Source organism: Sprattus sprattus (genome assembly GCF_963457725.1).
Source record: "Sprattus sprattus genome assembly, chromosome: 15".
NCBI lineage: Eukaryota > Metazoa > Chordata > Actinopteri > Clupeiformes > Clupeidae > Sprattus > Sprattus sprattus.
In genome coordinates, this window is record NC_137913.1 from 28,421,820 (window position 1) to 28,565,998 (window position 144,179).

The following is a 144,179-nucleotide window of genomic DNA, read 5'->3' on the forward strand; positions in this document are numbered from 1 at the left end:
TAGTTCCCAACCCAAGTTATATAATTCATGAGGTGTTACATTTAAACAAGTTGATATGTCACTGAAAATCTGTTTGGTGAATTTGTTGTCATCTCGCTCATTCCATCTCATGGTTAATTACTGTCCTGAAAGAATAGTTAATGTTTTTTCAGTTGTAGCCTGCTATACCTATCAGATTAATTTGAATGATGATAGAGGACACACTATTTGAAACGTCAGGATAATGAGACAATTCAGACCGCCTTGTAGGCCCAAGGACGGTGGTATGCACTCCAGTCCAATAGGTGGTAGTACGTTTCTTAAGCGTTGGCATCAGCTGTCAGAAACTACGAAAGAAGAAGTGAGAAGAACGGAAGTTTTCATGCCTAGTTATAACACGTTTCCCTTTTTTCTGTGCCTCTTTACAAGGATTTAAAACTTAAATATTTTCGACAAAATCAACAACTTACGCTATCCTATGTTCTACTGACAGAAATCTCTGGCGCGTGGCAGACTGCATAGTTGACCCGCACTAGCTGTCTTTACCTTCACTTAGCATAGCTGTGGAAGAGGGGACTCGACAAAAAAGAAAGTTGACACAGTCAGTCCATAGTCTCTCTGTGGTTCATCTCCAAATAGCGCTGGACTGCTGATGTAATGCCTTGAACAAAGGAGGATTTTTAGAGCCGCACTCTTAGTTTACTGTGGTAAGTTATCTGACTTTAGTTTTGTGGTCAACAAGCCAAAGATAAGTGTTGTGGATGTTCATAACTAAGCCTGCGTGTATGCCAACGTTAGCTAACATTGAATCTAAACAGCTGACGTTATGTTAGAGTAGCTAGCTATTTTTACCATTTAAAGGTAGATAGACACTGCCATTTGTCTGTATTAAGAGTCAACATTAGTAATAGCATGCTTAGTCGGCGTTCATCATGCTTGGCGAGAACTAACGTAAGTTAATAATGGTTTGCATTAACCAGCTGGTCATTGTGTACCTTATATTATGGAATGGACTAAAATACTTAATTACTTTTTACTAACTCGAGTAGAATCGGATACTATGAGATGACGTTAGCGGTCGCCACCAGGCGAGTTATATCGTATCCAGCTGTTTGTATCCATAAGGCAAGACAGAGCTGCTCTTGGCCATAATTTTAGATAGGACTACACTCGCCATAAGCCTACCAAAAAATGTATGATTTGGCAGTAAGATGTTGACCAACCCCAACCATTTGTTTACTGTCTGTCACTGTAGATCTGCCCTGCATTGTTTGCTACTTCAGAGAAAACCTATTGATATGCTCATGGCGTGTGCAAAAGTGCCACTGGACGAGCAGCATGTCACCGAAATCATGGGGCCAATGAGCCGAGAACAGACCATCCCGGCACTGGTAAATTCTAGATTTGCATAGCAATGTGCATTGAATGGTGATGTCGAAAATGTGTCTGAAAGTTGTCAATGTATTTTATTGTACAAATAGCACCCAGACCGCAAGGAGGAGCGTTGTTTTCTTCCATACAAACCCCCGCCTGAGGATAATTCTTCAGCACAGATTGAGGAGTACTTGGAGCAAGCGCAGTTTATATCAGAAGACTTGGATTGGTTGCTATTATTGCCTCATGATAAATTCTGGTGCCAGGTAAATAGTTGGACAAAACACAGTGAGGAAGAACATAGAAATATCTTCTCTGGTAATCTGGGTAATGTGTCTATTTCTGTTATATAAAGGCATACTATATAGGTTATTGTCTCAATGGCCCCGTTTACATTTACAGTTACATATTAATTTACTGACTATTGGGCTACATTGTTATGTTTGTTTGCTTGATTGATGGATGGATGGATGGATGGATAGGTGTCATATTAGAGACTTGCCTTACTGTGATGCTGAAAGTACCCCCCCCCCCCCCCTCCATCCCTAAAGGTAGTGTTTGATGAGTCTCTGCAGAGATGCCTGGATTCATACCTGAGGTATGCTCCTCGCGCTCTGGACACAACTCAGCCTTTCTCATCCCCTGCTGTGGCCGACATGGAGCGCTGCGTCCACAGGTCCGTCTTCATGGTCTTCCTGAGGATGGCTACTCACAAGGAGTCCAAGGTAAGGCTGGGGTTAACAACTGAAACTGAAGTAACATTTCTGGTGTAAGAGTATTTTTGATTCAGTTTTCGCAATTAGAGGGTCATGTTTGTTAGTTAATTACTGTGCTCTCATCTCTCCTCCTGTCAGGAGAACTTCATCACGCCGGAAGTGTTTGGAGAGATCATTTACAACAACTTCCTGTTTGACATTCCTAAGATGATGGACCTCTGTGTGCTCTTTGGGAAAGGCAATGCGCAGCTTCTGCACAAAATGATCGGTTGGTGACCGCAGTCTTTATCGCTGACTGATTTTCAAAAGTTGTCTTTGCACCCTTTAGTGTTATGTCATATTCTCTTTTTTTCCCTTTTTAGAGAACATTTTCACACAGCAGCCTTGTTACTATGGTGACCTAAATGAAACCGTTCCCTCGATCCTCCAGGTAAAATAGGCACAGACACTAATTGTTGATTGGTACTTTTATACTGTAAATAAATATACATGGTCACCCTTGCATTGATGTGTATACTACACAGTACCCTACAGTCCACTTGTAGTACATTCATGTAGAATGTAAGCCCTTGTAGTAAATCCAAGGGTAGATTTGTGTTATTAATTTGTGGTATTGTTGATGAGCTGGTAGATCGAAGTACTTACAACAAGGGGTCAGAATGCCACATTGGTGACCACGCAATATTATCACGATAGTTGGGGCGTAATATGATACTATCATGATTTTTGGGGGGACGAATACAATACTATTGCGGTTTTTAAAAGTAATGTATTTATTTTTTACATTTTCCGAAACAGCACGTATTGGGCATCGATTCTAGTATCGCACTATCATGCTGAAAAATCTTGAAATACAACATTGTATGTTTTTTTTTTCTTCTCCCCTCTCAACTCCCAATATTAAGGTGATGAGTTTGATCCCCAGGGAGCTCACACACTGATGAGAGTGTATACTGTGTGTGTGTCTGTACTGTAATGTGAGTCAGTCAGTTTGGATAAAAATGTCTCCTGCATTAAGGGAATGCCTGTGTGTGTGTCCAGGTTCTGGGCACAGTCCTGGAGAGATGTGGCCTTCAGTCTGAGGGAGCGTCTGCCTCAGAACCGCTAAAACTCGGCTCGCACAATCGGCCAACCTCCATGACCATGCCTCAGAAAGTGAGTGTCGTTCCAACATCACCAACAAGAACTACATTGTGTGTGTGTGTGCAGTAGACAGCCTGTGTGTGTGTGTGTGTGTGTGTGTGTGTGTGTGTGTGTGTGTGTGTGTGGGTGTGTGTGTGGGTGTGTTTATGGGTGCAAATTTGTGTGTGAAGTCAATCATAAGATTACTTCCTTTTTGTTTGTAGGACCTTGTGGACCTGATTGTGTACATGTGTGACACATGTACCACTCTTCATGCCTTCTTGGACATTTTCCCCGAAGCCTGCGAAACATTCCACTCCCACGGCGTTCTCAGCAGGTCAGAGGCCAAGAGAAGATGGGGGATCTGTTGTAATAACAGCAGCTCAGCTGTTGATAGAGCCCAATGAATGAAAGAAAATGTTAATTTGTATTATGTAGTCATTGTTGTATTTTTATAACGAGCTGAGCTGTCATGTTGAGCCGAAGTAGTGAATGAAAATTATGCTATCTGTAAAATGTAATCAGTAAAGAGCTGTTGTTTAAGCAATATCGCACGAGTGGGAGTGGGGTAGGTAAGGGATAATCCCACGGGTGGTGTTCGGCCGCAGCCACCGAGGCCGCAGGCCGAGCGGCGTAGGCAACAACACCCTTGGGATTATCCCTTACCTACCCCACTCCCACGAGTGCTATATTGCTTTTATAAAACAATTCTACCGTCAACAAATTAACATTTCAACACAAAGTTATTGATTAAAAATGGTTTATTTCGCCATTGTTTCTCCGCAACAAAAAATAGTTCCATTGTCAACGTCTTGGTTTGGAATTTTGAGAATTTTGAATTAACGGTTATCATCAACGCAAATTTTTCATCGCGGAGTGATTTATTATTAGCTGTGAAAAGTCCCGTAACTGTTGGTATGTTGACGAATAACCTATAGCATAGAACGTCTCTCATCCAATCAGAAACAGCTAAATTACGTGATAGAACCCAATTGTTTGATAAAGTCCTGTAACAGGAGTTGAGCTGTGTAGTGCATGAAAATAATGTCATCTGTATAAATTAATCAGTATAGAGCTGTTGTACTCCTGTAACAGGAGCTGAGCTGTTGTATAGGGCCTCGTGAATGAAGTAATTAATGAGTGAATGAAAACAATGTCATCTGTATAATGTTATCATTATAGAGCTCTTGTACTTTGTAAAAGGAGTTGAGCTGGGTAGTGAATGAATGAAAACAGTCCGTGTCAATGTAGAGGGCATTCAAGTCACATCAAGTTTGAGTAGGAAATGCTTATTCTGTTTTGCTGTGGTAGTTCATGTGTTACACCTAAAAGTATGAAAAGATGAAAGAAGTGTAAAGTGTAACTTGTTTGCTTTCTAGACTAACTTCATTTTATGAGATGGTAGTTCCTGATTTGGAGAAAGCACTCAGAAAAAGGAATTTTGACAAAAGGTACATCACACATTCATTCACACACACATTCACTCTCACACACGCACACTCATTCATCCACATACACAGACACAGATAACAAGTGTGATTTGATTTTTGTCTTGTTTGCCTTCTCTCAGTGTTCAGGAGGACCTGTGGAGTAGGCTTTGCCATTCGCGTAAGAGGATGGTGGAGATCACCCATCTGCTCTTACAGCACACCTGCCTGCAGCCTATTCTAGAGGGGTGAGAGTAGTCAAGCCCACACATGCACACAGCAAACACTCACAGGCCTTATTGACATGTTTTCTGACAACCCAGAACACGTAAAACAGTGTAGTGAAGGCTTAAATGTAGACAGAAGAATCTCTTTTCTCTTCTGGCTGTTTTCTGGCACTTACTCAATATTTTCCACTGACGTATTATGAGACATTACGCAGAAGGGATTAAACCATGTTGTTGTAAACAAAGCCAAGATAGGAAAGGTGTGTGTTTCCCAATCATGACCCCTTTTTGAAAGCCTGTGTTGAGTGCAAATTGGTCTGTCGTTTTAGTTGTCTGGCTGTATTTGAGTCTCTTCGGCCATGAATGTTATGGTAACGGGTTTCGCTTGTGTTTGATGTGCTGTTTGCTTTCACCTGCAGTGCTGAGAACATGCTGTCTTCCGTGGAGGATCTGCTTCAGAATTTCACCAATTTCATTCAGGAGAAAAGGTACTTTGACACTGAAGCGCAATAGTGTTCCCCAGAGATTGGGCTTCCGCCCCCTGCATGGGGTCCTTATGGCAGACTCCTCCACCTTCTTCACCACGAGATCCTGAAATGGCTCCACAACACAAATTCAACTGATTTACCTAAGCCACAGACGACTGGAATACCCGAGATGTATTTGTTTATTTAAATCTGTTGCATTTCTATCATTTTCCCCTGTGATGCCTGAAATGACAAATCTGGTTTCTAAAGACTATCTTAGGTTTGTGGTTACATTGTTCCAGTACAGTGTCATATGGTGATGGTTATTAGGTCTGTTGACCCTCGTCTCTGTGTTGCTGTCTATACTCTCAGATTCCTGGCTGACTATGACGAGCAGTTTCCTTTAGCCGATGACATCAGTCTCCTGCAGCAGGTTTCTCCTCATCTGTATCCTTTGTGCTATTTCAGCATTTCAGCAGCATCTTTAACACAGAAATATGGAAATATCTTTTTAACTTTTAAGTTGAGGCACAGTCTGCGAATCTGCTAAAAGGTTGTTGAAATCTGAGCTCAGCTGTGTATGGACACTGGAGGTTATTTCAGGGTTCCCAGGATGGACAGCAAGAGGCAGGTGCAATTGCACACTTCCCCTTCAAGACCAGATGTGTCCCAGTTTTATCTCCTGTTCCAGATTCACCAGTCTGGCCTTCCTCCTTAAACTTTCTCACAACTTGACAAAACCTCTTCTATTTTTTTTGCACTAGTACTTTGAGTTCCACTTTCACATGATGTGGGGATTTGTTTAGAATGTTTCAAATGTGCAAAACGTACTGGTATTTACACACACAATTCCACTCCAGGTTCTCCCATGGGTGATCTGATATGTGATATGTGGGTACCTCTTTGGTACATGACTAGATTCTGGGTACATTCTCTTTAACCCCACGTCCTCTAGAGATGAGACCCGGACCTCCTACCTCCTTCAGGCAGTGGAAAGCGCCTGGGACAGTGTGGGCAAGAAGAGGGGCAGACCCCAGGTGCCCTCCGTGGGGGCAGCCGCTGGTGCCTCGGCCAGAAGAAGAGCTGGTGGGGCAGGAGCTGGAGGTATCCAAGGAGCAGCAGCAGCAGCAACCGCAGGGGAGGACTTCCCTCAGAAGGGTGATAACGTGAGTCAGCCAGTCAGTTGGTCCTTCAGTGCATCAGAGGGTAAACACATTCCCTTCCAATGACGTGTTCACTCAGGAATTTCTAAAGCCAGTTGAATTACTCAACTAGTGTTCACTCTGCTTCAGGAGAGAAACAACATGACTCACTTAGGGTTGTCTTAGAAAAACCTCTCTGATACTTTGAAATGGACTCCCTTCCATAATGCTTGATTCAGGAATTTGATATGCTTCAGGAATTAAACCATTGTTCATTAAGGATGTCCTTACTGTAGTATGAGCTTCACTCAAGCTAACTGCAACTGTAAGAGTAGAGCATTTATAATAATGTGTAATTGTGTTATGCTGTTATGTTGTGCTTTGGCATTGTATATGTAAATCCACTGTTAAATTTCCCCTTCCATCCTGCAGGGGGCAGTGTGCACCATAAGTTCTGGTGAGCTGGAGTCACTATTGACCCACATCAGGGAACTGCTGCCTGACCTGGGGGAGGGCTTCATCCTGGCCTGCCTGGAAGAGTATGGCTACAGCTCTGAGATGGTCATCAACAACATCCTGGAGAACCGACTGACCCCATCCTTAGACAAGTTAGATCGTGAGATGCCCAGGTGAGAGAGGGGGAAATTGCACTTACCATCACACACAGACAAGACGGTACCTTGAACCTCTTTCACATTTTTTTTACCTGTATGATTAAGGTATGTTAAAACTGTGAGTCACTGAATACGTTTTAAAATTAATTGCTAGCTGGACCGAAGGATCACAGTAAGTTATGGTCTTCGGTCATCTATAGATGCAAGGGTGTGCAGTATTTTACCCCAAAACACATCAATACTCGGAGTGAAGTGATGTATGCTAAATTTGATCTTCTGTTTGATTGTTTATTTATTTATATCTACATCACCACAAAAAGTTTGGAACCCAGAAAATGTTTTTCACGAAAAGTCCTATTTTTATCCATCAAATAAGGTGCAAAATGAATCGCAAATATAGTCATTGAGAAAGTTAGAAATAATGATTTTGTGCTTTCATCAAAAACAAACTTTGTAGCATTACAGCTTGACTGCTTCTTCACTAAATAGTTCTTTCATAATTTGGAGCGATGCTTTGGGTCTCTGTCTTACTGTAGGCGATAGAGTTCTAGCCTTCCTTCCTAAAGATTCCATTTACTCTGTACCAATCAGATATTTTCCGAGCACTAGAGCAACCCCAGACCATCATATTTCCTCTATCTTACGTGAGAGCTGGTGTCAAGCAACCCTCCATCATCTCGTCAGTTGTGATTTTCAGTTGTCTCCCATCTAGTGTATCCTTCAGCCTATGTTTACATTTCATTAGCCGGTCTTGGATATTGCCTTCTCCTCTTTGAAACTCTGCCTAGAAGGCCAGCATTCAAGAGTGTCCTCACTGCTGTCACTGAGACTGGTCTTTTATGGGTACTGTTTGACCAAACTGCCAGCTGAGGTCTGTGAGGCATCTGTTTATCTGTTTAGAGATTTGGATGATCTTATCCACCTGCACAGCTGTGCCACAGGGCCTCCTGCCTCTCTCTGTGTCCTGGGTAGAGCCAGTGGGCACTGGTCTGTGAAGGATGTGGTGCACACCTTTGGAAGATCTCTTCAGTTTCTTGCATAGAACAGTCTTAAATTCTTACAATAATACAACAATAATAGAACGATGCGCTTCTGAAGAAAGCTTTCTTTCGCATCATTTTTGAGTGCTGCTGCTCCAGATAAGTAGGCCAGTTTTGCAGTCCTTAGCCACACAAAACCAATTTGCAAAATGGTTTTCTAATGATGGATTATCCTTTTACACATGATAATTTGGGATCAGCAGAATGTGCCATTAAAACACAGACGTAATGTTGGCAGAAAATGACCCTTTTTCTCCAACACCGCCATTCCATCCCGAATCAGCTAGAGATTTCCAACTGTAATAGACATTTGCAACACTAACCATGTTCTCAGTGTTCCCAATCATCTGAATAGTAGTGTGTGTGTGTGTGTGTGTGTGTGTGTGTGTGTGTGTGTGTGTTTTTCGTGTATATGATGTAATAATGTGTGTGTGTGTGTGTGTGTTTATTTACGTGTTTGTTGTTTGTTTTATTTTCTTCAGGCCAGTGAGAGAGGAGACCCCTGAGGTCCTGAGCACCAGGTCCAACGTGTTTGATGACGATGAGTTTGACGTGTTCCAGAGGGATCAGGTGGATATGGGCCGTGTCTGGAAAGGCAAAAAGTCAGTCCCATCTTCCTCTTGGTGAACACTTTCATTTCATCAGTTGGGATCTGTTCTGTATTCTACTCTCTTCTTCTCTATTCCATGTTTACATTTAATTATGCATTTGTAATTTGGGAATCGTGTCGCACAGGATTGTGACACTAGATAGGTTTATTGCAATACCCTGCCGTTAAAAATGGTACTATACCCCATTTTATTAGTAGCGGTACTTTATGAATGACAGTGTTTTAATAAGAGCTGTATTTCCCATGAGGTGAGCTGAATCGTGACAGCAGGGGTGCGACAGGTTAGCGAATAGATAACGTTGTTACATCATGCCAATTCCCTGAAATATAAGTAAACAAGCGTGATTTGATTTTATGACAAGTGAACTTTTTTCACCCTTGGAGTTTGACAAGGCAACAAAGGGCAGTGATAACTGTTTAGTTTGACTTTTTATCTTTTTAGATAACTTATCAATGTGACAAACATCTGTATATGCAAACGCACCATTCACACTGTAATGTTTACTTTACAATGACTTGCAAGCAGCTAAAAATCATGTGGTCAGAAGTATGCAGATCAACAACACCAGTTATAAATGATAAGTTTATGCTCAATCAGTACTGGTAGTGGTTATCATGGTACATTTTTGTCATCATTATTTGTATTACTAGAAAATGGGCTAAATAGAGTGCAGACCTAGAAAGTTAATATTAAAGAAATCCCACACTAGTATAGGGGACATCAGATTACTACATACCATTTCAATAATGTTTAATAACACAAATTATAAATGTACTAGCGATAATTCATTGTCACAAACACACCTACATATATGAAACAAACTAATAAGAAAACCCTTACAGGACATACACTACAACTCAATACAAATCCTTGGTGGAGGTCTGCTCTGCTGAGCACGTTTTCTATTAAGGCGAATAAGATTTTAACCATGATGTTGTAGGGCTTTTGCCATGGCATCTTTTCAGTATTGGTATCAAGATATTAAGGCAGTTATCGTATCGAAGTCATATTTTGGTATCACGACAACACTATAGACATTAATTCACAAGATACGACCTGAAGGGTCGGGTTTGTTAATACCCATGTGCGTGGGAAAAGCAACCCCTTTAAATTCTCCTTTGAAATCTGAGAACATGTCATTGTGTCTGTTCACTCAGGAAGGGGCAAAGCCTCCACGCCCTGCTGGATGATAAGCAGCACATAGCAGAGCAGAAGGCAAGGTACCGGGCCTACGAAACCGTGGTGGAGGAGGTACTGGTGGATCCCAATGACCCCGCCGCCACAGGCTTCCTCCTGGATGATTATGACGACGAATACGACGACACCTATGACATCAACCAGGTGGGAGCCAACGACCTGGATGACGACGATGACCTGTTGAATCGAAGGTAGGCCAGGCCCACAAGACATAAACTGGCACCGGTGTGGAGTATGAACTTTCTTTTCTTTTAAGTGTCGTTAATACAGATTAAGTAAGTAAAAAAAAAAACAATCCTTTGTACTAGTGAAAGTGTTATATTGACTCTAACCCTTGTTTACTCTAACATGTAGACCATACACAAGTACATTGTGATTATTAGTTAAGAAAATATTTAGTACAAATATAATATGGGGCTGTATCAATGTGTTATGTCATCTAATAAAGCCTTCCTTTGCTCACCATAGACCATTCACTACCCCATTGGTCCTTCAAATGCAAAAGAAGTCTCAGGGCAAAGAACAGGAGGAATACTATGAAGAGGAAGAGGAGAACAAGGTATTACTTGGCCTTTATACAAGGTGCAAAACACTACGCCTTCATAGCAGAAATAGTTTTTGAAATACATAACTTTAATATTTCTTCCATGCCAATGGATTATGGCTGGTTGAAAAACCAAAATATCCTTTTTTACCCCATTTTGGATGCCTGAATGTCTAAATATCCTTGTATACATATCCTAATGGACTTCAAATGTTTTCATTCATTAATTGAAGCAATGTTCTCCTTCAGGATGGGGGGGTGAAGAGAGACATGTTCATCCAGGACCCTGCTGTCCTCAGGCAGAGAGCCGAGGCCAGGAGGGCATCTATGCAACACAGGAGAGGAGGGTAAGACCCAGGTTCCTGTGGCTGTGCAAAGATTCTTACACTAAACTAAATGGCAACAGGGTGATGGGTGGTTAGCATTGCAAAACAAAAATATCTGTCAACTATCATCCAGTGACTATGGCATATTACATAAGACATCATACCTTTTTAAAAAAATAGCTTAAAACAAGGACTTTACTTGTGTTATCTTGACCATGTAGGTTTTGAAAATTGTCATCTTTTTAGAAATAACTGAACACGGCAAATCAGAATGGAGTATTTACTGATTGATGCTTTCTGCTGGACAGGTACAGACCCCCTCCATCCAATCACGTGGAGGGCGTTGCCAAAGGTCAGGGCCAGTCCAAGGAGACGGTGTTGGACCGGCGGAAGAAGGAGGCCAACAAGAGCCGAGGTGCCAACCACAACCGCAGAAACATGGCCGACCGCAAGCGCAACAAGGGCATGATCCCGTCCTGAGGCCAGTGAGCGTTGAAGCCAAGAGATGTCAGGTCAGTGGCAGAGGTGCCACTCAGCGAAGCTCTGCCAGACCACGCATGGAGATGATGCACATCAAAGCACAGGGGGATGTGAACTTCCAACAAAATGATTATAATTCTTTTTTTTCTTTTCTTTTCTTTTTTTTTAAGACTAACTCAAGGTTGTGCAGAAGGGTTTGTGTGAAATACTTTTAGTAAGATCAGTTCATTCTAACCTTTTTTTATTTTTTTTTAAACAGATGGCAACCATATTACACCCATCCTAAAAGTACACTAAAATCCCCCATATTCTAAGCCAAAGAGCAAACTTTTTTTTTTTTTTTTTTTTTTTCCATTTTGCCATGTAACAAGTGGATTTAATACAGAGACGAGACAAGGTAGCTCTTGCAACATTTTTAGTGATCAACAAAAGAAATCAGAGTTTACAGGTGAAGATAAGTTCAAGCAGGCTCTCCCTGACAGTTGTGTTTGAAGGTATCCTCTGCCATGCTGCGACTGTAGACATCTTAAACCGAGGTCTGAACGACGGCTGTAGAGACTAACTGATGAGCTCTCAGAGCTCTTAGGTCTTCATGGTCTGCTAGCCACTGAGGTCAGCTTTGGGGAAGATCAGAAGTGTCCGGCGAAACATAGTGAGTGCCATCATGCATAGCAATGTTCAACAACATGCTTTTTTGTAAGAGGACATTTTTATGATTGCTTTTCTTGAAGCAAGAGTAAAAGGAAAGGGAAAAAAAAAACCACAATAAATAAATTAAGCACTTTTTCCTTGTCAATTTGTCTAATGTCTGTATAATGTACACCTCATGGTGGAAAGTGACCCTTTAGGTCTGAGGTTGCTCCTTTCGGAGAGTTTATTTGCTTAAAGGTTCCTCCCTTACAGTAGTACTGAATAGTTTTGAGAGGTTGGTCCGTTGTAGATTAATTGAAATGTACCAGTTCTTTCAGTAATTAACTGACTTGAGACTGGCCTGTTGGAGTGCTATGAAATGTTAAGACTGTACAGCAGGTAAGGTCCTAGTCGTATAAACTTTGTACTTCTAATAAAGTACCAAACACTTGGGTGACCGCTCAAATAACCCAGCATATTCAGCATCTATTTTGAATACTGACCAGGTTTTTCTAGTGTTTCGTAAGTGACTAAATATAGTCCAAATCACATAGTTTCTGAGCATATTGGTGGTTCATCTATATTAAGAGGCTTGTTCCTTTTCAGTCTGAACTGAGAATTAACATCTTTTCTGGGTATAAATAGACATTTTTTTAGCCATGCTTTGGATTAAAATCATTAAATAAAAAATATTATATTGTCACACAGTAATACTGTTTAACAGTTGGCTCGAAAAATATATGTAACACTATCCATATGATGCCCAGTGTCCAGGCATACTTGCAGAGAACATTGTATCCTTAGTTAGCTTGAAATGGTGAATGTTCTCAAACAGATTGACCCAACAGAGAGATTCTGTGCCAACAAGCACTGAAAAACAAGAACTAAAAAACAGTACTAAAACTAGAGTGTAACAGATTCTATTCACTAGACTACTGTCAGAAGAACACTGTTCAAGGCCATAGATACAGTAATACTACTTTTCTAGTTCCTGTAGTTCAGGCTGTTTTCACCCCCAGAATTTCACAGTCTGTCTGGGGTGTGAGCAATGTTTGTGCAGTCAGTGGAGATCCTCTCACACCAAGGGCTCTCCTCGGTACAGTACTCAGGAAGACGTGAGGTCTGTCACAAACACATGTCAAAGATGGGGTCTTGTTCCTCCAGTCCTGATCCAGCACTTTATGCCAGCTGTTAACAAAAATGACCTGCGGGCCACAAAGATGAGCTTGACATTTCTATTGTATGTACAGTGCCCTCCGCAATTATTGGCACCCTTAGTGAATGTTACCAAAACTGGCTATGAAAAAATATTTGTTTGCTGTTTATCCTCTTGGTCTTTCACTCAAAATATTCTCAAAAATCTGACCTTTTCATTGAAATAAAATTATTGAAAGAAAACATTTTAATTTTACATTAAATAAATATTATTCTCCTAAACAGGTGTGCCACAATTATTGGCACCCCTTAATTTAATGTTTTGAGCAGTCTGCCATTGCCAAGATAAAGGCTCCAACACATGGCACGGATCTGAGACCATTCCTACATACAGTATCTCTCCAGATCCTTCAGATTCTTAGGTCAACGCTGGTACAATAGGTTTCAGCTCTTTTCACAGATTTTCTATGGGGTTTAGGTCTGGGGACTGTGATGGCCATGGTAAAGCCTTTATTCTGCTGTCGGTGAACCATTTTTGTGTTGATTTTGAGGTTTTAAGCTTCCTAGAGGGGGCTGTTAGGTTTTCATTAAATATCTGCTGGTATGTGATGGAGTCCATGATACCAGGGTACTGTTCGGCGACGGCGGCGGTTTAGCGAGCTAAATTCCAGGCTAAAAAAAGACAACACCGCTTTAGCCAGTTCGGCGTACCAACTTTTGCTCAATAACCATGGTAATGAATCGCTTAGCACTAACCTGCTCCAGGGCAGGCTAACCAAAGTTTAGCTGGCTAAACTTGCCACACCCACGCCAAAAGGAGGGATCCCATTGACAAGGAGTCATATTATAGTTTGATTAGCGTAGGAAGAGTTCTTTGCGATCGCCAAGAAGATCCATTTCTCCATCATGATGAGTTCTTGTATGAGCGCTACCGATCCACCCGACAAGGAATAATTAATTTAAAAGACCTTCTCGAGTCATTTATTGCATACAACCACCGTTGAACATTGAATGTCTTCACTTTCTTGCGAGTGCCTTCATTTTTGTAATGTCGGCGATGCGGAGAACAAAGCACTCATAATGATATGACATTGGTACAGTTGATAAACCAGAAATAACTTTCATTCGCAGCCTGAGACGTGATTTTTAGTTTGCACATGAATAGCCTAACGTTTTCTTTGATCCCAGGACATTTGATTTGAGCACATAACCCATCTCCATTACGGAGATATTGGCTAAAGTTGTTTTACCTACTTTAACTTACATCATTGCAAACGTTTAGTTTTGCAAACGTGTCTAGTTTTTGTGCAGTAGTGAATGGTGGATGGTGGAGGTGGATGGTAAGGTGGATGCATGATAAGAAGAGAGAAATAAACACAATTTATTTGCATTGCTTCAATTTATTGAATTTCTCACATTTAGTCATTTAGCAGACGGTTTTATTCAAAGCGATTTAAAACTACAATTTTTACGAAGGTGAAGGGAGTCGAACCAGAGATCTGCTGCATACAAGTCATACGCTCTACCCGCTGCACCAAAGTCACATGTTCGGTACGAGAAAATATATCACTTCTTAGACAGCTTATAGACAGTTACTTTAATGCTGTCGTAGTCGCAGCAGTGTTGAATTTTGACATGATTATGGTCTTGAATTTTCATAACGCGTTCATGGTCATATCCTGCCTTAGCGGAGAAAAAATGAGCCTTTTTCTTTGAGTTTAGACTATGGTGCCGTTATAAATATCATGGTTTTGGCGATCGACCTCTCCTGCCTTTTGAAGAGGGACGTGCACGCGCAATTTAGCTGATGATTTTAGCCTGGGATAAATTAACGAGAGGTTAAAATAAATTAGCGCCCGTCGCCAGACGGGCTTGGCCTGTTCTCAATTAGCGAGCTAGTTAATCTCCAGTTGCGAGCTAAATTAATTATCTTAGCTTCAGTTGTACGCCGAACAGGGCCCAGGTATCCTAACAAGATGTCGAGGGCCTTTGGCAGAAAAACAGCCCCCCAACATCAGAGATCCTCCACCATACTTCAAAGTGGGTATGGGGTGCTCTTCTGTATGGCTATCTTTCTGTCTACGCCAAACCCACCTTTGATGTTTGTTGCCAAGAAGCCTTATTTTGGTCTCATCTGACCATATAACTCTAATATTAAAGTCTGACTTACATTTGGCAAACTGTAGGCACTTTAGTTTGTTGTTGATTGACAGCAGAGGCTTTTTTCTGACAACCCTCAAAAACAACTTGTGGTGATGTAGGTGCAGTCTGATGGTAGTTCTGGAGACTTTCTGACCCTAGGACTTAACTAACCTCTGCAATTATCCAGCTGTGATCCTTGGAGATTCTTCTGCCAGTCGAACCATCCTCCTCACGGTGCGTGGGGTCAATTTACAGAAAGGTCCTCTTCCAGGCTGATTCCTTACATCTCCTGTCGCTTTTAACTTCTTAGCTATTGCCCTGATTGTGGAAGTGGGTATTTCCAACTGTTTAGATATTTTCTTATATCCCTAAATTCGGGTTCCAGCAGCTCAACAACTTTTTGCCGCACTTTGACACTGAGTTCTTTTGTCTTTCCCATCTTGATGAACGACTAAGGGTATATGGCCTGTGTCACCTCATATTTATACCTCTGTGAAGCAGGAAGCCATGTTTGACCACTTAAGAGTTCCTAATCAAACAGGTGAACTCAAAAATTAAAAAAATTACTGCTATTTTACTTCAATGAAAAGGTAATATTTTTGTGAATATTTTGAGGGAAAGACCAAGAAGACAAACAGCAAAGATATATTTTTTCATAGCCTCTTTTGGTCACATTCACTAAGGGTGCCAATAATTGCGGAGGGCACTGCATGTGTATGTGGATCAGTTAAACTGGCTCACCATTGAGCTTGAGTGAATGTGTTAAATGGAATTTAACAAAGTACAATGACTAACGGTATCAGCTTTGAGAGGATTTTGCATAGAATCGTGGCATGCATGTACGTGCTGTGTGCCACTATAAGCATAGCATTGAACAAAGGGCTCAGCATTTGAAGTCAGTTTAGGTTCCATATGTTCAACTTGACAACTGTTTTACTCACCAAGCACGCTACGCTTGCATAAAGGACAGGTCTGCTGAAGCACCAGCCAGGGGTCCACGCAGTCTCTGTGGAACTCGTGCAGGCAGGGCAGCACTCTCAAACACTGCAGGACAGAGAAGGCACTCATTCTCAAAAAATAATACCTCACAACAAGGGAATGGAATACTCTATAACTGGTCTTAGAGAGCTGAGACCACAAAGACCATCTATATTTCGATGTTCCCCCTAGACAATATATCTGAGGATTTAAGCTTTACCTGGTTGTTATTGAACTGTTCTAGACAGACAGCACAGTTGTCTGTTTCTGTGGGCTGTGAGTCACCCCATGTCTTTGGCTGGAAGTAAGTCCTCGTTTTCAGAGTAGACAGCCTCTTCATGATGTCCTGTTTGGGAAGTATCTAAACAGCGACAGAAAGAGGCACAGATTGCAGGACTGCAGGAATGTTGTCGTGGTAAGGTAACTGGAGCTAAGTCATTCTTTGTGCGCAACTGTTGGTACCTCCAGGTTATCGCTGAACTGGTCGTCCTGATACTGCCAGCGAGCTTGAACCAGAACACCAGTGGAAAGAATAAGCGCCACCAGGACTACCGTGTTCCACAACTGCTGCAGGTATTTCTGAAAGAAAGCCGTATTAGATTTACATTGTAATGTTTCATTTAAAACTTTTTGGGCTAAAGAAACTTGAGTTACAATGCCTGCAGATATATATTTTCATCAGCATATGCTCTCCCTGGATATCTAACCCATGAGACTGGTATTGTGGTGTTGATCCTGGTCTCTGTGAAATGATGTTGCAGTATATGTCCCTCACCTGGACCTGGGAGTTGGTCTCTCCAGTACAGATGACCCCTTGCCACTCTCCGTACAGACCACCTCTAGAGCGCCCACAGCTCGACCATAAAGTCAGAGTAGCCCCCTGTAACCACGAAGCAAGAGGGAATCAATAATTATTTGACACAACCGTATTTGATTGTTGCCATTACCAAAGTAATGTTTAAAGGGTAAATTGAATATCCCTGTATTTACGGCACAATAAATTATGCCACCACCCTGAGCTACACAGTTACATGTTAAATGTCTCACCAAGTTATCCTTTAGAAAGGTCTTGTATGTGATTTTTGCGGTTGCATGAAGGCCCCTGTACATACATAGATACAGAGTAAACATTTAGTCCATCCTCTCGGAGGTTCAGTCAGTAAGCAAAAGGGAGACATTTTTGAAGAGATTACCTTAGGAGTGCTCCAATGAGTTTTGTGACATTTTCAGATGTCTGAATGACTATGATGGGTTTTGATAGCACTTGAGAGAGATCCATCTGTCAGAGAAAGGCATGTTTACATAGTTAATGCCCGACATGACAACAACAAATAAGTACCACTCAGGCCATGACAGGTGTGCTTAGGAGCAGAGATCCGTGGTGGGCTTACCTCTCTCACGGTGTTCTGGTTGAGGGCCATGATAATGAGTGCAGATGCTCCTAAAACAAGTGCCCGTTTCATCTTAAAACACACAAATTAAAGTTTACATGGAGTGGTTCTACCAAAACACATTATGGGTTTAGAGATAGTTTCCTCCTGAGTGTCTGGCACTGTCTACTCATCATGCCTGTTGTGACATGCTGAACAGTCAATGTCAGTGACGGAAGAAACTGGCCTTCATTTGCATAGCAAGCCTGTGAAAAGGGTCTAGATTTGGGAATGATACACTAAGCTGTTCAGTTTATTTTCTGCTCCAATGAAAATAAACGTTGTAGTTCTAGTGGTATTTAAGTTATAGAAGGTATTCTCACAATGTTCATTTTGTGGGTAAACTTTTCCTTTAAGCAGCTGCTCCTTGCAGCTTTTCTGTGTTCAACCTACCTTATTGACCATGGCAGCTGCGAAGGACTCTTGACTACCACCCGGGCTTTTGACATCTTCCACTTCGACAGGAACGACACCTATCCAAGGATTCTTCCCCTTAGTGTCAATCCTGGGTTCACTTTCATCGGCATTTAGGGTTTCATCTTCATGTAGCTGTTTAAAAAAAAAAAAAAAAATGCATAACAAGGACCTAATTGCTGCCTATAATAAAGTATGTTCCGAAACAAGACGTAGCTGAATGACAAGCTTGGTGCATAGAATTAGACCGTGCTGTGTGTTACGTGATCTTTTACTGACGAAAACGGATAGGGATGTTGTGGTATTGACAGATTAGTGACCTACGCAAATGCTACGTCCCTCGACGTTACAACATGATAACATTTCAATTCAGCCTACTTACTAAACGCAGGTCTCCTTTAAGATTGTCATTTTCCTTTCTATCCGGGCTCTTGTCGCTCAAACTACCCTCGATCACTTCTCCACGTAAAGTATTACTGATGCCCTGGCGTCCCTGCAGGGAGATTTCCACCAAGGCTACCTGTTCAGCGGATGTCAGCCGCATCCAAAAGAAAGACGCGAACAGAATCAGCTGAGCAGATATTGCATTGGATCCCATGACGAACCGTAACAGGAACGACTAAGTACTGGTAAATATTAAATGTCCTGCATTATTGTTGCAGATTTAGCCACTGGAGACTGCTGTACAGAATGTAAACAAGATGACTTCCTGGTACCACAGGAAAAGGCAGTAGAGTTTATGTGCTAGAGGTCGCCATCTGTCGGAAATAAAAAAGAGTTTCAAGTATATCTGATGGTGTTGCAAAACTCTACGAAGCTGAAACATGTAAACTTATGCTTTTGCACATTCGTAATGAAAAAAGGAAACGATGATTTATTTCTGATATCGACTAGCCTACCTCTGAAGCTTTAAAAAACATAGCCTGCTAAACTATAGTAGACGACGTCACAACTCGGCAAAGCTCCCATCAGTGACACCATAATAATCTGTAGCATGCCTCATGGAATTGCAACTCACACACATCCATGAGGGGGGCGCAAGGGCAGGCAAGTCAATCCGCGCAGGATATCTGGCAGCTCAACAAGTGGCATCGATGTAGGATGGTAAAATCATTAAGGTGTGTCAAAGAACTGTAGGCCGATATTTTTCATCCACCATATAGTATTCATGCTGTTCATCATGCAGACGATTAAGACAGACGTTTTATTGTTATTAACACAATTCGCGTTGAAGACCTTGTGAGCGCCCCCAAAGGCTTTCTGCATCAAGAGCCGCTTCTCAGAAGGGAGGAACGAGAGAACATCTCCCCCGGTCTGTGTCCGGTGTAAAGCGAACTGTTGGGAAAGAATTCACCACCAGCATGAGTGGACATGTCGGCAACTTAAGCCCAAAACAGGCTGAAGCTTTGGAACAGGTAAACAATTCTGATAGTTTAATCAACTACAGGCTACGCGAAGAAAGAGAGTTACTGAGTTTGGTGGCCTATTCCTGATCACGCATAATTGCTTCCTAGTTCTAGAGTGTTAAACAAATAGGCTAATTATGATTTCATAGCTAACATATGTAAATATAAACAATGTTCTTTGCCATTATTTTACAACTGTCTGCAAGACTCTTTAGTGAATTGTTCAGCGTGTTTTGACTATTTGATATAGGAAAGCTCTTAAAGTGCCAAATATTTGTAGAATTAACCTTTTCTAAATGCGAATTTATCTGAAATGTTTTTAATTGGTTTAATAACAAGACCATTTTGTGTCTAAGTAGTCAACTGACTTTATATCAGTCTGACTTCACACCTGTTGCCCTGATTTGACACCTACAGTATATTTGGAACTCAATATATAAAATCATAATATGACATTTCCTAGTCTTAGATCCCCTGTCCCTCTCAATTTGACTAATTGATACACAGTGTATATTGTGAAACATGTTCTGAATTGTGTCCTCTTTTCTTAGTAGCTGTCTGTAAATACTTTGATAATAGTAGACAGTGTCTGTGGCAAACTTGAATGAGTCGATTGACATTTGTCCCCCTCGTCTTTCCCCGGCCCTCGAATGGCTGCTCTCTGTAATTCCCATGGCTATGTTAGCTTCAGGAGAGGGTTAAGGACATCCTTCCCGAGTGTCCGGCACAGAGCGACCACTTTCTGCTACGGTGGCTTAGAGGTAAGAGACCAAATGGTGCTTCTATCTAGTCTCCTGAGCTAGATGAACAGCAGCTGTTCAATGAGTTTCTACATGAGGTAGACTTGTGCCAGATCAGATGTGAATTTTTTTAAAGACTGTTTTCCATAATGACTTAGATCTACACTGATAATTAACTGTTACAGGCAAGGGTTCGTTCTTGATTGCGTGCTGAATTTCACACCAGCAGCCAAGTGCAGTTGCAGTGGCCCCTTTTCAGGCTGTCACATTTGTGGTGATGCTTTGTTAATGCAAGAGGCTGACCGGCTGACATGCGTAGGGTAACCTCCGTCCCCGAGCTTCATTGTGAATGAGGCTTGAGAAAGGAGGCCTTGTGCTACAATGCACAGACAAGCTGAATCAGTGCTAATCTGCAGATTAATCAGATTAGACCTACGAAACAAACGGGTGAATGTATCGGTCAAGTCAATGACAATAGTGGCCAGTGTTCGCTATACTTTACACCTCTGTGCACTTATTGTATGGCATTATTTGTTGTGCACAGCCCTGTTCTTTTCCCACCTGTTCATTTATAAGACTCAAATGAACTGTGTAAGAGCTGTACAAAGACTGATGAATCACCATGCATTCCAGTGGTCGGTTTCCGTTATGTGTGATTTAAAATTAGCTTTGTCTCAAGGCCCATAGTGCCGGAGGCCTAGAAGTTAAACACACGGGGGGGTATACGCACAGCGATGTACTGTCTGTCATTCTTTCTCAAAGATGTGGGTTTAATCCCTACAACCTGCTGGCATCGTGTCTGAGCTACACATTCACGATGCTCCCCTTAACAACCCTAATGGCTACTGTCAGCTGTTAATTAATCATATTTAGGAAGCATTATATGCTTAAAGTCCACGTAGTTGTAGGTCAGCAGCGCCATCAAGTCTAACTGTCTGTCACTTATGGTCCGTTTGCTAAGGCAGAAACATAATCCTTCGGACGTAATCTAATTCAAGTGAAGGGATACACCTTACACCTCTTACCCAGAACTGTCACACTTAATGATCCACACACTTCTGTAAGAAAGAGAAAAGCTGTGATTCACATGGATGTATTATATTATTATATAAAAGGGGCTTGTTGAAAGCCATGTTGAACCTATCTAGCTATCTACAGCACAATGTTCAATGATACTTTAAAACTAAAATATTTCTTCAAAGGAGGTCAACAAAGAATCTTTTGTACCCCACGCCTCACCAACTCAGAGCGTGCATGGCGTTTCTTCCCTCTTAAGTCATCCTATGAAGGACGAGCACAGCTCTGGCCCTCTCAATATTATGGTGCTATGAGTCTCTGAAAGAAGCCTCAGTAAGATGGATAGATACAAGGTCTTGCCGTAGAGCATCCTTCATGCTTCCCTCCACTGTGTCTAGAGCCTTAAGCCTTTTTATCTGTTTATCATTTGTTTTTATTATACTGAGTGACAATTATGACTGATTTTTCAATAAACGGAGACTCTGAATCAGCTTGCCACTACTAGACTATATGACGACTCTTTGCACTTTTTTTTTTTTTTTGCAGTAATGCACTACACTTTTGGTTTTAAATGGCCCAAACTGCAACTCAAACTGGAAAATAGAAAAAAAGTACCCCACACAGGACAATAGTTCCCTAACCTTCAACTGCCCTAATGATTGTGGATCCCTGTGGGTGATTGTCAGACCACTATGAGGGAAGTGAAATATGCTAAGTTGTGAGATAGCATGACAGGACTGAATCTCACTCATGGCCCTTTAATTCTGCATTGTACTGCAAGCTCCTGGATTTATAAATAATTCAAAGACAAACTGCAGCATGCCTGTCTTTGCCTGTTTTCTGATTTGCCGTAGGGTTCTTCAATAAGACATGTTTGTGCTGGTTATTGCATTGAGACGGTCATATTTAAGTACTTGCTGCCTGTGTATTTGTGTGCATGTCGCTAGCAGATAACACACTAAACTGGTCACTCCCATCAGTGGAAACAGGCATGTTCTTTTCTTAAATCTGTCTGACCCCTTACATTTGGATTAAACCTTGCATCAACTGTACCTTTCATTGTAAAATAGAGACCATTTGGTCATTCCGTGAACTGACCTCTTTTGCTTGTATTCCTTCTCTCTCTTTCTCTTTCTTTTTCTCCAATGCTACTATTACTGTTTCTTTTTTCCAGCTAGAAATTTCAATGTTCAGAAAGCCGAGACCATGCTGCGGAAGGTATCAGCATCTCTCTTTTCTCTCACAGCTTTGGGCTTTGCATGGCTATGTTTGGGCTACTGATTTAAATGAGCAAAAAATACAAACCCTTTGACCATTTGGAAACTACGTACATCCAAATCAACTCCCCAACTTAATCTTCAAGGCTTTGACTCAGCATACTGGACACCACAGGGGAAAAAAAGAAATCATAAAATAATCGGCCATTTCCGACCTCAGAATCTCAGCATTCTGATTGTTGTAAAGGTCTTATCATTACCTAGGACACCTTGATTTAAGTGCAACCTAACGCTACAGCTGATAATGACTAATAATACTGTCTATGATCCAGTAGCTCTGTGCCTCACTCAGAACCTTCAGAATCTATACAGAAAGCATATCGACGATACTGGCATTCGATGCCTACTTAGTGAGAGCATCTTGGCTGATGGCTTGGCTGCAATGCAAATGTTAACACTGCATCTGGCGATCAGATCATATGGGCAATGTCCGATGCCGAATCATTGTATGACAACACAACTAATTACTAAATTCTGTACTGTACATACTGTACTGTACTTTCAACATCTTATCTGGTCTGATAAGGACTGTAAATGGGTTCAGTCTTCCACTGTTTCCCAGGGGAGCCTGTCCAGGCAGAAAACACTGTGCCACTTCCTGTGCTATGGAAATAACTGCTGTTTTTTAAGCACTTCGGTTTTTGCAATTTTATTTGAGTTTGAGTATAATTGGAGCCTTTCTCTTTCACATATGCATCAACAGCATCTGGAGTTCAGGAAGCATGTGAAGGCTGATACTATTACAACAGACTGGAGGCCGCCTGAGGTAAAGCATTATGTAATACTACACATGAAAGCTACGGCTAGCGCTAGCCTATACATGTTTTTAAAGAATACTCTGGCTGGCTATCACATGCTGATAGTGATCACAAACAGATTGAAGATGCTAAATAGAGTACATGCCCTCTGGGACTCTGTTGAGCTCTCTAATGAACAACTAAAAAGGTTTTTAACTCTTTTTGACCATATTAACCAATTAAGAATATTCCAAAAACATGGGCATCCCTGCCTATCAGTTCTGATATAAGTGCACGGCACATTGAAAGCAGGGGGTGGACATTACAAGATAACATTGTCCTCAGCAGCTTTGTAAACTATTTTTCTGTTTTCAATCCAGAACTGCATCAAAACTCAAGCTGCTAGTGGCATTTAGCTACTAAAAAAATGTTTGCTCCGTAGTTAACTAAACTAAAATAGGTTTTGAACCCAGTTCTCGAAGGACTTGCCGCATTCCCTTTTCAATTTATAAACTTTGGTTACATTTGGACGTACCAATGTTATTTGAAGGTTGTAAGACGTATGGAGCAGCATGAAGCACAGGGTGTGTGGGATGTAGTGATGGGTCTATGTACTCTAGTGATGGGTTATGTTCTGTCCTAAGGTGATTGAGAACCACCTCTCTGGGGGTATGTGTGGTTACGACCGCGAGGGCAGCCCCATCTGGTACGACGTCATTGGGCCTGTAGACTCCAAGGGTCTGCTGCTGTCCGCCTCCAAGCAGGACTTCATCAAGTCCAAAGTCAGAGACTGTGAGATACTTCAGAAAGAGTGTGACCTGCAGACTGAGAAGGTGCGTCTCTCTGTGTTGTTTAGATCAGGCCAGGCATTTTGCATGCTGTCAAAGGAATTAATTTGATATTGAACCTGTTTCTTCGTAATAATTTGCCAATATTTTGGGAGTAGCAAGTAGTCATACTGTTTATGAATTTCTCTTTCATTAATGTAAGATGACCACTTTATTTGTTGGCCTTCGAACAGGACTAGATCAGGTTTATCCTCCTTACGTTTGCAGAGATATTGAGTCTCATTCTCTTATTCTTTCCTTCTCATCCTATTGCGCCCCTCTTTTTCTCCTCCTCCTCCTCCTCCTCAGCTGGGTAAAAATGTTGAGGCGATTACCATGATTTATGATCTGGAGGGTTTGGGGATGAAACATCTTTGGAAGCCAGCCATAGACACTTACACAGAGGTATGCATTCATGTGAACTTAGGGCTTCCCCTGCTGGTTTTGCAAAACTTGATTTGACTTATTTGTCATGGTTTATTGTATATGGTGTAAAAAGCTTTGGAAGTAAATATATTCATGTCACCTCTTAGACAGTTGTGTTTGAAAATGTACGATTTTTCTTCCCTTCTTCTTCTTCTTCTTTGATGCTTCAGGTCCTCACCATGTTTGAGGCCAACTATCCAGAAGGCCTCAAGAGGTTGTTTGTTATTAAAGGTTCGGTTGCTCATTCAGCAAGTTCAGGACCATCTCTATGTGTTTGTGTTTATTATATTTCTATTTTTGGAGAATTATCCACGCAATTCACATTAATGCTGCTTTTGTTCACTGCCTGTGTGGCTTTATGTTTGTGGCAAGGCAGTTCACAGAGGTCATTGCTTCCCTAATACTAATATACTGCACTTTGTGTTAACTCTGCAGCACCCAAGATATTTCCTGTGGCGTACAATCTCGTCAAGCACTTCCTCAGCGAAGACACGCAGCGCAAGATCATCGTCCTGGGGGGTGAGCTTTATCCCTTATCTCAGCTTCTCGTCTCCAGTGTTTGTTGAAAAGTCAGCCCGGTCCCAATGATCTGACATCTGGCTTGCTGTGGTGCTTTTGTCCCACAGCCAACTGGCAGGAGGTGCTGCAGCGACACATCGACCCCGAGGAGCTTCCTGCCGTGTATGGGGGCAAGCTGACCGACCCGGACGGAGACCCGCGCTGCAGGACCAGGGTGAGTGCAACGCTCATGGCTCCACAGCATAGAAACACTCACAGCTGCTGCACAGAATCTGAGTAGAGGCCGCCTGTAGTTTGTGGTAGTGCACAAAATGCTCCCGCATATGCCACACACACACTGTGCTAACCTCTTATTGGCTTTGGCGAGCGCGTGTCACAAGATGTGGCCTAACACCACACGCTGAGATGAATACAACAGTCAGTTCTGCTCCTGGGATTGCCCAAGATGCAGCCTGACACCACACTCTGAGATGAATACAACAGTCAGTTCTGCTCCTGGGATTGCCCAAGAGACCGTATCAGTGCTGGTAAACAGTGTAACTGCACTGGGACATTAGAAAATATCTAAACACACACACTCTCAACAAACACATACAGCCGCGGAAAAAATTAAGAGACCAATTTGTATCCAAAATTGTCAGTTTCTCTGGTTTTACTATTTATTGGTATGAGTTAAAGTAAAGTTAACATTTTAGTTTTATTCTATAAACTACTGACAACATTTCTACCAAATTTCAAATACAAATATTGTCATTTAGAGCATTTATTTGCAGAAAAATGACAATTGGTCAAAATAGCAAAATAAATTGAATGTTTTCAGATCTCGAATAATGCAAAGAAAACAAGTTCATATTTAAGCAATATAGCACGATTGGGAGTGGGGTAGGTAAGGGATTATCCCTTACCTACCCCACTCCCACGAGTGCTATATTGCTTTTATAAAACAATTCTACTGTCAACAAATTAACATTTCAACACAAAGTTATTGATTAAAAATGGTTTATTTCGCCATTGTTTCTCCGCAACAAAAAACAGTTCCATTGTCAACGTCTTGGTTTGGAATTTTTTTATTTTATTTTTTTCCGCGGCTGTAAGCATATAAAAACTGTGAGGCACTGATGAACTTGTGTCTCAACTGTCCTGATAGACAGTAAAACAGCACTCACTATCTTGTGATTGCTAAAGTGTGTTCCATCCATCCATCCATCCATCCATCCATCCGTCCAGCCATACATGTTTTGTGTATTGTTCTAGTGTTTGTGCTTTGTTTGGATGCGAGTAGTGCTTAGCTCCGTAGTGCTTCTCAGTACAAGGGACTGACTGGTATTGGCACAACCATGTGCTTGCTTGGCATGCCGATGCTGTGTAGCTGAGTCCAGCTTGCTTGAAATGCCATGTGGACCTTGTCCTCTGCCATAGCAGTGTCACTCATTGAGGAGTGGCACACAAGTTTCTGATTATGAAATTAGTTGGTATTTTTAGTAGGGCTTTTGCTCAGAAGCCCGTAAGTGGAAAGTTACCACACTGGATTTATACGAAGGAATTCCCCCCATTTCATAACCTTGCATAAGAACCAACCCTCAGCATGAAACACAGCATCATGTGTTCTGTTGTTGAGGAAGCCCTTGCAAACTCATGTGCAGAAATCAAGTTTTACTTCCTGATTTCACTATTGTGTTTTGTTGCGTAAACAAAATGTCTGCTGTAGTAATTCACCCTGACTGCACCCAATTCATCACTCCTTTCCTTCGCCTCTGTAGCCTGCCCAGAGGGTGGAAGGGTCAGTCACGTGGCAGTCAAAAGATACTGCCTGCAGATATAGTTAACTGGTGTGAAATTTGACAGGCTTTCTTTAAGCGGCGGAAGACACAGTATTATATCAGTCTTTCTGCCGGAGGCTCGCCTGTCTCAGTTGGCTGTAAATGAGTGATAACAATATTTTATCTATTATACAAACTAAGGGGAGTGATGGTTGTGTTTAATATCAATGTTGGATGTAGTTAATAATGGAACTGTCTTGTGTTTTGTGGAAGAATTTGCATTCTGTTGTTGGGTATAGCCTGTTCACTGCTTGGCCAGTTGTTTCCGGCTCAGGAACTTTTCTGAAGAACCAGAGATTTCAAGTACTGTACAGCACAGGAACTGCATAATCCCCTGAACCCTTTTTCTCCAACCACCCTTTCTACCCCTTAAAAAAAGTTCCTTATCGTCATGGTACTCATTCTTAAACAGAACCATGCGGGTGTCCTGGCTGAGGCTCTGTCACACACTTTTCTTTTCCACTTACTCATCAGTCAGGTGGTATGAACCATAGACATACATACTGTATATATGTCTATGGTATGAACGTCATGCTGGGCTCTGGGGACAGACCTAAGTCTGACACGGCCTTGTGAGCCCCAACCCTGACTGACCCCAGACCTGTTGTCTCTGCCCCCCGTAGATAAATAGGAAAAGGTTCAGTCAACCGTCAGGAGAAGAAGGAGCTCCCAAGAAAGGCACACAGGACCATTAAAAGGGTTCACTGACTGAGACCCTTCAGCACGTGTTCATTTCATGTTAGCTAGTTGTTTGTATTAGCTACCATTAGAATATAGTTGGATGGATGAATGATTGGAGAAAACAAAAACCTGTGTGGAAATGTGTGAACTCAATTCAACCATCGTGATTTTCTATCCATTATCATCGCTGGTCTTGTTTTATACATTTGAAATGGAGAGCATTGAAGATGACGTTTTAAAGGGAAGGTACTGCTCAAAATATGTCCACATGTTTTGTAACATCAGACACAATGTCCACAAATGAACTGACGGAGCGTGTCAGTAAACGTCTTATTATGCATACAATGTATACACTCTTATGGCAGATGGCTTTTAGGATCCCAAAGTGGAAATGCTCTTGTGTGTGTCTGGATCCAATGTCTGTTGAAGTGGTATGAACTGTGAAAAGACAGGTGACCCCCACCTCCAACCATCCCTCCCTCCCTCCCTCCCTCCCTCCCTTAATGTGCAACTAACAATGTGTCTCCCGTATTCTCCCTGTGTTCAAACAATGTTTTCCAATAAATTGTCATTTAAAACCCTCGGACAGATTCTTGTAAAACTGTACAGAAGATTGGCCTGAATATTAAGTCAGCTTACATACAAACACATTTACCAGAAGTAGAGGTCCTGAAATAAAAGCACCAAACCATTTTTAATGCACTACTACGGACATCAGTCGAGGTAGCGGGTGTGGCAGGCTGCTTACTAAGAACACATGCAAATATCCACAGGCAGTGCATTGTTCATTTGAATGCCCGGTGCAATGCAAGAACTTATTGAACACTGGCAACAACACGCCAATGCAGATGAATCAGAGACAAAAGAGACTTTGTAAACACAAAACACATTCTGAGCCTGAGCCATTTGTTATGTCATCCAACTATGGATATGATTCAAACCATATCTGCAGGGAGAGTTTTACACAGCAAGAGTAACGAGATTTGGGTTACACAGTCTCAAAGACAGAGAGAGCACTAGGTTATTAAATTAGAGACATATTATTCTATTATTAGACATTTCTTAGAAATATCATGTTTGTGTAATCATCCTCAGAAGATTTGTATAGAGCCTTTCAACCTCAAGAAGTAACCGAGGGAGAAGCACATTTGGCTATGCAGGGGGAATCTGACATTGTTAAGACAATACATCTCTTTATATTTGTTAAGTCATTACATCTGTTACTACTGGGAATGACAGTTGAGACACGTTTGTCATTGTTGGTAGAACTCGTGTACACAATTGGGGAGGATTATGCTACCACCAGCCCTGATAAATCACATCCGCAGTTCATTTTTATAATCTTTATTTAGTGTTTTGTGCTTTGGGAAGGAAGCCCCCGTAGATACATGTCCAGTACACCGAGAGCACATTAGAGTTCTGACCCCTCCTTTCAACAAGTTCTCATTATCTGCCTTTACTGCTACCATTTAAGACACTTTATGAGACCCTGAAAGATAACCAAACTGACAAACCACATATCATCACCTTATGAATATTTATCCATAAACACAGACCCTCTGTGCAGGTTTGATAACAACTGACTGCTGACAACAAACTCTAACACAACACAAGAATACATTGTTATCACATGTGTTCTTGGTTATGAAACTCAGTGAGCAAATTAGTTTATTATAATCTATTTAGACTTTTTGGTTGACTAAGTGGTTATGCACAGTGGCTTAATTGCCATGTGCACTCAGTCAAAGTGCAGTGTGGACAAGGTAAGGACTCCGTTATAATATACTAGTTATATAATACTCAATATAAATACTTACTTGGCAGTGGTACACTGTATTATCATATGAGATAGACATGGCCTTCATTACAACAAACCACAATTCGTAAAAAACTAGGAAGTAAAGCATTATGGTAAACATACTGTATATTTCTTGCAAAACACGTCCTGCTAGTGCGCCCCCTGCTGTCTTGATGAGGTACTGGAGGAAGCAAGGAAGCCAGGATTGTCCACCGTTGTCTGGCCCATTTAGCATCTATAGTGAAATAGTGAAACGACAACTCAAGTGCTGCACTGAAATAGTGATGGAATAGTGTGCTTGCTTTAAATAGCGAGACCTATCCCAGATTAAGCTGATTTTTAGGCAAAGGCAGGGCATACCAAATACTAACCAAATGCGACCAAATATGAGTAATAAAGTACTTTTTCTGAAACTTAAAAAAAATAAATCTGTCAAAAAAATGTACAATCCTCTTAAAATTGGTCAGTTCTTGAAATATAATTGTGGATTTGGGACCATATTGTGCATTGCTTGTGTAAAAAAATTGGACACTCATCCACCACTGCCAAGTGTGGTGTGTTTGTTTGTTTCACTGATGAGTTTCATGTATTACTCACAAACCACCACACTGCTCTGTGAATTTCTCAGCAGGCCAATGTGTTTGCTTTGGATACAGATCAAATATGGTGGAGAGGTGCCAAGGTCATACTACGTGCTTGAATCCATGAATGTCCAATATGAGAGCGTCATCTCCATCAGCAGAGGCTCCACCCACCACCTGGAATATGAAATTCTGATCCCGGGATCTGTACTGAGGTGAGGGGGGAACGTCGTATTTGGATAAACAGGAAATCGGCAACAGTTTATGGGCCATTCTACCGAATTCGTGTAATATGCAGTCCCTCAACAATAAAAACTATTTACAAAACAATTAGGTATTTAGGCATAAATATTTAATTAGAAAATGTTATGGTCTATATAAACCCAATGCATTTCATGAGATAGTGATAAGCTAAATATATACAAAATCATCATTTATAGGGTACTTTCTATTGAGAAGTAGCTGTCCCCAACCCTGACATCTAAATTTCAATGCCTTTTAAATAACACTTTTCAATTTTTTTAGATTTTTTTCAATGATTTAATTTCAAAGATCTTTATGATTGGGTTGAAACAGAACTTGGAATATTTAGATTTATTGTGGGTTTAATTTTTAAATCAATTTTCTATACTCAAAAAATCATGTCCCTAGTTTTCATGTCACTACCGAAACACAAGAGTTTTAGTCCATTGGCTGAGCCTGTGTTTTAGCCACGGCTCTGCATTTTTGACCATGCAGTGACACTGCATCTCTGACCCTCATGGTTGAATGGTAAGTAGCTAAATCCCATAGTTTTTATATAAATGTGTTCCAAAGTCTGAAAATCGACGTGTAACCTTAAGAATTGTCACTACCGAAACGCATGTTTTCTTCAATTAAGTAAACCTTTTGGGGTTTCATGGAAAATCTTATGTTTGTATGTGTGTTCACCTCTTCAAAGATGTGTTTGCATGCCGTGTGCTTGTTAGAATTCTTTATTTATGCTTAAAGTTAGCTAGAATTGTCACTACCGAAACAGTCACTACCGAAACATATGGTAGTGACCTGATGATTTCAGTAGTGACAAAATGAAATGGTAAGTAGTTCAATCCCATAATTTTTAAATAAATGTGTTGTGTGGACTAAAGGGCGGCCCAGAGCACCTTTTGGAAGATTTTGGGAGAGAAATGAACATCCATCCAACAGTGCAGTCACTACCGAAACACTGGATGTCACTACCGAAACAGTGCAGCACTACCGAAACACAGGATGTTTTGTAAAAAATTAAGTATATTGAGTAATCAACTAAAATGTTATGATACTGATTGGATTAATGTATGTTCAATTTCATCAATTAACAACTCTGGAATCAATATGATCAGTATTTTGCATTTTACAAAGAAATATTGCACTTAGATTTTGATGAATTGTATAAATTGAACTTGAAAATTTGATAAAAAATTCATTTTTATGGATTTCATTGTGAAAACCTTCAAGAAATATTTGTAAAAATACTCTTCAGAGAAGGGAAGGAAACACAATCTGAACAGGTCAATAATAATACTTTTTTACTATAGTAAATGTGATGTTTCGGTAGTGACAATTTTTGGAAGAGGAAAAACATTCCAACACATTCTGAAAATACAATATATAATTGACTGTTCTTTTACTAGATAAGTGTACTTTAGATATGGTACAATATACATACGGACAAAGTTTTGGGAATAAAACATAAAAAAAATCAAAATATTTCCGACCTGACTTTGCACCAATTCGGTAGAATGGCCCTTATACAAATCATTGGCCATTAACTTTAATGATAATGTGCAAGACTCAGTCAGGTAGGGAATATTTGAACCAAACACATTTGTTTTTTTACTCGACACACATTTGTTTTTTTACTTGAGTTTTTAAGTACATTTAAAAAAATGTTGACATGTTTATCGTTCCTTATCTCCCTCTGGAACGAAATACTTTTTTCTGATTGGCTAATGGGGTGTACAATAAGTTTGTATAGATGGACACCTTGGACGTAGTCACAGTAGAAAAGTTAAATCGCCGTTCCATATCAATGCTCTTGAATGGTTACCATTGACAACTAACGTAACGTTTATTTTTTATGACAGCTAGGATAATTCGAACCAAGATGGCGGCGTGTTGGGAGAAGTTAGTGGGAAATGTTTTATGTGAATTAAGCTATCTACCTTTTATCTACCTATCGACTTTTTATATGTCTAAATTGACTCGGTTAGTTGTTTATGTGCTACACGAATGTTGCAGAGTATTGTAAGTCTTAACTTAGCAGTGTCATCCAGCAAATACCTTTTGAGACTAGTGTCTGTTAGTTATGGAACTTGGAAATCTTCTAGGAAACGAGAGCATAAAGCACAGCTCAGTGCTGTATTTGTGACTGAGACTCTCTCCCTCTCCCAGGAAACTAGACCATGAAGCACAGCTCAGTGCTGTATTTGGTACTGAGACTCTCTCCCTCTTCCAGGAAACTAGACCATGAAGCACAGCTCAGTGCTGTATTTGGTACTGAGACTCTCTCCCTCTTCCAGGAAACTAGACCATGAAGCACAGCTCAGTGCTGTATTTGGTACTGAGACTCTCTTCCTCTCCCAGGAAACTCGACCATGAACAGGGGCGGACTGACCGGTAGGACGTTCTGTCAAAGTCCAGAACGGCCGTCCCTTTATGTGGCCTAGGCCGACGTGTTCATCGTAGGAAAAAAAAAATATTAGCGATATTAACGTCAAAACAAAAGAAGGCGCTATTACGATAAATGATTAGGCTACGCGGGGGAAAGGTACCAATGTTAAAACAAACAAAAAACATAAAGAAGAAGGAATGTCAGGTAGGAAGCGCAAGGAGAAAGTTGGCTGGGAAAAGTCGAAAGAAAAGAAGGCCACATTTTTGGCGGTTGGGGCATCAACATGCAAAAAGATTACAGAGTTATTTAGTAGGCCTAATGAGCCTCCGCAGGACGGCCAAGAGGAGGAGGTTGAGGCTGTGCATCCCCCGGTAGTGCAGGGACAGACCAGTGCAGAAGAGCGAGAGGTACCGGTAAGTTGCAGAAGCAGTAGCCTAATTACATAAGTAGGCTATAGGCTCACCTATTTATTTGGATTATCTTGCTATGAACGTCGAGTTTTCAGCACGATTCGGGGCAGTTCAATTTGACGTGTTTGGAATAGCGTTAATGCGTAAAATAATAACGCAATATGGGAAATGATAAAATAACACCGTCATTTCGTAGTTCGCGATTATTTCATTAATTTCCAGTGTCATTTTTGATATGTAAGAAAAGGGGAAGAAAATAGGCTAGTTTTACGTTTTGGAGAGGGAGCGTAGCCTTTTAGTAGTCTCTCTCCCTCTCTCCCTCTCACACATTCAAACACAAACACTGTTCTGTCCTCTTTTTCCAAATGGTCTAATGAGTCTAATTACAAATAGTCGGGGACGGACTGGGGCTCAAAAAAGGCCCGTGCAAATCATGCAAAGATTGCCCAGTATGTTGTTATCAGATTCTGTCAAGATACAACCTCCTAACAGATGCATACCATATCCTGGGCCTAGGTTACAAATTTCTCCTCACTCTTCCTGTGACCCAAGTAGCCTGTGAGTGAAGTTTCTCTGTCCTCAAATACATCAAGTCCAGATTAAGGAGCACTAATTCTCAGGAGCAACTTGAAGCATTTATGCTTATGGCCACTGAGAAGGACATCCTAATGTCCCTGGACAATGAGCTCATAGAGTTGGAGAGACCAGTACCCTGTTGAGGAAGCTTTTACTGCCACAGCATTAAGTACATTTTTAAGTTCAAGTTAAAATACCGGATAGGCCTACCTTCTTTGAAAGTGTTCTCAAAATACTTTTTTTTATTGTACCTTTGTTATAAATAAACACCTCAGAAATTATTATTGATTGTGAAATGTATTTATTTGTGAATATCTTCAGTTTAGAAGGCTTGTGGTATAGTATCTTGGAACGCTGACAAGTGGATATTTAAACACAAAATTGCGTATGGGCTGTGGGCCTAAATTTTGGAAAAAGTCCAGGGCCTTTTTTGAGCCCCAGTCCGTCCCTGACCATGAAGCACAGCTCAGTGCTGTATTTGGTACTGAGACTCTCTTCCTCTCTCAGGTGGCAGTTTGCCAGTGAGGGAGCAGACATTGGCTTTGGGGTGTTCATGAAGGCCAAGCTGGGAGAGTGGCAGCGGGCCAGTCAGATGAAGGAGGTGGTGCCCAACGATAGGTACAATGCCCATATGGTACCAGAGGAGGGATCCCTTACATGCAGAGACCCTGGAGTGTGTAAGTAACACTGGGTTAGACACTCACAATTTATATTCACAAAATGTTGGCCTTTATTTTATACTAACATGTTTATACTGTATATTATATTTATCATTATTTAACTGTTCGCTCACATTCTCATTTATTTACAATGTACTTTACAATAAAGCGTTGAATGAGTTACTTTGTACTTTGTAATAGCTTTTAATACCATGCAAAGCCAAAATGAAAGGTTTAGTTCAACAGCGATATCTTTAAAGTATGTGGCAGAATCTACCCTGTCGTGTTGATATGGTGAGTGTAAACAGTCGATAGTTACATGTCTTATTTCTTTTCTCTCTGTCATTTTCAGATGTTCTACGATTCGACAACACCTACAGTTTCCTCCGTTCTAAGAACATCAGCTTCACGGTGGAGATACTACTGTCTGACAGCCAATCACGCAGGTCTTCAGAAGCCTCCAGCCAATGAGAGACTGCACTGATTTAAAGTCAACTGAACAATTGAGTGCTGTAAATATACATGTATATCTACCTATCTATATGTAAAAAGATGTAGCGGTACAACCAATTCGGTACACAAGGTTACAGGAAAACCACATAAGTTGAATGGTCTTCTTAAGCTGTTCAAGCTGTTGTGTTAACTCCCCGGATTTATATATATGTATATGCATACGTTTATGCACATGTGTGTATGAGTGAGCATGTTGGGGAAAGATCATCTAGACTGGTCAAAACGTAGTACAAACAACAGTCATTCCTACACAGCGAACAGACATGAATGGTTTGGATAGTGTGCAACAACCTGTCTTACTTGAATATGGTGGTTGGTAATGTATGAGGGGAACAGTTGTTTTTATTTTTATTTAAATTAAGAGTCCTAGCCATGGGCTATCACTGCCAGTGTCTTATTTTCGAACCCCCTTCTTGTCACCATTGGCTTCTTTTGCACATGGCATGCCCCTTTCATATCAATGTCAATGACTAAAAGGAGAGCATATAGTGCTGCACTTTTATTTCCTAAAATAGGTAGGTCCAAGTGTTATCATGAATTATAGTAGGTTATTGATGCAAATTGCAAAATTTGCTAGATACTCCAGGGCATTTTGTGTTTGTTCAATTGTTTCATTTGTTATATGTTGTGAATATATGTAGGAGATGTTGTAAGTATGACAAACTCTCCCAATTATTGACAGCAACATTTACTAAACTATTTGCATAATATAGACAATACATGGATGTAGGCTGTGCATACTATAGACAATGAATCAGAGACACTTGTCTTGACTAGATTACACTCACTTTGATCATAAAAGCATCGTACATTTAAAATAAGAAATGAAAGATGAACTCTAGTGCAGCTTACCTGTTTTACAATAATTTGACCTTTGACCTTAATTTGATGTTTCTTTTTTCTTCAGCTGTTATTTACGGCAGTGATATCAACAAATAGTGATGTGTTTAGAATATCAAAATAAGTCAAAATTTCATATGAAGTTGCTGCTATCACGTCCAAGAGTAAGACCAAGGTTGAAAGAGTTTATTCTCTAATTTAATATATGCAGTCATGGTTGTCTAGCCATATGTTGCCTGTTATTTTGTAGCAGATTGTCAAATTCATGTTTATTTATAATCAAAAACTTGAAATAAATAGCCATTAACTTGCTCATGAAAAATGCAGTCCGGTAAATCAAAACTACATATGTATTCTGTATTTTACTGTATTTGAGTAATGCAGAGACTAATGTCAAGTAAACAAAGTAATGAAATGATTACAAAGAGCAAAACAAAAAGAAAAGTTTTCACAATGTTCTCTCCACTGTTTTTTTCCTGTGAGTTGAAGTACACTTCTTTTCAACTTTTTCTTATTGACTATGTATTATGTGGATAAATTCCAATTTGTCAAGAAAGCACTGTCTTACAGTAAAGAGCCATATGAGTTACCGCTGTCGCCGTCTATTTTTGATAACAGTAACAAGGCTTTTTGCATGTGTCACAATTGACCACATGAGGGAGCTATAGTAACACACCGGCTCATCAATTTGCCACAGGTTACTATCCCTTAGTTGTTTTTCATGGTGCCTCCTAGGTATAGGTCTCAGTGTAGGGCGCGAAGTCATGTAAATGTAAGTAAATATCTACATTAGCATGTATTTTAACGTGTTGTGGTGGTAAGAAAGTGCCTCGGGTCTGTTTTGGGTCGGTCTCTACTTCAGACTGCACGGAAGTTTTAAGTACGGGGGGTGGTTAGACCACATTCACGTAGCACCATTGTCTGCGCCCTCCAATGATAAGATTTTTGGAGAAAATTTGGAAAATGTGTGAGGACATATTTCTCTGAATGAAAATGATGTGATCGCAACAGAAGGAGAAATTGGTTTGACTTGGTAAAGACACAAATCATGTTTACGTTTGGTAACGTGCAGGGTCACAAGACAGCCCAGCCTATGAAATTTCAAACCGGACGATTTCTGAATGTGTTAATTACCATCATAAAGTAGCCTACCTGAAATTCATCAGTGGGCTAGTTGTGTCAGTCGTATTTGAAATAATTCGTTATAAAAGGAGTGGGTGAATTAGCGAGTATGTCAAAGACAATTAATAGTAATACCTTGATACACCAGTCCACCTTAAAATATTCTAGTCCACCTTAAAATTAACCAGCGTGGTGGGCTCGATCTATTTCTGACGTCTCGAATGCAGATAGGAGTCGCGGTGGTATTATGCTAATGACGGGCGGGCCATGTGAAATGGCTAGGTGACGTCAAGTCTCATTTCGCGGAGAGTGAAACAAACATGGCGACAGAATGGAGTGGGCAGGCGTATATTCTCACTGTATTCGTTTTCATATGGATTGGAGTTGGTGAATGTTCGGGGACAGCGGTCTCCGAGGTAAGTAACAGCCGAATCTTTGGCATGCGGTTGTTACACAGCAACAAGGAGGCGACGACCACAGAGCAGGGGTTCATCCAGATAGTCGAAGAGAGTCACATCCTTCTCAGACTCTACGGACTACAGATCAATAATAACACCTGGGCAGATATTAAGTTTACGGAACAAGGCGACGACGACAACAGCGAAGATGACAATGGCGACTTTAACAGAACTTGTGTACATTTTACCAAAGATATTGTCATTTGGACTAACATGACCGCAAATGTCAAGGGTACATCGGCGGTACTGAGCCTAAAAATTAAACCGCTTCGGAAGAACGAGCCAAAAAAGGAATATGGTTTATGTGTCAGGGAAGAACAAGATGGTAAGTGGTACCTGTTGAAAAAACCTGATGGCTGGTTACAGGTGGTTGAGGAGAAACATAGTTTACTTCCCTTGTGGCTTCAGATTATAATCATATGCTGTCTCCTGGTTCTGTCTGGCATGTTCAGTGGGCTGAATCTTGGGCTTATGGCTTTGGACCCAATGGAGCTCCGAATCGTTCAAAGTTGTGGTACTGATAAAGAGAGAAGATACGCACGTAAGATAGAGCCCATACGGAGGAAAGGAAACTACTTGTTGTGTTCTCTTCTCCTTGGAAATGTGTTAGTCAACACCACGCTTACCATCCTGCTTGACGACCTCATAGGATCAGGTTTTGGTGCTGTGATTGCCTCTACCAGCGGCATCGTCGTGTTCGGCGAAATCGTGCCTCAGGCTCTATGCTCCCGCCACGGTCTGGCTGTTGGTGCCAACACCATCACGGTCACCAAATTATTCATGTTACTCACATTCCCACTGTCGTTTCCTATAAGCAAGATACTGGACTGTGTACTTGGACAGGAGATCGGCACAGTTTACAATCGGGAGAAGCTGGTTGGGATGCTGAAAGTGACAGAGCCATACAACGACCTTGTCAAAGAGGAGCTAAACATGATTCAGGGTGCTTTGGAGCTTCGGACGAAGACAGTAGAGGACGTGATGACGCCTGTCAATGACTGCTTCATGATCAACAGTGACACCGTACTTGACTTTAACACCATGTCAGAGATTATGGAGAGTGGCTACACGCGCATCCCGGTGTTCGAGGGGGAACGTTCCAACATCGTGGACATTCTCTTCGTCAAGGACTTGGCCTTTGTGGACCCAGACGACTGCACAACCCTCAAAACCATCACCAAGTTCTACAACCACCCGGTCCACTTCGTGTTCCATGATACCAAGTTGGATTCCATGTTAGAAGAGTTCAAAAAAGGTTAGCCTCTGTTTTAGTGTCCTCTTACAAATGCTCATCAATTTGTTATATCAATGCGAATGCCTACCCTAGATACATGGAAAGTTGGAAGAGAAGGGGACTGTCTATGGTGAACAATAAGAGTAGCCGTAATTTGATGCCTAGCAGTAGTTTCCCTACTATGTAGACTAAATCACATGTAAAACAAGCCATGTTTGTACACAGTGTGAAGTGAAAGGGGGAGCACTTAGACAAAGTGATCACTGGACCAAGTTAGGCCAATGCTACAAACAGTAGGGATAGTCTCAGGTCAGGCAGTGATTTTCTTCCTTATTGCTGTTTGCTGCTACCACCTTTGCCATGAGTGTAGCGACATGCCGCTCTTCAGGTAGGGTGTGTGTGTGTGTGTGTGTGTGTGTGTGTGTGTGTGTGTGTGTGTGTGTGTGTGTGTGTGTGTGTGTGTGTGTGTGTGTGTGTGTGTGTGTGTGCATGCTTGCGTGTGTGTATGCGTATGTGTGTGTGTGTACACTTTCAGTTGGCCTATCTTATCTCAGTTCAGTCAAATCCCTTTAGTCTAAGGGGAACTGATAATGGCTGACAATTACCACCCCCACCCACAAAAGTAAACACACTTGTCTGTCATTATTCTGCCCCTTTCTGACAGTTGGCTGTGGATAAAAGATCTTTTCAGCAGGACTTAGTAATGCCATTGCTGTTTGTCCACACGCTAGGTGAAGTTGACAAACTTGAGGCGATCGTTTTGATAGCCTCATCTGGTTTACAGATTACTTTAGTGATTCAGCACTCCCCTGAGTGGATCACTGTCAGGGATTTAAAAACGGCAGTTCAGCCAACACCACACCTCTCTCCTTTTTCTCCCTCTGAAGACACTGAAATAGCCTGCACCAATCAACACCAGCTCCGCGTCAGGTGCTGCCTAGTGTGAGGCACGGCCTAGGTGTGTAGTAGGGGTGTGACATGCACTGTACACTCAAAGTTCACCTATGGAATGTGCTTAACCGGTTGGCTTGGGGCTTGGCCACTGACAGGCAGAGGATAGTTTGATATTGTACACAGTTCTAGCCTACACGCATCTGTGTCCAGTTTGGGGCAGATTCGCCTAGTGTCTCTGGCACTGTCTGGGTGCGTATGGGTGGGACATGCTCTGATACACCTGAACATTCAAAGCCTGTTTGATTACCTATGGTATAAGCTCAACGGTTGGGGTCTTGGCCGTGGACGGGCAGGAGATCTTTTGATACAGGCTACTAGTTAAAGATAGGTATATCCTACACGTATCTGCATCCGGTTTGGGGCAGATCCGTTGTAGTGTGAGCCATTAGGACAACTTGACGCTCAATGCTTCATATCCTATGATATGTGCTCAACGGCAGGGCTCTCGCCCATTAAAGGCTGAGAACCGTGTGCTACTCTATAGTGAGAGACTTTCTTGTATGTGTAGGACTGTGTGCTGTAGAGAGAGGGTAGTGGAGTCCTGTGTCTGCTGCCAGACCTCTCACAGCATGCAGTTGTTCTCCTCCTCACCTCTCCCTCAGACTTTTTCAAGGTCGCCCGCTGTTATGATCTCTCTGTCCCAGCACCCGACTACCACCCCCCCCCCCCACACACACACACACACACATACACAAACACTCACACTCACACACACAGACAGTCTCTCTCTCGTACGCACGCATGCACACACACACACACACACAAACACACACACACACACATCCACTCTTTCTCTCTCTCTCTCTCACGCACACACACATACACACACACCCACTCTCTCTCTCACACACACACACACACACACACACTTAATCACATGCTAAGTGGTGGTGGTGACACAGCAGATCAGCATGCAGACATTTCTCTCAAGCCTCATGTACACTCACTCTGAGATTGCAACAAACTCTCAAACTTAACTGACCCTAACTGGCATTGATCAGGACTGGATCCGTTCTATTTTAAACTATACTCCGTAGGTCAGTGGGACCGCATTAGGTGCTTTAAAGATGCGGTTTGCGATTCCGTAAAAGTTTGTCTCCATTTGAGCTGACCAGCCAATCAAATTACACCCCTTCCCTCTGGTGCTAATGAGGCAACGTGTTGATTGGCTGGAAATAGTTTATGGCCATTATGTTTTTTGACTGTGAGGAGGCCTTTGAGTTGGCTGTACCCTCTGCAAACAGCTGCTATAGCAATGGAGATTTCCCTAAAACACAGTGGGTGATAGGATCGAGAGTGAGTTGATTGATTGATCAATTTAATTGATTGATTTGATTGATCTCTTTTTTCCTGCCGGCCTCATTGTGTGTCACTGTGTTGTATGTTTACCCATGAGTGAATGTTTACCCATGAGTGAATGTATGTTCTTTCATTCTCTTTGGAGTAATCGCATGAGAAACCGTCACCAAGTCTAACAGTGTAATCCCCAGTCCTGCCTTGTCAGTAGACAGTGTAAACATTGGCAGATGACACGATAAATGTGTTTAGTGAAGTGCTGCCTCTTTGATTAGAGGTACGGTATGTTGTCTTGAAGATGTTAAACTCCAAAACAGGCTGAAAAAATGACTAAACCCACAGCGTTCAATGTAATCCACACCAGCAAGCTCACGCAGTAAGCTCATTTGGTTGGAGTTCATCACAGCCTCCTTCTGTTGCTCTTGACTCAATTCCTCGGAGCTCTCTCATTGTCAGACGATGTTGGTGGTCACGTCTGTCTGTTTACGAGGAACATGAATCAGCAAATAAAATACACACACACACACACACACACACACACACACTTATACACACACATAGACGTCAGAAGATATTTTTAGAGTTCTGAATAAGATTTACCCAGCACTTATTGTATTCAGTTTCTCAAAATAGATCTGGCTTTGGTATGAGACCCTTAAGTATCAGCTTAAAGAACTTCACCTCTCATCTTGTCTATTAGCTTAGGCTAGCTTATGTTAAGTGAATGGAGTTAGTGGTATGGTACATTGTAATGTGTAAATCAGAGAGAAATACCCCTGTTTGTTTTTTGTACATTTTACTTCCCTCCTCTTGAGTTTTGCAGAAGTCTTGTGTGTGTGTGTGTGTGTGTGTGTGTGTATGTGTGTGTGCGCATGTGTGTGTGCGCCTCTTCTGTCTCCACCCCCATGAAAAACGATCCTTTGTGTCATGTGTCCTCAATGAGTGCCCTTTGGCATTGTGAATGCAATCAACTGCACGCACGTACACACACACACACACACACACACACACACACACACACACACACACACACATACACACACACAAACACACACACACACACACACACACATCACACACTATCTACCTGAGGAGCGGCATGTCGCTACAGAATGCGTCCAGGCTGGGTTAGACTGCTGCCACTCCCTACTCTGTGCTCTGCCAATGACTTCCACTCCCCAGCACACAGGTTTATAACAGGGCCTGTCAAACGATTTCTCAACCAGCACACTGATAAGGCAGCCTGACGCAAGACACACTCAGGATCTCCTTGGTCTTTTCTTTTTTCTTTTCATGACTGGCAATTTGTCAGTTTTTTCTCTCTCAGCTTCCCTGTGTTTCAGTTCTGTTGTTGCTGTAAAGAGAGGACCGATGGCCTAGAGCTTGATGGAGGGCCGGTGTAGAGCAACAACAGAGCAGAGGAAGAAAAAGAAGAAGCAGCGGGCGGATTGGCCCCTGTGCTGCTGTTAAGGCCAAAGGGCCTTTAGGGCTGTTTTTATGGAGGCCCTTCAGGTGTGCTTCTCCTGCTGCTGCTGAGTCACTCGGATTCCTCGGCTCCTGGCAGCAGGCGGACTCAGCAACCACCCCTTCCCCTACACGCACACACGCACACACGCACACACGCACACACGCACACACGCACACACGCACACACACACACACACACATAGGGTCATTTGACCTCCTCTCCGACATAAAGGGAGTCTGTCATGTGACCTGGGCTTCCCATGGTTTGCATCTGTTAAGTGTGTGTGTTTGGTGAGAGGGGGGATTGAAGTGTGTGTGTGCGTGTGCACTGGAGCCATAATCTCCTGCTGGTGTGTTTTTGTTTTGCCGGTGTGCAGTGCATTTTGCTGTTATCGTAACAGCTAACCAGGTTCTACATGTTTGTGTGTGTCTCTGGGTAGGTGTGTGTGTGTGTGTGACATAAGCTTCTTTGCGGTAATAGGATCATGGGGTCTTGCTTGTGCTGTCTGAAGACTTTTCTGAAATGTCTTCTAACTCTCCTCCCTCCCTCTTGGTGTCTTGTCATCACTTTATTTCGCTGAGTTGGACGATGTGAGGGATGTCACTCAGCTATGTCTATAGCACGTGTCTTCACCACAAATCAGATAACTTGATCTCTCCCTTTCTCTTTCTCTCTCCCTCTCTCTCTCTCTCTCTCTCTCTCTCGCTCCATTCCTCCTTCTCATCCTGACCTCTTGACTTATCTGTCTTGTCCCTGTCCTCCAAGCGCCCTCACCTCTTGACCAATCACGTCAATGTCTGTCTGAAGGGTCCTGTCTGCTGTGTAGTGTCTGTGATTCAGCTCTTCCTCTTTTTTTTTTTACATCTTTTTCTTCAGTCTGTTCACCACATATATGCATCTGTGCAGTTCTTCAGTTGTGTCTTTTAGCCTGAGATTATTTTCTTTCATTCACTTCCTGTTTGTATGTTGGTCTATAGACTTTCCTTTTGTTGCTTTGGAAAGTTGTTTTTAATTAATATCCTGAATGAGATCGGCTTGTTGATAAATGGTTCTGGCTGCATGCAATTAGCAAAAACAAGCTGACAGCCTCAGAAACGACTTGTGAGAAAAGCATGAACTCAGAACAGAACAGAACATCACTTTTTTTGGCCGACTGCGTTGACATGACACAGTGTGTAGAGACACTCTGTATATTAAGTTACAGTGTTCAATATGGACTGCAGGTGTCTCTGAGAAGCTCAAGCAACCCTCAAGATAATGGCCTGCACACAATTGTGTGGGGGTGTGTGTTCCATTTGTCAGTGAATATGCTGAATGTGTGTGTTCACACTTAAAACACATCAGTTATCTGATCGCATTGCGACACACTGTTCTGTATCACTGAGATCACTGGCAGCGACACCCTGAACAGTCCGGCTGGTTGGCACAATTTCCTTCTGTTTACGTGTGTGTGTGTGTGTGTGTGTGTGTGTGTGTGTGTGTGTGTGTGTGTGACAGAGAGGGTGAGAGACAGTGAACATTTGTGTGGGGGAGTAAGTGAGTGTCTCAACATGTGTGTTTGTGTGCATATGTGTGTGTACATGTATATATATATCAGTATGTGAATAAGATCATTAATAGCCCTATGGTTATTTCCAGTAAGGTGTGCTCTCCTAAAGTTTGGTTTTCTCTTGGCTGTTGTGTAGGACAGCTTAGCGCAGGCCAGGAATGAGCTAACATGAGCGCCAATGGCCTCCTAAGCAACTGGCTAGCAGTGAGTTTAGTTACTGTGTTGGTAGGAGGTATTAGGCTACGAGTGAGTTTTAGTAACTGTGTTGGTAGGAGGTATTAGGCTATGAGTGAGTTTTAGTTGCTGTGTTCGTATTAGGCTAGGAGTGAGTTTTAGTAACTGTGTTGGTAGGAGGTATTAGGCTATGAGTGAGTTTTAGTTGCTGTGTTCGTATTAGGCTAGGAGTGAGTTTTAGTAACTGTGTTGGTAGGAGGTATTAGGCTATGAGTGAGTTTAGTTGCTGTGTTGGTATTAGGCAAGGAGTGAGTTTTAGTAACTGTGTTGGTAGGAGGTATTAGGCTATGAGTGAGTTTTAGTAACTGTGTTGGTAGGAGGTATTAGGCTATGAGTGAGTTTTAGTAACTGTGTTGGTAGGAGGTATTAGGCTATGAGTGATTTTAGTTGCTGTGTTGGTAGGAGGTATTAGGCTACGAGTGAGTTTAGTTGCTGTGTTGGTAGGAGGTATTAGGCTATGAGTGAGTTTAGTTGCTGTGTTGGTATTAGGCAAGGAGTGAGGGGATACTCTTTCTTGTTGTTATCTTGTTGTCCAATAGCACATCTCTCAACACAGGATATTTGTGCACTGCTCTTTCAATGAAGACTCATAGTGAATCCTTTAGTCTGTAAAGAGAAGCCTGCTGAGTGCATATTGATCCAACCCGAGAATTTTAACTATTAAAGGCTGTACTGTACTGTTCAACTTCTACACACTGTGTGACTAAAGTTGTGGTTAGGAATTCCCTTTTAAATCCCAGCTGTTACTTCTCCTTAGGTTCTCCCAGTTTTACTTTGAGTTGTCCTTTCCCAGTTTTCCTTTCTTATGGTTTCTCCCTGGCAATGCTGATTGGCTAAATGGATTGATTGATCTGTGTGATGATATCCCCTGCAGGTAAATCTCACCTGGCCATCGTCCAGAAGGTGAACAATGAGGGCGAGGGCGACCCCTTCTATGAGGTGGTGGGGCTCGTCACTCTGGAAGATGTCATTGAGGAGATCATCAAGTCTGAGATCCTCGACGAGTCGGACCAGTATAGTAAGTCACCAGAGGAATGGGAAAGATGGGAAAAATGGGAGTGTCTGGGATGGGATACTGTCTCACTAGCTCTCAGTGGTCATCGTGTGTGTGTGTGTGTGTGTGTGTGTCTGATTTTAGCTGACAACCGCAACCGGAAAAAGGTGGCCCCCAACTCTTGCAAGAGGGACTTCTCAGCCTTCAAGCCCGAGGGCGATTCCAAGGTGAAGATCTCCCCACAACTTCTACTGGCAGCACATCGCTTCCTGGCCACAGGTGAGTTATGGTCCACACTCACACACACACACACACACACTTAGTCTCACACACACACTTAGTCTCACACACACACACACACTTAGTCTCACACACACACACACACACACACACACTTAGTCTCACACACACACACTCACACATTCTCTCTCTCACACAGGCACACACACACTTTCTCTCTCACACACACACACATTCTCTCTCTCTCACACACACTTAGTCTCACACACACATTCTCTCTCTCACACATGCACACACGTACACACACTTAGTCTCACACACACACATTCTCTCTCACACGCGCACACAAACTTAGTCTCCCACACACACCCACACGTACACACACTGAGTCTCCCACACACACATACACACACACACACAAACTCCCCCTCTCTCTCTCACACACACACACACACACACACACACACACACACACACACACACACACACACAGTCTTAATCTCTCTCTGTCTCTCTCACACACACAACTCTTTCACTCTTACACACACTCTTACACACAACTCTTTCACTCTTACACACATGTTTTATCACGCAGGAGCACGTGTACCGGTGCATGCTGTCTCTCTGACACACACCCACCCACACACACAGTTGGATGAGCTCAAGATGTCTTAGGAAAGAAAGAACTCTTTTCATTTTCACTTCATTGCAGTTCCGATGTATTAGTTCAGCCCCCCTTAGCGACGTGCAGGGTCTCCAGGGTTACAGACACTAAAACCTGTACGGTTACCAAGAGCAAAGCTAAAACTTCAGCCTTTTAACCGGAAGGGCAGGAGCTTAGATGAAAACATGGGTATGTCATTGGAATTAGGAGGCAGAAAGACAAAGCCAAATCATGCATACCACGCAAGCACACACGCACACACGCACGCACGCACACACACACACAGCTATTGCTATTGGTCAGTGTTATATATTTTCACAAACATTGGTGAGTGTGGTAAACTACAACACAGTGAAAAAAAACAAGCTCAACTAAATGCAGTAATGCAGCCAGGTGTGTTTAATAGGCGACTTTAACTGATAAGCTGATTTTTTTTAATGAGAATTCTCATCAGTCAGGTGACTCTCTGTCTGTCTCCCTCACGCGCACACACACACACACACACACACACACACACACACACACACACACACACACACACATACAAAAACACATACACATATACACAACCCCTTCACTCTTACACAAAAGAAGTGGGAAATTCTTTCTTTTGATTGTCAGTATGTACATGTCGATGTGTATTTTAAAGGAGTGTAAAATACGATTGTGTAAGAACTAAAATTGGTAGTCCCAAGTGAGATCTAGATGACAAAAAAAAATAAAAATGACATCATCTTATTTAAGAACCCAGTTGCTTACCACCCTCTTTGCTGTTCTTGAAAACCCAGAGGTGAGCTTGTTCAGCCCGGACCAGATCTCTGAGAAGGTTCTACTGCGGATCCTCAAGCACCCAGACGTGATCCAGGAAATCAAGTTCACCGACAACGACAAGCGCTCTCCACAGCACTACGTCTACCAGAGGGGCAAGGCAGTGGACTACTTCATCCTCATCCTGCAGGTAACCCACACAGGCACCTTTCCCCTGGGACAGTTTGTACTGGGAGGTATTTAAGCTGTAAAATATAAATAAAAAAGCTAGGGTTTTGAGAGAATGGTCAATACTGTGGGCTTGACATGGTAAGTGCAGTCAGATTTCAAAGTGTAGTTGCATGCATTATAATGCAACACTTGTTTTAACGGAGAAAAAAAAAACATATCCATTTTTACTAATATCCACCAATATCCAAAGGGATTGTGACATGTTTAAGGCACATTGGGTCTGTATTGACATTCATTATGAGAACTAAACCCCTGTTGTAGAAACTGATCCAGTACAGCACACGGGAAGAACCCAGAACTCTTGACCCAAGCCTGATGGCACTGGGTGGTGATTCCCTGAACCGCGCTAGCATCTGTTTAAACAAGCTGTTCAGTTTTAATGTATGCCCCCTATCTAGTGTGCTATACAGGTTAAGGAGAGAATGTATGGCACCGTTCAGCGGCGTAATAACGACTTGACGGGCCCGAGTGCAAACCAGCCATCGGAGGCCCCCTTACCGTCTTATCGTCAGGTGAAACTAATGATTTTGCGACTTTGAGAGGCACAGGCAAATGTACTAATGATGTACAATACACATTAAGGGTCGCTACAATATGTTGTCATGAAAACACCAATGAACACAGTATTTCATCCATCAAACTGATTTTGGAGAAACAGTGTATAATGAGCAGATGGGATAACACATGGGAAAACATTAATACAACTTCTTCAGGGGGTTATCAAACATAATTGTGAATTACGAACATTTACATGGATTTATGGGAACAGCAGCTCGACAGCGCCTCGTCTGCAAAATAAACTTCCTCCAACAATATCACGTAGACCTATGCGCAAAGTAACTTATTCTTTTAACAACATTGAAGCGAAAAATTACATTTCAAGTACCATTAGGCGTATAAAAAAATGCATGACGTTTAGAATGGCATCCTACGAGCCTTGGGTTGAGCAAAATTATCAACAATTTCAGAAATGTTCAACTCCCTGGCCCGGATGCTTTCGATGGACAGGGTAGCTAATCCACTCAGTATCTACTGCCCAATACTGCTCTTAAGTAGGTCTTAATCATCTTTTGTTTAGAAAATGATCGCTATGCTGTGGCTACGGTCACAGGTACAGTAAGAAACAATAGCAGAGCCATGCACACCTGGCCACATGCTGATGTAACCGAGTGGTTATCAACAATATGAGTATTTGCTATCTGTTGCACTCATGACTGCTGAGAAATCGCTGCTTTAAAAGCAGGTTGTAAACTATAGGAGTTGCGCTGGAAACGTGGGCGCAATGTCCCTGTCATAGTGGTCAGACAAAACTTTTGCCTTTCCAAACAGCTCATCATCTCCTGCGAGTTGAAGGGTACTGGGATGTAAAGCATAGAAGACATGACCGGTTGCTCGCGTACTACTGAATCTTTGGGAAAGCTGGCTGATTATGATGTCTAGATTTAGCTATTTTCCGACTACATCCTGCAAAATATTTTACAATATCTAACCTGGCTGCTGCCTTAGCCTATAGGCCTATACAGTGGGGAAAATAAGTATTTGAACCCCTACCGATTTCGTAAGTTTGGCCACTTGTAAAGAAATGTGTGATCTAGAATTGTAATGGTAGGTGTATTTTAACAGTGAGAAACAGAATATCAACAAACTGCATTTTATAACATTTATGACTTCATTTGCATTTGATGCAAAAAATAAGTATTTGAACCCCCAAGCAAACAGCAAGAATTCTGGCTCACAATGACCAGTTATGTGCCCAAGAAGCACACAGATTAGTCCTCATTAGGTCTAACAAGGTACACCTGATCTCAACTGGTGACGTTTATAAAAGAAACCTGTCCAAAGAATCATACTTCACACCTTCAACCTCACCACCATGGGCAAGACCAAAGAGTTGTCCAAGGACGTCAGAGATAAGATTGTAGACCTGCACAAGTCTGGAATGGGCTACAAAACCATTGGCAAGCAGCTTGGTGAGAAGCAGACAACTATTGGTGCTATTATTCGTAAATGGAAGCAACACCAAACAAATGTTAATCGCTCTAGGTCTGGGGCTCCATGCAAGATATCCCCTTGTGCGGTATCAGTGATCATTCGAAAGGTGCAGAATAACCCCAGAACTACACAGGGGGAGCTTGTGAATGATCTCAAGGCAGCTGGGACCAGAGTCACCAAGAAAGCCATTGGCAACACACCACGCCGTATTTTTTTTAAGTACTGCAGCACTTGCAAGGTCCCCCTGCTCAAGGAAGCGCATGTACAGGGCCATCTGAAGTTTGCCATTGCACACTTGAATGATTCTAAGGAGGATTTGGAGACAGAATGTGGTCAGATGATACCAAAATCAAGCTCTTTGGCATCAACTCGACTTGCCGTGTTTGACAGGGGGGAATGCTGAATATGACCCCAAGAGTACATCATACCCACCATCAAGCATGGAGGTGGAAACATTATGCTTTGGGGCTGTTTCTCTGCCAAGGGCACAGGACGACTCCACCGCATCAAGGGGACTATGGATGGGGCCATGTAACGTGGAATATTGGGCTTGAACCTCATTCCCTCATTCCCTCCCATTGAAAACGCAACCTTAAAGATTTGGAGAGGATCTGCAAAGAGGAGTGGACCAAAATCCCTCCTAAGATGTGTGGAAACCTGGTGACCAACTACAAGAAACGTCTGACGTCTGTGCTTGCCAACTAGGGTTATTCCACCAAGTACTAAGTCATTTTTGTCAGTCAGTTTTGCTAGGGGTTCACTTATTTTTTACATCAAATGACAATAAAGTCATAAATGTTGTTAAATGCATTTTTACAGTGCATGAAATGCCCTGTATTGTTATTCCTAGGCATTTTCTTCTTCTTCTTCTTCTTATTCTTCTTACCTTTTTCTGCGATTAATTCAGCCCGAACCGCTTAACGTAGAAGCTTCATTCAAACTTTGTCGCGTAGGTCTTGTAAAGGACACTTATGCTATGTATTTTTCACTTTTCTAAACTTTATACTTTTTAAGATATTAAATAAAAACGAATCGAAATTTTCCCATTGACTTACATTGGGCCATTATGACATCATAATAGGGTCTTTAAACTGGCTTGCACCTGTGCTTCACTGACAGCTGCGCCAAATCAAAGGAACCTCTTCTCTGTCCCTCTCAATTTAACTGTAACTAGGAACATTAAGACACCTTCCATTCTCTCCTTTTTTTTTCTCTCCATCTCTCCATCTTTCTCTCTATCCCTCTCGGTCTACTTTCTCTCACACTCAATCTCTCTTCTTCACTCCATTTTTATCTCCTTTTTTCAATATTTTCACTCTCTTTTTCTCTTTCACTCTTCTTTCCTTCTTCCACTCTTCTTTCCTTCTTTCACTTTTCTTTCTTTTCTTCACTCTCCTTTCTTCTTTCCTTCTTTCACTCTTCTTTCCTTTTCTTCTTTCCTTCTTTAACTATTATTTCCTTCTTTCACTCTTCTTTCCTTTCTTCACTCTTCTTTCTTTTCTTCTTCCACTCTTCTTTCCTTTCTTCACTCTTCTTTCTTTTCTTCTTTCCTTCTTTCACTCTTCTTTCCTTCATCCTATCTTCTCTCCTTTCTTCACTCTTTTATCCTTTCTTCTTTCCTTCTTCCACTCTTCTTTCCTTTCTTCTTTCCTTCTTTCACTCTTCTTTCTTTTCTTCTTCCTTTCCTAACATTTCATGCACTGGTATTTCCTTCAGGAAATGCATTTTCTAGTTTTTGTTGATATTCTGTTTCTCACTGTTAATATACACCTACCATTACAATTATAGATCACACATTTCTTTGCAAGTGGCCAAACTCGCCAGGGGTTCAAATACTTATTTTCGGCACTGTACGTGTATTGTATGACGTTTTATAGCCATGTCTAAATGCATTCCATTAGGCTATACCAGACAGTAAACGTTATGTGATTAGCCTACCCTGGTGGGCCTCATTGCTGTTGGGCTGGGGGTCAGACGTAGCGTTATCCTGAACACTCCTCGCCACAAATCCAAATTAAGATAATAGTTCGCCCTCCTCTCCGGAGTGTTTCCCATCCTGTGTTGTGTTGCATTGCGTGTTGAGTAAGCGAGAAGTAGGCTACCCCATGCCCTTCAAACACAAAAGTGGCTGCAGGAAGCGGCACAAACGCAAAGCGCAGGATGAAAGGGTGGCAAAACTGCCAAAATTATCTTCATTTGGATTTGTGGTGAGGAGTGTTCAGGATAACGCTACGTCTGACCCCCAGCCCAACAGCAAGGAGGCCACAGCATAGCGATCATTTTCTAAACAAAAGATGATTAAGACCTACTTAAGAGCAGTATTGGGCAGTAGATACTGAGTGGATTAGCTACCCTGTCAATCGAAAGCCTCCGGGCCAGGGAGTTGAACATAATTAATTTTGCTCAACGCAAGGCTCGTAGGATGCCATTCTAAACTTCATGCATGTTATGTTTTTTTATACGCCTAATGGTACTTGAAATTTATTTTTTCGCTTCAATGTCGTTAAAAGAATAAGTTACTTTGCGCATAGGTCTACGTGATATTGTTGGAGGAAGTTTGTTTTGTAATTGATTGCAGCAGACGAGGCGCTGTCGAGCGGCTGTTCCCATAAATCCATGTAAATGTTCGTAATTCACAATTATGTTTGATAACCCCCTGAAGAAGTTTTATTAATGTTTTCCCATGTGTTATCCAATCTGCTCATTATACACTGTTTCTCCAAAATCAGTTTGATCTATGAAATACTGTGTTCATTGGTGTTTTCATGACAACATATTGTAGCGACCCTTAATGTGTATTGTACATCATTAGTACATTTGCCTGTGCCTCTCAAAGTCGCAAAATCATTAGTTTCACCTGATGATACGACGGTAAGGGGGCCTCCGATGGCTGGTTTGCACTTGGGCCCGTTAAGTCGTTATTACGCCGCTGAGCAGAGCCGTGCACACCTCGCTGTATGCTGAGGTAACCAAGTGGTTATCAACAATCTGAGTATTTGCTATCTGTTGCACTCATGACTGCTGAGAAATCGCTGCTTTAAAAGCAGGGCGTGAACTATAGGAGTTGTGCTGGAAACGTTGGCGCAATGTCCCTGTCATAGTGGTCATTGCCACGGACCCTAGTGCAGCTGCACACCCTGCACTCCCTATAGTTACGCCACTGGCACGGTTGCTAACCACATATCCCAGGGTTTGTGGGCAGGTGTGGCGAGGAGTCATTCAGCCTTCAGCTGTAATAATGGTTCTTACCCTCATCTATTCAGAGTCAAGGCAATGCTGGTCACAGGTTTAACCTTTAACCTTTAACTAGGGCTGGGGGTAAACGATTATTTTCTAAACGATTAATCTGGCGATTATTTTATCGATTAGTCGACTAATCTAATGACTAATTGGACGATTAGTCTAACGATTATTTTTCTGTTGCTCGATTAAAACCATAATGTATCTCAAATAAATACCAAAAAAATCTTAATAATATACTTTATTGAGCACCGTTTTGCACAGCAAAAGTCCAACAATGCATTTAATGTTTATCTAGAGGCACAGTCAAAATGTTTGGTACTCAAATGAGCCCTATCACACTTGGATGTGGTGCTCATTAATTTAAATGTTTTCAGTGCTCATAAAAACATAATGCCCATAACATCATTGAATATTAATGTCTGCCTAATATTCGTTCCAATTTTAGGCTATATATATTTTGAATAGGCCTAATCAAATTTATTATAGCCTATTAACGAAGTTTGTAGTCAAAGCTATAGTGAAAAGGCAGGCTGTAGCCTAAAACTGTGTTTGCTACAAACACTCATTAAAAACTGATGCTAATTATCTGGGGAAAATTCTCTAACTGGAGTCAAGTTGTCATTGCTTGTATCAAACCATTGTGAATTTGTTGTAACATTAAAACAGGAGACGACTTACTCCTTGTAGAAGAATGATGCTCAGAGCTCCAGTGGTTTCCTCAGGTGAACGAAACTTTCTGAACATCAGTCGCGCGCAATGCCAGGATGCTTTATTTTAATTGGTTTCTGGGTTAAGTCTTACCCAGATACAACAGATACAAAACATACGTTTTTTTCTGATTGGCTATTGTGTAGCCCAGTTCTTTTTTTGGATTGGCTGATAAGTGGCACCTGACCTCACGTCAGAACTCAAGGGGATTCGGGGAGACGTGCTTGATTCCTCCATGGTGAGGGCAGCGCGGCCAGGTCATGTTTGTGCGCAGCGGAACATTATATAGCCTAGACTCTAGGCTCAAAAAACATGGTAAAGAATGCATACACGCGCACACTCACACGCATGTACACTTCTGACAGGCAAATTGCTTTTTATGGGGGAGGTTTTCCTAAAACCTTTTAAATTTAAACCTGCAACATTTAAAAGTTTACCTTATAAAGTTATAGTATGTATCATGATTCACTACGTTTTTTTTCAGCGTGAGAAATACGATGTGTGGCGGGAGTGCGTGATTAAAGACCGAAATGAGTGACTGTCACGCTTAATGCGTGACACTTGAGAGCCCTGCATTGGCGATCTAACGTAGTGAATCATGATACATACTATAAGCTGGCCAACGTTAGTCTAATGTTATGTGTTTGACTCGCAAATGACCACAGCATGAGTTAGCTCTCTGTGCCGTTTGTTCGTGCTTGGTTGCCGTGTTCTGCAGCCGTAAGTTAGATGCTAACTAACGTTAACTAAACTGGCACAGCTGTCTAGCCTCTAGTAGCTAACGTTAACTACTAGCAACCAAGCACGAACAAACTGCACGGAGAGCTAAGAAGAAAGTTAGCTAGCAGCACAAAAGTGCGCAGAGCTCAAGCTACACAACACACTGATCAAACGTTAAATTAATGTAACCAACGTTACTTATTGTCCCCTTCACGTGAGACAATGGGGTGCCTCCGCTTCAGATGCTCCCACATCGCTGTTGTGCTGGTGTGGTATGCCAACTCCATTTGGCAAAGACTGCAAATAAACGACACCTTTACGTTTGGGACTGAATTGAAGTATTGCCATACCTTTGATGATTTAGGGCGAGGTATTTGGACTTTTTATTTTAATGGGGCTTTTTGCAGGGCTTTGATGGGCATCCTGCTGTGAGGTGGTTGGCGTTTCTATCTCCAATCTAATTGCGCAATGTTTGTTTCTGTTTGGGTCAGCCACGTGTATGAGCCGAAGCGTCGACGTAAAAAAAAGGCGTCGTCGTAATTCTGAAATCGACGCGTCGACATCATTGACACGTCGCTACAGCACTACCTTTAACCTTTAAACCTCCATCACCAGCACAGGGCTCATAGGCGGCTTGTTTGGTGGGGAATGACTTAAACCACTGGGCCAGAGTGCTTGAGGTTAACACTGTCTTCCCTAAGCCATTTTAAGCCTCCTCTGGGGTAGGTAAACTGGGGGCGATGAGCCGATCTGGCTGATCCCGGGAGGCTGCACTGGTGAGGGGTGAGGGTTTGGAAGTCTGAGGAGATAGAGGGAGTTACTCTCTTAGTGACGATGGAGTAGCGGTACACTGGACCCTCGGCGTGTGAACACTGTCTGCGCGCTGCGCGTAGGACTGTGAGGTTATGTTTACTACGGAGCGTCAAGAAGTCACTAAGCGACGCAAAGAGAGGACCGAAGAGCGCAGGGTCGTGGGTCAACTTGGGGTCGACCCCGCCACACTCTAGACACAGCTCTGTCCTAATTGATCCCATCTGCAGACACATGAAGGGGAGGGGCTCTGCTGTCAATCACCTGCATTTACCAATGCTAATTCCCCTAACCTGCAGGGGGATGATTGGGTCATAGATAACATGGGTTGATGTATGTGAACAGTAAAGCTGGAGTAGGCAATGTGGGCAGTTCATTCCAACTTCTGCCACCCTTCACCATAGAATGAATTCTGCCCCTTTTCTTTTTACGTACCACATGATCTTTTTTTCTAGAATCCAGGAGGATTCCGGAGCCTGTTTATTTCCCAGAGAGTCTCTCTTTGAGGTGTGATGCCTAACCTTTCTAAATATGAAGTCAGCTATTTAGTATTCCAAAGGAAGAATAGTTTATAGCAGCTTGCAAATTGCTTGTAATTGCCGTCATTGCTATAAGCGGTCATTGTACAGACCCCTGACTTTTTCATGCCGTCCATTTTCCCATGATGACCCTCTTCCTCTTTCTCAGTGTGGGTTTGTGTGCATAGGAAAGAGATGTATGTAGAGAGAGAGAACAAAACTGTGAAAGGTGAGGCCATACTTACCAACTTCCAGTTTCTCTGTGTAGATGACAGGAACGTTTAACGACTTTTTTACTTTTACTTTTTTTTTTTTTTTCCAAAGAGTCAGTCAGCCCATCTCCACACTCTGAACCTTGCTCCCACAGTCTCCTGAGGTCTTCCCATGGGTCTGTTGTGTCACTACTTTCCACTAAACAGTCATTAGTCTGGGACACAAATCCAGTCATCATTTAGCACAACAAACCCCCCACCCCACCCCACCCCCTTCATCATCTCAATGGTATTTGCTCAGCATGGGAAAGTGCCAAGAACAGAATGTTCCATACATAGATGGTAGAGTTAGCGGGGGGTCAAAGGAGTCTTTTGTGTTATGTACCTACAGAGGTGTTCTTACAGTGTAGGTGTTCTTATTGCTGTACTGTTGGAAGATGTAAGTGAGTGTTTAGATAATGATTAGGTGTGTGTGTGTGTGTGTGTGTGTGTGTTTGTGTGTGCATGCGCACGTGTGTGTTCTTAGCCCAAATGTAAGATGTTTCCAATTCTGTGTGGGCTAGCTTGTCAGCTTGCTTGTTCTCCAGATAACAATGCAATTTAACCGTGGAATTGAGTTTATACCTCTTGTTAATTCAGTGTCTTTCTAAACAGACTCACTGTGGGAGACATGTCGATTGGGCAGATTAGTATTTACTATCGTTGTTATAGTTACTATTCAAACTAGTTCTGCGTCATAAACACTTAGGCAAGCGCTGAATGATGACTAAGCTTCCACCACAAAAGAGGTAGCATCTCCGACGTCATTCAGCCCATTTGTAGGTGAACCCGAAGCGGTGTGGCCCTGCTCAGGAGAAAGTCCAACCTGAGCACGGCGTGGCACATTTTCACGCCATTGAACTTGCAATTGGAAAATAAAACCCATTGGGGACTTCTCCTCCACGCTCCTCAACAAGAGGTGGTGAGATCGACAAAGGAAAAAAGAGAGGGAGGGAGCTGGAAAGAGAGAATGAGGGGATGGATAGAGAGAGAGATGGAGTCAGAGCATGTTAGAGGGTAGAAGGTAAAGAGAACGAGAGGCAGTTTGAGAGCTGAGAACCGTGGAGACAGGGAAAGAGTCCTCAGGATAAAAAATGGTTTAGGAGCCAAAAGGCTGGAAGGTAATGAAAGATGGCTCTGTGTGAGGACTAGGAGCTCCCTAGTTTGCCATGGACTCTTGAACAGGCCAGGTAGAAATAACGGCCAGGTACTGACCGGGTCCCGGTCTGAATCAACAGCTTGCTGGGTCTCCAGGACAACATATGAGTGTCTTAATGAGCTCAGAGAGAACAAATTGACATCGGGACACTCAGTGAAACACTCTGCCCTCTGTGCATCCCTGGACTAACTTCATGAAAAGAGCGAAGGAATGGTAGTAAGTTGAAGGTAAAAGAGAAGGGAAAGCAGATGAAGGCAATATGTTATTGTCATTGTTTTTTAACAAACTTTATTGTGGTCATCACAGTTAGTGTTGCATTTGAAAATGACAGGCAAGTTTTAGTTTCTAATTTAGCAATTTTATTGAGTTTTGTTTGTATTGTTCATGATTTGTGTCCTTACTAGTTAGTGATACCAATGGTATACATGGTGACAGGTTTTGTGGTAAGTGGACCATGACTCCAAGTCCTGTGTCTATACCTCACATCTTTCCTTACTAACATGTTCTCACTAAACAGTATTAAATGTAAAAAGCAAACAAACAGGAACATGAAGTAGCCATTAGGTGCGTATAAGCAAGAGGACCATGGCTGAGTCCTGTGGGTGAGTCACTGCCTCATCCTCTTATGTGACTCAGAGGAAGACATTACGTACTCTTGCCACGGCATCTAAACTATGGGTCACCTCTTTTCCCAGGCCTTTTGCCTGTCAGTCATGTCAGACCCAGAAGTGATCTGCTCTTTCGTCCTTGAGATCCAGTCGCCATGGGGGAGGAGGCCAGTGGCCTATTAGAAGTAGCTCAGTATCTCCCTCCAGCAGTGATCAGATTGAGCTTTTTAATGGAGGCCACTGCAGAGATGAAGAACTGACTTTGTGATAGACTGACCAAGATTGAAGAAGAAATGAGCACTGCAGCGAATGCCAAAGTAAGGCGAAATAAGAGTTTTCTTTGTAGTTTTATATTTGTGTATTAGTTAGGATGGAAATGGTAGTTGGTTTAAATATGACTAAATAACCAACGCAAACCAACTCACCATCAAAATTGCCTCGTGCTACTTGAAATGTAAAAACATGTCTTAGCATAGATACAGTCACTACTGATTACAATAAATGGTAAAGCTGTTACCATCGAGAGCAATATGTAAGCTTTCACATTGGCTAACCCAAGTGTCTTTCCCTGAGGTATTCTTGTGTTTCTGTCTATGATTGACAGATACATTGGACCCTTGACCCTACGCCACATTATCCCAAAGACAAACACTATACAACAGTCAGGTGAAAGAGTGAATCGTTGTCATTTGACATGTTAACATTTAGCAGTGGGCAAGGCCCTTCTCTTAAAGCAACAGCGAACTTTAAAGCTAAACTCTAGCAACCCAGCTTAGGCTTGGATTGAGTTCACTGTGCGATCATTTTGTAAGACAGAATGAACCAGAGTGCTTTCAGCACATAGAGAAGTCTCTCGTGTGTCTGTCCAAACACATGGCTATAGTCACTACATGGTTATAGTCACTACATCGATGCTGCCTTCAAAACCGACCGTTACGAGGGCAGTTTGAAGGCGTCTTAGCAGACAGGTTTTCAGTTTTGAACAGTCCTTGATGACTCGCTGTCATGTCAGATGAGATGTGAGAGAGAGTTTTACCCCGATACGAACGGAGCCATAGTCACTTAGCATTTGGTCCACTAGACTTCACCATTGCAGAAAGACCACGTTACTTAATGTGTTGTACTGTGCTGTGTATATGAACAATCATCGGTCTAATAAGATGACTTCTGATTTGTGTCGAAAGTGCAGACACCAGGGGGGAGGGGGTTCCATGGACGAAGTTTAGTGACAAACCTGGCTAAGTTAAGTCAGTAATTGATAAACCTCTTCTTAGCCAGGTTTGTCACTATCCCCCAAGAAAACCTCAGTGGCTTCTGTTATTCTCAGAGCATTTACATGGCAACAGCTGCCAGATCATTTAGCTCAAGACAGTTTAGCTCAAGTCCTCCAAATAATTGTCACTTACAATATCTTCAGGTTGCATCCTTACATTATCCACAAACACCTAAGAAAAACACTCATCCCTTGCATGTTTGACAGGAGGAAAATTCTCTACATTGAGTGATACTGAGCTAGTCTAGCCACCCGCCCTTGTGAACACGGTGTATCTAACACAGCCCGATAGATCCTGAAGTGTCCAGAAAAACAGGTTGAGCTGGGATCATTTTCTGCCCCTTCCTCCCCCTCTGTAATCTCTCTTCTTTTTTTGGGGTCTTTCACTTATTATTATTTCTGCATCTTCTTTTGACTAAAAGTTGAGCCACTGTTTGCTCCCTGCGTTGGTCAGCTTGTGGGCCTCTACACATAGCACTTATGCCATATTTATGGTGTTTAGTGTAGTTAATCATACCGGCATATTCTTCCTATTCTTGCCAGGTGAACATTTAGAAAGCAGGAATGCAGGATTGATAAATGAATAAATGTTTGGTTCAGTTTGTACTACCCCTGTTCAGTATGTGTATATTGTGCTCCAATGGAATAATAAGCCCTCTTTACTTGTCAGTTTACTAGAGGAATTCCTTTGAATGTAGGTTGTAGTTGTCTTGTGATAAAGGGGGTCTTTGTAGAACTTTGTTTTGTAGTCAAACTTGTAGCATAAAAAAGGCACTGGTTAAATGACACGAAATGCAGTCACCTTTTGTAAATGATTAATTTTTTGTGTGTGCTAACAAATTGCAGGTGTGGCGGTGTCCATGTTTTGTCATCCAAGACGCTTGTTCAAACACAATAACCAGATATCCTAGCTTGGCTTACTGACCCCACCCCCCCCCCCCACCCCACTCCCTAGTAACATCAACATGTGTTATGTCCCTGCCATGGTCCCTCTGCATAGCTTTGGAGGTATTATGATAATGCAGTGTCCTTCACTGTGTAAGCAACCCCCCCACCCCCCAACCTCACACTCTGGTGCACAGGGGCTACTGGAGGGGGAAAGAGATGCAGAAGATCCGAAGGGAATGTGAGAGGAGGGGATTCATAGGTATTTGGGCTTCAGATGCCATGATGGGTACATGTTAGCACCTAGACTCGCTGATTGAAGAGGGTGAAAGTTCTTGGTTTACTAGGCGGTGATCTCTTTCTCTAAAACGTGTTTATCTCTGTGTTTCTCTCTCTGTCTGCTCCTCTTGCCTTCTCTGTGTTTCTTGATCTTTCACACATTCTCTCACTCGCCCACAAATGAAAAAGATGTCGCCTGTAGATGTTCCCTGAGGGGGATTAGCTGGGTCGAGCTGCCCCTGCCCCTCTCACATTCCTGGGCAGAGGCTCGGCCCTCTGCCCTAAGCTCTGGATCAAACCAAGCACACCATGCTCTCACATGAGTAAATACACCCTTAAACACACTCCGTGTTTGTGTGTGACCAATCTATCATTACAGTTAAAGCATTGACTTTGTGTGTGTTACGTCTGGATCAAACCAAGCACATCATGCTCTGACAAGGATAAATACGCCCTCATACACGTTCCCTGTTTGTGTGTGACAATCAAGAGGTACAGTTAAAGCATTGCCTTTGTGTGCGTTACGTCTGGATTAAACCAAACACTCACACAAGTTAAATATGCTCACTTTTTTATGTGTGATGGTCTTGAAATGTGTCGTCATGTTTGTTTGTATGTGAGTGTGTGTATTTCCATGTATGTGACCTGTGCCTGAATCCCTCTCCCTTAGGGTCGTGTCGAAGTGGAAGCAGGGAATGAGAACATGAAGTTTGAGACCGGGCCCTTCTCCTTCTATGGAGTCATGGCTTTGGGTGAGTAGGCCATCAAAAATGTTTTGTGCCTTTAGTACATCAGTTTGACAAAGTAAGGGCACACACACGTAAAGCAATTGTATGTCATTAATAGTGGGGGGTGGGGGTGGGGGTGGGGGTGGGGCTGAGCTTCACCAGAAACCGTTGTTCCAACAAAGTAACACTGTCACTGTCAACTAAATGTCACTAGCATACAGGCATGGAATTGACCCTTAAAGAACAAAATAGCTGATCAGTGGGTGACGATAAACACTTTTCAGTCGGTCATATGAAGCCATTGTGTAAAGCACAGCAGGGTCCTGTGCTTCTCTTTCATATGCCCACAGCTACAGGTATCACAGCAGGGTTAATATATTAGTTACACATCAACCCGCCCTGTTATGACTTTACTGTTTACTTACTGCAGTGGAGCGTGCCTATTTCACTACTGCCACCTAGAGGCTGATTTTAAGTATGGTTTCAAAAAATAAGTCAGACTTTTACCTATCACATTTTGTGGTCTGTTGTCCACTCCTTAAAGCCAATACAAGAAACCAAGGCATGAAAGTGAGCTATTGTAAATGTCAAATGTTACTACTGTGATTCACAACACTTTATTTATGAAACTCACATCATATGATGATATGTGATCCCAATGGTGTTGATTGCCTCAGGCATGTTGTCATATATTTTCTCTGTTTAGCCTTCAGAGGACCTATTTCTGACGAGGATTAAGTCAGGCTAAAAAAAACACTGATTAGTTATTTTCCATTCGGTGCGAAACTTAATCCAGGACTGTGGCTTGTTTTTATTAGAAGGATTCCTTTTGTGGGCCTCAGGACCTCAATGTAGGACTTCCAATCTGATTGGAGGCCTTGGGGGTTTTCTTTAAAAAAAAACATCAACAGATAACATTTGGTTACTTTTCTGTTTTGTTTTCACCTGCTCTGTCTTCATACATCAGTGATGGGTCCCCACGGCCATTAGGGGTACGCTTTGTGAATGTTTTGTCCTTGCCTCTCTGCCTCCTTTCTCTCTTTGTCTCTCTTGGTGTCTCTTCTGTTTCTCATCCTCTCAGTTCTCTCTGTCTTTCTCTGTGCTTTTTTCCCCCTCTCCCTCGCTCGCTTACTCATTCGCTCTCTCAGGTGACGAGCCACAACCCTCAGGTACATGATAAAGAATGTAGTCGGTTCTTGTTCAAACCCCCACACCCTTCTCCCTGCCCGCAACTCCTCCTCTGCAGCCTAGGCTGCTGTGTGCATCCCTCTGCACTGTTGACCTAGCCCACTAGTGGACGTTAACAGTGATTTAGTGGTTGGTTGGTATATTATAGCATGAGTGCTCACAGTCCTCCTCCCCCCCCCCCCCCCCCCCCAGATCATGAGGTACGTACAGCTGTCCTGGACTGGGCTAGACTGTATTGCACTGTAATCTACCTGATCCGTGGACACATTATAATATCGCACATACCTGACCTACCCCACCCTTCATATTTGTGACCTACTCAAAGTTTCATTCTACCCTGTGGGTTTGCTTGTGTGTCTGTCTGTCTGTCTGTCTGTCTGTCTGTCTGTCTGTCTGTCTGTCTGTCATGATTGTTGTTTCATTATAATCTTGTTTCTGTTGTCTGTCTGTCTCTATGGAAACCAGAGAGGGAGACAAAGAGTGTCCCTTATAGTTTCGCTCTCTCTCTGCCTCTTCATCAGTCTCTCTCTTGCACTCTTGTTCTCTCTCTTTTGTCTCTCTCTCTATTGCTTTTGCTCTGTCCCTCCTCATATGTCCTCTTTCACTCTCATGAATGTGCTCCCTTCTTCCCTCTCTCTCTCTCTCTCTCTCTCTCTCTCCCTCTCTCTCTCGCTCTCTCTCTTTCTGTGTGTTCCTCACTCAGTGGTTCCCCCTCGCCCTTGTTTCCTCTCTGAAGTATCTCTGTTCTCTTGGTTGCCAGGTAAACGCCGGCATGTCTGGGGATCCTAACCCACGAGTTTCACAGGGGAGGGAGAGCTGTGTAGCGTTTACAGCAGAGGCAGCCAGTTTGAAAAGCAATAGTTTCCCTTAGTCCTCGGTTTCATCCTCCACTCGGAGCCCTGATTCAGCCAGCCAATCAAAAGCAACCTCTTTGACACGTCCATTTGTGTTGTCCAATCTGTTTGGACAGTGGTGACTCTTGGTCATTTGCGGTATTGTATTTGAGTCCTTTAGTCGAGTGAATACATTGTTTTTGGAATTCCAGGTGTGGACCATACCTTTGTTTGCCTGTTCATGGTGATGTGAGAACGTTTGCAGTCAAACTGTGGTGATGTTTCCCATATTAAGAGAAGGCAATCTGTTCTCAGGAAAGAGAGTTGTGTCTTCTGACGTGGACAGTTACCATTAGTAACAGTATTTTACTGATCATACAAACTTTCATACAAACCACGACTGCATTGGGTGTAGCGACAAATTTATCTCATACGTTTTTGCATGATAGTGAATTATGCACTGGGCGTGAAGCAGCACCTGTCATTACTACCTCTATTAAGATGACTCTGGAATAGGGGTGGCCCAGGTCTGGCCCAGGTCTGGTTCTGTTCTGGCAGCAGGGATGAAGAGGAGCTGGGTCAGGCCAGGGTCAAAACTATAGTGCGTTCAAATTTGGTGAACAGAGGCAAATGCATTTTTCTTTGAGCAAAATGTTTTTGTGTAAACATTCCAAATTATTTGATTTAAACTGTAACCCTTAAGTCCAGCGCTTATGTTTGTTTGCCAACAAACCACCACCTCAGACCATTTGTGCGTGTGTGTTCTTCACCTACATTTGTAGTTGAACTCAAAGCAAACCTAAAAACTGTTTACAAACGTTTGCTATTTTAAACGCACCTCTCCTTCAGACTGATCAGCTGTTTTGTGTGGAAAAGGACAGATCTGCACGTTTGCTGCATGACTAAATATGAGGCAGAAGGGAAATGTACTGACATTTTCACTGTAAAGAAAACACGTAATCAGACAGCTCAGTAAAGACCCAACATGCTGGACGGGAGGACTGATCATAACTAACGAGATGGACCTCTGTTCACAGTGATCTGGCTGGATCAGGGCTCTTCCCTGAAGAGGAACTAACATGTACCATATCATTGTTAACAGTAGGAAGGGAATTCCTCCATTCAATTATAGATCATTATTGTTCCATCCACTAAACAGAACTGCTTATCACTCATCTTACTCTAACCCACTCACCGTTGCCTCTCACAAAGCAGTCATCGCAAAGTCGCCCGTCACCAGCGGTAGTAGCCAGCATAGCTGAGGCTTTAGGCTGGTCCAGGAAGTCACAGGAAGTCTCTGTGACCTTTAACCTTCCAAGTGGAGCCAGGTGTCACTGACATCGGGAAAATCCTCAGCCTGTGTGTCACCCACTCCATGACTTCCTCTGTGACCAGAAGAACTCCATTATAGAGTGCATCATGCAGATAGTAGGCTTGTCTAACAACTACCATCAGGTGAAGGAAATGTATCACTTGTGTTGGATACCTTCATTTTGTTGGTGATTTCTCTAATGGAGGTTTACTCACTCAGATGTAGCCTTGTATGTATGATGACCGAGGAGAGATTGTTTCATATGTGATTAAGGACATGCTTCTGGCTAGTCCCAATGGGTGCCTCTGGGAAGCAGCCCTATTCACTGACACATCTGGGATTTGTCAGTCTTACGTCTGAGCCTTGTTTATTAGTGACATTATTCTTACGGTCTGGCAGCAACTGTCAGTCACTCCATTAAGGTCATATCTACAGACCCAAATGGCATATGGTCATTTGCTCCCAATAAACATTAATGTGCGCCCTTTGACCTGCTTTTGCTTTGCTCCTGTTTTTTCATGAGTCCTGTGCTTGTGTACAGATACATACAGTCTGCCAGATGTACTGAGATCACTCCCTTGGATAGACAGACCAATAGCAGATACACTGTTAAGACAGACAAGCCAACAAGCATATGGGCACAGACATCCACAAGTTTTTTGCTATTTATATGCCATGCATTAAAAGAAACATGGGACCTAAATGTTAAGGTTGTTATGGGGTGCTAGCATGCTAATTCAATGCATAGCGATGTTCAGGTTAAAGTGAACAACAAATGCTGAAGCATGTTATCATTTGCTAGCCTTTCCAGCTGTACCGGTGCAATACTTGTACTTTTCAGCATCAAAACAACACTGCCCTTGTGTGAAGCCTCTCAATTGTGACTTTAGTGGCAGTAAGAGAAATTTTCACAGAGACCCACACATTTAATTTCATTTTCAAGACTATTGATCGGCAACTTTTTCTCAACCTGGAGCACAAAGTGTGTTCTCTACCAATCCTTTTTTCCACATCTCCCTCAGTGTTCTCATCTTGTTCTCATATTCCTGTCCCGTTTCAATGTATACATTCGTATCTGTGTGTTTGTGTGTGTGTGTGTGTGTGTGTGTGTGTGTGTGTGTGTGTGTGTCCATGTCCATGCATGTCTTAGTACATTGTTATCCTGCATTTCTATGCATCATTCACTGTGCTAGCTGTACTTCTCATCTCTGATATTTTGTTCATGTGAACTTTAACCTCAGATGTGTCTAACCATATCCCTTTCCCTTTCATCTTAAAGTGGTGCTGTGTTTGTGTCCATGTTTCCTTCACCCTTATGTCCATCAGTACATAGTCAGTACATTTTTGTATGTTCATAATAATTGTACGGTAACTAAGTGTGTGTGTGTGTGTGTGTGTGTGTGTGTGTGTGTGTGTGTGTGTGTAGACATACAGTGTCTGTACCTCTGTGTGAGCATGGCCATGACCAGATTTGTGTGTGTGTGTGTGTGTGTGTGTGTGTGTGTGTGTGTGTGTGTGAGAGTGAGCATATGTGTTCATCCGTGTATAAGTGTGCGTCCCACTCACGTGTGCTGCTTGCATTCCAGCCTTCCGCTCGCCGTCTCACACGGGTGGGCTGAACCACTCGGCCTCCATCACCCTGCCCGAGCGCTCGGACCTGCTGCCCTTCAGCGGCAGCAACACCCAGCTCAACAGCATCGCCGGCCCGCAGTACATCCCCGACTTCTGCGTCCGGGCCCTCACAGACCTGCAGTTTGTCAAGGTGAGGACTAGAGAGAGGCGGGTAGTGGTGTCCTATATGACCGTCAGCAGCAGGATGTTTAAAGGTCTGGTCTGGTGTGCTGTGGACCTGTGCTAGATCAGGGAGAGCCAGATGTGGAGTGGAAGTGGTTGCGCACGTGTCTGGGTTGCCCACACACAGCCATATACTCTCACTCACCGCAAACATACACACACACACACACACATATGCACACACACATAGAGACACAGACTCACAACACAGAGAAACAAATGCATTCACACACAGACAAACACACATAGATAATGACATTTGCACATAAATGCACACACACACAGAGACACGTATTTACAGATACCCACACACAAGCACACAGACCCACAAAGATACACACAAGCACACAAGCACACAGACCCACAAAGATACACACAAGCACACAAGCACACAAACACACAGACCCACAAAGATACACACAAGCACACAAGCACACAAACACACAAAGATACACACACACAAACAAAGATACACACACACACTGCATTTAAACTGTGTCGTATCACTGGGAGATGCCTGGAGTGGTCTGACGGCCCATGTCACTCCTCACGTGTGTATTTCTCTTGTCCTGCTCAGATCACACGCTCCCAGTACCAGAACGGACTGATGGCATCACGAATGGACAGCTCCCCCCAGTCTCCAGAGAGCACCAGGCTGGAGACAGACACCTCTCCCCAGACCGAGGCCCCGGAGGTGGGGTCCGACGAGACCACCTCCCTCCTCAACGACCAGAACCGGCTGCCCACCATCCAGACCAACCACAACACCCATACAGACAGCAGTGTGTGATACGCCCACATAACAACCCCCATCCCCCCAGTCTCAAACAGCAGTGGAGGTGATGGTCTCACACACACACACACACACACACACTCTCTTTCTCTCTCACTCAATCTGAGAGGGGTGTGTTATGGTGTGGTTCTGAGACTGAGGTAACGGGTGGGGTGTATATTAAATGTAAGAGCGGGTTTATTGAGGATTAATATCATTTGCTTTTTCCTGTGAGGACTAGATGAGCATGATCCAAAGATTGTGTGTGTGTGTATGTGTGTGTGTCTGTGTGTTTGTGTGTGCTTGTGACAAAAGCAGGCTGAGTAGAATGACAAATCAGATCAGTCATTCCCTTATCAAAAGGGTGTGGTACTTCATAGACTGTACAATCCAATGATTTTTCTACAAAATGATAGATGATAGATAGCTGTTTATTTTACTATTAACTTTTGTACCCGAACATCGATCAGAAACTCATATAGACCAACTTGTGTGTGTGTGTGTGTGTCAGTGGGTATGTGCCGCCATGTGCCACCATGTGGTCACTGCTCCCCACCCTCTTCATTGCCACCTTGAGCACAAGAACTCAGGGAGAGAACCAGTACCAATGAGCTCTTTGCCATCTAGACGTCTGTCGTAGAAGCGTTCTTCCCACACAGCACCGCCTGTGTGTGGAGCTGGGAGCAGGGGGAACCCGAGTGAAGTTGTGACTCATTGATTGATTCACATCTCTGCTTTTCTGTACAAACTGATCTGTGTTTCTGAAATCTCAAGAGGGGAACTGGATGGTTTTTGTGTTCTGTTTGTGTTGTTTATTTGTTTTGGGTTGTTTGGTTTGTTTGTTTTTTAATGCCAAAGGTTGGTAGGGAATCGACCAGGAGTAGAGATGGAAACCCATGTCACCAATTCGCCATGCCGGTGAATGACATGAACAGGGGTGGAGGGTGGCGGGGGTCAGCAGTCCTTAGAAAATCAATTCAAACGATCTGAGGAGCCTGAGGTGTTGCTTTAGGATGGATGAGTGGCTATCCAGCCAGCAGACTTGAAAAACACCAACATGAAAGACAATATATACAAGAAAATGTGTGTGTGTGTGTGTGTGTTGTATACGTATATGTATATGTATATGTATGTATGTATATATATATATATATATATATATATATATATATATATATATATATATATATATATATATATATATATATATGATGTATTTATTTTGCATAAGATTCAGGTTGTATATTTTTTAGAATCGTTGTTTGTTATGTGACTTGGTGAGTTGTTGCACATTGTATTTAATTGTTTTTGTGGTTAAATGGGTGTTTCATGGGTTAGCACAAGGTCACTGTCCTACTGAGCATTCCTACCCGGTACTGATAGATTCAGATACCCACACCATTGAAAAGGCAGTCTCGTGACCCCCATCCTCATCCACCAAGGCCAATTGGGTAGTACAGTGAAATACCCTGTCAGAATGGAGTCAATCGTTTTGACTCAACTATATCCCCTATGAGTCCTTAGCAGTTTTTTCATTGACGCAGATGTATCTAAAAACATTTTCTTGAAGGCGGAAAGCATAACGATTCGCTGTTCCTGGTCTGCTTACTTCAAACCATTCCCGTAGGATGTCGTTGTTGATGTTTGGCACTGGACACTTCAAGCGGTAGCAAATGAACTGGTTGACAGACGTCACTTGTCACCAATGAAATGCCTGTGGTTGATTCCAGGTTTATGGCACCTCACTTTCCCCCCATGCATTGCTAGCATCCTCATGGTAATTCAGTGCAATTCGTATGTTTAGCTTTAACTGACCGGCTGCAACGACGGATGTTGTGTCTGTAATACCAAACAAAGATGGCTGCTTCAGACTTTCTCGTCTGTATTGTTTCAGATAAGGCGGGTGAAGATCTGTTCTGTGGGTTGTGAGCCATATAGGCCCCAACGTGATGTTAGAGAGACTGTATTTGCACTGACTGGTTCAGGTCCCTTTGTGGTGTGGTTTACAGAGCAGGCCCATGTGAAAGCAGGAGCCCAAATGCAGACTCTTGCTTTGTTGAAGGGGAGTAACTAAGCACTTTTTTGCTGCTTACACAAAGTCTGATTTCATTTGCGCTCCTTTCAACTTTTTATTCTCTTTTTTTGTAAATAAAAGTGGTTTAGGACAATCAGGGTGGGGAGTAAATATTGAAATGCTTTACAGTTCATTGTATGAAATTCAAGACATTTTAGAAAAATGCTGTCAACCACAGCTTTGACTAAGTTTGTTGTACCAAATCTTAGACTATTTTCTTTTTGTTGCACAGCTCCATTTTGTCTGTTTCTCACTATTGTACTCTTAGATTGCCAACAATTCCGACTTCTTCAGAAAGTTGCAAAACGGAACACATCCATGCCTTTACAATACTGTAAACATATTCCATTTAAAACAGAGGCTTAAAAAAGTCATTATATATGTTGGTGAGCTTTGTTCTGCCTTAATGTTTTTGGTACTGTATTGCCATATAGCTCGGTGGCCTGTAGTTATGCACCCTTAATTGCTCATCATTTTTTATATTTTATTTTTTTTTGTTAATGGGGTCTCTTAAAGGATTCATGCAATCGCAGGGCCTGTAGTTCTGAAAGTTTTCTGTGTTTTTGTGACTGGAATGTTTTGGTTCTTTAGTTATACAACCCCATCAGCATATGTCACCTGGGGATCGACAAAGCTGGAGTCTTAGTTCAAAGAACCTTAAGTATGATGTGTGATTTTACTTTATTTAATTTTTTTCAGGGCTATCTTTTGACTGTGAGACACTACTCACTGAAACTATCTAGCAAGACAGGCGGTAAAATGTTATCACATTAGTTGCCAATATTTCTGTTGGGGGTGTGTTTCCTCTCCAATGTCTCCATCTGTTGTTTTAATCTGTGCTTTTTCAAGGAAGAAACAACATATTTTATTTTCTATTTGAGTGGAAACATTACTGCAGCTTGCTGCATTGCTTTTGTACTGACACTCCATAAAAGTATAAATCTATTAGCCCAAGAAAACAGAATGTGACTGTGTGAAAAAAGCAATGTTTTTCATTCTTTGTGCGGTGAGTTTGTGGAGTGACCTTTTTTTTAGGTGGCAAATGTACAGTCCTCCATTTTCTCTCGCAGGCTTTAATTTAAATATGTACATAATGTTTTGTAACTACTGTCTTAACCAACTTTGGACTTGAGATGTTAATAATAAACCTGAGATATATTTCTCTATTGGAAAGTTTTTTGCAGTTATTAGTTTTAAGTTCTGTCAGTAGCATACCAGGTAGATGCTGTTGTATATTGTGTGTACAGTGCATTATGGATAAGAAGGGGACAGCTCCTATATGGCCAAATCTTGGGGGAAATTATCAAGAAATTATAAAATTACTCTCAGCAGCACCTTTGCACAAATTACTGCTTTCAATTAGAGTGTACCTCATGCTTTCACATTTACAGTGTAACTTCACCCCCAACTCTGAGCCTAACTCCATCCTTGAAACATGCGTAAAAAGTGGGCAAGGGGCTGAGAGGTCCAACTCCTGTGAATGAGTCTCGATCAGCAAATGAAAATAAAGTCTCGGTGGCAGGGGCTGGGGGAGGTGGGCCGCCCATGTCATGACGTAGAGACTTTACAAACAGTCAGCATCACAACTCTACCTCAACATCGGCATATCAAGGTTCAGGATGGTTTAGATGGCATGTTGAGCCATTTTCATTTCATTTTTTGTAAAAAAAAAAAAAAAAAAAAAAAAAAACTAAAACCGTGGTCAATATTAACACCTGCACTGATGTGTTTCACTACTGCATAGCCATATTATTCAGTTTACAGCTAAAAACAAACAAACAACATTTTTGTGTGTAGCACCTCATTAATTGGAAAAAAAATTATCATTAGTTTGACCCTCGAACATAAATAAAAGGCTAGCTCCAACAAGAGCCCTTATGTTATAGACAACGTCATCTGCAACTGCATCTGCTTTCAAACAGACCGCGAGCCTCTTAAAGTAACACTATGTAACAATTCTACCTTAAACAAGGAAAGCAAATTTCAACCGGTTTCGCCGCTAGGGGAAGCTCCAAGCCAATCAATCCATAGTGCTGCCTTAATGAAGAGCCTCTGCGTCTCCACATCGAATCATGCCCATGCTGAGGACACATCAGAATGCCTTATTCGAAACAGAGTGATCTATCTGCATAATGAAAAGTAATAGTCTGATTGAAATGTCCTTGTGTGGAAGCCTGTGTATTGTCTTAACGATATTCATATATATGGTAAAGCGTTCCTGGTTCGTTGTATTGTCTATGGTTTTCACATTCTACAGGCTACGGGTGTTTTGTTTTGTTTTGTTTGTCCCATTAAACCAACACAATAGCCTACCTGTAGTAGCGTACTACTTCAAAACTGTCAAAACAGACTAAGTAGGATACAAATGCACTTCCCACTAACAAAAATATCCTACAGCTTGTGTTCGCTGTAAATCTGACTTAATCCCATGTGCCTATGTTTCTGTTCGTCAGTAAATTTCAGTATCAAACAAATATGGCATATTTTCACTAACCTTAAAATGGTTACTTTTCATGCATTTTTTTCATCCGAACAATTTTGTTATCAAATGTATCGAGACATGCCCGTTTTAGTATTGGATCACAGACTTTGTTGACACATCTAAATTGTCCAATCAAATGCGTCATTGGCGCTTTTGCTTTTTCTGAGTGGTTGTTTCAAATATTCGAATCGGCTAACACGGAAGGGGGCGTAGAACCGACCGCATCTAGCATGTTTTGATCAGCAAGAACGTTTTACTGCTGAAGATTTTTGACTTCGTTTATTAAATACATCGACTGCAAAGGAGATCGTTTTGCCTTAAAGTTTTTGCCACTATCTGGACCTTAGCTCCTCGTTTTGTTGTTTCTTGCGATAATTTCTGTTAAATACAAACATGGATGACACAGAAGTTGGATCCAAGTTGTCTGGACCAGGTAACGTTAGCTAACGATAAGCGAACTATAACATGTCAAGATAACTAATGTAGCCAGATTAATAGTTGTCTCCTTAATCACCTAGATAATGTTTGTTTGATCCTATGTGTTTCATTATTGGCAGCTAATTGTTAAATGCGTACACACAAGTTAGTGATAAAGTAACGTGACGTTTATTATGTTAGCTCATTGTGGTGGGTAGCAACCGTCAGCTGGTTAGCGAGGGTTATCTAATTAGCGATTATCGAAATTTCCTTGAGACATTATACGCTGCGATAGCCTGACGATGTCATACTCATAATTCTAGTCAGAATATGAGTCTGATACTGCTCCATTTGGTTGTGATTATGGGCCGTGTTTTAAACGAAATACCTCTTCGCTCAATTGGAGATACCTAGAACCAGTCAGAGCAACGTAGTATGACCATCGGCCATGTTTGTTGAATACGAACTCAACCAAAGCGTTGGTGACGTAGTTGATAACGTTAAGGTTGATCAACTGTCCATCATCTATAAAGCCCGCCCTGACAATTTGATTTGTCCGGCAGAATCACGCCTTCTGATAATTTGTCCCCAACGGAGCAGAGCCAGACCGAACTTCCCAACCTCACATTTTGTGGGCGGGGCAAAGTTCGGGCTGGCATCCAGGCTAACGCTGCGATCCAGATTTATTGAGACCATGCATTTATTTTGGTAGATTTGCGGAAGCAAAAACTAATGGAGTACTTGGCGTCTAAAGGCAGGCTGAAACCACTAAATCCAAAGTAAGTTTTCACTCTGTTATACTAACAATAATGGACTAAAAGCTAGCCGGTGTGTGATATTTTCAGTCATGTCAATCCTGGTATCATGCGCAGAAGTAAAACTGCAGTTTGGCATTTGACGTTTCAGGCCTTATCTCCGGGATGACTTGGCTCCCAGAAAATCATGTATCAAAACAACATATGTAAGTACACTTTGCAATAAACTTGGATGTTAAACTTTCAGTGCAAATGCATTCCAGTACCTCAAACAAAGTACACAATTTTAAAAAGGCAATGTCTACGGAACGGCAGTTACAGCAAGGGTGCTTGGGCTGAGGGCGAAAAACGGGAACGAGAACCCTAAACAACTACCGGTCAAAATAAGTATGTCAGTGCTCTTACAGCACAGTAGTCTGTAACTAACATATTTGGTGATGAGTTTATAGCCTACTTTGTATTTATAATATTTGGTTGAAAACCGAGTCCCTATACGGCCACTTTGATAAACGTTTCTGTATAGAGGCACACCTTTTAGATTATGTTAAAATAGTGCAGTTGTCTATAACATACTGTCAGTGAACATTTCATCAACAGTTTTGTTTGTGTGCGCACTACTTTTTTCCATGGTAAGGTTGACTATACCATATAAGGTTTGGATTTGCCCAATAACAAAACTGAATTTTCCCAAGATAATTACTACTATATATCTCAGGAACACAATTCATTGTTTTTCCGTGATGACATATTAAAAAGCCACGTTGTGTTCTGTCCTGTAAAGAAATGAATTGTTTGATTTTGACATACTCTGTGAGATCTTCTAGATTTGAGCATAACTATAAGTGTCTGACAACATGAGAAAGATCCCTTCAGAACAGCGGCGTAATAACGACTTGACTGGTCCGAGTGCAAACCAGCCATCGGAGGCCCCCTTACTGTCGTATCGTCAGGTGAAACTAATGATTTTGCGACATTGAAAGGCACAGGCAAATGTACAGTACAAATTAAGGGTTGCTACAATATATTGTCATGAAAAAAACACCAATGAACACAGTATTTCATCAATCAAACTGATTTTGGAGAAACAGTGTATAATGAGCAGATGAGACAACACATGGGAAAACATTAATACAACTTCTTTAGGGGCTTATCAAACATTATTGTGAATTACGAACATTAACATGGATTTATGGGAACAGCCGCTCGACAGCGCCTCGTCTGCTGCAATCAATTACAGAACAAACTTCCTCCAACAATATCACGTAGACCTATGCGCAAAGTAACTTATTCTTTTAACGACGTTGAAGCGAAAAAATATATTTCAAGTACCATTAGGCGTATAAAAAAACATAACATGCATGAAGTTTAGAATGACATCCTACAAGCCTTGCGTTGAGCAAAATTATCAACAATTTCTGAAATGTTCAACTCCCTGGCCCGGATGCTTTCGATGGACAGGGTAGCTAATCCACTCAGTATCTACAGCCCAATACTGCTCTTAAGTAGGTCTTAATCATCTTTTGTTCAGAAAATGATCGCTTTGCTGTGGCTACGGTCACAGGTCTGGTAAGAAACAATAGCAAAGCCGTGCACACCTCGCCGAATGCTGATGTAACCGAGTGGTTATCAACAATCTGAGTTTTTGCTATCTGTTGCACTCATGACTGCTGAGAAATCGCTGCTTTAAAAGCAGGGCGTGAACTATAGGAGTTGCGCTGGAAACGTGGGCGCAATGTCCCTGTCATAGTGGTCAGACAAAAGCGGGCCCCCTTTCGCCACGGGCCCTAGTGCAGCTGCACACCCTGCACTCCCTATAGTTACGCCACTGCTTCAGAGGCAGTCCTGTATCTGTTTACGTCAATAACTGTAAAAAGAAAAAACTATTGAAAATGACTGTTTGATGTACATCTCTATTCACCCTCTGTCTGAAACGCTGTCTGAAACGCCCCGTCCCACTCACCAACAAAAGATCCAATACTCTAAATGCAACAACAAAATAATGAAATTAATTACTCCAAAAGCTTTTAGAAGAATCTAATGATTAATCTCACCTAGACTTCACCTAGAGTTATTTTGCATTCCTATGTTTACATGCGTGAGATGTCAATAACTGTATTTAGTTATTCAGAGCTAATGGTGCTTGAATCCCAGAAAATGCTCACAATTTGGTTTGCTTTGTCATACAGAAAGCAGTTGTTCTGCAGTACTTTGTTTAAGCAGACACACACCTTTTGTTATCAGACACTGATAAGAATTGCTTCTGGCCCTTTGTCCTTTTTTACCAAATTGCTGACCTGGTTTTAATTCTGAGGCCTATTTCAAAACGCATTGACATCATGATTGATTTAATCACATCCTGTTTTTCTCTAATTAAACTCAAGGCACATTAATCTTAATCTGTGTGTTTGACAGGGAGATAAGGGTAAGGAGAATCAGATGCCGCATTTCTCAACACTGAAGAATGACATGCAGAAAGCACGCGCTCAGAAGCAAGCAGCCAAGAGCGTCTCCAAACCCAAACTTCCACTGCAGGGATCTGCATTTGGTTCTTTCAAAAGAGCTCCATTGGCATCCACTCAAGGTCTCGCAGCCCAAACTGGCACTCGTATTCCCTCTGGTTTGAAAGGCCCAGGGAATATGGAATCAATCGCATCACGTGTCTCTGATCCTTTCAGGGGTAGAGTGGTCAAGCATCTGCCATCGAAAGAACAGCAACGTTCATCATCTGCCCATGCTAGAGTAGTCCCTAACAGAGTGCAGTCTCGTCAAAACCTTCAAGGCTCTGCATCCCAAGCCACGGGTTGCTCTTCACAAGCTAACAAAGCTCTTCTTCGCACTAGCAAAACAAGCCTTGTCCACACACTCCACACACATGCAGCATTACAAACCTTACCTAGCAGAAGAACTGAGGCACAGAAGAAACCTCAGCAGTTCGTCAAAAATGTAAAGACTGAAAATGTTGGAGCTAACAGAGAATCCGTACCAAAAACCTGCATAACTTCCAAGCCCTACCAGGTAACTTTAAAAGTATTTAAAACACCAGGGCAGAGACTAAATTCGAATAACTCCACTAACTGTAATCCTAAATCTATTAAGCCCCAAGAGAAGGAAACACAGAGAAGGACGAGCACTGCTATCTTGTCACGCGTCCCCAGTGTTGTCGGCCAGACTCCAAAGTTGAGGCCTTTGTGTCATGGATACATTCAAGGAATGGACTCCAGAGTATCCACCTTGCCTTCAGGCGCTCCAAAGGAACACCAGAAACCCACAGCTCTGGATAGAAAACCTCCTAGTTCAGTTGTCAGCAAGTGTGCGAGCACAGCTGTCTACAGGATCCGCCAAGCTCCAGCTTCATCAAATGTACCCCGGACCACGGCCAAGGCTGCCGCACCCTCAACAGGCACCCAGAAGAGTGTTGCCATTGCCAAAGTGTCCATATTCCCTCTGCCTCTCCCCAAATCAAGGCTGAGCTGCAGGCCAGCCACTGCACCTGCAGCCATCACCAAGACAGTGTCACGTATCGTGAAGAGCACCGGCCAATTGCTAATCCCGAAGGTCCTAAAGACCCCCGTGACTCAGGGCAGGCCTCAGAAAGGCGTGCCTGTAACCGAGCTGAAGAAGCCCACGGCAGCCCAGGAGGAACGACAGTAAGTTCACCTCTTAAAATCCAAGGCTATTCTTAGCATAATTTAAATACTTTTACTTCTAAACTTTTCAATGTAACTGTTCAATATAACCATAAACCATACAGTACATGTTACATTTTTTAATTATTATTATTATAAAAAAAATTTGTATTAGTTGATTTAAATTATTAAAATGATGATTTGTATTAGTTGAATTAAACACGTTTTCCCAGCTGTGGGTTGATTAAGTGCTAATTTATGCACATGGCAGTATTATAACTAATATATTTACCTAGACCTTTTACCTATTTACCTTTAGAGTGCTATTATTTTAACAGCTGACCTTTTACAGTTGCACTCATAGATATCCTATATAAAGGCTAGATGTATTATGGCGGACTCTTGAACGACCGCACAGGAGGCCATTTTTAGACAGTATAGCTTCCGGGAGGGATCAGTGGTACGTTAGGTAACGTCAGTGATCTTCACAATCGTTTACACTCTTATCTCGCGGAAATCTTGACGGATTTGCAAATGACTTGATTTACAAACGTCATTACCTTGGTAATAATTCTGGATGCTTGAACATGTTGAAATGTGCAGCTTAATTGTGTATCACGGCTATTGTGTATCAGTCATTTTACATCAATTGGCGAGGCATAATTGTTCTTTCTTTTCAATATAACTTAAGTTGCACATAATAAAACTGAAGTTGCACATGATTTCCAATCGGGTTGGTTTGTTAAACATCTTACATTATGATTTCGACAGGAAATTGCTGACTTTATTGCCAAAGCCAATGAAGATGCCAGACTTTTGTGCAGCCTGCTCTATTGAACGTTCCCTTGAAACGTGATAATAATTATATACATTTATCTCCTGTTGCCATTCTGTATGCTGAGTTTTAGGAGCCTTGATTTTACATTAATAGCTTGTGCATGTGTACTTATTGCACCTATTCCATGTTTATAATTCTTTATAAGTATGCAGTGCCATAAGAAATATCTTAAGTTTACAACAAACCAACCCGTTTGAAAATCGGTTGAAAATTGAGCAAGTTCTGGTTATTTAACCACCAACACAATGTTAAGGGTGAGCGAGCTATACTGACGCAAAATGGCCGCCATGAGCGGACATTCGACTCCGTCGGCCAGAAACGCGGGCAAGTTATTGTTGTACTGACCAGGGTCCCAATTTTTTCAATTTTGTTTGGAGCCCCATGTTCTGCCAGTACCTACTTAAGTGCAGATGATCAACAGTGAGCTCTTGTAAATGCATCCTTAGTTATGACAAACTTTCCCTTATAAACTCCTCAAAAAAAGTTTGGAAACGTTTCTTCAGTCGATTATCCCTCCCCTTTAATAATACCAATTGACCGATCGCGAAACTCCTCCCTAGAACGGCCCTTGTCCAATTTATACCTTAGCAACCGCTACTAAGAGAAGAAGGTCCGACAACTTTGAGGTCTGAGCAGCATGGTTAAACAGTGTGCCTACGGGACTTGTAGGTATGCCATGAGGTACCCTGAGAGATTAGAGGGAAATGTCGTTTTATTTCGCTTCCCCAAAGCCCAAAACACAGGCGCAAAGGTGCCAGCTGTGGATTAAACAGTGTGGTCACTCCACACCCAACTCAATCGCAAAATACACATATGTCTGCTCCAAAGTAAATTAGCTGCTTGCTGCCAGCTAGCTATCGCTAGGTATAATGGCTAACTATCTAGTTGAGAGAAAATCCCAAAACAGTTATGGTTCAGGAATACTTGTATTATTACCACTAAAATAACATAACTAGTCTCTCCAACTAAAGAGTTCATGTTAAAAAATTTAAATGTTAATGTATGTGACCGTCTAAATGTCAATGTTACTGTCTGTATGATTGCACGCAGAGCTGTCGAAGCTATCGATAGCAAACGCCAGCATTGAACAAAACTTTTAACGAACACTTTGTAGTTTGTATTTATGCTTGATACAACATTGAACAGAACTTTTAACGAACACTTTATGTATGCTGCTGGCGTTCGCAATCGCCAGCTTTGATAGCTCAGCGTGCAAATTTATAAAAGGTTTTACTGACGGTAACATCAACATTGCAAACTAGGATAGTCCCCATCCTAGCTAGCTACATACCTCCAGAGTCTCTCGCCAGAGACGGAATAAATAACAAGAATAATCTTTGGAGGTTATAAGCTAGCTTGAAATATTATATACAGATCTTACCCAGTGGTGAAATAACATGACTAGTCTACAAGGTTGTGCTGGTTGCATTTCAATGAAGAGGTTGTAGGGTTTCTTTTTTTTTTTTTTTATTGAGACCTGTATGCCTTTGCTTTAATTATTGTAGTGTCCACTTTGTTGTTGACCTTTTATATTTTTGATATATCCTTCCACTGCATATTGCAGTCCCTTTTGGCTTGATCTGGAGGATAGCACGGAGGTATTGCTCCAAAAATCATCATTCATACTGACAGTTATAGCGCTTTTACCCGTACTCGCCATGGCTTTTAGGTGGACAGTTCCGTGAATTGTGTCGGACGTAGCAACAATAACTAGGGGGCGGAGCCCTGGCGATCGCTCAATTGGTATTGTATTGTATATCGTTGGAAAGCCTGATTAGTCACCTTTACAACGAGGTAAAACTTGTAAGGATCGTGCATTCTTGGAATGAGCAACACAGCTAACCATGTGGGTAGCGATCCACATTTGTTTGCGAAAATCCTAAAAAAAAGTTCGGAAACGTTTCTTCAGTCGATTATCCCTCCCCTTTAATAATACCAATTGGTATTGTATTGTATATCGTTGGAAAGCCTGATTAGTCACCTTTACAACGAGGTACAACTTGTAAGGATCGTGCATTTGTGGAATGAGCAACACAACTAACCGTGTGGGTAGCAGCCCACATTTTTTTGCCAAAATCCCCTGCAATATGCATGCTACTGAGGTCCCTGACAGTGTAAAATGAATAAAGTGTAAAAATGGTCAATATGTGTTGTTTATTTCTGAATACTGTGGGAGAATCATCAAATCCACCAAGCAACTCAAAACAAGAGTGAATACCAACAGAAGAATATTGCAGGGGGTTTTGGCACATTATTTTGGGCCACTACCCACACAGTTATCTGTGTTGCTCATTCCACGAATGCACGATCCTTACAAGTTGTACCTCGTTGTAAAGGTGACTAATCAGGCTTTCCAACGATATACAATACGATACCAATTGGTATTATTAAAGGGGAGGGATAATCGACTGAAGAAACGTTTCCGAACTTTTTTGGAGGATTTTGGCAAAAAAAATGTGGGCCGCTACCCACACGGTTAGCTGTGATGCTCATTCCACGAATGCACGATCCTTACAAGTTGTACCTCGTTGTAAAGTTGACTACATCAGGCTTTCCAACGATATACAATACAATACCAATTGGTATTATTAAAGGGGAGGGATAATCGACTGAAGAAACGTTTCCGAACTTTTTTTGAGGATTTTGACAAAAAAATGTGGGCCGCTACCCACATGATTAGCTGTGATGCTCATTCCACGAATGCATGATCCTTACAAGTTGTACCTCGTTGTAACGTTGACTAATCAGGCTTTCCAACGATATACAATACAATACCAATTGGTATTATTAAAGGAGAGGGATAATCGACTGAAGAAACGTTTCCGAACTTTTTTTGAGGAGTTTAGTTTTGATATCACTCGTTATCATTGGCATGCCAGTGGTCAGTGAAGTGGCATCTCCCTTTCTTGTCACACTGCTTCATTGTAAACTTACTCGAGAATAAAAGCATTTGACCTCATTCTCAATGTATCCATGGCTTCACTTATGAAGATCCTGAGATAATTCTGGAATTCGTTCTTAGCTAAGAATTTGTGGGAAATTGTTGGTTATTGCGTTCACATCAATTCTACAGACATCCTCGGATTTAAATAATTATAATAATAATAAATATGAGAATATTTTTATCATTAACAATTACGTTTCACATGTCAAGTCATGATTCTACAAGGCATCGTGATCGTCATAAAATAAATAAAAGCACTACATGAACTGCAAATGGCGGTGAACAAATAAATAACAACTTGTGGATATAGCCATAGTGGAATAGACACATCTACATTCTGCAGCAGTACCTCCACCTCTGCAACCGTGAAGCTAGGTCGGCATTTCAGGGTTTTCCCTGGGTCGAAATGGGTCTTCGGTGCTCCCCCCCCAAAAAAAATTTGACAGCTTATTAGTACATATTTATGTACTTTTTTTTCACCATTTCAGAAATAATGGCGGCTATGGTAAAGTGCTGATGTGTGTAAACCAAGGAGGACTCAATTGAGGGAAAATATTATTTATTTTATTTTATTTTAAAGTCAGGTACAGAGGTCACAAACAGCCTGTGAACATTCCACCCTCCGCCTTTTGGTGCCCTGGTAAAATGATTTAACAAGTTCATGGTAATTTTAGCCTGCATATATCTTTAATAGGCCTACTAATAATACTATTTATTAACGAAGTTCAGAGTCAAAGCTATAGTGAAAAGGCAGGATGTAGCCTAAAAGTGTGTTGGCTACAAAACCGATGGTAATTATCTGGGAAATAGTCTCTAACTGCAGTCTCTAACTACAGTCAAGTTGTCATTGCTTGTGTCAAACCATTGTGAATTTGTCGTCACATTAAAACAGGAGACGACTTACTCCTTGTAGAAGACTGATGCTCGGAGCTCTAGTGGTTTCCTCAGGTGAACGAAGCTTTTAGAAGATCAATTGCGCGCAATTCCAGGATGCTTTATTTTCATTGGTTGCTGGATTAAATCTTACCCAGATACAACAGATACAAAAGATACGGTTTTTCTGATTGGCTATTGTGAAGGCCATTTCTTTTTTTTGGATGGGCTGATAAGTGGCACCTCACGGCAGAACTACAGTGGATTCGGGGAGACGTGCTTGATTCCTCCATGGTGAGGGCAGCGTGGCCAGGTCATGTTTGCGCGCTGCGGCACATTAAATAGCTTAGAGGTTTTTTTCAGCGTGAGAAATACGATGTGTGGCGGAACATAATATTGAGAACCTATTCCCTGACAGGCATTGCATGCGTGACGCATAGATGATTTTTTTTGTTTTGTTTTTTTTTTCATCGCGCTTTTTGCCTTTAGGCGGTCGGGATTTTTCATAGGCGCTAGGCAAAACGGCTTCGGCGCGCGCCTACATTTTCTCTATGCAGGAAAAACCCTGCATTTACTGGGCCGGTGTTCGCTTTTCGCTTTGGCATGATTTTGATCAGTCTCAAGTTGCTTTCGCGATGCCTGTGTATTCTGCACACGTCTCTGTAGTTGCATGCCCTTATAAGGAGCTGGCGGGGCGTTTATTTAATTTAACTAGTTGCCTTTAAAAACAGTGAAAGTAAAAACATTGCATACTTGACCTGTCTGGTAAACCTGCCCATTTGACCATTTGTTCTGATGGAGGTGAAGTGGAATTCTCTCATCCCAAACTGTTCTTGCAGGCGACAACTTAAGGAGTGGCGTGAAGCGAAGGGCATTTCTTACAAACGACCGCCGATGCCGGTGAGGAAGCCGTTGAGGAAGTCCACTGCCGTGCCGCAGCACTACTGGGCAGCCATGGAAGAGGAGGAGGAGCTCCACGGCCTGGTGTGTGCTGTGGACAGATCGCTCGCAGACTGCCTTCAGCTGCTTCAGGAGGTGAGCTTTATTAGTTCCGTGGAAAGATGGGCTGTGTATTTTTTTTTTTGTCAGAGAGGGAGGGGGCGAGAACCTAAATTGACCTACAGTAAGAATTGTTCTTGATCTGTGTAAATAGTTCTCAGCAGCTTCGTCATTTATCTGCTGGATTTTTAATCATAATCCACAGCCTTTAAAACTTGAGAACAGTTGCAAAAAGAGATTCAGTATGCTCAGAATGTTTTACAAACCTGAATCTCTCCGTGCATCATTATTTGAGGTTTTATTTGAAAAAGACAAGCGTATAGCTTAATGTGGTGGAGTCCTATGAACGCTGTTCTGCCAAGTTTGCGGTGAGAGACACCTTTTTTTCCTGCAGTGTTTTGGTTCTCTCTCATGACTGACATATTTAATTTAGGGATGGGTATCGTTTTGTTTTTTTCGATACCGGTCTTGTCTTGCACTTGCTTGATGTTTGACTGTGTTAGCAAAGTTGTTGACTCGCTTGTTTCGTCATAAACAAGGAAAGCAAATTTCAACAGCTTTGGCCGATAGGGTGAGCTCCAAGCCAAAAACTCCTTAGTGCTGCTTTAAAGGAAGGCTTTTTTTTATTGCCAAGGCAAAAAGAAATCTTCAAATTGAACAATATATTAACTGTTAAACAGTTTAAAGTATACTGTAAATATAAATATAAATAAATACAAAACACTTGGCTTCAAACTAAAGCTTCAAACGTTTTAAATTCAAACTATGAACAATATATTAACTGTTAACAACAGTTAACAGTATACTTAAATAAATATAAATCAATACAAAACACACACATTCTCTGTACAGCTTCAATCTTCAGCAATTATTTTGCTGAAATATGAGCATATTTGCCTTCGGAGTCAAAAATGCATTTTGTTTGCATTTATTTCATGAAATTTCACAATTGTCTGATTTGTTTAAACCTATCTTTTCTATCTTGCTTATACTTATGCTGCGTCCCAATACTACCACTTCACCCTAGCACTTTGCCTTTCCACTTCGTTTGCGCGTTCGCGTGAAGGGGTAGGGTGTCCCAATTATTTTAGACCATAGGGGAAGTGTTGTTCAACCCTTCAAACGACCCCTTCAATCAGAAGCAGAGTACGGCTGAAGGGGAAAATTACATTTCCCAAGATGCCTTGCGATCACCTTGGTAACCGACTGACTCTAAACATTGTGAAGAAAGATGGCTGCCAGTGCAGAAAAAGAAGTTTACAAATGTATGGATATCTTCGCAAATAACTTTAAAAAAATGTGAAACACATCGGGATATCTAGCTGATCATTATGCAAAATAATATTCCTTACAGTTGAGTAGAATATGATTGTTAGAAAAAGATCGCTATTTCACAAATGAACGTCTGTATATGCTGCTGAGAGTAGCCGAGTAACGTTAACGTTAGGATGTAAAAAACGCTATTTTATGACATGGGTATTTATGTTTGCCAAAACCTAAAAACCTGACGTGTGTTCAAATTCGCAAACATAGGAACACTGTTTGCCTTGAGTTTTGGGCGAAACGTAGCCTACAGTGGAGCTGGATATGAATGATCGAGTGGTGTCCCATTTTGCAGGTAAAGATTTAAATCCCTTAACACTTCTCACTCCGTTGTGAAGGGGCACTCCCCAGTGAAGGGCACTTCGATGAAGTGGTAGGGTGAAGGGAAGACAATTGACCTGTCGCTAAGCGCCGCCCTTAGAACGCAGATGAACCAATGACATTCCAGCCTGAACTGGACTCGGACATCGGCTCCGATAACTCCATTGAAAACAACAGGGAGGAGACATGTTACAATAATTTAATGATCGATTGATGTTGCTTATGAAAAAAAAAAAAAACATGGTCAAACGATGTGCTTGGGGTACATGTAACACTGACAGTAGGTATCCCGATAGGCTGCAGAATGGGGTATATTTCATCCCTTTCCCCAAGCCACAACGGGACAAAAACAAGTGTGTAATTGTGGTAATGTAGTTTCAACATAAATGGCCAAACGATGTGCATGGGATAGATACAACACTGATACGAGTTACCGTGAGAAGATAGGCAATGGGGTATATTGTATCTCATTTCCTAAACGAAAACAAGACCGGTCAAAAATATCTCCGGTGGATTAAGCTGTGTGACAGACCGCACAGTGAACGCTACGTTCATTAGCTTTCTGCCATACTCTTGTTAGAATTTCCCATTGCTAAAGCAATCAACTAAGCCTACATGATAAAAGGCATAGGCCTACTCATTATTCACAGTACCTGCTTACTTTCACCACTGATGTTATGCTAGGCTTAGGCAAGTTATCTCTGGTTCAAATTAGCTAACGTTAATGATTCAATAGCTGCGCTAGCGTAGCTTTGTCAGTTATGGGACAGTTTATTAAACAAACGATAGGTTTAATAATGGATTAACATGGCAACGTGAACGAAACACACGCATGCTGGTAATTAAAAAGGTTAAATTAATAAGCTAAACAGTTAGGACCATTAGGGCCAATAGTTTTCCGCGAAAACGGAAAACGGACGGAATACGCGGAATGGACCATCTGAAACGGAATGGACCACTGAAAACGGAATTGCAACTTTTCAAACGGAAACATAATTTTGTGCATCAAAATCGCCCAAAACCCCCTGTATTTTACCCTGTAAGACTGAATTTCTTTCAAATAAACACAACAACGATCACAACAATGAACAAACATTAATTAAAGAACAAAAGCGGTCAGAAACTGTCAGGTCTGCGCTGAACTCTGCACCGGCCACGCCCCCCTTTTCAACGGTAGTCACGTTAATTTGCTCATCTTCCCAATCGCATTAAAAATGTTAAGTCTTCTGTTGTGTTGATGGCTGGCAAACAACAATCTAAGAAGGGCACGTATTATTCACTGAGTTACCAAGCAGTCTAATTTATGGGGACTAATTAGCACTGCACTGAATTACATTACCATTGTGGTACACAATAACAATTACACAACTAATATTACTAGATACATATAATAGTGGACATTACACTAGGCAACATGGATCTCATTCATATCTCATCCAGTCGAAATCTTAACAGGATTGAACTAGGGATGCAAATGATTAATCGACTTTAGATTAATTGTCGATTAAGAGGTTGCTCGATCAAAATGTATTAATCACGATTAATCGCTAGAGGGCGCTAGCGCGAGAGACCGGTTGAAAACAAAATGAAGCGAGCGAAAAGAAGTGCGGTGTGGGACCACTTCAACATTGTTAATTCAGGCAAAGAAGTCAAATGTTCTCTGTTTAATGCGGTATTGAAATACAATAGTTCCACTAGCTCACTCAGTTATCATTTGAACACCGTGCATGCTGCTGTCCTGCATGGCACCACCAGTTCACCTGATCAACCTAAAATCACAGCTACACTGTATTATACCTTCTCTCGCTTACTGCCGCGAGGTTAGCTATTAGTTCGTTAGCGGGCTAGCTCACTGAGACTTCATAGCTACCTAGCTCACCTTGCTATGAATATGAATATCTCTGTCTACTCCCGTGCTAACGTGTGCCCGCGAGTTTGGCTCATGAGAGTAAGTAAGAGTTGAGTTGGCTATTTAGCTTGATAGCGGACTAGCTCACTCAGGCTTAATGATATTATATACCTAGCTCGTTAGCGGGCTAGCTTACCTTTGCCTGATGGCTTGCCATTAAGAATGTAACTACTCTATCCCTCACTACCGTGAGCGCGAGTTAAACTTCAGAGAGTTGTGTTGGCTAGTTAGCTTGTAATAGCCTAGATGCAGTTTCTTCATAATCTATAGGCTCAATAATATTCTGTTTGGCTCTCTATTGCATTTCTTCTATTCTTTTTTTTTTATGTCTGTTTCAAATGCAAGAACTGAGCCAGTCCATAATTTTTTTCTTTGTTTTAAATTAAAGAATGTATTTTGTTATACCATAAAAAAAACTTTTCTGCTTTCTTTTCCTAATGCATAATTACTTGAGGAATGTATAATAGAATAGAATAGAATAGAATTATCAGAATGTAATGTAATATAATAACTCAACTATTGAGCTGATATTTGTAAAGGCCCTATTGAAACACTGAAACTCAGGTGAAAAACGCCGCTTATCAATTAATCGAAAGTCGATCGATAAGATTATCAACTAATGATTAATGAATTAATCGATAATTTGCATCCCTAGATTGAACCCATCTTTATTACAGCGTATCAACATAAGAACAGAACATAGCTAAATCTCCGCTTAGCATCATGCTAATCACTACTAATAGCACGAGCAGGTAGCCCAAAATTTGGTATTTAATACACGATCTATTACAGAAGCAACTTCATGAAAACCCTTACTTTCATTAAGTATGCACATAATGCCTCAGATACAGGTCGAACAATGATGATTTAAGCATTGGAAATGTATAAGGCACAGTATGGTCAACTACTTAGCGACAAACTGAACTCGACAGTATCTTAACTGTGGGTGCTGCACGCACGCAAACAGCGTTGCTAGGCAACATCACTATCAACAGAGTTTTTCATACAGTCAACGTGCAGAAAGGCATTATACGGCTGTTTTTATTTTTTTGACGCGGAATCACGGAATTACCAAAAACGTGACACGGAATTTGCTTTTTTTTGACGCGGAAAACTATTGGCCCTAGACCATAGCCTATGGTTTGGACACTGTCCTGTCAGGGGCAGGTTCCTGCTAGTTAGTAAACGTAGGTGTACATCTCGGTGCCTTCCAGATTAGTTAAATTAACTGACTGTGAATTCATTGTATCTTTCCCATGCGGTGCATGAACAATGCTGGTATTGGATGTATTTATCTGCAATCGCGATGACCGTGAGTTAGGCTTCTCCCTCTTGCATTGAGCTCTGTAAATTCTCGCCTCAAATTTAAGCTTGTTATCCACCATATCGAGTTTTAAATTGTATACATATCCCTCCATTGCATAATTAAGTCCCTTTTGAAGGCTTCTAGGCGAAATCAGGTCCGTTTGTCTCCAAAAGTTGTCTAGAGCCTCTTGGGATATAGTTTTGTCACTGATAGCTGCCATTGTAAACTCTAGTCAGCTCTGATAAAGTGTCCGATTTAGCTGCTGTCACAATGGGGGGCGGGGCTTAGCGATAGGTCAATTGGGACAGGGCTTTAATTCATTTAATTGTTAGTTGAACACACTGAGTACATGAACTTGTACTGCCCCTTTAAGAGACAAGGTTTAGTCTTCACTCTGCGGTTGCTGATCTGCCTTTGACCCTTGCCTTCTCTCCCCCCTATACATGCGATTGTTTTGTTACATCTGCGTTGTTTAAATCTTTTTGTGCGAAATTCAGCCACACTTTTGACCGTTAACCCATCTGCATTTTCTCTGTAAAAATGATGGCTAGCTCTGTTTGTGCTTGCTCTGTGAAAGGCTGCCTGCTCTTCGCGGGCATAAGACTGTTGCTGCTGTGGAATCACCAATTAGCAAGAGCGACACAGGCCAAAGTTTACATTGGGTGATGGGGCCATTTTAAATGTGCCCCACGAAATCTGCTTAGCAACCCGTGACAAAGAAAAAATCGTTAGCTATCGTTAGTTTTCTACTGTTTTGGTACCATCCTCCGTTTTTCATGTTGCTGCCTGAAATAATATTACATACGTTTTGTTCATAACTGCATGATTTGTTGGCTCAGACTCCGAAATCTGCATAGGGTTTCGGTCCGGTTGTATAGGAACCATATTGGCACTGGTTTTCGGTCCCCAACCCTAATAATCATCACACATTATTAACTCAAGACGTTGTCTTTTTTAATTTATTTTTTACCCTGTGGTTGTACTAAATTATTTAACTTTCAGACTCACTGAAAAGTCAAATTGATGAAGTTCAGATCTTCAGAAACACAACGATAACAAGCTAGGAATGCGTACAATGTTGTGAATGTGAATAATGCTGTTTAGTTCTGGAAACCGCTGTTTTTCCACGTGCGATGCTGCCAGAATCCCCATTCTAACCAGACTTCAGGATGCTTCAGAACATACCACCATAGTGGCACTGTTTTTATAGGCTTTTAAAGGCTTCTATAGGCATCTGTTAAAATGCGTGCAGTGTTGTTACAGCAGGTAATTGATTACTTGGGTTGTTACCAACATCTCGTAAAAATGTCATGTCAATAGCACCAAAGCCTTTGACTTTGACTTTGAGATGGTGTTACGCAAGCCTATTGAAACAGTGCAACTGTAGTGGTATGTTCTGAAGCATCCAAACTGAAGTCTGGTAGGAATAGGGCTTCTGGCAGCATCGCACTCTGTGAGATATTATTTGTACTGAGAAAAATGGTGACGTGAAATTTTCACCAGATGTTTCTGACAACCCAGGTAATCAAAACATACAAAGAAACCAAAGCTGTATGTGTGTTAGTAAGTGAGGCGGTGGTCCATTTGTCATTCCTTCCGGCTGTTTTCTCCCGGATGTGATGCTGTCTGTTGCCAGAAGCCCCCATTCTGACTGGACTTGCTTCAGAACACACCACTCATACTGTCAAGCCGGAAAGTCTGTTCACCCCTTTCACCGCCTCCACGTTTTATTACTACAACAGATTGAGTCGATTTTTGTTTTTACACACAATAGCCAATAATGACAAAGTGAAAACAGGTTTAAGACATTTGTGCTAATTTATTAAAAATGTAAAATGTATAATATCATATATACAGAAGTGTGAAGGTGGTGTGCAGACTTTCCGGCTTGTCTGTATAAATTGCGTAACATGAACAATGCTTGTAAAAGTTTTGGCCAGCTGGCCCATTTTCCTCTCCAAAACTCTTTTTCCTCCTCCACACGCCCACATTCATCTTGAGCATCCGGTATCGTTCTCCCACAATGCAATGCTTGGCATTACAACATGTACGCATTTTGCGTACCTTGCACGCATTTTGACATCAAAGTACGCTGGTACGAGTTGATGGTCTAAAAGTACGCATAACCAAAAAAATATATATATCTTTTTTTTTTTTTTTAAGAACGCATAGCGCTCAATAATGCATTGCCGGTTTTCAACGGGTTCAAACTTCACAGTCTGTCTCGAGTCACCAAGGCAGCTGCAGCAGATCAAGAAGCAGAAGAGGAGTTTGACCAATCACAGACCCCCTGCCGTTACTATCGTTACTATCCCCTGTATGACCATCGAAATCAGAGAATACTAGGTTACTCTGCGGTCAGAGGAATCAACCGCTGTTTAGGTGTCAGTTAGCGATTTTTCATTCATGAATACTTACCTAACTCTCCCTTCCCGACCACATCTGGCCAATTCTTCAAGTGAGGACATTAAAAAAATCACTTAAGGTAAACTAACGAGTAATGTAGAGATAAGACGTTAAAAATGTATTTAATTTTAGCCCAACGATGATAACCATGTGGTTTTCGTGTTCGCCATCGATTTAAAATGGCAAATAAATCCTGTGTTAGTAATGGTTTGACTTTACGCTTTTTGGGTTTTTTCAAACTACTTATTTTAGACAAACTCTTGTTTGATGTTACCATGGCAGAACCACCGGATAAAATAAAAAGATCGCAAAAAATCATTGATAGTTACCGGGAGAGATGGCCATGCCTCCGTTCTTTTCAGACATCCCCACTATGCTTTTTGCACAGTGTGCAATGTCATTATTGACATCAGTCACCAAGGAGCAACAGGTAACGAACACAGTTAGATGCATATTATCAGAAAATCATAGGCCTATCTGTTAAGTTCATGCTAGAGGTCCGCGGCAGCCTTCTACGTACAGTGGCCACACATGCTTAGGCACAGCTGTTGTCTGGTCACAGTGTAAAAGGCTATATTTTTTCTAATAATAATAATAATAGGCTAATGATAATAGCAGACATCCAAAGTCTCCCGGAAGTTCCGGGAGTCTCCCGCATATTGATAACCACTCCCTGATGCCCGCAAATGACTTAAAATCTCCCGGAATCTAGAGCGAGCGACGTGCTCCAAACCGTGTTAGCATCTGTGTAGCGCGCGCACGACAGAGAGGGAGAGGGTGAGGGACCTGGAGACTGTGCGTGTGTGAGGCAGTGTGCGTGTGTGCCTCAGGAGCATCCTGATTGGCCTGCTTCGTAAGTCAACCAATCAATTTTCAGTGTGGGCGGCCTTTTATCTCTTCTCCCGAACCGAATTAATCAGTTCAGTGTATCTAGGAACAGGGGCACCATGGCACAGGGAGAGTGCCCCCCAAAAAAGTTTCATTTCATGTGCATATTATTCATGCAGGCTAGTTGCCAGGGCTACATGAAAACAACAAGCTCCTTAAACTTGTTTAAAGTTGCAATGGAATACAAATAAAAGCAGTTAACATAAATAGGATAGTATTAGCAGCATATAATAAATAGTAAAAGTAATCTACATATTTAAACATAATTAACAAAGAATTGCATAGGGCTATAGCCTATAGAATGATATTATGCTTTTATAACTTTTAGGGACCACAACAGTAATACGTAGGCCTAGGGGGGGAAATACCTCCCTGAAATGACTTTTTGCAGGTTGGGATGTCTGTAATAGCCTAAAAAAAACTCTTCCACTGACTAGAATTTAATTAAATAATAAAGAAGCAAACACAGCGCCATCATTTGGTCTTAGCAGTTGTCTAGTCCTGGTATCACATGTAATTGGGCTTGCATTCGAACATCAGACGTGGGAAAAAAGAATGATGAATCATGACACTTGATAGGTATGAGGTAGGGAAAAAATACAACATGACCATTGTGTGAGAAGTTCCTAAGGAGCCTAGAGTGAAATAACATCCCAGGCTACAAATTTGTTGTCACAGTTATCACTTATAACTGTTATCACAGTCTTTTTCTTTTTTATTTCATTAGGCCTCGTAAAGTGGTTCAGAACTGCATTATTTATTAGCTCAGAAAGTCGTCGATTGGTTCAATCATGCAACAACAGCATTATAACTAATAAAATGAAGGCCACAAAATCTTGCCGCGCCGCACCGGGGTGGTACTCAAACACATTTTCCAATGTTGGCAGGTCTGCATTGCTGCAGGCCTTGCTACTATCGTCTGGTCCTATTCGATGACGCAGAGAACACCGACCCTTGACACAGCATCTGTCGCATTAATAATGTGATGGCTAATCAGGTTTACTGGAAAGTCCTCCCTTCCCAAATTCTTACACCCTGTGTCCTCCATTTCAACTGCTCTGGCTGCATAGGTTTCTGTTGCGGCAAAGAGGAGATGAGATTCACCCACTTTTGCAGACCTGATAAACACTAACGTTCTTTTGAGCTCACACACTTGATGGATAGCTTGAGAATCCTGAGAAACATTTCACTGAATTCAGTAGAATGTGTAACTGAATTCAATTGATTAGAATTGAGGTGCAGTCCTTGATTTATTCATTCCGTAAACATTCCCAGCCAATCACCACAATGCTTCAGGAGCAGTGAAGGAAGGGGTGTTCTTTGATTGGCTGTTGAGCTCAAATATCAATAATCCTTTGCCAGAATCACTGACTGTACCTTTTAACTGTACCTTAACCCCTGGACCTTCCTATCTGTGAACAGGGTTGCCCCTCAGAGCAGGTGCTGGATGTGCTGTCTCACGTGCCCATGGCCCAGAAGTTCAGCAAGTACTGGATGTGCCAGGCCAGACTGATGGAACGAGAGGGCAACTTTGAGGTTTTGCCCCTGTTCGAAGAGGCCGTCCGGATGGTGAGAGAGGTGAGTGGTCATGCTTAGGTGTTTTTGTTTTAGTTTTTTTCCTCTTCGTCTTTTTTGTTGTTTTTCCTCTCTTGAGTCTGGTTGTGCAGCGAGACCCAGCCTTGATGTGTTTAAACATTTGTATGATGAGTGTTCACATGGTTTGTGACATAATATCGTTTGTGTGTGTGTGTGTGTGTGTGTGTGTGTGTATTTGTGTTTGTGTTTGTTTTTTTTTCTCCTACAGCCAGTAGACAACCTTCGTGCAGTGGTGTTTGAAATTCTGAAGAAGAAGGAGACTCAGGCAGATTTGGAAAAAGGTTGGTGTTAACACAGACACACACATATGTATATATAACAGGTTAAATTCAGTTTTATTTATATAACGCCAAAACGCTAAAATGCTTTCACGGCACTTTATAGAGCCCAGGGCCTGAACCCCCTTAGAGCAAGCACAACAGCCACGGGGGCAAGGACAAACTCCCTGTTAATCAGGAAGAAACCTTAAGCAGAACAGCGGCACATAAGGGAGACCCAACTGCTTAGAGCTGTCTGGGTAAAGATGGAGACAGAGGTGGGGTTGTGGCAGAAGGGGAGGGAAATCATACACGTATCAGGATGATGTGGAAAATGTACACAATACATACAAACATAACATGTTATATACATGATGCATACAAAATTGATATAGGATAAAGTGGGTAGAGAGCATTGAAGTACTGTAGAACAGCTTAATTGGTATATAGTGTGCTTGTAAGGTTACCATTACAAGAGTAAGTACAGTAATGGAACAGAAAACTATGTCGATGGTGGTAATTATTTAGATTGCAGGCAAATGCTAGCACAGAGTATGAGGTAGTATACAGTACAGTCCCGCTCAGCATTATTGGCACCCCTAGTAAATATGAGCAAACAGGCTATGAAAAAATATGTCTTTGCTGTTTATCCTCTTGGTCTTCCACTCAAAATATTCATAAAAATCTTACCTTTTCATATTCAGATGACATGTACATTTGTAAGCATTCAACTAGTGCTGGCGGCGGCAAGGTGCTCAGTGTTGCCAGATTGTAAATGGCGTATCATATCAAAGGCTCAAAATGATCATATTTGGAGTATAATGAATTATATCTGTCAATACTGGGAAAGTTTGACCAATGACAGAGCTCGCACAAGAAGGTTGAACGTAAGTGATACCCTTTCCAAAACGTGTAAAGATGTAATAACTCATTTGTGAAAGACCCAGAGAAACAATAATATCCGACGAGGCAAAATCCCGGACAATTTTGGAATCCCTGCTGGACGCATTTTTTTTTGTGACCGTAATGTTAGCATATAAAACGTTAAAACATGTGTTCGGTAACTTAACGGGATGATTCATTTCAAGGGGTATAACCTTCAGATACAAGTATGAAAAAGTTAGCAAGCATATGATGTGATTAGCCTGGTTACGAGACGGCTACGGTGTGAATAACTGATGGAGTAAGATCATTTAGCTACATTAACTCAAATGCCACGGAGACTCCCTGTTCTAACTTTGAATCGCTCTGTTGGGGCAAAGTGACCATTGCAAAGGTGTTTGACTACAGACTGTTAACGTAGCAAATAATTCCTACTATTGCAGCCAGTCAACCTACAAGCCTTGCAGGTATAAAACAAATCATGACGTCAGATGACCATTTTCAGTCTCGTTACCATAAACAAGACCCAATACAGAGCAGCACTGACATGATAAGCACTTTGGTGACAAGAAAGGTGAGCATGGCTGCAAAGGGGACTCTTGTCACATGGAAGGCTTCAGTGATGCTCTGCTCAAAAAGGCCAAGTCGCCAAGCTATGAGGCAAAGCAGTCAAGAGCAAGTGCCACTGGAAGTAGATAGATGGATACTTTAATAGGAGCTTAACATATATTTAAATATATCCAGTTATTCAACATAATAAATCAGCGGCGAAAAAAACAATAGAATCATATTTTCTTGACAAGAATTCCATAAATGAAAAGAGATCCTTACATTTTGCATCATTTAGTACTTCTAAAGAATACATGATTGTATTGTTTTTTTCGCCGCTGATTTATTATGTTGAATAACTGGATGATGCGAGTGCATGGAAATATTAACGCGAAGGGCCTTGCCAATAAAATGTATTGAAATCTGAATTACATAATATTGTATTGGCTGTCAATCATGATGGAAGAGTAGACAAGTTAAGTTACGGCATCTTTCGTGGGGGCTATGCATTAAGCCATTTGTGGTGCCCTTACCACATTGTGCCTCATTTACTGTAAATGATAGACCCAGTGACAGGCTGGCATGAAATGGCTCGCACAATACTAAGTAAGGAGGCCAAAATAATTTTTGACTCATGGCGGAAGCTAAGTTTCTCCAGCTCTCCCCAGGTTGGAAAAAAGCATCTCAAACTGCATCAGATTGACGCTTTAAAATATGGAATATTTAAATTTTACTTACAGGGGGGGCACGCCCCCGGACCCCCCCTAGAGGGGTAATATCCTCCTCACCTTTTTCACCCCTGACCCGTTTTCATGCCTGTCTGTTACTGTTGCTAAATTGATTTTTTTTTCCATGGCAGTGGTACTGCATGATTTTAAAGCATGGTGCTATTAAGTCTACCATCCTCTGTTATGCAGAAAGTGTAATTACATTGGACCTCATTCTGGAACAGTTCTTTTTACGAACTTCCCCACCGGATTCACAAATGCGTGGAAATGTGTTCTTAAACTGCCAAAGTGTTCTTAGCTTTCCACTGATTCTTAAATTGAACACATGTTCTCGTACATTTGAATTTGCATACATAAATGCCCCGCCAGCTCCTTATAAGGGCATGCATCCACAGGCAACGCGAAAGCAACTTGAGACTCAAAGCAGAAAGCGAACAACGGTGGTGCACCGGCCAGAAAACGCAGACCTAACTTCACCGGTGCAGAAGTGGAGGTACTGTTGCAGAATGTAGATGTGTCCATTCTATTCCACCATGGCTTTATCCACGCGATAAATGTAGTGTTTATTTATTCACTGCCATTTGAAGTGTTCATGTAGTGCTTTTATTTGTTTTAGAACATCACAATGCCTCGTAGAATCATGAATAATGTATTATTATTTGTATTATAATTATTTAAATCCAAGGATGTCTGTAGAATTGATGTAAGGTTGTTGGGATTGAAATCGGCATTGTGATATGGGTTTCCCCCTGGATGTCTGGCTAATGCAATCAGACAGATTTCATATACCATTCAACTCTTGCACTTTAAGCAAACTACTCCCTGCAGATCATCATAACGCTCATCCAGTGTCAGGAAGTCAGCCTGAGTCATGTTCTCCAGTGGTGGGGATAGTGGTCTACCACCTGTACCACCTGTAGTCTGTGTATCTACCTGTGGTCAGCTGTTTTGGTTCTTCATGGTAGCCGGGGACAGGTGGAGGAAGCTGTGGTTGCACCTGTATTGTTGTATCAGTGCAATGGGCAGATGGGTAGTGAAGATCAAAGAGAATATGGTCCTTTAGTGCGTTCACTCCAGTCCTGCTTGAGTTGACACCATCAGACCCAAGAAGTCCTCTGCGCACCCAGAGTAGATTCACACTGTCAATTTAATGCAGACCTTTTAGGCTGCGGGTTCTGCTCAGCCATACGTTGAGGCTGAGCAGTCTGGGAAACATCAGTTCCTCGGGCTGGAAAAGGTCCCCTGATGAATTTTTGAGCTGTCCGCTACACTGCTACTACAATTTTTGAACTTCCTCTTTGGTCAATAGAATTGCTGACCCTGTAAGCAAGACGTTACTTATTCTGGGACTTTTTCTGCCTTTTGTATTGGCACTCACACCCATCTACACTGGCACGCACATCCATTTTTACATAGCTGTTGAAGCATGTTTTTGTCGTGGGTGTAACCAGGCGGGAGTAGCATTGTGACAGCTGTCTGTGGAAATCTCAGCTGAGATCATCAAGCCTCCTCTTCCACCTCTGTACCCCATTTGAGCAGTTCAATGGAATTTTGAGTATTAGGCCTAATACTAGGCGCTCTCTCCCAGATGTGCTATGGGCTGAAATGGATGTCTTGAGTTAGATACATATATTGAGTTGAGTTTTTTTGTTTATTTTTTAAGTCTCCCTGATCCCACCTTGGTAATTGCATAGATCATAAATGTTTGAATTTACAAATCTGTGTTGGCATAATGTTTGATATTTCATATCGTCTGTAGTACTGTGTATTTGATGTCAATGTTGATCTTCCAACGTATATTTATGTTTGTTAAATATTTATAACCACACTATAGTTATTATGTAATACCATCTCCATTCACTGACATGTAATCAGGTGGATATATTGAATATTGAGAAAACATTTCTTCTCACTGTGCCTGCTGAATTGCATTATGGTGTAAAAAGTACTTTTTATTTGTCAGCAACAACCAAAACTATTTACATTATCCTTAGTAGAAGAATTTGTTGAAATATGATGGAGCCTGTCCAGTTCTCACTTTGCTGTAGGCTTGTATGACTCAAGTGATTTAAAGGTGTTCCCCTTCTGCAGACAAACAGGTCAAAGAGGAGACTTTGGAGGAGGAAGCCATTGCTGACGAACAAGAAAACATCTTGGCCACTCCCAAGACAGGGAACGCTTTGATCTGTGGTGCGAAAGGGGACTCATCTGTTGTGAAATACAAAATAACAGCCACCCCAGGGTATGTCAACACTGTTTTCTTCGAACCATTCCTGGTTTTGTCAGATTTAATCTAAACAATGCGGGGCTACACTGCCGTTCACAGGGGCCAAGGATACAGGAAGAATGTTTTGGTGCTTTGATTTCAGTAGAGGTATTAGAACTAAAAACAAAAGAAAAAATGAACATTTCAATCCAGCAATGCTACCTCTCCCATTAAACATTCAATAGGAAGTAATTTAAAGGTGCGGTCTGCTATTCTAATGCAATACACTTAGTCAAGTTCAGCGAGAACTTCCTCATGGTCTTTTCAGTGTGTGGGCATTCATCAGGCCTTTCCTGAAAAATAGATGCACTTTTATTAAACCCCCAATAGAAAACGTATAGTAAGTAATAGGGCTGTAACGATATTGGATCGAACCGAGAAATCGCAACACTCTGGGCCACGAACCTGCATCGCGATGCGAGGAGGCAGAACCGCGACATGCCCTCAGCGGTCACTTGATACAAAAAGTTTGGTTCGCTAGTAAAGGCGGCTGCTTGCTTCAGCGTTGGGGTTAATTGTTGCGCAAAATTTACTCAGTGCAGTTCATCCTCCCAAAGGTTGCGCGTGTTGTCATGAGCATAGACATGTATAGATATGTACATATATACATATATATACATGTCTATGGTCATGAGCCTGCCATTTGCTTGGCAGATAGAAAGCTGTTTCCCTAACAGAAAGTCTGAAGCTTGAAGTTCTTTTCAAACCTTTGCTTGGGTAGCACTGCTAAACTGAGCAGACATGCAGACTACATTTTAGTAATCTCATCACGTAACATTCGTTTTCTAAAAACAATCACATAGTATTGCATGTTTTACTGTGGTAGAAAATACGTTAGCTTAATGCTAACGTATATGGGAAATCCTATAGAGACCGCGCTAGGTATTAGCATCAATTAATTCATGTTAATGTAGGTAAAATGGGTACCATTCTCATTTGGGAGTACCAGATTATGAAGGTATCTTACCCAGTGAGCAGGCGCCGGGTGAATGTGGGTGCAATTTGTATGAATTGTGATATTGTCTCCACGAGGGCCACCAAGACACACTGGTGCTGTCCTTGCAACAGCAACAATATGTTGGTAATCTCACCCGATTGGACAGGGATCAACCATTCAACACAAAGGCAGATCAATTAAGTTGATAATCCACAAATCAGTCTCATTAAATATATCAGTCTCATAAAATATATTATACTATCAATTTGGAACTCTGATTAATAATTACATTAATAACTACAAACAAAGTTACCTTATTAATAGTATGGTTGAAGGTCATTGGAGTTCTGAATAGAAGATGTTGACAACGTCCATTCTTGTGTAACATTAATTAAACCAGCGTATATAAATCAAAGTATTTATTTACACAATGATAAGAAAATAACACACAATATGTAATCTAGCTAAATGTATCTAACTAATGAATTGAAGAAGTATGTATGTGTAAGGAAGAGGGAGTGTGTGTGTGAGCGAGCTTGTAAACTCGGTGTTGCGCTTTTAGGAGCGCGCCTGAAAGTATGTGCGTGTGTCCCTTTGTCCTGACTACCGTAGTTCCGCGTGCATGTGTATGCACGTTCGTGAACATACAAGTGTGGTATGTAAGGGACGAGCCTATGCACAGCGAAATTCGAGATTGTGCTTCGCGTGTGTGGCTATATGAAGGCCAATGTATTTGTAATCGTATGTGATTTAAGATGCCATGTTAGAATAAAGAGATGGTTAGTAATGCATGCAAGACTCGTGTGTCTGATAAGCTATCCTAACGATTTCTCTTGGATGGTGTGGCGAAGCCAACTACCAAGTAACAATAAAAAAGTATATAACAGTTATGTTCGGTAAACAAAACAGATACAATACATGAACAATGGCATATGTAAACAGTCCTATGCTAAGCCAGGTTGTGAACTAGCTAGCTAGCTGCCCAGTCGATGTTACCAGTCTTTTGGAAAAGTGTTGGCGCATCCGATGTTCCTGAGGCAGAGAAGAAGATGATGCTGTCCGGAGATGGAGAAGTTGTCCTTGTAGGCCGTAAGGTGAACACGGTTTTCGTTTCAGCCCGTTCCACTCACTGGCATCTACACAATCTTTAGCTTATAAAAAAGAACGAGTCGTGGTTAGTTACCAAAAAAAAGTTCGTCGCTGATTTTCCAGTCGATTGTCTATATGGCTTTGTTTTATGCAGAACTAGAGACTTCAGAGCGTAATAAGATTTTTGTCGGGAGCCGTGCCACGGTTCGACACGTGATCATGCTACACCAATGAGAAGGCTGCATTTGTCAACAGAATGGAAAAATGGCGGCTCCCGTGTGGTTAGAAACATCGTTAAAGATAGAGGAAAACATCCGAACATCCTCAAAAGTGGGCTAAATTAATTCTAATTAGTGCTGTATAGATAGCCGCGTCCAAGAATAACAATGAGGCAAATATACGATAATGTTATTTTTATGTTAAGTTATTTACATCAAGTTTGACATACGTGGGAATACCCATTACTGAAGATCTTACATGGACTGTGAACACCCACCGAAGAAATCAAGGCAAAGACTGTACTTCCTACATCAGCTGAGGAAGTTCAGCACCATCAGCTGTGTGTCCTGACAGCATCACTTGGTATGGGAACTGTACAGCCTGTGACTGCAGCACCGAATCATCAGAGCATCTCTCCATATTCTGCAGGAGACCTGCAAGAGAAGACCTACCTACCAGCGCCCAAGGTATTGTAAAGGATTCCTAACATCCTGACCATGGACTTTTCAAAACACTGAGGTCAGGCAAACGTCTCTGCTGCTACAAGACCAGAACAGAGAGACTGAGGAGGAGCTTCTTTCCTCAAGCATTCCTTATCCTAAACACACACAATGACTATAAAACATCAATTACACCTTTTTTCACACACTGCTCTTTAAACTCCCTCTTGCTATTTATGAAAAATATTTCTTGATCTTTCTTTCTCCACACTCGCACAGAAAAAAACAGTAGTATTTTTATGTATGTGACAAATAAACCTCCATGTATCAATAAAAGGCAGTAATTGTAAATACCAATGACCATCTGTTTGTTCATTCATTAATTCATTCATTCTTCCACAAATGAAAACAACACTAATGAACCATAAAAACACTCTTCATGAAACATGAAATATGATAAATAAAACTGTACAAAACTGAATAAGAAATAACAGATTAGGGACACTCAGTCCTCACTGTTAGTGTCAGTGTCAGGACAGTTATCTTCCAGTTCCTACAGCAACGACATAGGTCAACTACATGCAACACAATCCTGCAGAAAAACATCTGTCTGTCTCACAGGCACCTTTGCAGCCACAGTGTATCACATGCAAAACACTGTCAGGGGCTGGATTTCTAGTCATCCAGGTGACGTGAAGTTCCCATCCTCTATTTGCCAACCATATCCAGCAGGTGATGGAGCACTTATATTATGTTTGAGACAGGACCTCATTATTGCAGCCTGGTAGTTTGCCCTTTTGCAGTGCTGATGGAGGGCATCAGTGGTAGGGGGAATGGATAATTCTGGCAAGGCTGATGATGTCATACAGAAAGCCTTGAACCTAGCTTTATTTACATTATCAGCAGCCGACTGATCATATAAGTGGCATACATACTGGCAAAGAAATGCAAATGTTGACTGCTCCAAGTTTAAGTTAGTACCTAAACTTTTAAAAGCCTTTAGGTACTCATCTTTCTTACATGCAACAGAAAATGTCTTTCTTTTTCCTTTGCCATAAAAGGCACTTGTGGAGTCACACCCATAGAATGTTTGAATTCCGATCAAGGCTGAACACACACTGGTTCCAAGAGCTGATGACACCTTGGTAATGTCAATGATACATGTCCTGTTGCCAGTCCCTGTGAAAACATATAAAGTGCATGGCAAATCTGTCTGCACACTTACAGCAATGACTGCCACATCTGTAGATGCCAGACAGTGTAGCGGGTTAAAACGGAAACAGGGTTCACCTTGCAGCCTATATGAGGATGTGCATGTGTGTGAGTGTGAGTGTGCACACACTGGGCACCTTCACGAGGCTTCTCTCCAGTCTTCTCTTCCACACACACACACACACAAACAGAGTTGAAGACCTTGTAAATGTTTTCCCACATAGTATGTTTTTGCATATGAAAATGCCAGTGAAAATGCCTTTACATATTGTAAACATATAAAAGGTCAGGCACATTTATGTGGACCTTCCCTGCCATGTACTATCAGGTGACGTTTTAAAGACCCAGCTTGTTTAGAAGTTTTTCCACATGGCATGAGTATCAACATATGTATTTGAGAAGGGCAAACTTCACACTTCAGAATTCAAGCATTTAAGTGGCTTTTCTTCACTGTGCAACCGCTGATGGCATTTCAGACTTGATGTCCTAGTGCAGTGTTTCTCAACCACTGGGCCGTTGCACTTATCATCCTTATTACTACTGTATTTTGTTCTGTGTCTTATTGATATAATGTATTTAACCCTTATTTAATGTTAATCACAATTACAAACGAGGGTCTGACAGGGCTTACAATTAGGTGTGAGTGCTCCAGATCAATGAGGAAAAGTCAACCCCCTCGCTGGATTTCTAAAGTTGGGATGATTATTGTATTTCTGTAAGTGTGTGTGTGTGGGAGAGAGAGAATCTGGGAGTGGAGCTGTAATGTTATAGGGGAATGAGGGTTTATTGTTGTGAATGAAATCTCACCTGTGAGTGTGTGTGTGCGTGTGTAGGCTATGTGTCGATGTGGAGTGAAATGTGTGTGTAGCCTACTGTATGTGGGGTGTGTGTGTTTGTATGTGGAGTGTGTGTGTGGTTGTTGCCACCTTAAGTTTTTGCCCATTTTCTTAAATCCATAGTGTCAAAGTTAGTTAAACTCGCAGGCAAACATAGTTTTTGCAGGGGCAGTGAACCAGCTCAAGGATCACCTTTGGAGCTGGTGGAAGTGACATCCAGAGTCATAATTCTTGTCTTTGTTCATCTGTCAGACGATGTCATCATTTCTTTGTGATTTCTAAGAAATGCTCATGAGTTCTTACAATGTTGCATGGAATTGCTTGTGTATCATCTAAGCCTATGATTTCTCATAGTTAAGATCACCTCAGCTGACGTAGGAAGTACAGTCTTTGCCTTGATTTCTTCGGTGGGTATTCCCATGTATGTCAAACTTGATGTAAATGACTTAACATAAAAATAACATCATCGTATATTTGCCTCATTGTTATTCTTGGACGCGGCTATCTATACAGCACTAATTAGAATTAATTTAGCCCACTTTTGAGGATGTTCGGATGTTTTCCTCTATCTTTAACGATGTTTCTAACCACACGGGAGCCGCCATTTTTCCATTCTGTTGACAAATGCAGCCTTCTCATTGGTGTAGCATGATCACGTGTCGAACCGTGGCACGGCTCCCGACAAAAATCTTATTACGCTCTGAAGTCTCTAGTTCTGCATAAAACAAAGCCATATAGACAATCGACTGGAAAATCAGCGACGAACTTTTTTTTGGTAACTAACCACGACTCGTTCTTTTTTATAAGCTAAAGATTGTGTAGATGCCAGTGAGTGGAACGGGATTCGTTTTCTAAAGGACTTTTCGTGCTTCACCTTGCGGCCTATTGCTGTGATGTCGTCGGAATTACACTGCAGCTTAGATCGGAGGATTTTGATCGCTCGGAATGTTGCAGTTTCCGTGAGTTCTGTTGTGCTTTGTCCCGGTTGCAGAGATAGCTAGTTAGCAGGTCTAATGTTAGCTGCTTTGCTAAATTTACTTTGTCTCAGTTAGCGGGCAGTGTTTGGCTAACGAGAGATTGTCTTTGTTGAGAACAAAAGAGTAGGCCTTCACCAGTTGATGGTGGAAGGACGAAGACGCTCCTTGGCCGACGCCAGGAGATAGAGAGATGTGAGCTGGCCAACGCCAGAGTAGAGAGAGGTGTAGCAAAGAGAATGAATGTATCATTTCAACGCAGTTTATAGTGAGAAAGTGCGTCACGGTTTTTAACACCTTGTTGGCAGCCAATGCTGTCTCATGAAATGCAGATAAGAGAGTTTAGGTGATAAGGGAATTGTGGGTAATGAAGTCTTCGGTTGGACTGGGTACCGACATTAATGTTTTTGTATGAGCCTGACATTTGCTCTGCAGATAGATAACAGGTTCCGAAGTTTGTTGAATGTTTTTCAACAGCATTGCTTTGAGTAATAAAAACCTCAATATTTGGTTATAAATTGTTTCTTCATTTTTGGATAGCTCATACTTATTCTAATGTGAATGAGAAAATATATTTTAAAAATCGCAAGGTAAAAAAAAAATATAATAATAATAATAATAAAAATATCGTGGGGTGTATCGAACCGTGGGTCAAGAATCGTGATACGAATCGAATCGTGAGGTAGGTGTATCGTTACAGCCCTAGTAAGTAAGTAAGTAAGTAAGTTTTATTTATAGAGCACATTTACACACAGCATACACTGACCAAAGTGCTGTACAATAAGATAAAAATAATAATGATAGTTAAAAATAACAATAATAATAATAAATAAAGATAAAAAGTGAATAAAATACAACAACACAACAATACATAGAGGTCATAATAATACAAAGGGGGAACATTCATTTCCAGGGCATACCACACAGACATGAACAGGAGGTAGGCTAAAAGGGCAAGGAAGGCCAGGGAGTAGAGGTGGGTTTTTAGCCTAGAATTGAAGGCAGAAATGGAGTATGGGAGCCACAACGAGCCAGGGAGAGATCCTTCCGGCCTGTGGAGTGTTGATAGAGGACTTCCTTGCGGGGTGCAGAGTTGCCTACAGGAGAGGATCGTCCAGGAGAGCCGCGCCGAGACTGGATAGTCGGTATGGCATCCTCCGTTGCTCTATTGTAGATCTTGAAGGAGCGACGAGACCCTCTGTGTATGTAGCGCTTCCTCCGACGGATCCCCGTAACCTGGCAAAGCTGGAGTACATCTTCATCGATGGAACTGATGGCATAGGAGGCAAGCTGTTGGAGCTGCTCCGCGGTGTAGATATATCCCATGTTTAGTAGTCTACAGCAGCTCAGGCAAAGCACAGCGCAAAGCCTCAATCTCCCTGGGAGGGCTAGTTATTAGTCAACCGACTAACCTAGCTGCTGGTCAGCGTCAAATCCACAGACAGGATGAAGGAGAGGGAGAGAGACATCGAGTAGCCCAAAAACAGCAGCGGTGGAGCACAGGCAACCAGCTTCAGATGGACCGAGGCGTTGGATTTCCAAAATCAAGCTCAGGATGGGGTAAAGTGCAAGAAAAATTGTGACAAAAGAAGGCCAAAACGAAGTTAAAACGTATGACAAACTTGAAAAACTTAAATAAAAACAAGGCAGACGGAGCGGCGTCAGTGTCGCCAGCGTCCCCGTAACCTAGCAACAGCATTGGGGGGACACACACTCAAGCATTCACATACAGGTAAACAAATGTAGAGTTGAAAGACAAAACATACATCGAGTATATAAACAGGGGAGCCCGCAGGATTCTCATGCATGGCACACTCACTCTGGGCACACACATTTGGCTCTTTGGTTCATTTGTTTATTAACGTTCATGTTCCCTACAACCTTCAGTATGCTACTACTCAAAACAAAACTGCCAGCCTGCCCTGTGCCACTGCTAGAGAACTCAGTGTGTGTATTTTGTGTGTAGGTGGATATCAATCAATCAAGATAAATGAATATCAATACGTTAATATTAATGAAACAGAGACCAGCAATCAGAATTTCAGCGCTTTATCTTTTGCAAAAGAGGGAGACGTATCACAACCAAATATCATGAACAAACTCCAAAGATGAACTGGGCACAGCCAGCCTTATGTGAGTAGAAAAAACAGGTTTCATGACAGACAAAGGGCGGTATTCTCCCGTCCCATCGCTTCAGAAGTTACAGCAGTGATCTCAGAATATGTCCTTGAGCAGTGGTCATGACTATTGAAAGATTGTGCTGTCCTCCGGCAAATTCGTCGGATGCCCACGCTTGGTTCAAGTTAAAGGGATAGTTCGGTTTTTAAGACATGAAGTTGTATGGCATCTACATCACCAGTGTAATGCAATCCACGCTGATTTACCTCCGACAGCGTCCTGTGAGCAGAGTTCTCGTCCAGTTTTGGTCAAACCGAAAGTAGTCCGGCAGGTTTCCAGACCCAGGAAAATAAAACGTTTCTCTTCCCAAAACATTATGTGTTCAAAAGAGTGATATATTTGCATCCCAAAACCGTTGTAGTGGAAAAAGTCACACCTCGTTATCACTTGGCCCTATTTTCAATACGCTCCACAATGCAATCTCACAGCTAGAGTCTACCTCTTTGATTCGCGAAAGTTGATTCGCGAAAGTTTGATTCACCAAAGTTGCCTGAGAGAAACGTCCATCACAGGAAAACGATGCTTTATGTCAATTTTATCAAATGTTGTCTCAGTTTTCATCGTTTTCCTGTGATGGACGTTTCTCTCAGGCAACTTTGGTGAATCAAACTTTCGCGAATCAACTTTCGCGAATCAAAGAGGTAGACTCTAGCTGTGAGATTGCATTATCGAGCGTATTGAAAATAGGGCCAAGTGATAACGAGGTGTGACTTTTTCCACTACAACGGTTTTGGGATGCAAATATATCACTCTTTTGAACACATAATGTTTTGGGAAGAGAAACGTTTTATTTTCCTGGGTCTAGAAACCTGCCGGACTACTTTCGGTTTGACCAAAACTGGACGAGAACTCTGCTCACAGGACGCTGTCGGAGGTAATTCAGCGTGGATTGCATTACACTGGTGATGTAGATGCCATACAACTTCATGTCTTAAAAATCGAACTATCCCTTTAACTTGTTCAGAATAACAGACTTGTAGAAGACGGCTTAGCGAAAGAATGTGTTTATTCAGTCATAAGCCACGGTCAGCTCCATACAGCACAAGCATGCACAAGGCACGTCTGCTGCTGAGGAGTTGGTCTCCTTGCTTCTTCTTCTTCTCATTACAAAAGGTTGTGACTCTTATAGTATAGAATTAACATGTAAACAATACCAAGAAATGAAAGGTGTGTCCATAAATGAAAGTAGGAGGTATTAACTAATTTGGTCTAATTTAATTAAGTGTTTGTCTGGGGTCCTGGCTCCGGGACATCCCATACAACCATTGATCTCCAGCTGTCCTTAAGCTACATCAAGAGTCTGGCTTGATGGTCCTTCCTGGCCCTGGACAAAAGACAGGATCTATCTTGATGTCTCAACCAACATCAAATGGTCAGGGAACCAAATGTTTAGGAAGCAGGCCTGACGCTCCGTCTGTGAGACCTAGATGCATATTCACAGAATGGGCCTTGCCATGATGCATATGAGATTATTTTATGTAAACTAAAACCTTTGTATCTAACTGAATCTAACACTATCAATAAAAAAACAAGCTGTTTGCCTCAGCAAGAGAGTAGGCCTCCTGTAGGTCTCAGCACAGAGGATAAGCAAGCAGATTAAAATACTATAACAATGTCCTCATTAAAATGTATCTATCAGGGCACCATTGCATATACATATAAATACACTAGATACAAGAGTAGGACCAAGGCGAAGCCGAAAGTAAGCTTGTTGTGAACACAAAAGAACACCATTATTCCATTTAATCCGTGTGTGTGTGTGTGTGTGTGTGTGTGTGTGTGTGTGTGTGTGTAGCAGGTGCAGCAGCAAGCATCAGGAGCGCTTGCGTGTGGACGGGCAAGAACTCCGCTTCCTCACGCCCGTGCGACGCTCTGTGCGCATCGAGAGGTCAGCCCCACGCTACCCGGCAGCGCTGCAGGAGCAGGACCCGTGCGTGGGTTCCTTCCGTGACCTGCGCTCCTTAGCCTCCCCCTCCTCCACGCAGAGGTCCCCGCTCTACATCTACCGGGAGAACGAAGCCCTTAAAGACCAGGTCCAGGTCCACCTTTTCCCAGAGGAAAGCTAACCGGGCTTCAGAGGGCATATCCAGGGGAAGGGCTGAGCCAGAACTGGAAGCCAACCAGTGCTGATCAGATTAAGTGATACTCCAGCTAGTCATGAACACTCCTGTCATCGTTTTTAAAGAGAGGAATGTTGCGTTACACGGTAACACCTGGATATTATAACCAGGCACATGCTCCGAATATATAATGAATTGAAAATATGGAAATGAAAATGAACTTACATGCTTACTTGTGTGTGTTTTGTCTGTTTGTTTGTCTTCATTAGTCTATGTGTGTGGCTGAATTTTCTACTTTTATTTTTGTTGCATAATAAATTATTTTGTCTAAAAGATAGTATGGACTGGAATTTGAGTATAATATATTTCTTGAAATTAGTAGTCAATTTAAGTTGCATGCAGCTGTACACATTTAGACCTCACACATCCATACAACAATATACTGTATCATCCAGTAGCTGAAATGTTCAACTCATTTAGCCCTGTAGACCAGGGGTTCCTAACCTTTTTTTCCTGGCGACCCAACCTTGATGATTCTGGTGACCCCAATCATTCACATTCACATCAAGTAGGAAATGCTACTTCCACAACTGCTCTAAATCTGGCCTCACACAAATACGTGCATCTGATTGCCCTAGGTCCTCATTGCACCCCGGCTCTGGCAAAGGCAGTGGCTTGTTTTGAGGGGTGGGTCATCTTTTTTTCCGTGGAGGTTTGAGGGGCTGGGAAGCACGTCATAGATATCAGACACAATTAGTGGTTGAAAAAGAAAAATACATTTGAAGGAGACTGGACAGTACCCACTTTAATAAGCCATTGCGTCAGGTCATACCAGAGCAGAGCAACAATGAGAAGATTGAGTGATGATTTATTAATGAGAAAATATTTATGGCTGTAGAATGTAGCCTACTGAAATGCGTATCTGAAATAGTCTTGAGGCTTGAGTTGAGTTTTTGCCATAGTGTAAATTGAAGCAGAGGGCCAGGAAACGAGAAAACGGAAAAAGTGGCACGTAGGCTTATTTTAATCTATTCAAGAGAAGACCCTTTGAATAATCACGCTTACTTATGCTTCCGAATTGATAGTTTTCAGTCACGTGACTACAATAGGTAGCTGGCGGCCAAAAAGAGCAGCGAAAATGGCGACAAACAGTTAGACAGGGTCAATTTTCACAAAATCAGAACCCCGAAGGCATTTTGTGAATATTTATATTATACAACATTATAAGGGTATTAAGGGGTGCTGAATCCAAATCTGCTGTAAATCAGGCTGAAATCTATTTTTCAGTGTATATTTTTGACTAAACAAGGTACAAACATAAATCAAATGTGCTTTTGTAAGTTTTCCTACATGGGCAATTCGATGCCATATTCAGATATGAGATGTAATGTGAAGAAACTGCTTAAATATTGCAAAGAAATGCAAATGTTGTTATGAATAACTGCTATGAATAATTACTCTGTTATTATTAATACTACTTAAAATAATAATAAGGCTACATTTACTTATTTTGATTTTGAGGTCAAATGTACAAACAATCAATAAGATCCAAAAGCAGGAAGATCCATAGGTCATGGTTTTATTCATTGAACTATATCCCAGTTGACATTACAGTGACGGCTTATTAGCAGTCCTCTTCAGTGTTCTGGCAAGTGTTTCCTGCAGTTGCATGCGTCTATACATTCCATGTGACTCTTTCTAAATAGAATAGAAAAGAAAGATTACAACCAGTACAAGTAGAAGTACATTGGAATACATGTTACAGTTATCCTTACAATTATTGTGTTCCTTTGTTACTTTTTCCCCTTAGTTATAGGCTCACAACTATCAGGTTATGTGTTCAATATCTTCTAATAACAAACAGTTGGCAGTAGGCAGTCTGATGTTCTGAACCAGTTTCCAATCTTGTACACAACGATCAACATCTGCTCATCCCATATACACATACCTGCAGCTGCAACGTTGGCTGAGGCATCCCTTAGTACACCCACATGAAGTGAACTCCCTGCAGGCTTTAGGCATAGGTGGCAGAGACATTAGCCGTGGCACTAACTGACCTTCCTTGTGCATCCATCCCATTTCATCCACTGTGGGAAGATCAGGATGTGGCAGGTGAGCTTGGTTCCAGATTGTCGCTTGACAGTGTGAACGCAGGATATGAAACCTCACCGCATCTGAGGTTGGAGGCAGTCTCTTGTAGCCGACCTTTGCAAAACAACTTCACTCTTGCTTTGTTGCATTTATCAACCTCGGGCACACCATACATCTTACAGATGAATTTCTCTGTCAAATTCACAATATCTTCTGTGAGAGGGCCCTTCCCAAGGCCAGTAAGATCGGTGTGATGTTGCTCGAACAGTTGCCGGGCTGTTTTCTTTCCGTGACCGCTAAACTGAAACACACTATCACAGCCAGTGATGGCATGGAAGGCAAGGAGTGTGTCCACTTGATCATCAGATAGTAACTTGCGAATGACATGTACTGAAAAATACTTTGGATCCTTTGATGTCCCAGCTTTCATGTAGAGATTGGTACATCCGATTCTATCATGATGTGCTAGAAGTAGAAGAAGCATGTCTGTGTCACGCACTGACACGACTATTGCCTGGATGCAGTGCAAAATCAGTCGTGTATCAGCCTCCTCATGGTCAGCACTCAGAGAGGAGATTTCAAGTTCTGGATCTGATGACTTGACAGTGGTCGCTTCAGCAAACCACCTGATACTACAACCACAGGCTCATCTTCTGGGCTGTGTTCTATCAGGTGGTTTGAGAGAAGTCGAGCAACATCTGCTTTGTTCTCTTCCAGTGCCATAAAGCTCGACCAGTCTGCTGGAAGTGGAACAGAGTCATTCACGATTTCTCTGCGTACTGGTCGGTGGCGTTGTTTACGTTTCTTTCTTGTGCCTGTTTTGATGGATTCGTCATGGTACCTGTCGAAGACTACATCAACCCTCTGGTAATTCTCTCCCATCTTCAACACTGTGTCAGCAAACTTGTTGGCATAGTTGCCGAATGTTGTAGTGTCAGGCGGCTTCCCAAGTGCCATAACAAGTGCTTGGCCATCAATAAGCAAGCAGCTGGATTCCTGAAGGGGCACATCTGCAGGGGTTTGGATATGTTTTTTCAGTATGTTTGCTAAAACAGCTTTGTTGGTGGAATGAAGACTGCCGTTGGCCAGAGATGGCGGGATGGGCTTGAGTTGAATATTTTCCAGATCTACCTTGCGACTTGCTCTGTAAGCTGTGATGAGCCTTTGTAGAATCTGCCTGTCCACTTTGATGATGATCTTTGTGCTTGTTCTTGGAAAGTTGCACGATTTCATACAAAGAGGCAAATGTTTTTGCTTTGTTCTTCCCTATGGGTGACTTCAGATCCAACTGCTGGTCACTATCTGGAGGTTCACACAGACGTTTTCATTTGTGCCTGTCTAAGGTCTTCAGCACAGAATTCAGAGATTCTTGAATCTGGGGTGTGACCACATCCTTGTTGATTATGTTCTTGAGTTTGTCCCCACCATCTTGAAACACACCGTGCTCTTTTAATGATAGATATATTCTGCTTTCATCCACGTCATCTCTTTCCATTCTACTCTTTGTGCACTCTGTGTGTGTGTACTCATCATCTTCTGTGGTCAGTCTCAGCATCACTATGTTATCACGATATATGATCGTACAAGAAGAAGGGCAGCATACGTTTGAAAGCATACAGGTGGAGATCCCACAATCCATCACATTGCGCTCTTGTGAAACAGAGGATGCTGAACAAAGTCATATAGTGCATAGCAGCATTCTGGTCATCAACTGCAAGTGATGCAGCAAACTCTTTCATGGGCTGCTGAAATCGGTCTTTAGTGAGTTTGTCGACCATTTGTGCGATGTGATCAGCAACTATGGACTGGCAGAGATCTGCAAGTTCAGCTCTCAGTGTAACATCAACCTCATACAGATATGTGTAAAGCTGTGGGAGTAGTAGTTGCCTGTAGAGCCTGTAGGGTAAGCTTGTGGGTCCGCATGGCACGTGCATATCCCCTTTCCTGCCTTGACCTGATGAGCAGCATTTGCTCCCAGAAGATCACACTTGACCCATAGCTCGCTCAGGCCAGAATCAACCATCTGTTGTCCTATCACAACCAGGAAGTTCATGGCAATGTGAAGGCCTCCAAGGTATAAGCACGTCCTTGTATTCTTCAAATGACCACCTCAGTTCTAGCAACTTTGGATAAAGTGCCTCATCTACTGTCAAAATAACATGCTGTTGTTGCATTGATTTGGAGACATGGAGCACTCGCTTGACGACTGTGTTCAGTGTATCAGGTTCAGATGCAGGAGCCTGGATGATAGGTAGATACCCTACTATAGTTTTCTCTGGGTTGACTGTGCTTGCCTTTTGATTATACAATGTCCAGTAAGGCATTGGCTTTTGAGATGTCCTGGACATGAAGAAGGCCATGTCTGTAGCTTGTGCTTTCTGTGCTGCAGGACATTGTTCGGATGATTGTGTGAAAGAGTCTGCTGCTAATGCACCACTATTTGGCCGCTCTGTGATTCCTCTCTTTGGTGCAGGTTTGTCCTGGCATATGATGCATAACTGTGGCTCTAATGACATTAAGCTTTCTCGTGTAAAGTCTATTGCTTCAGCCATGATTTCTGTCTCCAATTCAGACCTCAAAACAAAATACAAAGGAAGTGAAAGTAGCCTGACTATTAATGAATATTAATAATAATAACTGAGTCATTTTTGCACAACTTTTGCATTTGTTTTGCCATATCTAAGCAGTTTCTTCACATTACATCTCAAATCTGAATATTGCATCAAATTGTCCATGTAGGAAAACTTACAAAAGCACATTTAATTCATGTTTGTATCTTGTTTAGTCAAAAAGATACACTGAAAAATAGATTTCAGCCTGGCGGTGGCGGCCATATTGGATCTCAATTTTGACATTTTTGAGCTTCATATACAGCAGATTTGGATTCAGCACCCCTTAATACCCTTACAAATGTTGTAGGATATAAATATTCACAAAATGCCTTCAGCACTTTTAATAAGCACATCTTCAGAAATTCTGCCTAGACTAAGTGGACAACTTCGAGCAGTGCCGCCTACTCAACTACGATCGCCATCAATCGTATACCATACCACTATAGCCAGACAGAGATATTTAGAAAAATAATACATTGTAGGAACTTGTGATCCATTTACTGCACCCGCTGACATTTGTATTTCTTTAACCTCGACGAATTCCTTGCCTGAGCTCAAGTGGAGATATTTACATCTATCTCATAGAAAATCTGTCCCTCTACACATCTCAAAAACTATAAGCCTACAAAAGCACAGATAGCCTAGTTAATTAATTTTCAGAAGTGGATGGCTGTCTTTTCTTGCCCGCCAGCTGGTCGTTCTGACGTCACGTGAAAACTATCAATTGCTGGCAGGTTTCCTAGGCTATGACCGGCTATGACTGTAGGCTACACGCTCGGGAAGCGTATAAAGCGTTTCACGGAGGACTTGCAAGACTACATCAGCTGCAGGACTGCGCCGTAAAGCTGTTGGGACGAAGCAGATAGGTTCGCAAGGTAAATCAGAAACTTCTTTTCAGTAAGGTCCCATGACGATGTCGTAGGCTATAGTTTCCCATAAGATTATTTTTTAATTGTGGGTTTGGCTGTTTTTTTGTACGGTTGTATCAAGGGGGCAGTTTAACATGCTTAATTTCTCAGATATGTCTTTTAGTTAGGCTTATTAGGCTGTTTAGACATTATACAAATTGCAAAAGCTGTAGCCTATAGGTTATAGCCTACCTCATATGTGTTATTCTGTTTTCTCTCACTATCACTTTGATCATGTATCCTACTTTCCAGATTTGTATCTAGCCTTCAAAAATACTTTTCCAACGGTTTCTAATTGGGCATCCCTGCATAAAATGGCTAGTCAATGCAATTTACAGGTTCAATTAATCCGCTGATAGGCTATTTATCCATGTTGGTCTGACATGGAGTAGTTTACCAGTACAGATTTGACAGTTTTCCCGTTTTACAGAAGTAGCCTACCAGGTACTGTGGTAACAAGGTGACAGTTGTAACATAGGCCTATATTTCTTTAGATCGTGTCTAACGTAACCCGAAGAAACTCGCTGATGGCATCAGCATGCCACGCTCAGAATTTCAGATTGTTTCTCAATCTGTCAAAAGTTATATGACAGATAGGCTAAATATGGAGTTGCATTTCTTGTTGCATTTTCAAAGGGCTTAAGGCTAAAATACCTGCTGGCACCCACCGACGCGTGTCAAAACACGAAGCAGTTCGTAAACACGCGCGCTGCTCTATTGCCGCCACGTTTCTATTCTTGGTTATATTATGGAAGAGGAAGATCAGTCACGTGTCTTAGTTCTCACGAGTTATAATAAAGTAATCGGTTTATCAGAGTATACGTTTACCTTTCGACATTTTATGACAATCATTTTAGATAGCCTACATAAAGAAAAATATTGTTCCATCATGATAAAAATGATATGACACGCCGCGCCATGTCATTCAAGTCAATAACAGAGACCCAAAAGTCCTACTTAAAAACTGAAGGAATATCCTAAACATTCCTGTTTTTTCTATATGTGACACCATGGCTTGCTGTCAATTGTTTTTAGATTTAGTTTTTGTTAAAATTAAGGTGTCTTAATAAATGTATCTCTTAGCCTATTTGTGGTTGAAAGCGGGTGTATTTTGATAATTTGCTGTTGGCTTTAATTGAGTGTACCTGCGCTGTGTTAGATAATGTGTATGTGCCCTGTAAATCCTTTTGAGGTACAGGTGAGTTTGGTTATTGTGCTGTTGAAAAAAATTATTTGACACCCCAGTTGAATAAGTGAGGTAAACATAGATAAGAGAGGTGTATTGCACATGTATTCAAATGAAAGCATTCTATTTTTTGCAACAAGGCAAAATACAAGACAAAGCTAAAAGTGGACCTGGTACAACTCTACCTGGTTTCCCCTAATGCCATTTGGGTGTGTGCTCCATTTAAAAAAATCAGGGTCCAATTTCATCCATGGGGGAACCTGTTATTTTGTTCATGTGTCACTTTGTGACAAGTGTTGCAAGCTCTTTACTAAATTCCCCCTCCTGGCATGGATTAAACCCCTAAAAACGACATGTTTGTTTCATACAACGGGTGGTGGCCTTAAAATGGCTTGGATGTAGTCTTACACCTTTGCCTCATTTAGTATTTGCGGATCTATAAATATGCAAATCAGTCCTGCCTCTTTCTATCAAACAGCTAATAATGTGTTGCTAATGTTAGATTAATTTGGGTCCAATCGCCAGCTCTGACTCTGAAATGATAAACATCCAGATGTGCCATTAAGGAGGAATGTTTTGAACCGCATAGAGGGAGGTGTAGGGCTACTGGCAGCATGATGGGTAAAGACTATAACTTTACAACCCCTTAGCCCTCACTCTACTGTTAAGTTAAGATGGCACCTCAATTAGTAGGGAAATGTGTCGACATGGGACTTGTGCTGTAGCCTTTGGAAAAGGGGTTAGCTTTAAAAGTATGCAAGGACAACAAAAAGGTAAACAACTCCGCCATCACTGTCTCTGTCTGTCTCTGTATTGATTGGTTCATTTCAGATTTCAGTCTTTGGCATCATTCTGGCATTTTGAAGCCTATAGTGTGTCTTCTTTTGTTTACAGGGACCTGGATAATGTATAAATACAGGGATGAAACATGGACAGATAAGAATCTGATGGCATTTAGGTTTAATAAGTCTTACCTCATTCTGGACAAGGACAATATCGTGAAGGTATGTATTTTTGGTTTTCTCATTCAAATCACTTAATCTGTAAAACATTCCAAAATGCATACCATTACTAGCATGCTTTTCTGATGTCCTGAATTCACTGTTTTAATTGTGGTCCACATTCGTGTCTACAGAGAAACACAAAAATAAACCAAAACGCTATTGTTAGCAAGGTCGTTTGAAAGCACCATTAGGTGAATATTGGTATTGTTTCTACTGAGCTCCCCCTGAAGTTGCCGAGTCTAGCTCACTTTTACACCATTGTTGTTATTGCGCTACGAAACCCCTTAATTCTCTGTATTACAGGTCAGTTTACCACCAATATGATTTTGAAGTTGTTAGGGTAACATTTTTACATAATGTTGTAAAATCTCTTATCTTGCATAACCTATGCTGCAAGTAATAGCTACAAATAAAGATTATGATCAAAGCCAGGACACTATGAGACGAATGAAGATCAATACTGTGAATAATTCATTTTTCAACATCATTATTCATTCTTTGGTAAAGCAGTGTTTGATGCAAACCTCAAAATGGAGAAGTGTGTGCTCTCGGTAAGAATAAATTGTCGAAATATTAATTTAGCCTTTGTTTAATTCCCTGTCTTCAGTAGGTTGTCACAGAAATGTAACTGGCAGAGAGGGATGCCAGGTAATTAATTAATTGATTGATTGATTGAATAGCATCGGTTGAACTTGGATGAACTTTCTCGCTGCTGAAAACATAGGTTAAAAGAACATCTACGTCAGTGATGGCAGTCAGGATGAGAACTGTGCAGACTTTAGTTTCAGGTTTCAAAAACGTTTCACTTTCAGTAGCATTAGTTGTCCGGCACACAGAGAGGATTAAGTCCCACTAGGGCTAAGTGATCCTAGACACACACATCGACAGTACAAGCATTAGGAGAATGAGGAGATAGTAGAATCGATGCTTTGTACTAAGCAGATGAGATTGTGTTGGATAAAACACACCAACCATAAATCAACATCCCAGTATGGTACAGCCTGTTACAAAAATATATACATACAGAATGTTTAACATGTTATGTAATATATAGCCTACATATAGAATGTTTAATGTACAAATGCATTTTAACTTTTACAGCTTGAATCTGTCCCTAATATTAAAGAAGAAGAAAAGCCTGGAGAAGAATGTCTGTTTGAGTGGTTCAATGTGATTGGAAAGACAGGTAGTTTGCAGTCTGTGGCCAATAAGGATTTATACCTGGGAAAAGAAAAGAAAGAGCTGATCGCCTGCAGTGACATAGCAAAGGCAGAAGTGTTTCGGTTCCCTGAAAAACCTTTGTGAAAAAATAGTAAAACTTCCGACAAGCTATGATTTCTGTTCTTTTCTTAGTTTGATTTGTTATGTTACATTAACAGACTTACAGCTCTCTTTTCTACGTAGTTTGTCTGTAGTTTCTGTGCTTTATGATGACTCACGGCTTCCATTGTATTGTATATTCCTGTACGTACTTAACCAGTTATATTGTGTTGTTGTTTTTTTGTACCGTTATGCACTCGGTATAGAGTATAATTATTTATCACATATATTTGTATCAGATTGAGTCATTTAAATGTATGTGTGAAAGACATTTAGTGCCATTTTGAGAAACACAGCTTTAATATGAACAAAATACTATTGCATGTTACAGTATATGTGTGTTATATCCATAAATTAAAGCCCCATTATGCAACAATTATACTTCAGGATTAGGGTTAGGATAAGCAGTTTAACCTTAAAATAAAAGCTTTAAAAAAATTGGGGCGCTACAATGACTTTTAATATGGAGAATTACCTCCGTGCCATTGGCATAGCAGGGTCCATAGGCATATAACTGCGTTCTGTAGTTTTGCCTGCCGCAGCCCGCCGCTCTGACTTGTTTACTGTCTGCCGATCTAGTAAGTAGCTTATTTGCCGTCTTGCTTGGTCTTGTGTTACCTATTATAGATCCCCTTTCTAACAGAGAGGGCTTATCACGAAAGTGATAACCTTCAAGGCAGAGTGCAGATGTGCATGAAACATCAGGTGACTGTCTGGAAGCCCATGTACGGAAACTGAGAAGAACTCCACACAACCAAATGGGAGGTCCTTGTACAATAACCAATCACTAGGTACCAGCCTGCTAATGACTGGCCACTTATTAACATATCTCCAATCATCAGAGAAAGGAGTGGAGTGAAGGAAAGGATGTTTTATTTCAACATTTCACAATTAAACTGCAGCAGAGTCGCTTTTTTTTCTGCATGAGCTGTGCACACAATGTCGTAATGTGAAGTGTGTGTTCTTGTTGGGTATGTTGAAGCGTACACACACACATTCACACACACACACACACACACAGAGGCGTCTTAGCAGCGCTCTGTACATTCCTGGCACATGGCAACACTGGCTAAATATAGCCTGCCTGTGTGCCCAGCAGCAGAGAGATCAGGGCTGCCTAAAACAAGCGTAGTACAATCCCCATGAACCACACACTCCTCTCTCCAGAGATAGAATGTCCCCTCACTCTCTTCTTACCTCAGCTCGACTGTTTCAATACCCTTCAGCAGGTACCGTCACACCTGGTGTGCTTAGAATGTTGTAGAATTAACGAAAATATCTGGGTCTATCGAATATAATGTGGAATTTTAGAATCGTACATTGTTGATGAACGCATTCTTTAATTATATTGTTCAAAACTGGCTAATGAGGAACTAATGATTCCACTATGTTTTCTTAAATCACATGGACAGCAACACTGTTGCAGTGTACAACGTTGAGACTGTTTCTGGTGCTTGGAGGGTGATGGGAGTATTAAATGAGGACAAGGCAAAGGAAATAAGAATGTGCAGCTTAGATCCTTATCCTTGTGTTTATTAGGTCTTACATCTGTTAGCAAGTTCAGTAAAGGTGTCAGAAATATACCACTTGAATAGTTAGATATGCCAAATGGTTCTGAAGAGATTTCCTTCTTTTCCATGAAGGCAATTTGTCACGGCAAACGGCAACAAATATGACCATTAATGACAACATTTTATCCTGTAACATCTTGAGTTTTTTAAATTAATTTTAGACGTAGACCGATGTGCTACTTATCTCAGGAATTCCAAGAGTTCTCTGTGCAATTCTCAAATGGGTTTTTAGAATGGGATAATAAGAATTTATATTGAATTTTAAAAATCTGGCATATTAGAGGGGTAATATAAACATCTTCTTACACAGGAATAAGTTAATGTCTCCCGCAGCCTATGTTCCAGTTTAGCAACAACACTGTCTTGAAGGATGCAATGGCTTCAAAGCTTGATGAGATGATATATTGAAGAAAGACAACCAACACAATACCGTTTACCTGTATTAAATACTGTATTAATTAACCTTTCAAAAATTGCTGCATGGGAATTTCAGATTACGTACTGAACAGTTTTATGACCTCTATCAACCAGCAATATGAACGCTTTATATATCAGTAGTTTGAATACTTGACTAGGATGTCTTACAATATAATGTGCTATGATGCTTAAAACATAATTAGTACTTAGTCAACAATAGCAAGCATTTAATGGTTTACATTTTTAGATAGCGTAGGCCTGCTACATTCTGTGCACATTTAGCTCTGAATATTCTTCATTGTTCTTTCAGAGGCAAATCTCATCTTGCCACTGGAATAGTTCTGTCAGCATTCATACTTATTTAATGCACTAGAACATTCAGGCAATGACTTGGGTTAACAAATTAGCCCAGCAGACCTTTACCAAATCCAGTGTGCTGTTTAACAGCGTTAGTTCTCAAAGTCCAGTCACCCTAGAGAGCAGGTCTACCATGCTGTGCTGTGCAGTCTGTGCTGCAGCTTTTGGCCAGCAGGGGGCGTGTGGCATGAACTAATCCCTTCTTTCAGAGGCAAAGATCAGAGTGTGCTATTACATGCCTCTACCAGAGTGGACCTTCCTCTCAAGGGCATGTGCCCAGAAACCATTAAGTCTGTGTGGATGTTTATGAATGAGTATTTTTTTTTCTTTTGTGGCAGGACAAAATTGTCTGTATTTAGGGTGTGGACACTGACCAGATACATTGTCATCCGCTATTACAACATTGTAGCATGCCATATTTAGTATCGCCTATCACTCTCTGTAATATTTATCTGTTATCAGTGGTCTGCAGTGGGTCTGCTGTACATGTGTGCGTGCCTTGTGATGTTTGCACTTACTTGATATCAATCAAATGATCAAATGTCAGTCTAGTCCATTACCATGGTTTTCATGATGACTCTCTTTGTACATGGATCATGAATTTGACTCATGCAGTAAGATGCAGAAAGTCTTAACATTACATTCAAGACTTAACATTACCGATGTAATTCTCAAGGACCAGTGAACTTCCCAGTATTCAACTGCATTGTGCATCTTCATCCTCAGAATTCTTCATCCTTCGGAATTATTACTGACAATTCACAAACCAACTATACTCATTTCGTTATCTGATAGGTTAAAAAAACAAAACATTTATTCAGTAAAGACTTTTATTTCTTTTTGAAAGGACGTTGGTAGTTTTTTTCTCTTTTTTATACAGCAGAGCACACCACTGAAACAGCTGCCATTTCACAAAACACAGTACAGAAATAAAGATGTAGAGAAAACTAATACATAATATTAATAGAAAAGACTCTAGTATTGCTCCCAGGTGGTTAAGATGACAAATTCTTTGCTGCAAAGACAAATTAAATTAAACAAAAAGGTAAAGAAAAGGGTCACATCAAGCTCAATGGACAGTTAATCTTTTTTTCCCCCTCAAGTGCAACAAACACCACAATTTAGAGGTTAAACTCAGGTAAACATTGTTACTCTTTCTTCTTTTCAAAACCAAACTTTAAAAGTCCACTGATAAATATTACCATACAGCAACTGTAACTGAGAAACACAAGGCAGTTCCAAAACCGAAGAGGCATGCAGTTTCAAAAATAGTCTCAAGAGTAGCATGGAGGACATAAAGAGGCCTTGTGTTCGATGTCTTGCGCCTGAACTGAAAACAATAGGCAAACCCAGTGTGTAACAGACCCTGGAAGAGATTCTGTACCAGATCAGCACCGAATCCGTTCCAGAAAGGTTCTATCCAAGTACGACATGAACTTAATGTTAACTTTTCAAAAGCAGGGCTTCCAACAAAAACTTACAATTGTTTAAAGAAATAATAGACTGAAGCCAATCTTAGCTATGAGGCCACAGCTGAAATGTTTTGTATTGTGTCACACTTACACTCAGGATAAAAGAAAAAGTACAAATGTCATGTTGACGTAAACTCAATAAGAATTATTTCCCCGGGGATAATTGCATCCGAGCTCAAAGTGTTTCAATGAGCTTGTTGAGGAAGCATTTATATGCATCTTTCATATATATATTTATATATATATATATAAATATAGTTCTATGTATATATTTTTTCTATGCATTTTAAAAATAACTATCTTCTAACTTGGTTAGTTACCTTAAAGTTTAACTCTCTTTCCAGTTTCTTCTGTCTTGATTTCAAGTCTTCCGCCATTATCTCATCGACTTAATTTAATAATCTAGGCTGAAATCTACTTGTTGCCCCAAGACTTGTCCATAAATGTATTCAATTCCCTTTTTTCTTGTGCTCCTGGACCCAGCTTCTGTCCATCCAACACACTTCAATTGTGCTTAGTTTAATCTGCTCATCTCAATCATTTGTCTGAGGACATTCAGTGTTGACTGAATTCAGAAACTACATTAATTCTTATGGATCAATTATGACAATCACAGGGGTGGTTCAATTTATAGAGCTAAATCCAAGACGACAATTCATCTTGACATTTAAAAAAAGTAAAGACAAACAAATGAATGAGCGCCGAATCACCACTCTATGTTTGAGGAGGTATATAATCTTGATTGAGTGATGTGCATATTCCTATCCACCACATTTCAGCTCAGATGATCAGAGGTGTTGTACGAAGAGCTAGTGAACATGCCTTGAAGATCCTTCCATAAGTCCTAGTATTTTCCATACTGAATCATAACAATTTGTTTCCCGAAATGTCTGAAAACCCCCAAATCCACTGTGGATCTTTAAAAAAAAAAAAAAGATATATATATATATATATATATAAAACAAAACCACAAGGTGGGATGGGCAAATGTTAAGGTAAGGCTAGATGCTGGTTAACACCATTTTTTCCTCCATTCTGGTAGCCTAAATACACATTAGAAACACATTGACATTCTCACAACGGGAGACCAGTGTTATTCCTACATACGAAGTTATAGGGCTGAGGGGTTTACCTTGACATAAAACTTCCATTTTTTTTCTCAAGTAGGTCTAACTATTGATGTAGCCAATGCACTCATTTAGCATTCTAGCATTCTAGCCACTTGTCTAAATTATTGAATTTGCGCAGTCAAAACTTTTCTCATCATGATTTAAACAGTGCTCAATTCATCAAGCATATTGAGGTCGGTCCAATTTTATCTCAGATTGGCGATGAAAACTGGTCATTCATTTCAACAGCTGACCGTATCAGTCGTCATCAACGTCGTCTCCTTCCGATTCGTCCTCTCTCCTCTCGTACATTTTATCCCTCTGCTTTTCTTGAATCTCTTTCATCTCCTCGGCGTAGCGGGAGAATGCACCTCCGAACTTGCCCCATGCTTTAAATGGAATCGTAATTGAGTTTCTGTAGCTGGGCTTTACTTCGCTCACTCGCAGAAACACGCCATACTTGTTAGATCCAACGTCAAAAAAGAATCGTTTGGAATCCACCATGATGGAAGTACCCTCAGGAAGCTCCCCATAGCCCCCAGCGCACCCACCTCCACCCAACTCGTCATCATCTCCTCCGTAATCATCTACTAACTTGGCCAAAGCGTCACGAAATTCAATCAGACCTTGAGCAGGAAGAGCGATTGTTTGTCCAGATTGCATGCCTCCCCCAGGTACTCCTCCACCTCCTCCAACACCGAACCCTGGCCCACGGTTGACGGTTTGTCGAATTCGGAGAAACCTCCCCCGCTGATTCTCCTTTAGATCGAGGTAGTATTTCCTGTTCTCTCTGACCAGGAATTCGCTCTTCAGTGCCCTTCTCGGGCCACTGTCGTCACCGCCGGAAGACTGTGCGATTTGTTCTGGACTACTGGGCCCAAGTTGGGCATAGTGCTCTATAAAATCGCCCAGGTAGTCACGAAATTCTGCCGCGACTGACATAGAAAGTGTCAGCCGACTTTTGGAGCCACCGGCTCCAACCTCGGCGATCTTAATGAAGCGGCCTTTTGCATTTTGCTTTACATCCAAATAGAATCGCTTATTTTGGATGTCGAGACGCTTCGAGGCCAGTTCCTGCGTCTCTTGATCTCTCTGATAGTGAAATCCACTACCTCCACCCCCTCCGCCACCACTGCTTCCACCCCCTCCGCCACCACTGCTTCCACCGCGCTCACTCCCACTGTCACCATCCGCCATCTTCACCATAACCAGCTAGCCAACTCCTATGTTCTTCTGTGTGTCTTTACGAACACACCCCCTACGCATCGACCATCGCTACTTCCCCTCTTATTGGTCTCCCTTCTGTCAATAATGAAAGCGAACCGGGGAATGCTGCGTTCGCGACGAGGTGATATTTCGGTATTATAAATGTCCCACAGTAACCCTCCAATTCGCGTGTTCTGCATGGCAATTCCACAGTCAGGCTCCCAAGTCCAGATATCAAATATGGAGGGTAAATTATGAATTACCAAAACAAACAAAAAACACTGAAAGACGTTTTCTCAGGAGGCCTATCCTATTTTAAGTAGGCCTACGTATTAAATGAGGAAATTCTTAACCAGTGTTCAGGGTAACCACCTCTATTAGCCCCTAAGGATATAACTGAAGTGTTGAGGAAGAGGCTTAGGCCTGTAGTAAAAAATAGAATTGTGCAACTGCAATCATTAAATGATGGCAGAAACATAACAGTGAAACACGCTGCCCTGACTATACCTACCATTCATACAGGTTAGGTTACTGCCATAAAACTCCAAACTCAAAAGGTTTTGACTCTTGACTACCTCAGTATTGTGATGTTTTAGGCGTACTTGTGCACATCACCACTTCTGCATGCAGCTCGTGAAGCAGAACTAAATTAGGCCTACTGTTTTGCCAGTGGGTCATAAGCCTGTTATGGTGCTGAATGACAAGTTCCCTTGTAGTGTCATTTTCAGTGACATCACATTCACATGGAGAAGTTGGCACAGTTGGAGGTAATCTACACACACCTCTGTTCAGAAAAAGCAGCCATTGCTCTACAAAAAGCCATAATTAAAAATGCTCATCATCTGCTCACAAATTTGCTGGCTTTCAGTGTACATCAACTTATAAATGAAACTGTAAACGCTGACCTCCGTACAACAGTGTGCTAGGTGTGACGTCTTTGTTATTGTTCTTTTGCCTATGCGGGTCAATTCAGGACCATAACCAAATCACAGTAGAATCTGATATTGGCCACATTCAAAATTGAGCCCTAAGCCTTGCAGTGTGAATGAAGACTTAAGTTATTTTACGTGTAGGCAGAGGGTTGGCAACAGACATATTTTAGAGATATAGTGGGTCCAAAGTCTACAGACACGACATACATTTTATTAAACACAATGGAATGATGGGTCTCTCAAGCAGTCATTTAACTACCATGGCTGTCATTTTTGTACATTTTTATAAATTTTTTCGAACAATTCCAAACTTGCAGAAATGCTAATACGCTGCCAACAAAATAACAACTGTCACTTGCACACTATGGTTTTGAAATTTAAGAGATGCATGGATCTGATATGTAATTTTTGCAACAGCAGCACTGGAAAACCTTTATTAGCCTTCTATATCATGTCATGGTATAGTGTGCTGAAGATAGGATTGTGAAGACAACACTGAATGTATGTGACCGGCAATGCTGACCTGTTGAATGTATCCAAATAAAATTATGCATTTAATTAACACTATAATGTATTTAGTCAGTTATTATGTTAATTTTAGTGAAAAGGAAAGGGTAATTTCAACTAGGCCTATCGACTGTAAACAAAACTAAGAAACACATATCCGTGAGATCTCTCATTAGTCATGTCAGTTTCAAACTTGAACAGGAAGGAGAAACTGTCCGACTTGACTGCCATCTTCTCCTCCCCGACTGAGACCAGACAGTAAAAGACTGAGAGTGGCTGTTCACTAGGGTTATTATCATAAACTGAAAATAAAGACAAAAACAAAAAGTTTTGAGACATTTTTGTAAACTGAAAAAAATGATTGACCTCAAGAAAAATGTAAAACTAAAACGAAATGAGAAAAGACCAAAAAATAATGTCACTATCCTTTCAAGGCGGAAGACATCGAATCCATTCAAGGGTGTCACACTCCCAAGATGGCGATACAGTGTGTCAGGATGCTAACTAATGGAATAAGGCCTTATTAGCAAGTGAAGTCTGATATGTCAGAAAGGAAATGTGTGCGTCCTGTATGAGACTATTTCAAATGTAATGGTAAAAGCAAAACAAGTGAATGCATGGTAAATTCCAGTAACAGCATCTATTGTGTACTCCAGCTGGTGCAGCACATCAATGCAGCAGGGGACTGATTCTGATCTGTGCATCATCAAAAGAGAGACAGTGGACATGCACCCTAACATGCTAATATGTTGTATCCTCTTATACGTATATGAATCCATCTACTTACTCCTGATTCTCTCTTCTCCTTCTATCCTCCTCCCCTTTTCTATCTCTATCACTCTACCTGGCCATGCAGCACCAAGCAGATGGGTCCGCCCCTCGAGCTGAGGTTCTGCTCAAAGTGTCGTACTGTTTTTCCTTGCCCCTGTCGTTAGTGTTGCTGTGCTCTAGGTGGGTTCAGGCTCTGGGCTCATTAAACCAACTTTCAACTGTTATTGGTGCTGTATAAATATAATCAAATCAAATCAAACATAGGCCTGATAAAAAAATATGTTCTAATCCCTGTTAGTGGGAAACAAACATCCTGGCTCACACCAAGCCATAAACCATCTCAGCTTCAGGAGCACGGAAGGGAGGAGAGCAATTTCATTGGCAGTTTTTATTTTTTATTTTTTGCAAAACTGAATAAAAAAACAAATGTATTACATGTTAATTAAGTTAAGTCTTGAAATGTTCATATCTTCAATTTGATTATTTTTCACAACATACTTATCCATGACAACCTTTGTCCCAATAATTATAAAAACTATAATAATCCAAATAGAAATGAGTCCATGAAATAAAAAAAATGAAACTAATGAAACCACTGGTGAAACTACCTCAAACTAAAATTCATATTTAATACAAACATAATGAAAATAATACCGAGTTTAAATATGGAAAAATAATATAACCTTGCTGTTCACGTTGACCATCAAATCAATTGCAGTCAGCCGAAGCCGAAAACGAACGCAACAACTGATTCAAAGTGGGGGATGGGGACATTTTCTGCAAGCAACAATGCAATTGGTTAGAAATGATATTCAAACCAACAACAACTGCTGTGATTGGTGCGTGACCTTACTCGCGATAACTCCATACAGTGGAAGGGTTTATTGTTCCTCTTCGTTTAGTCGATTTTTTCGTATCCTCAGATTCCGTACTTCAAATAATCAGGCGGTGAAATGGTAAGGCTGTTTTCTTTTGGCAAGTAGCCCCATGCTGGACTTCAAGACCACAATTCGAGTATATAGTGGGTTTACTTGTAGGCATGCGACGGTAGCTTTGATATTGTTTGATTAACGTTACTTAGTGAGCGAGCTAGCCAGTTAGCAGCAAAACCGACACTACTGTCGGTGTATGGTTAGCCAACGCTACCTTACCTCGCGTTAGCTGACTTGCTAAATTTTGGTTTGACAGTTAGCTACACAGCTATAATAGCTAACCCCCAATTGTTGTTACGAGGCGAGTTTAATATTACACCAGAAACGTGCCAGATATGGTTTTGTCAAAACAGTTAATTTGGCTTGCAACTTTGCAACGTAGCGAAGCTGGCTAGCTCGATAGGTACACTAGCGCCGTGGTTGGAGTTAACATTGGCCAATTAATGTTAACAAACCTAGCTGTCACAGACACAGCGGATGAACCTTTAAGTTACAGATAGTCCAGATGTTACACACTAAACCAACATTAGCCGGATCCGTCAATAAAACAACCCCATCCTTATTTGTAGTTGCTTAGTTAAAATAGTCAGTTATTCAGCACAAATCACTTTGTTCAGAAGCACTGAGCTCAGTTTAAAGAAAAAAATGATGGACTTTATCTGGCGTTTTCCCAGCGAGTAAAGTTAAAACTTGTGCACTCTGACGACCTGTCATAATTGAAGATTGACGTGTTGGTTACCAGTTCAAAAATATCTATCATATGCTATATTAACTTTTAAGTGAAGCTAGTTTGTGAGGAAGTACCTACTACAATTAAGGTATGTGCTTTACTGTATTGTTAATAGTAACTGCGTTTCATGTCACCTGTGACCAACCAACATTATTGTTAGCTAGAAAGCCAACTTTAACATTACCTGTACGGTGGGTCGACATAATAACTCATTTTAATATTAACGTAATTCACGTTATATCGTGGAAGTGTGGATCTGTAAAATGTTTCGACAGCGTGTCCAGTGTCAACGTAGCTCTTTTGACAAGTTTTGGGGGTTTCCCATATGCAACGTAGTATTAACATTACACGTGCGCCTAGCCAGAGTATTTAATCGGAAACTTGCTTGATCGCTGGTGTGGGAAGGGTCTTGGCGGGAAACCCCTCCATGCTAAAACTGCGGAGATGCCGCCTCACGCCCGGTTGCAGTGCTGTTTGTATTGAATAAGCTAGACGTCAACCTTGCCAAATTTACAGTTGGCCATATTCAGTACAATATTGGAGTAGACTACCCCTTTCGGTTCGACTGTTTATTAATTTGCTAGTATCAGTTTAACCAATTATATTATTTGTATTAAAAATGATGACCAAAATAATCCACAGCCCGCCTTTCTCCACATTGTCTTATTTTACAGGCTGGCGGGAAAGCAGGAAAGGACAGTGGCAAGGCCAAGGCGAAAGCAGTTTCACGCTCACAGAGGGCTGGACTGCAGGTAATCTCCATCACCCTTGACCAGGAGACAGTCCTTCGCTGTGCTAGCACTGTACTCACCAAACCAAGCCATAGACATTCTGTGCACTGCTTTCTCGCCTAATCAATTTCCTGTTTCTACTGGCAGTTTCCAGTGGGGCGTATCCACAGGCATTTGAAGACCCGCACCACAAGTCATGGGCGCGTTGGAGCCACGGCCGCTGTGTACAGTGCAGCCATCCTTGAATATCTCACAGCAGAAGTATGCAATCTCTCATTTAACCCCACTGAAAAGGCTTTGTGTCAATGGAATTTTATGTAATGTTATTGTGGATTATTAGATCAGCTATGTTGTCAGAACTGCAATGCCACAATGTTGGAATCACTCCATTGGTAAAAAATTGTAGCAAGATGTGTACATTTGTCCTATTTTTAATTGCCCAGACATTGTTCTCCAGTGCCTGGGTAGCTAAGATGTATGTCCCATATGAATGAGTATAAGTCAAAGTAATGTCAATTTAACCGTGTGTATTTAGTAAGTAATCATCCATTCTGAAAAGATATAACCATACTGCAGGAATTTTACAATAATTTTATAATAATCAATTGTCAGTAAAGCCATGCGTGTCTTCACAGGTGCTTGAGTTGGCAGGTAACGCCTCTAAAGACCTGAAGGTGAAGCGTATCACCCCACGCCACTTGCAGCTGGCCATTCGTGGAGATGAGGAGTTGGACTCCCTCATCAAGGCCACTATTGCTGGCGGTGGTGAGTGCAGCTTTTGTTTAGATTTATATGTATGTGAATGTAGGTATGGAGAGGTGTGTGTGGTCACTGTACATTTTGAGAGTATAGGAAATGGTTGTTCAGTGTCAGTTTTCAAAATTTGTCGCCTCCTTCTTTTGTCCTAAAATGTGTAAATACTGTTTAACCTCACATGTGTCCGTTCCTGTAGAGGGAGTTGTTGCACAGCTGCCAAATAGGTGCTGCTTTTTTGGGTCTTTTCTGCATTCTTTAGATCTTCGATGGTATTTAATGTTATGCGTCACCCTGGTTATCGGACAGCATATGATTCTGTGCCCAACAGAAGGTCGACAGGAGCGCTTGTGTGTTATATTTCTTCATCACTCTGATCTGATCTCCTGTGTCTACAGGTGTGATTCCTCACATCCACAAGTCCCTAATTGGCAAGAAGGGCCAGCAGAAGACTGCCTAAGAACACGCCCATCCAGACTGTTAAGCTCTCCTCTTCGGACTGTGACCAGACCAGTTGATGTTCCTTCTCTCCCTTATTTTTTTGTTTTTGTTTTTTTGTTTTAAATTAATTAATATTATGGCTTACTATGAGTGTTAGATTTTGTGTTATTGTTTTATTTTCCCAAATTAGAATGGGGAATGAGCATCCCTTTTGAAATTGTATGTTACTTTAGATTTGACGGGGTATCTTTGTGGCAGTGAATTTATTTTGATTGGCCTGGCATTTGAAAGTGTTTTATACTGAACAAAGAAAGTGTTAAAGCCATTTTATACAAAACTAAATCCTTGTGTTATTGTCACATTATTTCATTATTCAAATGTAATCGTATTTTGATAGTGAATGGTGGCACGGGTATGTGAAGAATGTTATGTGGCATGAACTCAAGAACTGTGTTGGAACTTGGAAGTCTGAAATGAATGGGTACTAGCCTAACAGCTCGCTAGCATTGCTAGTAATACCACTTTTAATTTTGTAAATGTAATAACTTAGCTATGCTCGAAGAACAGGTCACGAGTGACTAATGCTGAGGTACAGGTCATTTGATGATTGTTGTATAAGCTTACGACCTGCAGAGGGAGCTTGTGCCATGTCTTGGAAAGTATTTCTTTTCTGCGGACACCTTTTGACTGAATTTTAAAGGATCACCTTATTTTCTTTTTCCTCCATGGGACTAGTAAAGGGTTAAAGATGCACTCTGCAATTTGGTTTTTGGGGAAGGTTGTTGGTATTTGAGCTCCACAACCAATCAAATTCCCCCCTCCCTTTACTCCTGAAGCACCGTGCAGATTGGCTGGAGCTGTTAATGTCTTGGCCCGAGCCACTATGTTTGTACAAACACCAGGATCTTTTGGAAACCCTGAATGTATATCTAGAGTACTGTGATCCACTAAAGTGAGACGCACCACAGTTGAACTTAGCACTGTCAAAGAGAATGAACACTAATGTATTCCCTATGGAGTCATCTTCAAACACAAGAATGCTTTTGATCCAATCGTGTTGAAGAAATGTCTTCTGACTCTAACAAATAAGCTGCAATGGCTTTAGAGATTGAAGAGTGTGGAAGTAGAAGGTCACAAGGCAACAGCACGCCGTAGACACATACATTAATCACTTTGGAAGAAGGGGAGGCCCTTTTTCGAACTAGAGCCAGTGGGGAATGGCAATGATATCTCTTCAGTGGATGCCAAGGTTACAGAAAGTTAATGCTGATCTGTTTTGAACCTTTAAGCTGGTAAGATTCTTGAACATGAAGTGTGCTCTTCATCCCATGCTACATTGTTAATTTATAGCCACTTTTGTTTCATACTTTGTGGGAATGTAAAGCAGGCTACTGGAGATCAAACTTGGGGGCTGTGTATTCCTTCCAGATGGAAGAAACCCCAAGACGCTCGATTTTCTGCTTCTAGCAGCTTTGGATTCTGCACTTAAAGAGACTCCTTGATCTTGAGCACTGGAGATGATGTAGAGCTTAAGCAGCCATCACTATCGGGCTGTACCATCGCCAACTATTTTGATTTACTATATGCAAAAGAAGTCTTTTTAAACTCAAGAAATGTAAAGGTTTCTTTTTCTTGACTAGCAACACTAGGTTAGAATTATGTTGACTGGTATCACTTTGCAAAAAATGATCTCATTGAAAACCTTTCAAGGAAAACTCTTAAGACTAGACCATTTCAAAGAAAGGACTGTATGTGAACTAAGATAACAACTGTTTATGAACTGCTTCTGGATTTATTCACTTAAATAGAAAAAAAACATTGTAGTGCACTGAAATTCAATTAGTATATTTTAAAATGATTGCAAAGTCATTTGAAAATAGCTATTGTATTTAAAAAATGAAAATGTGTAAAAAGAAATGCATTGACAATACACAGTGACGGGCTCACATACATTGAACATTAGGCAACCTAGATACCAGGGGCGATTTTAGGATCTGGTCTTTAGGGGGGCCCAGCCCCCAGTGCTCACAGAGGCACATTATTTCTCGCTATATGAGGTGAACTAGTTAATTTATACATTTTCGAGCTGCAGTATTAGATTTGCTTTGAGTAGTGTTTCCCCCTGCAACAGTCAATTTTAAACTCTTCATTTCAAAAGACTGGCTTGAGATGGGTAACAGAGAGACTGAGACAAATATACCTGACAAAGGCGGAATAAAGATCTGTCCACTCACATCCCATTCACTTCACACAAAAACATACAGTAATAAGAACTAAGTGACTAGTATCTAAGCAACCTACTTCGGAAGAACCATCGGTCAGATTTTCCCAATTTTCATTAACATCTCAAAATGTCCGGTTTAACGTCGGGGAATTGCACTCGGCCGGCCAATGTTCCCTCTAATTTTTTTCAGCACTGAGCAAATATTTTTTATTCTGAGCGCACATTTCAGCACTGTGAGCAATTCGTAAACCACGCGACCTTACGAAAATGACCACGAGCCTGCGTTTGCCATAGGTTTCCAAAAAAGATGACAGCAAATACATCAATATGTCTACAAGGTTGATATTTATTCAATATCCTTTATAATGGCTGGACTTTGGAACATTTTAATGACGGTGTTTTACCAGTCAGTTTAGTTGAACTTAAAGAATCTTTGGTTGAAATGAAATAAGGTTTAGGGAGGTTATGACTGGTTCACTGGTTATGAATGATAATGATATATACAAAATAAAAGTATCCAAGGTGTTTAGTCATTTCTCAGCAGGTACAACATTTAAGTAGACCTTCATTGAAAGAAAAATGCTAATGCAGTGCTTTACAATAAATATAGTAATTATGGTGTACTTTTTCCTAAAGGGAACCTTTATAAAAAATGTAATAACTGGAGTGGTTTGCAACAAACTAAGCTTCAAAACATGTCATTTGAATTACATTGAGGGAGCTAGGCCTATCTGGCTGTTTGGCTCATCTTGTCTGCAGGCCTATGGAAGACACACCTTTCTGACTAAACATATGTCAAAATGTTGTTGCAGTTATCCAGATCACTTTGAATAGGGCCTTATAGGTCTAATTGAAAATATTGGAAATTTCTACCTCAAATCTTCTCGCCTCACGAGTTTGTCTTAGTGGCATTCATTAGACTTAAACCGCTTTCACAGTCGGCGCTAGATGCTTGGAATGTGCCACAAATGTCGAAGTTGTAGGCCTACCAGATCTGAAAAATGCTCACTTTTCAGCGACCACCTCAATAACCATGAACTTGAATTCGACAAATGCGTCCCGGGACCGCATATTATGCTTCCTCCAGAAGCGCTTCGAACCCTTTCGCCAGATTGGTCACGTCATTCAGCGGGCATCCAAGTGCTCACAAACTTTAAGGACAAACAGAATAATGTCACTTTTGTTCACTGCACGTTTTCCCACTAGCGAACTCTTTTCGCGTTTGCCTCCGAGCATATCTAAATATGTCTGAAAGTTTTATCCTACCTTAGTCAGTTTGGATTATTTCATGTAGCCGCTCATGTTTTAAACGTTAGGCAGACCTTTTTCTGGGGCACCTGCTCTGCCTTTCTTTTCGTCATGGTAGCCTATAACTGCTGGAGCAGAGACCGGCAAGAGAGCTAAAGGAAATGTTGTATGTAAACATTCTAACGCACATCCGGCTTGGTTGTCAGACAAGTCAGTATTTGAAATGTTTATTACCTAGCCTACATCCCCTTTGATGCTCAGATGTTGCGCGGGCTCTTCGACTGGCCTGCGCGTCGAATGTAGTTGATAAGTGGACGAGTCATAAGCCTCGTTTGAAGCAGCGTTGCCAGACATACAAGGTTGCCAGATTGGCCAGTGCAACCAAAGTATTGCGCGATGGCAGAGCATGATTTTCGCATAATATAATATTTTTAAAATGTGCTGAGCCAGGTGGGGCCAAGCTATCTCACGGTGGGGCCATGGCCCCACTAAAAATAGCCTAAACTCGCCCCTGCTAGATACAGAGCTCCAACAGAGAACTACAGTAACAAAGAGCTTTAGTTTATGTAAACAGAATGTTCAGGTATTAAATCGACCTTCTGAAAAGAAAATTGTCAGATAAGCCTCAGGTTCCCTGTCAAAACAGAAAATAAAATGTACACCCTATGGGTGTATTTCAAAATAAAGTTCAACAGTGGTGGACAATATTTACTGTCCCAACTTCAGTCGGCCCATCTTACTAGCAAACTTACTGATTTCTTTTTGAATCATATGAGTTGAGCTGATGGACACCATCCTCAGGTAGGGCCACGGAGGCTCAGTCTGAGCCTGGAGGTTATTTACACACAGAATATAGCTTATAATACAGAACATAGACAAAGAAGAATGTTGAGTTCCAGAGGTCACAGACACCTGGAGAGCTGAAACTCATATCTTAAAGGGGTGTTCTAGAGTTTTATATCGGAGTTATGGGATCCCGCTGTTTGTACCTCCCCAAAATTGAGATGTAGCAGATGTCGTAAATCAAGCTCTTAGTCTTCATGTAAGCTGAGATATCTTAATGTACTGGCTGCTTAAGTTTCTTGCCTTACTGATTAAAGTAGACACAAACTAACAAGGCTGCAGACCAAGTAACAAAATGCGACAGCAGGCCACAGTTTTTTTGCGGACACTTGCTCTGTCATTTTTGAGTAATTTCATTGGCGGTCCCCTCAGAATATTCTTGAATATTGGACTCATAAGAAGAAGATGAGGGTGCAGCTTTTAATCTCCGCTGTTGAACACACTCATATCCAGGTTTCTGAGGTGACCAGGCACAGCCGTGGACTTGCTCACCCACACATTAATAGGGGCGACCCCTTCACGGCCTAGTAAAGAATATTCCAGACATTGCTGCATCTGTGTTACATAGATACATACATAGGTCCGTTTGACCTATGCTGGACCTATCAGCACCAGGGGAAGGTCCGACCCACCAGGTTGAAGAAGCGCTTGTTGGGCTCCTGCAGGAAGTGACACAGCTTGTGGAAAGTTCTCTGGCTGAGGGGGGCGTGCGGCCGCCCCTTGGACTCGTCTAGGCACTTGTCGTGTCCTGCAGAGATCAGACAGTAGAAGCCCTTGGTGGAGTTGAAGTAGAAGTTAGAGGGCTTGATGCGTGGCTGCAGCTCCAGGAAGCGCTCGGCCTTGCGCAGCTCAGGGTAAGGGTCTCGGACCAGCGCTTCCCCGTCCACTACGTGAATCTGCTTGCGGGGGAAGTGCTCCAGCCAGCGTTGGAGGTGCACGTGGTACAGGCTCCGCTGGAGCGCCTTGTAACCCGGGTCGATGCGTCCCCCGCCCATGCCGTACCCATTGCCGTCATGGTCCAGGAGCAGCAACTCCTCCAGGGACTGGTAGGGCTTGTGGCGTTGCAAGCGGTTGTGCAGCACCTGCGTGTAGTCGGAGACAAGACGCTCGGCTGGGTCGCGCACGATCAGCAGCAGCCGCACGGCCGGGTTCATCTCCCACACACGCTCCGGCACCAGTGGGGCTGAGAAGTAGCCAGGGGTCTTCTCCACCGTCAGCTGCCCAGGCAGGGTGGAGGGCATCTGGGCCCGGTACCAGCTTAGCCCCCGCCGATAGTTCTCGTCCAGATTGAAGTAGTGCACCTCCGCCTTGGCCACCTCCACGTCCGGGTGCAGGTTAAGCATCTCAAGCAGGGCCCGAGTACCACCCTTGCGCACACCGATGATGATGGCTCCTGGCAGGCGCTGGGCGGTGGCATTGGTGTGGCCGGGTGGCGGTAGTGCCAGGGCCAGGGCGGAGGCAGTGGAGGCACGAAGCTCGCGCAGACACACACACAGCTCAGCCTGCAGGAGCAGCAGCAGCAGGAAGGCGAGGAGCAGAGTCCACAGCATGGCGCAGTCTCACACACACACACACACACTCACACACACTCAAGTTGGCCAGGGGGAACACACACACACACACACACAGTCAGGCTCTGCTGTCGTCGCTCCCCTAGGATGCTATCTGTGATAGGAAGTGAAACAAGAAGAAAGATGTCATTATTATGGAGTAGAAAGAGAGAAAAACATGTATCTGCATTGATAACCTAGGGTGGCCATGGGCATGGGCGCAGGACACAGGCAAAGGTAAATCTAGAAAAAGATAAACATTTGCACACTTTCTTTCCATACAACCAAAAAAGCAAAAAGGGGAAAATGAACTGTAATTCCAACCTGGGACTGTGGAGTAGAAAATATGAAAAGTTCTGTTTAGCCTGCATATACTGAATGTGAATCCTGGAAAGAATTTAGTGAATCTCATGACAATATATAATACTTGGAATATGAAGACTAAATGATAACTCTAAACATATAATAATAATACAATGAATCATAGTAAGATAAATGAAAAATGATCAAGAACATCTAAATGGACCCAAACTTTTTTGTAAGACCAGTTACACTGACATAAACATAAAGGAACATTACACTGACGTAAACATAAAGGAAACACAATCACTATCAGACCGCATAACTTGCTCTGGTTGTCCTGAATCTTCCTTGTTGAAGTTTCTGCTTGCAATTAAACTGTTGAAAATAGTAACAAGGTTTAGATTTGGTCAAATGGTGACTGATGTTTCTTTCTTTTGAACAGAATTGATTTGTTTTGTCACGAAACAGAACACAGATGTTGCCCAAATGGTAAGTGGAAAAAAATTGGTTTTGCAATTTTGAGTGCAATATTTGTGTTGCCTGCTCCCTCTCTCTCTCTCTCTCCCTCTCTCACTCTCTACTGTGTACCTAGAGTAATTGTGCCCTCGGGAAAACCGGTGTCTAACCCCTTGGCTCTCTCACTCACATGATTTCCTTCCTACTCTCTTGCTACTTCTCTTCCCATCTTTTATCTCTCTCTATCTTTCTGTAGGTCATTGTCTTTCTCTCCCTCCATACCTCCCTCTCTCTTCCTTCATTTCCCTCTCTCCATTTTTTGTCTCTCCATCTCTCTGTGCATAATCTCTCAATCTAAATCTTCCTCCATCTTCCAGTCCCTCTGTTTGTCTTTCCTCTCTCTCCATTCCTTTGATAATGATGTTAGTCTGTTGTTTACCCGGTGATGGTGTGTTTATGTGATCCTTTACTTTGGTGTCTGTGGGTGTAGTTTGGGTAGCCTCGTTAGAAGTCCTTAATCCATGTGATGGTCCATGTGATGATAAAGGGGTTTTCAACGTCAAACATCCCTATTCCTTTCTCTCTCTCTCTTTCTCTCTCTTTCTCTCACTCTCTCTCTCTCTCTCCCTATCTCTCTCTCTCTGTGTGGTGCCTTGGCAGTCTTGTCATCATCCTCATCATCATCATCATCATCATTATCTTTGCAAGCATCATCAACTTCCCCATTATGACTGTGAGGTCTGTCTAATGTCTCTGTACGTTTATTCCCATATCTAACAAACGTAATTACGGCTTCATCTCAAGTGCATGAGTTTCTCCTGTGTAAGCGTGCATCTGATACTGCTGCTGTCTGTCGCTGTTCATTCAGCTAAAATATGGGCTATGAGAACGATAGTGTTGACAGATGCTTCAGCATAGCCTACAAATGTTTGTTTTATGGGGTTATCATGTACATGGACATGTGTTGTGCTCCTGCTTCATCCCCTATGGGAATGGGTTGAAAAAACAGGCATTGGTGAGGGCAGGGGTGCTAACAACAGTGTTGCATCAGTCAAAGTGTTTGGTTGAGGAGGGGGGTGTTGTTCCATTTCCTTGCTTTGCATCAGTGTATAGTTCTCATTTTACTCAGTATAACGGGCAATGGAAAATGAAAGGGTGCCATTTCCTTTTGTTCTATTTCTTGTCATTTGGCAAAAAAAAGACCTTTATGTCAGCATGATCTGAAAAAAATCCACCTTAGTGTGTAGAAGATTTTTTTTTTGTTTGTTTGAAACTATTCCTCTAACAAATATGATTGTTGAATTGTTGTTTAAAACAAATGCTGTAAGAACTCTGTGCCTTAGTTTTAGTCAGTGCTTCGTGGCTAGAAGTGAAAGATGGGCCCTTCACGGAGGCCAGATGGAGACTTCAATGACTTAGTCCTGCTTAATGAGCCACACATGACCCAACTTCAAGTTTTTGATTTCTATCTATGGTGAAGGCGCAAACTGTATCACTGGAGTTTATAGCACAGCTTGAGAAGAGGTTCGCACATCATTTAACAGAACCGCTGATGATTGCAATATGCTAGAGCAAAGTACAGCAGAAGCTTTTGTGTATATGTGTGAGTAAGAAAGAGAGAGACTATCATTGCTTTTCAAGTTTGCGCTTATCCTTTTCAGCAGGAATCACATTCAAACACACACACACACACACACACACACACACACACACACACACACACACACACACACACACACACACACACACACACACACAAACACACACACAATAAACACACACACAATAAACACACACACACACACACACACACACACACACACACACACACACACACACACACACACACACTCACACTGTCATCTTTGTCTCTTGTGTTTGTGTGAGCAGGGAGAGGATATGTGACTTTGATGCATCTCTGTCTGAACTGCAGTCTATTTTCCCCAGAATAACACCATAACCCAGCAGATTAACACACAGAGCCAAAGACAAAGGGAGCAGGAAGATGTTCTGTTCTTCTGCTGTCCCTGCGTATGTGTTTGTAATGATTTCACTGAATGACACCAAACTAGTGTGAATGAATGTGGGCGTGATATCCTGATGTCGCACTAAAAACCTGGGCTGTTGGTAATTTCCATTACTCTCACCTTCATGCATGCATATCTGCGCTAAATATCCTGTCTTGTGTTTCCATTAGGAGTTGTAATATCGGGGATATTCGCAAACAGAAAAAGATCAACGCTGTAAACCTCTAAATTGTGCTCAGCAACAGTCCCCCGAGTACACATCAATTAAATTGAAATTACATTTAAATATGTGATGAAACTGTTGGAAACAGTTTACATTTTTGATTTGATTTTGACAGCTTTTCTTTACAAATACAAGCTAAGTCATTCATGTTGCTAAGCAACCTGAACAAACTGTACCTATCTGTTCATAAATTTCCACTCCAGGACCAAACTGAGGCCGTTTGTGCCACAGCCCCCGCCTGGTTCCAGAGATGAAACCAAAAAATATTCAGAGGCTTTTCCTCAAACAGCAGGGTTTTAAAGTGGAAATGTGCCATACTGTATGTTTACCTCGACAGCAGCTCTGGGACAGATGTGGCCCTGATGTGGCCCAGACCAGGGCCAGAAACTGAAACAATTGAACTGATATCTGGATATAATCTCCAGAGCAGTGGGTGGGAAATGGTTTGGAGGTTAAGGCCTGATTGAGTGTGAAGCACTCTGATGCACAGAGAGCTCTAGAATGCTGAAATCAGGAGGAGGGAGGGGCAAGTTCCTCCGAGTTACCCTGGCACCGCTCCTGTAATCCCCCCCCCCCCCCCCCCCCCTTTAGAAAAATGGAAAGTGAATGAGGATTATGTGTTGAGAAGTGGGTTGTGGAGGGGGGAGAGGAAGAATGCAAAGAGAGAGGGAGAGAGAGAAGGAAAGAGAGAGAATCTTGTGAGGCCTTGTGTAGATAGGAGGTGCTGAAAAGACCCGTAGTCCTCTGTTCAGACAGTGACCTTCACTAAACCAGCATGGCTCTCTGCACATGGGCATCCTGCTGGGTTTCAAATTAGACTCTTTATGGGGCTCACTAACACCCACCAACCCCCAGAACGCCCCCAACCCCTGAAAAGAGTCTCTCCGTCCCTCACTCTCAGACGGCTCTTTCCTCATCCTCCCCTCTCTTCCATTGCTCTCTCTGTCTCTGTCTCTGTCTCTCTCTCTCACAGACACACACACACACACACACACACACACACACACACACACACACACACACACACACACACACACACACACACACACACACACACACACACACACACACACACACACACACACACACACACACACACACACACACACACACACACAGGCTTCAAGATCTAGGTCAATCATATCAGCCACTCAGAGTGCTTCATGAGCGTCATGTTGGCGGCGTTGGTAATGAGTGCTGCTGTAAAGGCTGTGTAGGGGATTGTGGGGGTTTAGTCTGGGGTTTGGGGGATGGGCTGGAGAGAGGGCCTAAAATCTGGGATCTGCTCTAATTAGGAGGTGTGCGTGTGTGTGTGTGTCCATCTTGGGTGTGTTGCTGGCACGAACCCCATGCAAATGTCTGTCTGTCTGGTGTTTACCAGGTTTCGCACTCTGTGCCATTTTGATAAGGAGAGGTGAGAGAACGCGAGGGTGCCCACTGCATGGTACCCTCTGAACCAGCCGTCTGCTTGGCCCGGGCACCTTAGCCTGCCTCTGTGCCAGACCGGAGAGCTCTGGCTGGGCAAATGCATCCTTTTGCAGACTGCTGCAGACACGAGCTGTAATTGTGTGTGTGTGTGTGTGTGTGTGTGTGTGTGTGTGTGTGTGTGTGTGTGTGTTTGAGTGAGTTTTCATATGTGCAAGAGTGTTTTTATGTTTAAATGTGTGTGTTGAAGAGGCCTAACAGATGCTCTAACTACACAGCCCCAATCCCAACCCACCAGATATCTCAATTCCAGCACGGTTCGACTGGCAAATTACTTCCTACTTTGAGTTGCTAGGGGGAGCACAAACACAGGCCCTCAATTTAAGAATAATTGGTGCAATCATTTCTCCAGGGGTCAGCATATAGTCTGCAACTTCCTTCAATCAGTCGCCATTGTGTAGTCAAAGAAAAGTTGACTTGTAGTTCAGTGTAAGGGAAGGAGGCCCAGTGGGTATGTTAGTGGTAAGCTGTTGCCTTGTGGGGGTGTTTGGAATAAAGCTCAAGTGGCAGATGCCCAGTCAGTGCCCCATGGTCAGTGCCCCTGTCACAGAAACACACACACACACACACACACACACACACACACACACACACACACACACACACGCACACGCACACGCACACGCACACGCACACGCACACGCACACGCACACGCACACGCACACGCACACGCACACGCACACGCACACACACACGCAAACACATGTACACACACACACACACACACACACACACACACACACACACACACACACACACACACACTCACACACACACACACACACACACACACACACACACACACACACACTCACACACACACACACACACACACACACACACACACACACACACACACACACACACCACCACCCACTATCAGACTTTAGGTGACGCTGAAGCTGACCTGAGATTGAAACTGAGTTTGAGTCATGGATCTATGAGGCTCAAACTGAGTTCACACAGTGTATTACACAACAGCATATGTATGGTAGGTTTCCCAACCTAGTACTTCTTTGACAATGGTCATGTAAGATGTTGGCATTCAGGCGGACGTGAAAAATACAGCTGGAAAGCAAAGCAGTCACACTGCTCATTGTACTGATAGGATCACTGATGACCTTTATCCACCAGGGCAGCCCAAGACTCTGGAGCTCATTCATCTGTCAAAAACACACATACACAGTAGACAAACACACACACACACACACACACACACAAACACACAGACACACACACACACACACACACACACACACACACACACACACACACACACACACACACACACACACACACACACACACACACACACACACATACTGGTGGCCTTTTTCCTCAGTGTTTTCCTTAAGCATCGTTGTATAGTGTCTGTCTTTTGTTTCTATTACGAGTTGCAATATCAGGGACATAAGCAAATAGAAAACACTGACGCTAGTAACTTCTATATAGCTCTTAGCAATGGTTATGCGAGTACTCTGACTGACATAAACTGACATGCAAATATGCCATGAAATTGTCGGAAAAAGTGTCCACGATTCTTTTGATTTTCTTGAAATGTTGATTTATCTGTAGATCTACAAAAAAGTAATTTCAATTGCTAGGCAACCTAAACCATTGTTTCCTATCAATTTATCTGTTTTTATTGTTGCGTTGTATTCCATTCCAAGTCCCTAGACCAGCCCCGCCGCACTCCAGGGACGAACTGAGGCTGTTTGGGCCATGGTCTCTGTCCAGCCTCAGTCAGAGGCTTTTTCCCCTGGCACCGGGGTTTTAGCCCTAAGTGGAAAGGCACCATGAGTGCCTCTGATCAGTAATAGCCCAGAGAGCAAATTCTGGAACAGCCAAATGCTTAGAAAAAGGCCAGAACACAAGAGGTCACAAATGTAGGTAGGTGCCATAAAACAAAATAAATGATATATACTTCCAAAAGCCAACTAAAAGGCGGAGGTGAGGATGCACCCCAAACCAACTAAGCAAAAGTACAGAGCAAGGTGTGTTGGACACTGCAGTAAGCTTGGAACCTGCTCCCTCGCTATGGCAACCATTCATTAGGAAAAGCTCAGGTGGGGAGGGAGTGCTTCCTGGGGGAGAGGGTTCAGGAAGGAGAGAAGGGAAGGGCGTGAGTGAGTGAGCACATTACCTCCTCTCCCAGTGCCACGGCTGTGCAGATGATGCCACAGTTGGCCCCTTATTACAGCCAAATGACGGCGTCAGTGGCAATCAGTGACAACAGCCGGTAGATGTAGTGGTGGAGTTGACATGGCGACGCAAGCTTATGTTGCGTCTGAAGACACCATTTATATATAAATGCATATAAAATTGCCAAAGTGAAATAAGCACTCTTGCATTTCAGAACAGGTAACAGGTTGTTCTGATACGTCCCAGTGCATTGTACTAAACCAGAGTCTAGCGCTGGATTCAGGATGGAGACTAGGCAAGTACAGTTTCAGTCCTATTCAATTGGAATAACCACGTTCACATTGGTAAGGACACAGTGTGACATGGACAACACCGGACATGTAGTTTACTGTAATGTGATACCCCAATTTACTCAACGGACTGTTGTAGAAAGAAATGGCTGAAAAAATGGCAAACGGCCATAAAATGCCCTGAGAGCCTTGTGTTTTTACCATAATGCAATGGGAAGGGAAAGGGCGTGCAAGAGAGTCGGGAATCTTTTGAGGGTTTGGAGCCGGTTGACACTCGCTCCTGCGGTTCCAATTAGTGCAGGAAGTCTCTTCTCCTCGAGCTGTGGCATGGAACTGTTCCCAGAGCAGCAGGTGCAAGGCATTGTTCGCTCTTCTGTGCTCTTCGGCAGGTCCTCAGCGGTGTTGCAGAAAACACCTTTGTTCTGCTTTTTTATTTTTTATTTGCTTCTTTGTGTGGCATGACAGTGCTTGTCTGCAGATGCCTCTGGATAAACATAGCAGAGGAAAATGTATGGGAGAGGTTTTTGTATTTCCGATCCATTATAGGGTTCTGAGCTTTAGAGACCCTCAGAGTGGATGCGTGTTACAGTTTTTTACAATCGGATACACACTAAAATCAAAAGTGTAACACAATTATCAAAACCTCCACTCAAGGAGCAAAACAACGGCTCAGATCTGCACAACTATAAGCACATTTAAACATCACACTTTTTGCGAAACCATACACACAAGTGATTTGCAAAGCACTAAACACACTTTTATGCTTTAGACACAGACGTATATCAAGAGGTCACTTCCTTGCAATTCCATAACACTCTGTCAAGTTACCACACCTACGAGCCGGTCAAATAAACACAGCCATCAAGTGCCCAAGCACATGATTGCTTAATTGTAGACACAACAAACAGGTTTAAGCACTATAGAAATGCAGCAGATGAGTAACTGTAATCTGTCTTCAACCAAAATGGAAGGAGTCAAAAGAAGAAGAGTGAGGGTGAGGGGGGAATCCACAGAGGAGGAGAAGGAGGAAGAGGCCGAGGCCATGCCATGAGGCTGAGGTCAAGGTGGAAGTAGAGGAAGAGGAAGACCTGTAGCAGGAGGAAAATGTGCTCAAAGAAGAAGACCAAATGTATCAAATAAACTTGAAAGGAGGACAGGCCCATATTCACGCAAGAACAAGATAGAGAGATCATAAACATGCTTTTGGCAAATACGTAATGCTATCAGGCTCAGAGAAATTCAAGCAAACATTATCGGTGACCATGCCATTTTCAATACAGTAATATCCATCAGGTCTCTCAGTTACTGTAACACTGGTGACACCTACAAATCTGTACATTTTACTGTAAATGGAATTGTAACCTGTATTGGAAACATCTTTTCACCTTTGTCTGATATTTGCTGAGCTTACAGTGTTATGCACACTACTGAAGTAGCATGAAAACTGGGACATGTTTTGTTGTGATTCTCCATGTTAACATGTTGACTGATTTGGGTATATGGAGAGAATTACGTAAATAATATTTTTATCAGCATTGGTCTTGGGTAGTGTTTTTACTGTATTGTGTATTTTCACTTTCTCTGTGTACTTCACTTACACTACTCTAATCACTGAGAAGTAGTTTTGCTAAAAGTGTTTTAGGTTTATAACAGAAGTGTGTAAGTGGTACAAACAGAATTCAGTATATGCAATGTGTGTGTTTCATATGGTAACAAAATATGGTTTTGTTAAATGAGTGTGTAGATTTTACAAGAGTGTTTCATTTTGCAATGGATCTGATGTTTTTGCTCATTGGGTGTGTGGTTGTGCTTATTGTGTGAGGCGATTGAAAAGCAAAACAAAGCAGTAAAAATTGTGTGTATCCGATCGTAAAAAACTGTAAAGAGAGACGTTTTCCTACAAGGAGGCACTGAACTCTTTGTGAGTGAGTGTGTGTGTGTGTGTGTGTGTGTGTGTGTGTGTGTGTGTGTGTGTGTGTGTGTGTGTGTGTGTGTGTGTGTGTGAGTGAGTGAGTGAGTGTGTGTGTGTGAGTGTGTGTGTGTGTGTGTGTGTGTGTGTGTGTGTGTGTGTGTGTGTGTGTGTGTGTGTGTGTGTGTGTGTGTGTGTGTGTGTTTGTGTGAAAGACAACGATTGCAAAAGAGAGAGTTGGTAGTGTATGAGAATCTACACCCACACACACACACACACACACACATACACATACACATACACATACACATACACATACACATACACATACACATACACATACACATACACATACACATACACATACACATACACATACACATACATACACTCACATACACATACACACATACACAAAGTTTAAATAATGTATTTATATTATATTTATTAAACTGCATATAATTATCCTAAACTACTCAAATCTCTGCTGTTATGGTTTGAGTAAACACGCCTCTAGGATATGCCTACTCAAGCACACATCCTCCCAGCCTGTCTAGAAACTAAAGCACGATAAGCATTCATCTTTTTTATGACCAGACTCTCAGCATGGCTGTTCATACCCGGCCTTCATAATGACTGATGAGCCTCTGTGACGATATCGAGTCGCTGTGCAGAGGGTCGTCTCGTCATTAATGCTGGAAGGAGCCGTGGAGCCACTGGGGCCCTCTGGGGCCACCGCCGTGACTGAATGGGCTCTGCATTAAGGGCCGCTTAAACAGCCTCCTCCAGCCTCGTGCTGTTAGACCATTACAAAACAATTAGCCTTGCAAACACACTGATGGATTTGACCAGACAGGACGCTCTCCTTGAGGGAAGGGCAGCGGATGACAGTGGGAGGCACTGAGGTGAGGGCCACATCCGAGCCACGTCTGGTCCAGAACCAAGCCAGACCCGTCTCAGTACCAGCTGTCAGGATGATAGTGTTTTTGACCTTTGCTGCAGCTATTTTTCCCTTCGGCAGGGAGGTTATGTTTTCGGCGCAGTTTGTTTGTTTGTTTGTTTGTCAGCAGGATTACGGAAAAACGACCTACTACCTCATTTTCACGAACCTTGGTGGAAGGGTGTAGCATGGGCCAAAGAAGAACCCATTACATTTCCGAATCACAGGGCAGATCCACAAGTATAGTTTCACTTTCATTAACAGTATGAGATAGACATTTGGCCTTCTAGCTAAGGTCCACACTATCCCTCACTGTAGGGGGGGCTTTGAACTATGTTCATCAGTAGAGAGAATCTCTTCCCAGAGACCTTTCGAGACCAACTGGCCACAGTACTGGTGGTATGTATCTTCAGTGAAAGGATCAATGACCCCTTTCTGTCTATCTGTTATAGTGAAACTCTTATTGCCCGCACATGACAGCTGGATGAGTCACATGACAGCTGAGTGAGTCAGGGCTACGGTGACTAAGTAAAGCACTTTTCTGTAGCAGAGCAGCATATATGAACCCCTGTCCTCAGTGTTGTTAGTACCTCACTCTATCAGCAGAGCTACAGATTTTTTTTTCTTTTTTATTACTGAAAAATTACTGAAAATCAGAGTCAACATCTCTCTGTAGTGTTGCATCAGGCACACAACATCAATACCACTCACTGCATAATTCATAGTGACTTTATGATGCATAAAGCAGGACTGTAAAACTACGGCAGGATGCTGATGTATGATAACCCCGTAATGCTTTGCATGATGGTTTGGGGTTTCGCATCACATTAAGAACATTTGCCCTACAGGCTTGCATTATTGCATTACATTTATATGGCTCGTATTCATGACAACAAATAAACTAACAAAATGAAGAATGCTTATAAAAGAAGGTGAAGTACGGACACATTTACATTTCTTGTGAGGATAATGGAGGGTTATAGCACTGCCTTCGTTTATATGATAGAAATTTCATTTTGGAGCATCCAGTAGTTATTTTTGGAAGCAGTCACCCCTCCTGAGTCCTGGTTTTGGTTGAGGTGTTCATTCATTATTATTCTGCTGTGCTTGTGAGGTTTTTTTTGACTGAGCACAGAGTCACTGTGGAGATCCAGCTGTGATTTAGGCAGGCCTCATAGTTCTGTCTCTCAGCAGTAGCTGTGTGGATCATAACATCTTTCTATTCTCCTTCTCATTCTCTCTTGCGCTCTCTCTCTCTCTCCTTACCATTCTCCCTCTCATTCTTTCCCTCTCTTTCATTACTATTCTCATTCACTCTCTCTCTCTCTCGCTCTCCTTACTATTCTCCCTCTCATTCTCTCCTCTCTTCTTGATCTTTCTCCCCCTACCTCTTTTCTATTCTCTGTCTTTCCACTCATTCCTTCTCTCCATATCTATCTTTTGTTTATCCGTCTCTCGTCTCTCTTTGTCTCTCTACCTCCTCCCTCATCTCGCTCTCCCTCATCCCTTGCTGTTTGACTGGTAACACGCGGCTCATTGCACTCTGAGGACCTGCACTTGCTCATAAATAATGGCATGTATTATTCACCCCGGCTCCAGTGCCTAATGCTCCATTATGTGCCTTAGTTCTCATAAGGCACTCTGGTGCTTCCACAGATCCACCTTCCTCTCATGGCTACCTGATGACCAATGACTGAGAGTCACCCCAGATCTACACTATATCTTACTGCATTCCACAAACTCACAATACGGTTAAATAAAGTTCCTAACTCATACAGTTCTATACAATACATGACTCTATAAAATACATAACTCAAATCATAAAAAAAACATAACTCATATTATACAATACATAACTTATATCATAATAAACATAACTCATATTATACAATACATAACTTATATTATACAATACATAACTCTATACAATAACTTCTGCATACTGCATACTGCATACAAATTGAAGTGGTTTATGGGGATATTTCCTCATTATCCTCAAATATGCTTGCAGCACCAGCCCTCCGGAGTTTAAGCAACAAACAGCAAATCAATTCATCGTCACTGACCAAACTGGATCCTAATCACAACTCTGCAAACATTTCAAAGGCCACAAAAGCATGACTTCATCCTCCCGGAACGTTCAGTTGAACCTTTGTCTGTGTACATGCCTGTGTGTAGTTTGTGTGTGTGTGTGTGTGTGTGTGTTTGTGAGTGTGTGTGTGCGTGCGCGTGTGTCTTCTAGCCTTTTGTGTAAAATATGTGCATGGATTAAGAACGTGCAAAGAAAAACATCCTCCATATTTGGTTTGAGTTGGAGGATGCGATAATAAAACTATATAGCAAGC

General features: G+C 41.9%; 8 protein-coding genes across 8 annotated transcripts; 5 read left to right on the plus strand and 3 right to left on the minus strand.

The window, feature by feature from the left end:
* Positions 1 to 372: 372 nt before the first annotated feature.
* ascc2 (activating signal cointegrator 1 complex subunit 2) lies at positions 373 to 12,050 on the plus strand. The gene is made up of 19 exons (XM_080852012.1): positions 373 to 686; positions 1,235 to 1,370; positions 1,461 to 1,619; positions 1,905 to 2,078; positions 2,208 to 2,337; positions 2,432 to 2,499; positions 3,111 to 3,224; positions 3,416 to 3,528; positions 4,571 to 4,642; positions 4,762 to 4,866; positions 5,265 to 5,333; positions 5,685 to 5,759; positions 6,268 to 6,478; positions 6,887 to 7,083; positions 8,591 to 8,710; positions 9,877 to 10,107; positions 10,385 to 10,475; positions 10,710 to 10,807; positions 11,095 to 12,050. Exons 2-19 carry the CDS (start codon positions 1,278 to 1,280, stop codon positions 11,264 to 11,266), a joined length of 2,292 nt encoding a protein of 763 aa, XP_080708138.1. The 5' UTR covers positions 373 to 686; positions 1,235 to 1,277; the 3' UTR covers positions 11,267 to 12,050.
* A 577-nt stretch (positions 12,051 to 12,627) lies between these two features.
* Positions 12,628 to 18,721, minus strand: rnf215 (ring finger protein 215). Its single transcript, XM_080852014.1, has 10 exons — positions 18,398 to 18,721; positions 17,995 to 18,150; positions 17,563 to 17,634; positions 17,365 to 17,450; positions 17,219 to 17,273; positions 16,947 to 17,051; positions 16,634 to 16,750; positions 16,392 to 16,532; positions 16,135 to 16,237; positions 12,628 to 13,101 (listed from the first exon to the last, which is right to left on the minus strand). The coding sequence occupies exons 1-10, from the start codon at positions 18,611 to 18,613 to the stop codon at positions 13,088 to 13,090; spliced, it is 1,065 nt and encodes a 354-aa protein (XP_080708140.1). The 5' UTR covers positions 18,614 to 18,721; the 3' UTR covers positions 12,628 to 13,087.
* Positions 18,586 to 34,607, plus strand: sec14l8 (SEC14-like lipid binding 8). Its single transcript, XM_080852013.1, has 13 exons — positions 18,586 to 18,644; positions 19,250 to 19,430; positions 20,107 to 20,182; positions 22,353 to 22,396; positions 23,159 to 23,221; positions 23,837 to 24,025; positions 24,329 to 24,424; positions 24,616 to 24,676; positions 24,881 to 24,964; positions 25,072 to 25,178; positions 29,920 to 30,059; positions 33,970 to 34,139; positions 34,474 to 34,607. Exons 2-13 carry the CDS (start codon positions 19,377 to 19,379, stop codon positions 34,590 to 34,592), a joined length of 1,203 nt encoding a protein of 400 aa, XP_080708139.1. The 5' UTR covers positions 18,586 to 18,644; positions 19,250 to 19,376; the 3' UTR covers positions 34,593 to 34,607.
* A 2,309-nt stretch (positions 34,608 to 36,916) lies between these two features.
* On the plus strand, positions 36,917 to 65,777 carry LOC308376178 (metal transporter CNNM4; the record flags this gene model as incomplete). The annotated part of the gene is made up of 7 exons (XM_080852456.1): positions 36,917 to 38,309; positions 44,664 to 44,807; positions 44,928 to 45,062; positions 46,476 to 46,645; positions 59,803 to 59,884; positions 64,780 to 64,955; positions 65,565 to 65,777. The coding sequence occupies 7 exons, from the start codon at positions 36,917 to 36,919 to the stop codon at positions 65,775 to 65,777; spliced, it is 2,313 nt and encodes a 770-aa protein (XP_080708582.1).
* Positions 65,778 to 70,665: 4,888 nt separating this feature from the next.
* Positions 70,666 to 105,149, plus strand: ckap2l (cytoskeleton associated protein 2-like; the record flags this gene model as incomplete). Its single annotated transcript, XM_080852457.1, has 9 exons — positions 70,666 to 70,748; positions 71,445 to 71,511; positions 71,639 to 71,693; positions 73,900 to 75,134; positions 80,608 to 80,803; positions 90,343 to 90,498; positions 90,725 to 90,797; positions 95,024 to 95,174; positions 104,879 to 105,149. The coding sequence occupies exons 1-9, from the start codon at positions 70,709 to 70,711 to the stop codon at positions 105,147 to 105,149; spliced, it is 2,244 nt and encodes a 747-aa protein (XP_080708583.1). The 5' UTR covers positions 70,666 to 70,708.
* A 12,311-nt stretch (positions 105,150 to 117,460) lies between these two features.
* On the minus strand, positions 117,461 to 120,396 carry purba (purine-rich element binding protein Ba; the record flags this gene model as incomplete). The annotated part of the gene is made up of 1 exon (XM_080852465.1): positions 117,461 to 120,396. One exon carries the CDS (start codon positions 120,394 to 120,396, stop codon positions 119,449 to 119,451), a length of 948 nt encoding a protein of 315 aa, XP_080708591.1. The 3' UTR covers positions 117,461 to 119,448.
* A 3,069-nt stretch (positions 120,397 to 123,465) lies between these two features.
* h2az2a (H2A.Z variant histone 2a) lies at positions 123,466 to 126,535 on the plus strand. The gene is made up of 5 exons (XM_080852470.1): positions 123,466 to 123,562; positions 124,943 to 125,020; positions 125,147 to 125,260; positions 125,635 to 125,764; positions 126,151 to 126,535. Exons 1-5 carry the CDS (start codon positions 123,560 to 123,562, stop codon positions 126,210 to 126,212), a joined length of 387 nt encoding a protein of 128 aa, XP_080708596.1. The 5' UTR covers positions 123,466 to 123,559; the 3' UTR covers positions 126,213 to 126,535.
* A 4,578-nt stretch (positions 126,536 to 131,113) lies between these two features.
* On the minus strand, positions 131,114 to 132,058 carry hs3st1l2 (heparan sulfate (glucosamine) 3-O-sulfotransferase 1-like 2; the record flags this gene model as incomplete). The annotated part of the gene is made up of 1 exon (XM_080852466.1): positions 131,114 to 132,058. The coding sequence occupies one exon, from the start codon at positions 132,056 to 132,058 to the stop codon at positions 131,114 to 131,116; it is 945 nt and encodes a 314-aa protein (XP_080708592.1).
* Between the last annotated feature and the right edge of the window lie 12,121 nt (positions 132,059 to 144,179).

What these genes read in the sequence shown, in the direction of transcription:
- rnf215 (XM_080852014.1), bottom strand. Translation starts at nt 18,613, where the DNA reads ATGGGATCCAATGCAATATCTGCTCAGCTGATTCTGTTCGCGTCTTTC. An exon ending in ACCAGAACACCGTGAGAGAG is followed by an intron (nt 17,451 to 17,562) that starts GTAAGCCCACCA and finishes TTTCTCTGACAG; the next exon opens with ATGGATCTCTCTCAAGTGCT. An exon ending in AGACCAACTCCCAGGTCCAG is followed by an intron (nt 16,751 to 16,946) that starts GTGAGGGACATA and finishes GCTTTCTTTCAG; the next exon opens with AAATACCTGCAGCAGTTGTG.
- h2az2a (XM_080852470.1), top strand. An exon ending in CACAGAGGGCTGGACTGCAG is followed by an intron (nt 125,021 to 125,146) that starts GTAATCTCCATC and finishes TTCTACTGGCAG; the next exon opens with TTTCCAGTGGGGCGTATCCA. An exon ending in GGCCACTATTGCTGGCGGTG is followed by an intron (nt 125,765 to 126,150) that starts GTGAGTGCAGCT and finishes CTGTGTCTACAG; the next exon opens with GTGTGATTCCTCACATCCAC.
- sec14l8 (XM_080852013.1), top strand. Translation starts at nt 19,377, where the DNA reads ATGAGTGGACATGTCGGCAACTTAAGCCCAAAACAGGCTGAAGCTTTG. An exon ending in TCTGCTACGGTGGCTTAGAG is followed by an intron (nt 20,183 to 22,352) that starts GTAAGAGACCAA and finishes TCTTTTTTCCAG; the next exon opens with CTAGAAATTTCAATGTTCAG. An exon ending in CCATAGACACTTACACAGAG is followed by an intron (nt 24,425 to 24,615) that starts GTATGCATTCAT and finishes TTGATGCTTCAG; the next exon opens with GTCCTCACCATGTTTGAGGC.
- ascc2 (XM_080852012.1), top strand. Translation starts at nt 1,278, where the DNA reads ATGCTCATGGCGTGTGCAAAAGTGCCACTGGACGAGCAGCATGTCACC. An exon ending in TCCCTCAGAAGGGTGATAAC is followed by an intron (nt 6,479 to 6,886) that starts GTGAGTCAGCCA and finishes TCCATCCTGCAG; the next exon opens with GGGGCAGTGTGCACCATAAG. An exon ending in GATGACCTGTTGAATCGAAG is followed by an intron (nt 10,108 to 10,384) that starts GTAGGCCAGGCC and finishes TGCTCACCATAG; the next exon opens with ACCATTCACTACCCCATTGG.